This window comes from Gadus morhua, chromosome 3, assembly GCF_902167405.1.
Source record: "Gadus morhua chromosome 3, gadMor3.0, whole genome shotgun sequence".
NCBI classification, from domain to species: Eukaryota; Metazoa; Chordata; class Actinopteri; order Gadiformes; family Gadidae; genus Gadus; species Gadus morhua.
In genome coordinates, this window is record NC_044050.1 from 8,111,183 (window position 1) to 8,250,993 (window position 139,811).

Sequence of the window (139,811 nt, forward strand, 5' to 3'; positions counted from 1 at the left end):
GGACATAAGTGAGAAAATGTATTATCATAAGTGTATGTATGCGTGTGTGTGTGTGTGTGTGTGTGTGTGTGTGTGTGTGTGTGTGTGTGTGTGTGTGTGTGTGTGTGTGTGTGTGTGTGTGTGCGTGTGTGTATGTGTGTGCGTGTGTGTGTGTGGGGGGGGGGGGGCTTTCCCCATCTCAGTGTTCTGCAGAGTGTGGTGAGGGCCGTCAGACCAGGACAGCGCGCTGCCTGATGGATCATGTGACTAACCTCCCATTGGACAGCTGCGAAGGAGCCCGCCCACAGGAGGTGACATCGTGTAACCTGGGGCCGTGTGAGGAGCGTCTGGAGTGGTTCACGGGCCCCTGGGGACAGGTAGCCCCTAACACAAACACACACACACACACACACACACACACACACACACACACACACACACACACACACACACACACACACACAAAGCCCCTAATCCACGGCCACGGAAACACAAAGATCTACCTGCATGCTCAGGTTATGTGAACTCTAATGAACCGGTCTAATTTAAAATGCACCTTGTGTTTGTTTAAGGTCTGTTTTTTCTGTGTGTGTGTTTATGTGTGTTTGTCTTAAGTGTTCAGCAGAGTGTGGGAACGGCACTCAGACCCGCGTTGTGGCTTGCCTGCTCAACAGCAACGGCAGCATGGAGGTGGTGGCTAAGTTGAAATGCTCCCACCTGCCTCAGCCAATAACCTCTCAGCCCTGCTTCCCGGAGCCATGCGGTGGCCAGTGGTACACCACAGACTGGAGCGCAGTAAGCATGCCAAACACGTCATTATTATCAGTTCATCTTAATTTCTCCCCTCGTCGAGTACGACCATGAACCTCTAAACACATGTCGTAGGACTAAATATCACGCTACACATGCCGTCACGCTACGAGCGCATTACAAGCCTTCACGCTCAGTTCATTTCTTGCACTCAGCTTGGTGCCGTGACACGTTGTGGTTGCATGGCCAGATATCAGATATGCATGTGTCGGCTTCAGAGAAACCTCTAAAGCCCAAAAATAAATCCACGACACCAAAGCAACAGACCCGAACACCACCGTTGGGATCTGTTTCCTCGGTCCCAAACCAGTGATCATCTGAACCAGCTTCCTCCTCTGGCCCTCAGTGCTCAGCGTCCTGCGGCGGAGGCTACCGCGTGCGCGAGGCACGTTGCCTGGCCGACCGTGTCGCCCCCGGCGACCAGTGTGACCCAGCGACCGCCCCCGAGAGTCAAGAGGAGTGCAACGCCCAGCGATGCGTCACAGCGACAGGTGAGACCTCGGCGATTTTATTCATACAGAGGCCGCTGAGGGCTGCTCCCCCGCCGCCATACCGTGGCTGGAGAGGCCGCGTGGGTTTCATTCATCCTTACCAGGGGGGGCGAAATTACGAATTCTTATTGGTCCGTCACCAGTGTTGCCACAGTTACCTTAAAAAAATAATCAGATTACTGATTATTAGTTACTCCTTAAAATAGTAACTTAGTTACTTGACTGATTACTTGATTTTAAAAGTAACTAAGTTAGATTACAAGTTACTTTATAAGTTACATTTAGCTGCGACAACACCCCTATGTCGCCTCAAAATAAAAAATTACAACCGGTTTTGCCAATACTAACTTTTTGTCCCCCCTGTCAACAATTCCCCCCCTTTTTTTTCCCCCCCTCTTGTATACAGGGCCCAGAATTTGGTGCTACGGCCCTGGGTGCACACACTAACACGCGGCTTTCAACCGGTTCCGCAAACTTTTAACACGTAGACAAAATATCACTGCGCGCTTTAAGGGGGGATCACCGGACGAATCTCCACGTGCGTGACGTAAACACTCGCCTCTGATAGATTGAAGACTTGCGCTTTACACGCACTCTCACACAAACAGGCAGACAGACAGGCAGAAACATAGACACACACACACACACACACACCACTCCATCACTCTCAACGCCAATCGGTGATCCGTTAAAAAATAGTAGCGCACAGTGACTTTGATGAGTTACTTTAATCTCATTACAGTGACGCGTTAGATTACTCGTTACTGAAAAAAGTGGTCCGAGGCCAGTAACGCGTTACTAAGTAACGCGTTACTGGCATCACTGTCCGTTACACACGTCCCCCCTGTCTTTGATTCTACTGTCCATGGATTCAACTACCGCGGTTTTACTGGCTTGATATTAGCTGCTAGGGTTAGGGGTTAGGGTTAGGGTTAGGGGTTAGGGGTTGTGGGTTAGGGTTAGAGCTCTTTTGTGACGCTCTCGAATGCTCACAGCGAGGGTAACGTAGAGTTGTAAAGCGTCCAGTTGAGTTGCATGCAACCCGGCCAATCACAGACAGAGTAGGGCGGGTCTTGGCATGGCCATAGTAGGATTCATAAATTCACTACCGGGGGGCGAATGTGTTTTTCTTGGGCGGAATCTGGGATAATCATGAATATTAATGAGGGGATAGCCCTTGGTTTAGAACCCTGAACCAATCCAAAAAGACAAAAATCGTTCACGTCACCGCAGGGAGGTAACTTAAAATGTAATGTATATTAAACTAACATTAGTCAAACGCATTTCTCTAATAGGGTTAGGGTTAGGAGTCAACTTTCGAGTTTTAAGCTGCCTTTCCAATCCTAGCGCTTGAGGCAGGACTATTCCCGGATTGCGCCTACGAAAAACACAGTCGTGTACCAGGGCTGGTTGAATTTGGGGGGTCGAGGGGTTTGCAAGGCCTCACTAGAAAAACGAAAAGTCCAATGATTGCAGGTGTTTCAATGCATATTACAGTCAGTTTGTAGCTATGGCCTTGCCCGTTCTTGTACCACATCTTTATGTTTGGGGTGGAAGGTGGGAAATTTACAATGCTCACAGTGGATTAATTTGTAAGACCAACAAAGACTGTCAAACCATCACAGGTTTCCAAGGGTCATATTATTGGTAGTTGGTTCTTCCTTCATTTTGACACAACAGCCGTGTATAAGCAATACCACCTCCACCTGTGGACCTGACCCTCTGCTGCCCCCCCCCCCCCCCCCCCCCCTCAGACTCCTCCTGCCGGGACCAGTACCATAACTGTGCGGTGGTGGTGCAGGCCCGGCTGTGCGTTTACCCCTACTACAGAGGGGCCTGCTGCGCCTCCTGCTCCAACGCACCCAAGCCCTACGCACACAGCCTCACCAGAAAGCACCTTCGCAGGTGATCCTACAATCCACCGCTCACCCCCGCCCCCCGCCCCCCCCCCCCCCCCCCCCCCCCCCCCCCTCCGTCCTCGCCGGGGGGGGGGAAGGGGGGGGGGGGGGGGGGGGGGGGGTAGTGTGGTACAGCTATAAGTCCATCGTGTCGGACAACTTGGTTCAGTGTTTGGTTTCTTCCTTCCTGGTCCAGGGACACCGGGAGAGACTCGACTCAGGGAGGATAGAGCTCACACACAAAGAGGGATGAAAGAGGAAAACAAGTGGCAGAAAGGGGAACAAATGGAATGACTAGTCAGCAGTTTCAGCGATGGCTACCATGTGTTCTGCAACATTATGTTTCCATTGGTTTACTGTAACAATATCTCAGTACAGGCCTCCTGATTCAACGACAAGGAATCGAGTGGTGGTTGTTAGAAACTGTGTTTTGTCTAGTGGGGCTATTCTTAGTACTCACGTGAAAATGTTAATATTCAATCTATAAATAAATCAATATTTAGTAGCCTAATGTACTTTTTTCCCCCATCAAGTGTAAATTTGTATATTGATTCCCAAAACGTTACCAACAATAACAATAAAAAAATAATACAATAAAAGTTGTTTGCTTTCTGCCTGAAGTCTACCACAGGCCAAAGGACTTGAAGGCCCGATTTCATATAGCCAAACACACACACACACACACACACACACACTGAGTCTGCCAGCATACCTACATCGCCTATGCAATCTAAGGTTACCTTCTGCCTGATGGATAATAGCTTTTTGTTTTACTTTGGAACATTGCATGAGCTGGTATTATGATGTACAAGCCAAAATTCTTAAATGATTTCAAGAAAGCAAAGTAGTTCCACTTGGAACAAATGTTGCCTAAAGTGGAAACTTTCTGGGTTGTTTTGAACCTGCATGAGGAAAATCTGTTGCAATCATTTACAACCAATCCTCATCCAGCCCCCAAGAACCACTTGCCAGTGAGAGAAAGAGAAAGTTCAGTTAGTTATCAACACATTTCACTCCCCAGAAAACACTGTTGGATGCGGCTGACGTGATATATTTGTTTAGATTGGCAGCACATGTTGTTACTCCTATCCTGCTGTGTAAAGCTTTGGTTTGCCTTCAAAACTTGAATAAATCATTCCATTCATGTGGAAACTACATTCAAGTAGTTTCTTAAAACCCAGTGTACCGTCAAAATCCGGTCACCAAGTACCGCCACCAGACCCTTAAAATGTGCGGTAGTTCCCCAAGGTATGCTTTGGTTTTTCCTTTGCCAACACACCGTTAGCATGGTAAACTGACCCGGGACGGTAACTAAAGCAGACACCGACACAGCCCATATTCATTCAAGATGGTAATACCATTGCTTTAATGGGACAGCCAAGTCAACAGCATGTAAAAGGCCATTATTCAATCACAAGAACTGAAAAAACACAGACTCATTAAAACAGAACACCCATCAGCAAACGCACGGAGCATGTTTTTGTTTGTTTTGTAAAACATCTCCAAAAGGTAACGGGGAGACAGACAGTCTAACAACCCGCCAGTCCGTGCTGACCACGCATTCTTCTTGGGCACCACGCTCCCCATTCCATCTCGTAGGACCGTGCTTGTAAGCCGTCCAGGAAGCATGTGAAGGGGCTGAGAAAGAGTGCTCAGGGTGAGGCTTGGCCTTTGGCATTGCGTGTGTGTTTGTGTGCCGAGGTGGTCCACGTTACCATCGTCTGCATGTCCTGATTGACTCTGAAACACATTCAAGGCTCTTGTTTCTTTTTCTTTGTTTTGTTGCAGCCCTAACCCTGTGTGTGTTTTTGTTAATTCTCAAGAACAGAACTGGGTTTAGTGAACCAAGATGGCAGCGCCGAGTCCAGTTTTCCTCTCCGTTAGATGGCTGTATCCACTTAGTCCTTGGCATCTGTCTGCGGGTGGCGAGAGGAGTTGCGTTCTGGTTGTGTGTGGGGCGTTTGGTGTTATGCACTCCCTCAGGAAACACTCATTACCTTTCTCCCCATTGTCCTGGATTCCAACAATCGTTATGGTATACAAATCAGTTGTGAAAATACAAGGGCCAGTAACATTATTCACCATACTTGTAAACGACAAAAAAATATAATTTTCTTTGCCCCCCCCCCCCCCCCCCGCCCCCATCTGATTTGTGTAGCTTATCAAATGAAAGAACAGTTTACTCTTTTTCGTACCAACATTCAGGATTTCAATACTGTTGACGTTGTACAAATACATAAATATAATAGGTTACACAATACAGTATATTGTATAAAATAAAAACTGATAGGTTTTCTAATATGATATATCACCAGAGGCGAACACAGAAAACAATATGTTTGACACTAGGCAAAAACACTAGTAGCCTTACGCCCTGAGGTCGACTGACAGAAAGCCCCGTCCTGATCCTCCTACACCCTGCAGAGCGCGCCCAGCCTCCTCCCTGAGGCAGTGCACTAGGGGCCTGGGGACCCACCGGGGGCCCTGTGGGGGGGGACACGGCCCGGGGGTGGGTGCGAGTGCGCTAGTTTAGGTCGAACCGTATGATCTGGGCCGCGGTGTATGGACATTATGGAAAACTCGAAGGCACAAACATCTGAGGCAGCGCCGGCCTCGATAATCAAAGGATTCAACAGTTGTGGTGTCAAGGGAGTCAACGAAAGGGAGGAATAAAGGACGAAAAACACGGTTTTTGTAGAGGTTAAGATCTAAGAGCAACGAGGCAGTGAGTCAAGAGAGGTTAAGGCCAATTTTGGAAATCGCCCAATAAGAATGTTGCCACAGCTAAGACGATGTTAGACCTGACCAATCACACTTATTGAACAATGTGAGGAAATCGAAGTAAGCGTTACAAACTATTCCTTTTTGTCCGGCCTCCGACATAGCGGTCTTCTCTCGAGACAGCTTCTTCAGTCAATTATATTAAAACAAGGCATTTTTTTTTTCTTAGTTGAAAGGTTGTCATTATGCACAATAATATATAAATGTATGTTACAAGAATATACACAGATTTCAGTTTATAATCTTAGTAAGGAATACATCCAAGCATTCAGGGTGAGGACTTTGGCTTTTGAAAAAGTTAGTTAACATACATTTACATTTTAGGGATTTCGCTGACGCTTTTATCCAAAACGACCATTCATTCACACATTCACAGACCGACGGCGAATCAACCACGCATGGCGACAGCCAGCTCTTCAGGATCAGTCAGGGTTAGGCGTCTTGCTCAGGGACACCTCGAAGGTTGCTGGTTCAATGCCTGGCATTGAACCAGCAACCTACCGGTTACCAGTCAACCCACTCTACCTCCTGAGCTACTGTCACCCAAACACGCCATACCAACAAAAAATCGTTCACGCAGAGAAGGTGCAGTACGAACGGAGGAAATCATGGCAGAATATAACAGACAATGCGGGGTCCGCGAGGCTGGCGGACAACACGGACCCCACATGAGGACACTCCTCTCGAGTAGTACCACTTCCTTCACCACCAAGCCGCTAGGCTCCTCCCACCCTGTCACATGGGGCGTGTACTCCTCAGGCAAAAAAAAATAATCACAGAGCACTTTCAGAGGGAGGGAATACAAAACAAAAGAATGAGGGCTGTTCTCGGAGGGGCGGAGTTCAAGTTTGCACCCCCCCTGTGCAAGTCAGTATAAAAAAAAATGCTACAACTCTTATGACACTTGTCAACAAGCAAGGTTTTAGGGCAGGCCAGATCCCATTTAGAGCTTACCAAATAAAACATAAGAAAGAGGGCAGGTGGTGGTGGTGTTGGTGGTGGCGGTGCAGGGGTTTGGAAATAGGCAGGATACGTCGCTTATTCGTGGTCATGCCATTCGAACCCTCGGCATGGACAAGCCCTTCCAGGGCCTGCAGAACGTGGCACCTCTGCACAACAGCTCTCTCTTCAGATGATCGTATTTTGCTAAGGTTTACAACAGAGTTCTGTCCTCAGGAGTGGCCGCCGGACCTCCGGACTCTTCTTCTCCCCCAGCTGCCGTCTGTGTTCTCGGACCCCTCCTGTGGTGTCGCCGGCCTCCTCCGCCCTCGGGCCCGCCCCCCTCCGTGCGACCGTCACTCGCTGTCCGTCTCCAGCTCCGAGTCGGACCACTGCACGGGGCTCAGCCTGCCGTGGCGCTGGGCGTACTCGATGACGGCCGTGTAGCAGAAGTAGTACTGGTCCCAGGTCTGGATGCTGAAGGCCCGCTGCGTGCGCATGCGCCGCACCGTCTGCCGCACGTCCACCGAGCCGATGTCTTCCAGGCGCGCCAGGCAGATGTCCAGGGTGCAGAACGTACCTGAGGCCCCCGGGAGCAGAGAGTCAACAGGAGCACCGCTCTGACAGACCCACTGGAAAACATACTCACAGATACACAGGCACACTTATCTACAGTCAAATGGTAAACGGACTGCATTTTTAGACCACTTTTTTGTAACCAGTCCCTACCCAATTGCCTAACATTCACCCATTCATGCACACATTCACACACCGGCGAATGTGAACAATGAGAATGTGCCCATAATCATGAATTTACAGGGCAGTTTTCCTTCCAGAGAAGATTTTGATAAAGCCTAAAAAAGATTTACAACGAAGATCCAGAAATACTTGGTGAAGTGTGCACTGTGCTGTTGTCAGCCAAGCAAGGCGACAGCCGGCTCGTCGCGAGCGGTCAGGGTTAGGGGTCTTGCTCAGGGACACCTCGACACTCAGCTAGGAGGAGCCGGGGATCGAACTAGCAACCTGCCGGTTACCAGCCAACCCGCCCCCTCCTGAGCTACTTGACGCCCAGTATGTATCAAACAAAGTCAAGGTATGAGCTCATTTTTAATCTCAACTGATGAATCCCCGAATGAGAATGAACACATTATATGTCGTACTAAAACGCGTAACAATGCACTCAGCATACTAGATACCGCTGAACTAGAGGTGGCGCCGTGGTCATGGGTACCTGTGCGGCCGATACCAGCGCTGCAGTGGACCACCACGGGCGGCCCCCCGGGGGGTCCTGTCCAGCTGGGGCCCAGGCTCTGGACGGCCGCCTCCTGCCTCTGCTGCACATGCTCACGGAAATCCAACATGGCCGACGCACACTTGGGCACTCCGAAGTCAGGCCAGCTGACGTAGAGGTAGTGAGAGATCTCCCGCTTCTCACCGGTCTAACAAACAAGAGGGCACAATGAGCCGGTTTAAGACCCAACACCCGAGACATTGGGTCCTGGTGTCAAGTAGCCTGATCGAGGCACGATTAGACCCTATGTTAATATCTACATTACTACTATTATTAAAGGGCCCCTATTTCACCAACGGGTGTGAGGTTGATGAGACGTAACAAGCCATGTCAAAAGGTAATTGGGGGGCAGCGATACACTTATTTTGAGTATCAAATAATATAGGAATATGATTATATAATATCGTCTTATCATGTATAACAAACAGTCTGAAGTATAAGTTGACCCTTGTCCCCCCCATGAGTTATTAGTGTCGGCCACTGGTCAACATTGTTGTAGCCCACTTTCAGTTATTGAACAGGGAAACAACCCGATAAACCAACGTCTCGTGGATGCATTAGATAGCAGATCCAAACTTTGGATCTTTAAAATAAATAAATAAAAGTTGATGCCATCAATTCTAATTGAATCCTCTCAATACAGAGGATGTTCTGGTGATAAGACGGCACTTCTTCATCCGTTTCATGAGGTGGAGAGCTGAATCCATCCATCCTTTTTAGTGACGTTTATTCGTTACGGGCCTGATTTAAAATCATCAACTTTCCCAGAATGTAGCAGCCATCGTATCTTTGTGTACCAGGGACAAGGAGGCACCCTGCCCCTCCACTGGGTTTCTAAATATGAACACCTGAATATGGACTCAATAATCTCGTTGTAGTCCACTATAATAACCACCGCTCAGGGGTCGCGTGTGAGCGCAGAGACTCACCTGTAGGGCTGCTCGATTATGGGAAAAATCATAATCACGATTATTTTGGTCAATATTGCAATCACGATTATTTTTGAGTTTGAAAACACAAAAACTTTGTAATTTCGCCTGAAAGAAAATACACAAAATGGTCAAAAATAAATTGTTCCAATCTAAAATGATATACCGATATGTATCCAGCTGTTCTGCCTTTTCTGTAAACAACCCAATTTGGTTTTTTAACTTGATTATGTTAATTTTGTGATCGTTTGACGTTAAAACCAAAATCGTGATCAAAATCGGATTAATCGCCCAGCCCTACTCACCTGCGTGTTGTACAGCTCCAGGTGGGAGAGTTTGAAGTCCTGGAAAGCCTGGATGTGCAGGTTCCTGACCAGGAAGTACCCGTGTTGCTCCGTCTGGTTCTCCTCCAGGGGCCAGTACTGTCCGCACTTGACCCGCCCTCGCTCCACCACCCTGGGACAGGGGGAGGGAGTCAGACTCGGATCTCCTTCTTCCCCGCCCTCACACAAAACACGTGGATGTCAAGAGTCTCACCTGGTGGTCATGACTATGAGCAGTACCATTTGCTCCCAGACCAGTCGCCAGAAGTCCTCGAAAGTCTTGGGCAAGGGACCTGCATCGCAAGAGACAACATTTTGTTTTTTTGAGTTGCTTGATTCAAGTGGTTTATTCTCCCTGCGTTCATTTCAAGAGCGCTGTTCAAACAGACCAATGTACCATATTTGCTTGTTTACTCAGGGGATATTGGGAAAACACGAGTACCTACTCACCCTGAGTGGCAATGTAGGCATTGCTTCTCTTGTACCCGTCCATGAAGCTAGCGTTGATGTAGTCTGTCGTCTGCAGGAGGCACAACACTTGAGTTAGTTCAGGGAACATGTGATCCTGGTGCCCCCTTTTGGAGCTGGACATTAATTACCATCACGCGCGGTTCAGGTTGTGGCTTTCTCACATGAATAGAGTAACTAATTACACCAAGTGCTAGTTACTTATGTACGACAAATGTTTAACAATAAACTATGGTAATAAAGGCTGGTTATGGATTCATGACTCATTTGTAAGTCATCATAACGAAGATTTTAGCACAAAAAACGTTTTGTTCAAACACATTTACTAAAAACATGCATGAATGTCTTTAAAAAAAAAAAAGATGTAAACCAGTATGCACACAGCCCAGATGGATATTTAATATCATGGGAGACCATGGACATTGTGATCCGTTGTAGACCAGCTCCCACTTGTTAAGCTTGTGTACTGAAACGTTAAAACAGTGCCAGGCTTGGAATGTGAGTAAGATCAGGACTTTGCTGCTCCGCTACAGAAAACATTCCGCAGTTGTTAGCCGCCAGTAAGACACAATTCCGCAGGCATTATAGAAGCTAAACCTTCACAAAAGCAAATGTATGAATGTCCCAAGCCAGATTAAAAAGGTCCCAGGTAAACAGTGCAGCTCGGCTACCTAACTACTTATAGTGCTGTGTCTAAAATATGTGTTTTAAAAGATACGAAAAAGTTGTGCCAACGGGGAGCCCGATAAGGATGTTGTTGTTTTACCTCATCCTCGTCATCACACAGCTCACTGAGTCGCACTCGTGATTGGTCCAGGCAGAGCACATCGCTGTACCTATTCTTAATCTGATTGGCCAGCTTCCTGAAAAGATAAGACACACAGAGTTTGAGAAAAAACGAAAATTCCCAATTACTGGCATACGTCTTCTCCCGCTGTGGAATGCTCCGTGTTATCCTGACCTGGAGTAGTCGAAGGTGCCGGCTGGTGGCTCCTTGCGGATCTCCTCGTACTCCTGGTAGATCCCCTTCTTCTTCCTCCTCTTTACGTGCTCCACCAGATCCCCCACACTCATTCCCCCGGGCTCGGGCATGTGAACGGACACCTCCATGTAGGGCTCCGTCTCCTCGGGGTCCCAGGACGACGAGAGCACCGGACACTGGGAGGACTGCTGTGGCGGCCGGGGCAGCGCCTTCTGGGGCAGAGGCGGGACCCCTTCTTCGTCCTCTTCCTCCTCCTCGTCCTCCGCCTCCGGGTCCTCCTCTGCGTTATCGTTCTGGGGCTGGCCCGCGGCGTCCGACTCTCGGCAGACGGGCGCGTCCCCGTTGAGGTTCTGATGGCCCGGGGTGGCCGGGGGCGTGGCCGACTGGGGCGGCGGGGGCTGGCGTCCGCAGCCGTTGGTGTTAGCGTTGGGGCCGGGCCCGCCCAGCGCAGAGCCGTTCCAGTGTTGGTGGTTGCCCCGGTGGCTGTTGTGCGGGTTGGCGTTGCTGTCGTCGCAGCAGTTCGAGTTGGTCACGGCCAGCTCGGGGCCCGGCTCCGCGTGCCGGTGGGACGCGCCGTCGGCGGCGCTGGGGTCGCTGGCCCCCAGGCTGTAGGAGCGCAGCAGGCTGCCCACGCAGTCGTGGTCGTCCTGCATGGGGTGGTCGCCGGGGGCGGGGTTCGTGTGCGCGTTGACGCAGGACTGGATCCAGGCCACGTGGCTGTACTGGGACGTCCCGCCCAGGTGCTCGGGGAGGGACGGCACGGGGATGTGGTTGGCCAACTCGTGGGCTTTGACGGTGCACACCTGGCGAATGGGGAGCAGAAGCGGCAACATGTGAACCTCGTGCTGGAGCGCTGTGTGAACGGGCCGTGCTTTAACACCCGGCAGGAAGCCGCGGCGGTGGAGAGAAAGACGACTGATGCGTCTCAAATCCACGACACATACATACCCTTTCTCTGAGTTTCTCACGGACGAAAAGACGAAGCACTGCGAAAGGTGCTCTGAACCAGAGAGGGGACGATACGATGAAGACACATTTTAGACGAGCAGGAAACGCCCCCTGTAGAAGAAACATGCACATGCGCACACACACACACACATACATACACACACCCCTTTAGTCTGCATTTTTATGCAAAAAAATAACATACTTTAAAATAAAATCAATTCAGGCAAGAAGATTTTTTTTACCTTGAGCAAGTCAAGGATTTTGACACAGAGCTCGTAGTCAAAGTTTCCGTAGCTTGAGTTGGTCATGTCATAGATAAATATTAGACCGTCTCTTTGCGTTTGCAAGCTGGGGAGGGAGCAGGGAAACACGTTTACAAATCATTGGGGCACATTTTACAATTTGTCCATTTACTAAGGAATCTGAGCTGAATACAATCATATCGAATCAGCCTCCAACCACAGTGTTTGATCGTTAATATGCTATCCATAGCGTATCTTAGACTGTATCAAGACGTGGGTACCCTGATGGGCAGATATACACACCACTTGCAGATAGCTTAGAGCAAAAGGTTTTATAGCCTTTGATGGCACAACGCTGCCTGCGTTTTCTCTCGTCTAAAATCAGATAGAATTACTTAACCACATCCCCTGAGCATTACATCAAATGTAAAACATAATTTCACGTAGAAAAAGCTAATTCATTTCAGAAGGAATTCAGCTTAAACGTCCAATAATAATAATACATATGAGGTAAAGAGACAAAAAAGAAAAAGCATGAAGTAGATTTCCCTTCTCTTCTAAAGCATGCCAAAGGCATCAAGTCTAGGTGGGTGTCCCCAACAATAAGTACCTCTCTATGGCTTTATCCAGCTGATAGATGATAGCCTGCAGCACGGCCTTGTGGGTGGTGACGTCTGGCCGGTGGAGGCGAGCTGTGAAGAGGGCTAGAGCTGCACCTTTAGCATCACGGCCAGGCTGGGCACACACAGAGGACCGCATCACCACAGGCAACTCACACATTCAATAAAGGCCCCAAGATAGTAGCAGTATTATATCGAACTGGGGATCTGTGGATTACTTATAATCCATATATATGTGTATATACAAAACACACACGCATGCACGCGACTCACCAGGACTGTGAACTTGCCACACAGCAGCTCAGAGCGTAGGGGCTCCTCGTCAGGGTTGATGTTGAAGATGCCCTCTTTGATTCGCGTGTTCTGAGATTAGAACAAACAGGACAGCGTCAGAAAACAGGAGAAGGGGCAGAGCCATGACCCGTTTGTGAAGAGCGGACGTTCAAGCAGGGTCATTGCCATAGTCTGCATTCAGCCTGTGGACGGTCATGGCCAGGGCCTTTATAGTCTGCATTCAGCCTAACGTTGCTGTGGACGGGGAGTTCCCAGACTAGGCGCAAAAATATACTTGCCGTACGAGTTGCGCCTGAAGGCCACGACTATGTCATGTTTGTTTCACGACGGCTCCCACAGAACACGCTTCTGTGTTTGAGGACACCACAGTTTGGTTGGTAGTGAAGGTTTTGGAAAGGTCATCTCTAAATATTCTCATCATTCTTAACATCACAAGATAGCTTACAGCAAAACGATGCAACGCCTTCGATGACACTGCACTTCAATTTAATGCTTTATAAATAGTTGTCATACGAAAACCACATCCCCAGAGGCAGAATTTATCATAATTCACTTGCGTTATGGATAACAAACAAACCAATTTTATTTTTTTGCATATAAGCGCTTTTGCATGATTGCCTGTGACGATGCCATCTTAATTTGATGCCTTCGCTAAAAACTCTATTGGTGAAGCGGTGCACCCTAAACTTTAGCATTGTAAGTACCGGTTGGTGCATCGATTGACCGGGAACCGATCATTATCGGCCGATAAACTTGAAATTTGCAGATTGCAGGGGCCAATGTCTCGAAAACACTTGTGCGCAAGACGAGCCGTCATTAGGTTCCGTCACTGAGACAGTAATGTTATCCTGCTTTAAAGGAGACATATTATGGTGTTTTCCCAACAAGTAAACATAGCATTTGTGTTCTGTCACTGAGACAGTAATGTTATCCTGCTTAAAAGGAGACATATTATGGTGTTTTCCCAACAAGTAAAGATAGTATTCGAGTTCCAGAAAACATGTTTTTGTAGCTGTTTGCGGGAAATAGCTTTTAGGAAAAAAAATCTCGCCAACCGCTATTCCCCTCTGTTTCAGCCCCTTCAGAATGCGCTGTTTCTGGTGTCTGTAGCTTTAATGCAAATGAGCTGCTGCCCATTGACCAATGAGCTGTCAGACTGAACCACAGCATGGAGGAGAAGGGATTGTCGTCGTTTGCTTTGCGGAATCCTGGAGCTCTATATCAATATCATATAATATAATAATAACAATATTATATATGGGTATTATATAATATTATATCTTATATCACGGCCAAAAGCTATGTACGCCTCGGATGATATTATGAATCATAAAGACTGCGTCTGACGTCTCTGGCACTTCCACAACAAGTAAAGACTCGTAGTGGGGGATATCTTGACCATGGTTGAGAGGAATTGGGGGAAAGGAACTTTGGCCTTGACTCTCTGAAGTCCATGAACTTCGACATAGAGGAGAAAGGGATTGTACTCTGGGAGCTGAGCTGCCGGACTTGCCGCCGTTTGGAAACTGTAGGCGTGGTACTTTCAGAAATTCATATGTCACTCAAAAAAGTGTAGACTTTTTTCAAAGTTTGTATGCGTGTGGGAGCACCAGAGACCAAAACAACACCCCAAATCCCAGGAAAAGTGTTGTTTTCATAATATGTCCTCTTTAACATAATTATTCTTAAGTTAATAACCACAAAATAGCCTTTTGTTGATATTATTTATGGGGTGTTATAAGAAGCCTGCATCCCCCCAGGCTTCGGGCTCCCATTCTTTTCTGGTTTACGCTAAAAGTAGCAGAACTAGACTTACGTTATTCGCACATCCCCATATTAGTGAAAACTACTGAAGTATCGATAACTACACACGACATGTCTGCTCCTACTTATTTCTTCTGCTTCATGTGAAACTAACTTGCTGCTCTGCCACTTGTATGGAAGATGAGCAAGAGTGACCTTCAACGTAATCATGTCTCTAAACGGCGCAACCGAAGCGTTACGTACGCATAGCCAAACGATTGCAGCCATGGTACTTTAATGTCAACATAGTCCCTACAATGTCAGGCAAAGGCTTCCTTGAAACCTATACTTCATAACAACACCATAAATTGTAGCTGGACCCCGAGTCTGAGCTTGTGAGAGAAGTCGTATACAGCGCTCCTTTTATTGGTACGGATGTCACAAGGAGTCGGTGTGTTGCGCCAATACAGCACACTTCCTTTGCATATTGGTTGTTTATGTTGTTTAATACATTAAATGTAGTTTGGGCTCAATACATTCAATCATCTAACCCAGTTCAAAACGGTTTACGCGTGTGCAAAACCCGAAATGAATCCCAATAAATAATGAATTTAACATAGGCTATCGCAAACTTCGTGTCCTACTTAATAACTAAATCAATACCACAAAAGACCTGCAGACTTGATAAATGAGAAATGATAGCCTGCGCAAACGCGGCCGTACATCTGGATAATAGGCTTGTGCCACATCACAGGAGGCAAAAGTAGGCTACAGATATAAGCATCTTCAATATCGCCTACACGCAAATGTTGCCGCCGGTTATTATTTGTTATGCAAAGCTTAGTAGGATAACAACGGCTGCTTCTGCCCTGTTCCTCCTTTTTTCTGCCTGCGAATATGGATGAATGCAAACCATATTACAGGTGGATATTGGATTATATGTTGGATTAAATCGGTGTTGGTTGTGTGTTATCCACACAGTATACAGTATTATCCGTTATAGCTCCTCTTCCTAGCGTGCGATTGATATTGTGTTGGCCAGACTCATTCAAATAAACAGTAATCTCCCTGATCCCTTCCCCTTTTGCAAGTTATGTTTAATTTATTCGTTTTCTAAATAGAAAACCGTGCGACTCCACACTTAATTAGTCAACTAAACTGTTCAGTGCTGTGTTTACATGCCGTCTCACCTTTTCTTAAAGGAACACAGCGCATCCTCATATACCTAACTAACTAACTAGGAACCCTAGAAAATCAGCACACAATGATTTTCATAAGAAATATCTTATATAATATATATTCATAGGAATAATCAAAATAATCGGTGATTGAAATCAGCCTAAAAAAAGCTGATCGCTGCATCCCTATTTGCTAGATTTCCTAGAATCACTGGGTGATCATATTGAGCCACTCACGGTTTTAGTGATTAGTATGAAAAAAACATAATACAGCTGTATGAGGATTAGTATGAAAGAGGATCTTCTCGAAAAAGTCCAGCATCCACTTGATGAAAACAAAAGCAGTACATTCGAGTGCTGTCAATCATGCAGGATGAGGGATGACGCCAGGAAGTGCCGCACCTTGTATGCCTGGAAGAGGTTGATGGCTCTCGAGACGTCAAACTTGCGGGCCATAAGGAACTTGACAGCCGTGGGCTCGGAGACGAGACTAGCGCTGTGAGGCTGCTCCCTGCTGCGCACCTCACCCAGGAACTCCTCAACCGCCTAGAGCAGACACACGCATGAAAGACAACTGAAGACCAAGCTGCACATTGGTATATTATGAATTAATACTTTATTCAACAAGCCGAGTACCCTTGAGATTACAATATCTCTTTTTCAAGGGAGCCCAGGCCAAGATAACAGCAATTCAATGTTTCAAACATACAGCACAACATTTAGCAGGATTGAGAAAAGGAAAAAGGATTTCAAGGGTTATATGATGCAAGGCAGCAGCAATGGATATAGTCCATTGTGTTGGATAATTAAAGCGACAATATTGCAAATCAAGTACATTGACGCGGGCTGAGATTGAACTGTCAGAATGAATTGGCAGAGCTAAAAAAAAAAGAAAAAAAAAAGGAGAATTGTGATAATCTTTAGTTCTCTACCAACTGGGTTTTAAAAACATACAAGACCATATGTTTTATAAGTGGTTCAAAAGATACTGTACTAACACCCAAGGGCAAGGGACGCTACAACATATCAATAGAGAATAATGCATTTTTAGTAGCCTAAATAAAGGATAGATGCGGTAGAAAATAACAAAATCTAAATGGTTTAATTAATCGAGAACATAGATGCCCCAAAAGCTTTTGCTGCGGTATGCATTAATTATAGATTTATGTGGAAATTGGACATGGTATGAAGTAGAATATCAATCTGTGGGTTCGGAAGTTTCAGCAGGAGGATTAAGTGAACATCTGATTATTTTTTTTAAAACTATCAGTACTTCCTTTCGTTGGGAATCTGGGACGTACAAAGATATAACGTGAGCTGTCAAGAATGTGGGGAATCAGACCGCAATTAAATGTCACATCGCTGCGAGACTTCATGCCTGTCGATGACATTAAAACACATGGTCATCGGCTCTCTAGACATTTGGTCACCTCTTTGCCTAGAGAGAGGCAACAACATTGCGAAGAACTGGGGGCCCAGTTCTGTGAAGTGTATGCAGTAAATCTGATAGCCGGATATCACTGGCTGGCTGGCAACACTCAGTCACACGACGAGCACTCCCATCAACATTTAGGACATCATTACACAACCTTCATAGTCATCCAAATGGATCGGGTCATTCCGCATGACTAAACATACAACTGTGATGACGCCAACAACAGAGCTGTCGGGCCGAGTTTCTCTACGGCAACACTTGCTTAGGGGTGCTGTGCAGGGTTAACATGTGGTAGCAAGCTAATTCAGGCTAGCGTTAACTAACGCGGCTACCACGACTCAACCTGGTAACGCTAACTGACTAAATACAATCACAATGAGCGCTAGTAAGAAGACAGGCGTTCGTCTCATCACAACTGGGCTCCGAGGTCCTACAGGGACTCATCAGCGATCGACATTGCGTTTTAACCTATCCAACATATAAGCTATCTGCTGTCAGTCCATCACGGGGATCGGTCGACATGGAAGGGTGCGATGGGAGTCATGCTTTATAATAGCCCCCTCAGAAGTACTATTGGTCCAATATAGACATATTAAATCAGCCCATATATTCAGTCTTGGAAATATAACGCACAAGCAATGGACACGACCATTTAAATAATAAAATGTATCAAACTACTCTCACCAGTTCCTCCTGAGTTGTCAGGGCTTCCGCCATCTTGAAGCCTCCGCAACGTCGCAGCGGGCGCGCCCACTATCCACTCGGTCACGCCCACTGTCCAGTCGACCACGCCCATTACCCGCTCTGCCACGCCCCACGTTTACACCCCAGCACAGGCCTCGCCCTCAATTTTGTCCATTAAATATATTTATTATTTCTAGTGTGGGTTTTTAAATAGTTTTCATGACGGATGGCTCATGTTTTTGTTTTAAAAATGTCCAACAAACTATATATTTTACATATTGTAATACCAGTGAAATGATTGTAAACTCACACATACATTATTTTGTTACCAATATTGTAACATGACTGAAATTAAACAACACTCAAAAGCATACTGTCAAAGATTTGAAGCGCAATAAAATATCTGGTAATGTTTTTCAAAGACAACATGATAGACAATGACAATATATAGACAATATATATGTTAATTTGTTTCCCAAATTTAGATGGTTTTACTTTTGCTGTAAAATCTATTACATTTATCGAGCTAGTTCACCACCATACTGTCAAAGTATTGAGTAGAAAATTGGTCTTGCAGTCTTGCGTCAAATCAGGTAGGAACCATTGTTTCTGCCTTTGCTACAAGGAACTATTTTTGTGTAACACCGGGGGCGGAGCCAACGCAGCGGTCTTTTTTGATTTCAGTCGTGTTAAGTTATGTTTACAGTTTCGCGTCTAAATATTGTGAAAACGGCTGCAATTTGTTTGCATGTTTATTAACATATATTATATAGAAAGCAATTTTTACGATTACTGTTTTACATCGATGTCATGTGTATGAATTCAAAACAACTTGGACGTTCAGTAAGTCGACTCATACGAAGTTGTCGGTATGAGCAACCTGGGCCCTCCACATAAAAAGAAGTGTTACATGGGACAACACCAGATCGTCAAGAAAAGGTACAGAACACATACATGACTAGTTCACTACATGACTACCTGTACATGATGGTTGTACAATAAGGATGCATACAAGAGTTACACTGAAATTAAATTAATATGAATATGCATTATTAAACCTCCCACCTACTACGCCCGATGTGCTTTTTACAGCAATCAAGTCTACAATGAACCAATTACCGGAAAACATGGTAAACTCACGAAGAAAACGACGTTGGAGACAGAGAACCACAAGGGCTCTAACGTGGTGAGTCTGACTGCAAGGAAATCTGATTCCTACTGTCATCCCCGTCTCTTAAAAGAATCGTTCATTCACGCCTTTATATATCTATATATATATAGATATACAAAAAACAATTTATCAATGACAAATCGAATATGTTGGTAAAGTACATGAACCACTCTAAACAATAATCACAACCATACAGATAATAATCCACACAATAATATAATTCAGGAAAAGAAACAAAGCTATAATCCATATATATTCCAGATATCATTTTGCTGCAACTTTCTACTGCTACCTTGAGCACTGCTAGTTTGACAGGAGACCCCTTTGCTTTCATAGGGCGGAGGCGCGGTATTTCCATTGGGGGAATCCTCCCTGGCACTTGAAGATGAGATGATGCAGGCACTCGATGCCCTGGACCCTGTAAAACCTCTGCTTCAAATGGATCCACCAATCACCATCCACACAAATGGACAAAACAATAGCACCAGAAAGCGGAAAAACGACTCGACACAGAGTCTGAACCGGGAAGAATCCATTCAACACTGTAATTCACGTCCCAATCGGATCACACACGAAGCCCACTGCCACCCTGAACAAGCTAGTGAAGCAAAGCGAGCCTGCAAGCAAAGCAGTAATGGGGGTGGGAGTCTGCGGAGGGCCGGCTGCAAAGATCTCGCCCAAAAGCTTCTCTTTAGCGAGGACTTGGAGGATGCACAGCTTCCTCAGAGAGGAACCAAGAGCTGCCAATCAGACTCTGCGGGCCCCAGCAACACACTGCTCCATGGAAACACACCGACCAAGCTGCAAGCGGTGGATCCTGGGTAAGTCTTAACTTCCACTTCCACTTTGTTGTATATTCACACTAAATTCACACCTTATTATTAAATTCAGATTTGTTGGATGGTTCTTGAATGGTTAACTCATTTTCAACAGTCGGGTGCACAAATCCAGGAGAAGAGACTCCCCTCTAAGCCCGGCAAAAGCTGGTCCAATTAGCAAAGCCGACTCCCCATTGGACGCCTCCACGAACTTCATCCTGTTTAGCCCCACCCACTTGGCAGCGGCCAGGAAGAAGGCAGAACTCCAGCGGTCCTTACAGAATCATTCGGCATCTGTACTCACAATACCCACTGGCCTCGAGGCTAGTCATCTCCCTGACACTTTAACTCAGCAAGGTGAGGCTACACCAAAGCCAGCTGTTGGTATACCTCTCGAACTAAGTCCAGGGCTGATAATGATATAGTGCTGTTTATAACCATCATATCAGCACATAGCAACTGCCCTGTCATAAAGATATACCATATAGGAGTACACATTGTATATCATCGATTCCATTGTTTCAACGGTTTAAAACATTTTGAATTCAAAGAGCTTGTCTGATATCATTTATCAAACTGCCCCTAGCCAGATTTTTAACAAAAGGTGATACGATCAGTTCCTGTTCCATTAGCATCATGAATTCTTCCGTGTTGGTCAACATTAAACACAGAATCCTTCATTAATTGGAGTGTATAATCTCTCTCTCTAGGCTTTGCCATGCGTGCTCCTGAAGAGCACGCAGAGAAGCTTCTGCTGTCCAGCTGGGGCCTTCCGAAACCCGTCCTGGAGCGCTACAAGAGACACGGGGTCACCCACATGTTCGACTGGCAGGCCCAGTGCCTGACCGTTGGCCAGGTCCTGCAGGGACAGAACCTCGTCTACGCGGGTAAGACGGCTGAGTTCGTAGCGGACATGCAGGTCATAAGAAGTTGGTCGCTTTAATATTGCCGTGCATTTTGGTTCAACAAAGCTATCTCTCCCTCTGTCCACGTTATCCTGTACGGTCTTAGCCCCCACCAGTGCTGGGAAGACGTTGGTGTCGGAGCTGCTGATGTTGAAGCGTGTGTTGGAGACTAAAAGGAAGGCTCTCTTCATCTTGCCATTCGTCTCGGTTGCCAAAGAGAAAATGCACTACCTTCAGGTGAGGGAGGGTCACCTGGATGGATGGATGGATGGATGGATGGATGGATGGATGGAGTCAGTCAGTCAGTCAGTCAGTCTGTCTGTAACATCACAACATTAGTTTCCAGAAGAAAGCAATGTCTAAATGAGCTTGTCTTATCCAATAGGCAGTGTTCATTCAAGTGTTCATTCTATCTGGCTGAAATAGAGACAAGTAACAAAGGATGAATAAGCAGCTAATGTTTGATATGTTAACTTGGTAAATAAACAGAGGGTACGACAGGATCATCACACTTACAATAGATACATTTTCGGGCAATCAACAATGCGGCTGCAACACCAATGTGTGTCTGTGTTGTCTGTCGCCCCTGCAGAGTGTGTTTGAAGAGGCGGGCGTGCGGGTGGAGGGCTACATGGGGGGCACCTCGGCGCCAGGGGGCTTCAGGGCTCTGGACGTGGCGGTGTGCACAATAGAGAAGGCCAATTCCCTCGTCAACAGACTGATAGAAGAAGACAGCATGGACCTTCTAGGTAACGGACCTGATGTATCGATTCACCGATGACATGTATTAAATGAGTTTCTCTCATTTTGCGTCTGCATTTTTTCATCGGGGTCATCACAGGGATGGTGGTGGTGGATGAGTTGCATATGGTGGGAGACTCCGGGAGGGGCTACCTTCTCGAGCTGCTGCTGACCAAGATACGGTTCATTGCACTGCAGCGGAACGATAAAGGGTCCGTCTGTCTTTTATTACGTCACTTGGTCTATTTGGTGGATTTGTTGGTCTGGTCTTACTGATCGTTTTCCTTCAAAAAGGTGTTGGCGTGTGATTGATTATGCATGTATAATCTGTCCCAACAGTTCCTTCTCTGATGGCGTGCAGATAATAGGTATGAGTGCCACCCTTCCTAACCTGGCCCTGCTGGCTGGGTGGCTGGGAGCAGAGCTCTATCAGACCGACTTCAGGCCCGTCCCCTTGCAGGAGCTTGTCAAGGTGGGCAGCAACATCTACGACAACACACTCTCCCTGGTTCGAAAGTTCTCTCCTGCCATTAATGTGAAGGTGAGTGAGTTTGGGAGGTGGGGAGGGGATCCTTCAATCCAGAGGTGATTAACTGTGTTGATTGTGTTTGTGTGTTAATTGTGTGTTAACTGTTTGGGTGTGTGTGTTTAATATAAGGGGGATGACGACCACATAGTGAGTTTGAGCTATGAGACGGTGAGAGACGGCCACTCTGTGCTGCTCTTCTGCCCCTCAAAAATCTGGTGTGAGAAGCTAGCCGACAGCATCGCTAGAGCATTCTACAATCTCCGAAATACTGGTGAATTCTTGCATCTTTACACTATTTAACTTTTGTTTATGGAAAACTATTTTACTGTCTATACCTTGTCATGCTACATTTTATACAAAGATATCAGAATCAAAGGAATGACACTAATTGATTAATGGTCATTTAACAGGAATGATTATATTGACTGTCTAATAATTGTGGATGTATTACTTCCAGTGGTAAAATGTCATGTATTGTTTGTATTCTGCAGATGGCAAGGCTGGGGCCGACCCCCAGGCGGTATGTCTGGACCAGAAGGGCCTGGTTGATGTGATCGCCCAGCTGAGACGCACCCCTGCTGGGCTAGACCCTACCCTACAGCGCTGCGTCCCCTGGGGGGTTGGCTTCCACCACGCTGGTGATTAAACCAATTGCAGCGTAGCCATTTAAATATTAAGGAAATTGTTGTTATAATAATGAAAGAAAGAAAAATATGAATATTCTAACTATGTATTTACGATTTTATCTTTGGCCGTGTTGTCCTCACAGATGGCATCAATGTCTTTCTTTATCGAGGAATTCATTTATTGGATTACAGGGTGGATGGTTACCATAGCAACTTTCCTTCTACTAACAAGTGAAACCCTTATTCAACAGACGGTATGCAAGTCCTGCACCTCTACCATATGGTTTTGTTGGTTGTGTCCTCTGTAGGTCTCACCTTCGATGAGCGGGACATTCTGGAGGGTGCGTTCCGCCTGGGCCTGGTCAAAGTGCTGGCCGCGACCTCTACCCTCTCCTCTGGGGTCAACCTCCCGGCCCGCAGGGTCATCATCCGAACCCCCACCTTCAATGGACACCTGCTTGACCCTCTCACGTACAAACAGATGGCCGGGCGGGCGGGCCGCAAGGGGGTGGACACCCAAGGCAAGAGAACCCACGAATAGAAGTGGCCAAAATGACTGAGAAACTAAATGATGCAATGATCAGTGGTTTGGTTCAGTAGCGAGACCGTGAGAGGTGTGGGCGATGGGCCAAGGACGAAAGCCATTGACAGCTGCTTCCGTAAAGCATGCTTATTTTTTTCTGTTAACGCCACATTGGAGTTCGGAAGATATATACGTTTGAATGACTAAACTGGTTAGTTTCTGTGGCGGGTGGATCAAATCAAACAAAATCCAAAAAATGTTCTTTAAAAATGAAGGTCAATAAACATCAATAATTGGTAAAGTCTGACGGCACGTCCAACACAGTGACTGTAACAAGCTGGACGTCTGCTGTCTCTCTCTGGGACAGGAGAGAGTGTGCTTGTGTGCAAGGAGTCTGAGAGGCAGAAAGGCATTACCCTTGTCCAGGGTGTGCTTCGACCAATCAGCAGCTGCCTGGTGAAGCAGGAGGGGGATGGTGTCACCACGAGCATGCTTCGAGCCATCCTGGAGGTATGTGTTGCTCAGTCTTCCTCCTACTAGCTCCTCATAATGTAAGCAATTGGGTGGTCAGACACGTCAGACAAGGGCACGTATTCGCTCAGGGTTTGGGGGAGTGGGAATGGAAGCCCTAACTCTAAATCGTACTGATGGTGTTGAACACTTTGTCCATGGATGCATTGCATTAGCTCTACCATTCGAGGGAGAGTAAGACAGTATTGAATTGAGGTTGCAGCATTGAGGTGTAATCAACTCTGCGTGCACCAGAGCAGGGATGTGTTTACCTCCATTACCACATCCATAATTCAGTGCCTTGTCCTCCCCCCAACGTACAGATCATCGTTGGAGGCGTGGCCAGCACACCACAGGATGTGCGGGTGTACGCTTCCTGCACGCTGCTGGCCGCCAGCGCCCGATGGGAGCGGGACCCCTCGGACGGGGGCCTGAAGGAGGGGCCGGAGCCCGAGACCAACAGGGGCGCCATCGAGGCCTGTGTGGAGTGGCTGATGGAGAATGAGTTCATCACTATCCTGAAGGAGGGGGAAGGTGTGGCTGCCTCTTTTTAATTTAAATTTTGGATGCTCAGTTGTCGAGGACGATGATGTTTGAGTACTGGTCTAGATCATACCAGGCTATGAAAGGGGATTTCTTCTTCTTTCTTGTTGGTTTATTTGGTTGTTCTCACAAACCAAATTAAATTGAGAAATAACAGAAGGATAGATTAAATAAATACATTTTACTATATAAATAAAATGTGAGTAATCAAATCAAATAAATGAATAACTATTAACAACAGTTAAATCCATTTTAGATTATTATAAGGAGACGTTATGAAATTATGAAATAAGTGATGAAATATATGAATTCAATTTTTTGCATAATTGATGGCCTCGGTGGGGATGAGGAGGACAATGAAATTGATGACGATTTGGATCAAGATCATCACTATTTAGGAAAAATGATTAATGATGGGTTTTGTATGTTCTTATTCTAGTGATCAAATGTCCACACTGTAGATTACCACTAGACTTCATTATCCGCTTTTCCATCATTAAGTAGAGAGAATGTTATTCTCTGACTATTTCAACATATTTGCCACAGACTGAAAAATGGTTTAAATAATAGACATTTAAAAAGCGGTCACCTTTTAATCTCTAATGCCTCATTGAGCCTTAGGCTGTTTGGTTCCCATGACTAATGTGTGTTCTCCTCCTGGCGGCCAGAGGAGCGGTTTGCTCCGTCCCTGCTGGGAGCAGCCACTCTCTCCTCCTCCCTCTCTCCCCCCGAGGCCCTGGGGATATTCGCTGACCTGCAGCGCGCCATGAAGGGCTTCGTACTGGAGAACGACCTGCACACCCTCTACCTGGTGCACACACGCATACACACACGGACACACGGACACGGACACACACACACACACACACACACACACACACACACACACACACACACACACACACACACCTATTTTGTATATATATATTCAAAATAGATTAAAAAATAGGTCAAGAGGACACAAACAAGAGGAGGATCCATCTCTTCAATCAACAAAATAATCGTAAATAATGTGTATATAGACGGTACACACATTAATATCCCTACATTTTTATATATATATATATATATATATATATACATACATACATACATACATACATACATACATACATACATACATACATACATACATACAGTATGTGTGTATGTGTATGTATATATATATATATATATATATATATATAACACCCAAACATTTGCACATCCAAATTCTAATTTAAATATATCATTGTGACTTCTAACAGATTGAAGGGGATTTGTTGAGGATAATTGAATGTGCAAAACATATCCTTAGAACCCAAAATTAGAACGACTTTATGCAATATTATGGAACAGAATATACATTGGCTATTTTCTATTCAGTATTTACTACAACATGCTATTTATTCAATTAACATAACTTTAATCATCTGATGATGATACAACTTCTATTTTTCACGTCAACTCACTTATGATTAATGTATGCATAACATAAGAAAGCGAGTCGGGGTCAGGCCTCTTGCTCTTGGGGATGCGATTCGAACCCACAAGTCCAACCCCCCTTCCCCCCCGTGTGTTCAGATCACCCCGGTGTACACCGACTGGACCACCATCGACTGGTACCAGTTCTTCTGCCTGTGGGAGCAGCTGCCCTCCTCCATGAAGAGGGTGGCGGAGCTGGTGGGCGTTCAGGAGGGCTTCCTGGCACGCTCCGTCAGCGGCAAGCTGGTCGCCAAGACGGACGCGCAGCGCCGGCAGATGGCCGTCCACAAACGGTGAGGGCTCAGCTGTGTGGACGTCTGGGTTTGATTTGTAGGAATTCCTGTATTAAGGTTATTCCCGGCTGGGTTCTGTGTACCGTGTGTGTGTGTTTTTTTTGTTTGTGAAGTTGATGGATTTATAGATTGCGATGGTTAACACGTATTCACTCCCTTTTGTATTTAAAATACATGTCTAAACTGAATGATATGTGTTCACTCCACGGTACTTTATGCGTAATCAATTCCCAGATGAGAACTCCCACTGTTTGTAGTGTGCATTAGTGATGGATTTCATGATTCTTTTCCTTGATTCAGTTTGCGTCGGTCAGTTCGCCAAGAAGAATCGTTCAGAATCGTTTGTTCGTTCAGTCTCGTTTCCGGTAGCGGTGAATCGAATCATGGAATGCACGGTTCTCAGCAGAGTCAGTCAGACTCAGCTCCTCCCTCATTCTCATTCTCAAATGATGGTGCAAGTCGGTCATCAATCAACACAACATTACAACTTTAACCAAACGCAGCGGGATGGGGGGGTGTAGTTGATTAATAGATGTTTAACATATCAGCAAGATAATAGACTCGATTTAGCGATGAGGGAGTTTAAAGTAAATTATGTACAGTTGTGTTTATTCTGGGCATATTAGATTTTTCTTGTGTAACAGGAACTTAACACTTGTGGAGATGGCCACCCCCACTCAAGAATCGATCAAGATCGACCAAGGTGGGGGTCCCGGCCGGGTCACGTGCGGCAGAACGAACCAAGGAACGAGACAGATTGACCAGACATTCAAATATTTAGTAATCTGGCATGAGACAGAAAATAATATCAGCATGCATTTACCATTTCGCTGATATTTAATCATATTATCATACGCTCGCTCACTAACCGTCTTCCCTCTTCACCACTCACAGTCAGTGAATGAACAGCGAGTCAGCGAGTCAGCGAGGCAGCGACTAATGGGTCTGGGAGGAGTCGAGTCTGAGAACGAATAAGAGAAGAATCAGGTTGGCTCGTTCTTGTTAAAGATTGGTTCATTCGAACTGATTCGGTCGCAAACGACCCATCAATAGTGTGCACTCTGCTATCGACGGATTGCCCAGTTTGAGACCACATAAATCTGCTGAACAGGTCTATAGGTTAGATCAGCCGGCTCCACTGACAGGTGGACATGGCACTTGGATGTCTTGCTGTGTGAAGCAGGAATCCTCCAACGCTGTGTGTGCGTGAACTAACCAGCTGGTGGTTCCTTCAGGTTCTTCACCACCCTGGTCCTGCAGGACCTGGTGAAGGAGGTTCCCCTGGCAACGGTGGCCTCCAGGTACAACTGCAACCGCGGCCAGCTGCAGTCGCTGCAGCAGTCTGCCTCCACATACGCAGGTACATGGCCCACAGTTTATTAGGGTGAACACATGCCTGTTGCTGTCTCGTATACACATGCCTACAATCCAGAGTCTCTTAGCTGCTGTTGAGGCTAGGGTGGTTTTGATCTGAATGTTGAACCTGTGCAACTGTAATTTAGTGTCAAATGCCAAAAAATGGCACCAAAGCTTGTTTTATGCTAGATGTGTTACGCATACACCAGTTCATTTGTTCAGTTCAACAGTGTGGGAATTATGATTCAAGCTTGTCAGGGACATTTAAATGAACGTATCCATGCAAAAGGCCAGCATCGTCAGTAACCCCCCCCCCCCTCAAACTCTCTCTTTCTCTCTGTCCCTCTCTTTTTCTGTCTGCCTGCCTGTTTGTCTGTCCGCCTGCCTCTCTCTCTGTCTCTGTCTCTGTCTCTCTGTCCGTCCCGGCAGGCATGGTGACGGTGTTCTGCAAGCGGCTGGGCTGGAGCAGCATGGAGCTGCTGCTGTCCCAGTATCAGACGCGGCTGAGCTTCGGCGTGCAGAGGGAGCTGGTGGACCTGGTGCGGGTGTCCCTGCTGAACGCCACGCGGGCCCGAGCGCTGTACGCCCAGGGGCTGTGCACCGTGGCCGAGCTCGCCAGGGCCACCGTTGCCGACGTGGAGAAAGCACTGCGGAAAGCCGTTCCCTTTAAGAGGTGTGTGTGTGTGTGTGTGTGTGTGGGGGGTTCATTTTGCGATATACATTTTATGTATATCGCAAACATTGGACATTTGTAATGCATTTCCCTATTTGTATGCAAGCGTAAGCTAACCCTAAACCGTGACATTTGTTGACATGCCCTTGTTAGATAACGTTATCAGTTCCATTCACTGACGGTCACAGGCGTCAGTGAATGGAAGAGAACATCTGGGCAGGGCCGTCTTTATTTGCTAATCATTTTCCCTTAGCCTATTCAGTGTGGTCAGTGGTCTCCCCTCTGTCATAACCTGTAAGTAACGGCATGCCCCGATGTGGTCGACAGCTCCAAGCGGGCCGTGGACGAGAGCGAGGTGGAGGCAGCCGAGAGGCGGAGCCTGCGCTGCGTCTGGGTCAGTGGTGGGCGGGCCCTGACGGAAAAGGAAGCAGCCAATGAGATTGTGTCTGAGGCCAGGCTCCTCCTCCAGGGAGACCTGGCTGAGCTGGGGGTCCAGTGGGACCCGGGGACTCTTTCTGACACAGGGCCAGATGACGGACACAGCAGCAGCCAATCAAAATCCCCCAATAAGAGGGAAATACACAAGGGAGCAGAAGGACAGAAAGAGGATACGAAAACAGATCAAAATAGGACGAGAGGGGCAGAGAGAGAAGCAGAGGAGAAACGTGATGAGAGCCCACCGGGAAGCAAGCGACACACAGTCAGAACAGAGACAGCTCACGACGGCCTGACAGAGAGAGGAGCAGAGGCTAAATCAACCAATCAAACCGTTGCCATCGTTCACAATCCGGAAATGACAGAACACGTGGCAAAGCAAAGAGGCACAGAGACGGTGGGGAAGGGGGCAGCTGGAAGGGAGGGCCAGAGAGCAGAGGAGGGAATCGGGATCAGGAGTGAAGAGGTGACTCCCACTAAACCAGAAGCTGTGAACACAAAGCGGGCCGTTCGCCACAGAAGCCTGACGCAGGAATTGGCCGAGTTGGTGTTCAGTCCTCTTCCTCCGCTCAAGACCCTTCCTCTACCCCCAACGTCCCCCATGCCCCCACCTCGGTTCCGGGCCCCAGTACCCCGAAGGCAGGGGCAGTGTCGGGGTTCTGCAGAGGCATTTAAAGAGGATGCCGCCGCCGCCGCCGCCGACTCTGTGGCCTTCCCTGCTCGGTCAGGAGTGGTAAAGCACTCCAAAGCCTTGAGCAAAGTCCTCCAGTCTATTCATACTGAGAGTAACGCGTTGGAAGCTGTCCAAACTGTGCAACAAGCACTGCCATCAGTGGATTCTGAATTGGAGATCGTTCAAAGTCCACGTCACAGTTCTCCAACACCTCCGCAGACGCCCGCCGTTATTTCAACCGATCCCCCCCAAGCGGGTGATTTAGGGGGTCTTCCCGATTCCACTTCTCCCATTAATGTTCAGACGTCACCGGTTCCAGTTGTGGGGCCGCCGTCCAACTCTCCCGCGCCAACGCCTCCCCTCTCGTCTGTGGCCGAGCGAAGGAGGAGACAGGAGGAGGAGCGGTTCTCCTCCCCAGAGCTGTACACAGATGGCGCTCACGGAGAGGAGGCCGTGCCAGTGGACTCCAACGAGGCCGAGGAAGGCTTTGGATCCGACAGTTTTGAATTGGACTCTATGACCGAGAGGATCATGTTTGATCAGGTGAACCCGGTGGGAGGGGAGGCGGGCGGGGAAGGAGAGGAACAGGGGGAAAAGTTGAATGAGGGGAGAGCGAGCAGACTTCAGGAAGGTGAAGTGCTGGAGGAGAATGAAGGAAGACTCCAGCCTGAGGTGCAGAAACCTCATGCTGGCAACAATGCTCACAGCTCTCAAACTGAGGCCCAATCCCATGTAAGACCTGATGACGCTGGTCCAAGATTTAATATATCTCTCACAGATGCCCAGCTAGAACTAATCCTGGACGCAAGCCACCAGGTGAGTCAGTTCAGTGGAGTTATTTCCTCTAATTATAATGATAGTATACTTGGTCAATGTGTACACAATTATATATTGTACGTTATATGAATGATTAGTGATGGATGGTTGTTATTGATTTCAATAGATCACTCCAAGAGTAGATGGTTGTGAGAACATGGACGAAGAAGATGGTGAAGAAAAACAGAAGCAAGAGGAGGCTGACATCCGCCCAGCATTAGACGTGGATCCGGTTGATTCTGAGAGTTTAAATGCAAGCAGTAGCTTCCTGTTTGACAGTCTCTATGAGGGCTCCCTTCTCGCTGGCCTCAGCCCAGACCAGGACGGGCTATTTCCACCAGATCAAGAGGAGCCGCTTAGAGGGGAGATTGCAGAAAACCCCCAACTTCCCTCTGGTCAGGACCGACGACGCAGTGAGCTTCTGGCCAATCAGGAGGCAGAAGAGGCTAAGCAATGGAGCGAGTCGTCCTTCAATCTGTCTGAATGGGGTGACTCTTTGCTGGTGGGGGAGCACTTCCTGGAGAGGCAGAGCTTGCTCAGACACGCGGAGAGATCCCCAGAAGGGCGCAGACGTAGCCATGGTGAAGGTAAACAGTCCAAACCAGACCGTACGCTGATGGCAGACCAGCAGGGAACACATTCAGGCCTTAAGCCTGCTCAGTTTAAGCTACCAGAACCCAACCTGGCCCCATCCAAAACCAAACCGCTCCAATCAATCGAGCTGGGCCATACGGATACAGGTGGGACCCAAGGTCGAGCTGAAAAGTTAAAAGAAATTACGCCACCGAGAAACCATGATCATGTATTCTTGAACATGGGTGAGGCAAGCAAGAGAGCGGGCAGGGATGAAGTCAGACAGGGTGTAGCAAAAGCCAAGCACATCCAGAGCTCACCTGATCATTTTCCTGACTGCAGCCCTGGACTGCAAGAGATGTTCGATCAGTGGCCCAGCATGGCTGACCCACCCCTCCAAAGTGTCACAACAATAAAAACAACAGCATCAGTCACGCTAGCCCACGTGCACAATGCTGCAGGGAAGGACCTGGAAATACCTCAGCCTGTGATGGGGAGGGATGGGAAACAGCAGCATCAGACACTCCCGCCTGCTGCCCAGAGCCGCTCTGAAGCGACGGAGGAAGGCCCTGGACAAGAGAAAGCCGGAGAGAGGCCATCCTCTGCCTCTGACCTCATCCCCCCCACACAGGAGACGGCACCTGTCACTCCCAGAATCAAACTAACAACCTCCTCTGTCCATTCGCCTCTGTCTGCCAAGCCTCTGAAACAGTCCACCAGCTCCACAGGCCTCCGCAGCTCAAAGCAGGTTCCAACATGTCAAACATCCCTCCCAGGACCCAGCCACCGTCCCCAGCCTGCCGATATATCCACGTCCGGGAACGATAAAAACAGATCGGCTCCCGAACTCGACAACAAATCCAAAGCGGGAGACGACCACAAGCCAAGAACCCGCTCGGAGGTACCAGACGCAGTCCCTCCAATCCCAGCTGAACCGGAGGCCGGCCAGCCTGATGAAGACACATCGGTTATCGACGAGGGCTTCAGCCTCCAGCTGTCCCAGAGCGGCCCCCTCACACCCAGCAGCTCCGGGGCCTTCTCAATCATCGACGTGGCCAGTGACCGGGGACTCTTCCACACGTTCATCAGCGAGTGGAGGACGAAGGAGCGCTACTCCCTGGCACTGGCCTGCCAACGGCCAGAGCAGACCCAGCATCCCGAGGGCGGCATCGGAGAGCAACACAAGAGAGGTCAGCGCCGCCGGTGCACATGTAGTGGGTGGTCCTCTAGACACGCTTTGAGAGCTTGATTATGATCAGCTGCAAGACTATATCAATCATGTGCAATCAGTAGTATATATAGTATATTAGTATTAATGTATCAGCCACCATTGTTCTTAATCATGGGACTTAAGTATGCCGTGTGCTGAGGATGAAAGAGGCGCCGAGTGGGTACACTGTTGTCCCCAGTCCCCAAGTCGTGCAAACCCCCTAAATAACTTGTAACAGGACTATAACAGGAGGACTTTCCTACCAACATCAGTAGCCTAACCACCTATGATGACTCCCAGGTGCTGGGTAAGGAGATTCCTCCATTTGTGCAAAAATAGCAATGACTTGACTTGAAGTTAAATTCAATTTGTATTTATTTGTAGTTGTATGTAGTATCGTCATATTTGTATTTGTATATATTTTGTTTACTTTTACCTTCCTCATTGTGTGTTCTCTCAGTCATGTTTGTGATTTTCTACTGCAACACTTAAACTTTGCTTCGGGGATCAATAAAGCACTCTGCTATAACAATGACGTTACGTGTTGTGTGTGATATGTGCAGGGTCAGCAAACCGGCAGAAGCTGTGCAGTGCGGCCGGGTTCCCAGTGAGGGGAGAGGATGGGCTGGTGCTGATGGGCCTGAGCGTCTGCTGGGGTTCGAGGGATGCATTCTACGTCTCTCTGCAGCAGGAGCAGAGCTCAGGTGGATGCCGGTTATTGGCGAGCACTGGCTACGATAAATAGCCTGACGTCACCAGATTCATTTGCAAATGTGTATTAGTCTTTTAATGTGTATTAGTTTTTTATCAAAGGGCAAATAAATCCAGTAATACAGACCTTAATTCTCTGTAGTGCAATATATCTTTCTTAAACCATATCAATACACAGACCAGCCCTTACATAACCACAGACACCATCCTTAACCACAGACAATACATTTTGGTTTTGTGTGTAACACTGCAGGTTTGAGCTCTAGTTTGGCCCCGCCTCCGCTGGATGCTGATTTGCCAGTGAGTGAGAGGTTGGAGCAGGTGAAGGCCTGTCTGAACAGGCCATTGGTCAGCCACTCAGCTGTCGTGGTTATCACCTATGACATCATCCATGTGTACAAAACACTGGTGCTGAGCTGCGGTGTCAGTCTGGAGGGAAGCTGTGAAGACCCCAAGGTACAAACAATCTTATATACTTAATGATGATTAATGATCCTTTATTTTTGTTATATCATACGGATGAATGTCTTTTTTCTCTTACTTAAAGTTAAGAAATTGACATGGAAGTCATCTGCTGGATAAATTGTTTGTTTTTGTAAACAAACTTAAGAAATCAACTGACTCAACTATCAAATGCGATGTTGCCATCATTCACCACGATTACATCATAAAATATACATTTGATTCACGATTTCTACTTGTGATTTGGAATAACAACCGCAATGTGCAAAAGCCAAAACTTTACACACACCTGAATCGTCTTTTGATAATAACTGAACCCCGGCATTGCCACAGGTGGCCTGCTGGCTGGTGGACCCAGGTAGTGAGGAGAGGACCCTGGCCAACATGGTGACCTTCTACTGCCCCGCGGAGCTGGCCTTACTGGAGGGACTGGGGGAGGGCCGGTACGCCAGCACCTACTGCCCCCGCGTGAAGGCGGCTACAGAGAGCGTGCTGATCCACGCCACCATGACCCACCTCACCGGCCTGCTGGAGGAAGACGGCATGCTGGGTAAGGCTATACCAGCCTGCATTTGTTTGTAAAGGACTTAAACACGGATTGGACTTTGGGTTCAATTAAATTTACAATATTGTAAAGGAAACACGACCACACATGATATCCTCAAACCCATCGTGCCATGAAGACTAACTTCAAGGCTACTGGGATTAAGGTAAATTGCTTTGAATCTACAGCTTGGCGGAGAGATTTCTTGTTAAGGCTGTTAGCGTGCCACGCCTTTTGAGGTTGGACTGGTTTGGGAGAGGGGAGGGAGAAGGAGGGTTGAGGAGCACAGTGCAGACTCCCCTCTAGACTGGAGCCAGCATGGAGCCACAAATGTTGCCTACCGTACCTCCAAATGACGGACCTTTTAAGTTGTACTGATCGTGTGCCTCTACCAGACGTGTTCCGGCGGGTGGAGATGCCGTCCCAGCGGTGTCTGGCCCTGCTTGAGCTCAACGGCCTGGGCTTCAGTGTGCGGGAGAGCGAGAGGCAGAAGCACGTGATGCAGGCCAAGCTCAGCGCCCTGGAGGCTCAGGCGTACGGCATGGCCGGGCACAGCTTCTCCCTCACCAGCATCGACGACATAGCACAGGTATCTCTATGATGTTTGGATGCTGTGGTCATTTGGACCAATCCAATATACACTTTTTGGATTGGAAAGACTTCAGTAATAAGATGCCTAATGACGGATAATGCACTCTTTAGAGTTCAACAAAGTTCAGGATGTATCATCCTGTGTGTCAACCACTTGTGTGTGTGTGTGTGTGTGTGTGTGTGTGTGTGTGTGTGTGTGTGTGTGTGTGTGTGTGTGTGTGCGTGTGTGTGTGTGTGTGTGTGCGCGTGTGTGTGTGTGCGCGTGTGTGTCTGTGTTTCCGTCCTGCAGATCTTGTTCTTTGAGCTCCATCTGCCCCCAAATGGTGACGTGGGCGGGGTAATAAATAAGAAGACTCTGGGCTACACCAGGAGGGGAGGCAAAGTGCGACTGGGCAAACAGTTCAGCACTACCAAGGTACAAGACATGTCAAAACGTGTACATCTGGTACCGCCCCTCATTGTAAGGCTCTCTGTGTGGCCCGCGGAGTGTGTGATGATATGGGACGTGTTTCACTACGTCGCCAGGACGTGCTGGAGAAGCTTCGACCGCTCCACCTGTTGCCCGGGGTGATTCTGGAGTGGCGGCGGATCACCAACGCCATGACCAAGGTGGTATTCCCCCTTCAGAGGGAGAAGAGGCACCACCCTGGCCTGGCCATGGACCGCATCCACCCCGTCGCCCAGACCCACACGGCCACGGGTAACGACCAGAGACATATCTGGGCATTTCTATGTATGGAAACGCTACATGCTTTCTTCCAGACATCTTACTCATCCCATAAGTGTCTGCATCCTACGGCTGGCCTCAGTGGGAATCGAACCGCGTCCTTCAACCTGAGCTCAACGGACCCATCCTTTATTTCTCCGTTATGATGAAGTGGGTTTTGGTTTCTTGGACTGAACAAGGCTTTCTGAATCCACATGCTCCGCAGGTCGGGTCAGCTTCACAGAGCCCAACATCCAGAATGTCCCCAAGGACTTTGAGATCGACATGCCCACCGTGGTGGGGGAGAGCCCCCCTTCACAAGATGCCCGCCATCTTGCAAACAAACAAGGGTAGGCCGACGACGTTACGCTGGATGGAGCATCTCTTTCCAAATGCTGTTTGTTTCCAAGGCCCAAATGGCCCAAATAATGAACTGTGTCCAGTATTCATCAATGGCCCACAGCCAATCTGTAGACATTGTGGATAGCTCAGTTTGTAATCCTGCTGTCATTGTTTCACAGGAGGAAGCGTCGCACTATAATCCCGGCGGCTCCAGTCGGCAGTACAAAGAAAGGCCCGGCCTTCTCCGTCAGCATGCGGCATTCCTTTGTGCCCTTCTCAGGTGGATGAGCCGCTTATATTTAAGATCACCTCCGCTATCGAGGAGCGCATGTTTTCTCCTTATCGTTAATAGATTTTTTTAACATCATATTCTTTTTGTATTGAATCATCATGACATCATCATTCGATAACCTGATTGCAGTACCACTCATACACGCTCAATTTACATTTGAATAGCCAATTGAATTGCCATGCGATGAGTCGATGCTTGTTGTGAAAGCTGCTCTCCTTGACGTCCTTGGGCTTGTGGTTCCCTGTGTGCTGTAGGGGGCATGATTCTAGCAGCAGATTACTCCCAGCTGGAGCTCCGGGTGCTGGCCCACCTGTCCAAGGACCGGCGCCTCCTGCAGGTGAGTCTTTGTGATTGGCTCCCTGGGTCCCTGGTTGAGTCCCTGGTTCCCATGGGGTCTGTTGGGACTGCTATGTACCAGGGCACGGGTTCTAGAGTGGTTAAGGTCGGTGTTAGGGTGTTATGAGCTGTGTTGGTCTTTTAGATGATGATTCGATTAAAAGGGACATTTTATTAACCAATATGAAACTGTAAGCGATTGCCTTGATGTATGCCAGTTATAACACGTGTGTTATGGGTCAGGTGCTGAACGGCGGAGCAGACGTGTTCCGCTGCATTGCAGCTGAGTGGAAGAGCATTGAGCCGGACTCGGTGAACGACAGCCTCAGACAACAGGCCAAGCAGGTGTGTGTGTGTGTGTGCCACACACACGTATTCTCATGGTGTATACCTGAGAATTCATTAATTCAGTATCGTGTGTGTGTGTGTGTGTGTGTGTGTGTGTGTGTGTGTGTGTGTGTGTGTGTGTGTGTGTGTGTGTGTGTGTGTGTGTGTGTGTGTGTGTGTGTGTGTGTGTGTGTGTGTGTGTGTGTGTGTAGATCTGCTACGGCATCATCTATGGGATGGGACCCAAGTCCTTAGGGGAGCAAATGGGAGTGGATGAGAACGATGCAGCTTGCTACATCGAGAGCTTCAAATCCAGATACACAGGTACTCTTCATCTAATAACCTTCAGCTCTATCATACAATTCATGAATAATAACACAGATCAAACCTGTTTTTATGAAAGCTGTACCTCGACTCAGCTAGTGAAGTTCAGTCTAATTCGTCTGCTCTGCTATATGAAAGCAGAGATAATTAGTGTTGTGAGCGACACCTGTGAGGGTCCTGTGATGACACTTGTGGAAAGTCCGTTTTAGGACCAAAGCGCCGTAAATCCTAAGATACGCTGGCCTGTGTTGCTTGGCAACCATTCAGCTGTCTTCAGGAACTATATTGCTTGACCGAAGAATGCTGATTTGTTTTCAATGAATGAAAGCCTCTTCAATCCCAGTGTGCTCTGAACCACCTCCACCATCACTGAGCGGGGACGTCCTTCTGTCTGCTCCAGGGATCCAGGCCTTCCTCAGGGAGACGGTGAAGAACTGCCAGAGGAGGGGCTACGTCCAGACCCTGATGGGCCGGCGGAGGTACCTGCCCGCCATCACCAACGGCAACGGCTACGCCAAGGCACACGTGAGCAGAGCGTGTTCATTATCCTGGGCATGGGTTTAACATGCAGCCTGACATAGTTATCCCATGTGTTCACTATGAGTGCATTTCAGTTCTGCCTGACGATTTCAGAGAGACAGCATGGTAGGATAAACTCTGTGTTCACCCTGACCCTACGTGCCCACTACCTCCGTCAGTCAACGGACGTGGGAAGGCGTGGCTGACGGACGGGGGAGTAGTCTTTGCAGAGGCATCCGTCAGCCAATCAAATCACTTCGCCGGGTTCTTCCCCCTTCTTCCTGCTTGTTTCGAAGCAAGATGACCCACTTTCCATGCGGTATCGTCAGAGCCCGAGTCGCGTCACAGTGCTTAAATTTGCATACGCGATTGTTACGTCCCCCGCTAGGGGAAGGGGTGGCAACATAAAACCAGATGTCTTTGGTTAACTGGAAGTTGTTTATTTGTTTATTTAGCCCAGAGCATGGGATAAGTTTCCGTGTAGCAATTAACAAGAACCTCGATCAACCAACAAATAACCATTCGAAGACCCAATATGGCAAGCTTCATATCCAAGGCCAGCTGCCGTGGATGTTGAGCTCGCCCGTGCTTTATCCTCCCGGATCCTCGGCCCTCCGATGCAGCTGCCAATCACGTCCGGGGACAGGCACATCAAAATTAACATAATGGTCAACAAATCACACGCAGGGAAAACACATGATCATTAGCATGAGTATCGACAAACTGAGGATTTTACCCATGAGGGCGGGGCGTCAATCCGCAACCGTACAGCGATCTGATTGGATGACGGATCCGTCGCTGCCGAAATGTTGAACATTTTTCAACTTTCTGACGGAGCCGAAGGCTCCAACGGAACGGACGGATCCACAATGCATTGCGCGTCCGTCCCCATTGAAAGTCAATGGGGATCAGTCAACGGACGGAGGTAGTGGGCACGGGGCGTTACACTACCTCTGGGTCTGCTACTTTAATGTACCAGGTCAGCAGGTCATCTTCACTAAGCTAGTGGAGATAATTCTATGACTCATGGCATCAAGGTAGCAGACCCCTGATTAGTATAAAGCGGGTCACGTGTTTTGTCCTCAAATTTGAAAAGGGTGTATAGTTCTTGAAGAGGTCAGTTTAATTAGGGTTGATTTCTCACATACCATGTTAGAAATCATACCATCCCATTTTCATACCAGTTTAACCTGATCGAGTACATCTGTCTTGCGACTACATTGACATTATATAACGTATAACCATCTTTTGATTCAATCAGATGGATGTGACGCATTAATATTCAAACGTAGACGGTGGAGCCGTGGGTTTAGTTGTGTTATCTCCGCCCCAGTCCCACGTTAGATATCTTCAGAGTTTTCTCAGACCATTTGATTATTTCTGAAACCTATCTTCCCCCTCCTCCCTTCCCGCCCCCCAGGCCGAGCGGCAGGCGGTGAACACCACGGTGCAGGGCTCGGCCGCCGACATCGTCAAGCTCGCCACGGTCAACATCCAGAAGCGGCTGCGGGAGCTCTACCCCAGCGCCCCCCTGTCCCACCAGCACACCGCGCCAGGTAGGGGTCGCATCCAGGGCCTCGTCCCAATGAACAGCAGGGGTCAGGACTGTCAGGACTAATGGCCATGAACCACCTCGTTTACCACACGTGTTTACGATCCGGAGATAAAAGAGTCGATCAGAACAAAGCATGCGAAGAAAAATAAAATGGAGAAATTACTTTCTGAATATAATATTTATAATGGATTATGTTTGACTTATTACTATAGTTTATTTACCATTTACGTTATGAGAAACCTCCTAATGGTTTTGCATTGCCTTGGCCATTTTGCTACTTGTCGTGTACCCGTTCAGGAAGCACTGCTCCAGACTAGTGGCCCCTACGTGCATGACACAGAAGCCACATTAAAAGACTAAAATCTAGAGAATTAAGAACACGTCTGGACTGGCCTGTGTGTCGTTCTCTCCCCAGTGAGTCGGCGGGGCGGGACGTCCCATCTGAGGGGAGCCTACTTCATCCTGCAGCTCCATGACGAGCTCATCTATGAGACCAAAGAAGAGGACCTCATCCAGGTGGGACGTTAACTCATTACACAGAGCACACTGCAAACGTTGCTTTCCAGGGTCCTGTATTAGATCAAATTAGTCTATTCCTAACCTTCATTGTAGTTTTTTTATATATATATATTGAAGCATAGATTTAATTAAATACCACTTTAGATATGACATTTCTGAAGCATTTGCAACTCTACGCACTTCCCTATTTTCCAGAAGACAGGGGAACATTTATTCTAGGGAAAATCCACTGTAACCATTGAACTAATTTCAGCTACCTTTTTTAGCTGGACCAATCAATCCCTAATTACTAGCGCCAGACGAGAAAATGAAAAAAAAACACTACGGCCCATAGAATATCTTAAAACTCCCCAAATTCATGTTTGCTTTATCTTCAGGCGAGCACACTCTGTTGACTATACTTGAATTGTGTTTTCTCTACCAATCATCTCAGGTGGCTCAGATAGTGAAGAAAGAGATGGAGACTGCGGTGAAGTTGCATGTGAAGTTAAAGGCCAAGATAAAAGCTGGACCCAGCTGGGGTAACCTTGAAGACCTTGACATATAACAGAATGCTAACGGACAACCATGATTAATTCAGGGATAGTGACTATGTTACTATGAACTGTAACTATATGAATTTATCCTATTTATACTGGTACTGTACATAATGAGAAAACAATCGTGCCATGAATAATATGAACTGGAGGTATAACACCTCATTTGGATTTCTGGTAATGGACATTGAAAGCTGACATTTAATTTAATCTTTGCAATGAATTTCCATCCAAATAACAGACACTCACACGCCATTGCACTGTTTTGAATTTCCTTTTATTTATATTTTTTTACATTTATGACATCATTAAATTGCAAATCTACCACGGTCAGCGTTTAGACATTATTTGTGCAAAACAAACTTAGCCAGCTTGGGTTTCTCATATTTTTTTTAAAGGAGGGAATAAATACGATAGGGGAAGCATTTTGTGCGACCTAGATCAACTGAAGATCAATCATTTAGAGTGGATATTTCAATGAAACCCAAGACCAGAGATTAACTTAGTTCAATCACAAGCCAAGTTAAAAGAAGAACATTTCTGGGAACCTGAACCAGGAGAGCGGTCTTGATTTAGACAATGCCTTTAGTGCTGGGGTTGACTGATAAATTGCCCTCATTTAACCACCAGGTGCGAGTGATTAGCCATTGAAAGCCATTTCTAAATCTGCCCTGTGACTTGGTGACATCACAAGTTGGAGGGTCCACCTGAATGTATAACTGATGGACGAGCCTGCCACTTGTGATGTGACTATGATACAGGGCAAGGCCGATTCTGAAATGGCTTGCGATGGCTAATCACACTGACCACACACACTGGTTAAATAGGTGCCCTCTAACTGTTGAACACTTAACCAGCACACCACGGCTGGACAGATGTTTAAGAGGCGCGGTCTCAAACAACATGGTGACAGAAAAAACTACAAATAAATGTCATTGGACAAACTTCCAGTGACGTGGTCGACAACATTGTGTTTGACTGAATTTAAAAGAAAAAAATATTTTTCCACGAATGCAGGAGTGTTGGTGGTGATTCCTGTTACAGATGCCCCATTTCTAAATAAAAAAAAACTAAAACTATTTATTTCCAAGGACCCGGGATGAAACCTAAACCGCGAGCAAGTCCATTCAAGTATATTCCAAAGTTCTTCCAAACTGAAACATTGCATTGCACAGACAACCACCATGCTATCGATCTTAAACACTTTCTTGAAACCCCTCGTGTCAGAAACCAGGCAGTGGAGGTCACAGGGACGCAGCTGATGTGGAGACACACTTCTAATCAGTATCTTTGGTGGGTTTGCCCAAGCCCATTAACCTGCAACACGTCTACAACGGCATTCCCTCGTCCCGTTAAACAAGCTCCTACTGACGTCTCCCTATTGACCTCAGCGTCACTCTAAGCTCCTCTTCTACCGTCTGTCAGGGCTTTGAAATAAAAACCTAATGTTAAGGGTTGGATGAAGGCATCTGTAAACGTATTCGGTTGAGAGACTCTTTGCCACAAACGCAACAGAGTTATCAATTAAGGCATTGATACAGACAGAGCTGTGCATTTAAACCAGAGTAGAAAACCCAAATTTGAAAAGAAATTATGTACAGGGCTAAGTGCTACTTTAGTCACATAGTGGTCCACACAGGATGTCGACCACTGGAACCAGCACTGGCCATCCTTGTTCCGGACCGTTATACGAGGGGCTGCTGAGGAGACTTGCTATATAAGGGCCATGGTTTCCCCCCCTAGTTGGATCCCTTGATGGTGATGTGTAGGGTGGGGGGCAAGGGGAGCGTTTGGCAACGGCCGAGGCAATGGTGGGTAGAACAAGATGCATGGGGAGACGCTCGCTAGGGTCAGAGGATGTCGACGGTGGTCCCGCCGGGTCGTCAGGGCGTCTCGCCGCCCGCCCGGCGGTGGAGGTGGTACCTGATGGGGGGGCCGGGGCGGTCCTCGTCCTCGTCGGCCTCGGCCACGAAGGACACGGTCAGGTCCACGTAGCGGCGCTCCGACGGCGGCTTGATCAGCTTGTGCATCCTGGAGAGAGAGAGAGAGGGAGACCAGGAACGCCACGGATCACAGGGAGGACTTGGGAATCAGGGAGAAACAGGCCCATGCCGAGATGGAATCTCTCGGAAACAAGGAGACCTCAATACAATCGCTGAAAGGCAACGCTGTAGGGTTGGTCCTACGCCCCAATTTCACAAAAGTGTAATGGACCCATAACACAGGTGTCACTCAAAACTAATTCTGGAACTACTCCTTGTCAGTAGCAGGGGACGGGTAGGAGACTTACACTACTTTTATGTGACCTAGTATTTAATGAGTGTCTCCTGTTTATCCTGCGACCACGCCTCTGAGAAGGATTCATTGTGGCGGCCAGGACAAGTCAAGCTACACAGACACACACTGTTTGGACAAACAGGGGACACAGACAGCCGTTGCTTACGTCAGCTTCAGCCTCTTGTTGTGTCCGGGCATCACAGGCACGTAGAGCATCTTCACGCCGTGGACCACCATGGTGGGCTCGATGCCGTACTTCTCCTGCACAGCGGTGACAGGTTAGAGCGCTCCACAAACAAGAACCCTACGGCCGTGCTGAGCCTAAAACAGCCACTAGAAATACTACTCCAGTTAAAGCTACCCTGTGTGGAGCTGCTCACCTTCACTGCGCTGATGAAGTCAGAGAGGGTGAAGGTGTCATGGCCGTAGATGGTCCACCGGTCCCAGATGGAGAAGGAAATGTTGTCCCTGGGTTGCAGATGGACAAGTCAAAAGGTAGGTAGGTTGGTGTGTGTGTTTTCTAAATTCAGCCTGAGTAGTCATTAGCTTGGCAGGTCTTGCACCCCCCTACCTGATGTGTGTGCGTTTGACGGGCGCGGTCTCCGTGAGCACCACCACGGGGATGGCCAGGTTGAAGAAGCAGTTTTTGAACGATTCAAATCCATAGCCGCCGACCACCTTAATGAGCTCCAGCGCCACCTAAAATGGATTTTTGATAAGAACAACAAAAATGAACTTCAATCTCAACCAAGGACATTATGAAGAATACATTTCTTTACTCGTTATCCCGCCTCAGAAACGACATGAATTAAATGTCAGATTATGTCGGAGTGGACACAGAGGTCAGAGAGCGCCGTCCGGCCTCACCAGTCCAGCCACGGCGGCCGTCGACGTGGCGATGGCGGGGATGATCTTGCCGGCGATGCGCTTGGTCTTCAGGCGGTCGGCGGCCTCGATGGCGTACATCCTCGCCCGGAGGGCCGACGCCGACGCCACGAAGTCCATGTGTCCGTTGGCGTCGTCGTCCTTCTCAAACTGCATGGGGGACACCTGCAGCCACTCTGGAAACAACACAACAGACCACAATAAGAGACGTCCTCTTAGAGCATACCCGGACATCAAACGGCCGGTTCTGAGTGGCCCGCGAGTAAACATGACAGAATTACCTCGGCCCTCAAAGGCATTCCGAATTTCTTATGAGGCCCCCGATGAAAAGAGCCCACCCCAGTCTTAGAGTATACTCATTATTCAATGTTAACATGCATGCATTGATATGTATTCTTACTACAGCTGCTGTGGCAGCAGTAAGGAGATACACGATTGTTTAGCGAAGGAGATATCCTATTCTACTGAGCAATCCTCAAGATTAATATCAGTGTAGCAAAAAGTTATTTTACAGAGATTGAGATCCCAATTGAAAATAATATATTTTCAATATATACATTTTATGCCCCTTTGGTAGCGCCTACAGTTATATAATGCTTCATTAAAACAATAATTTACTGCAGACGCAGTAACAAACTTCCACGGCCTTTCAGAGGGACATCTTGGATAACCTATGTGACGAGGAGCAGATGTTGGATCCCCAGCTCCTAACTACGCAGTCACCTGGGCTGACGTGTCTGGCGGCGATGGCTCCCTCCAGCTGTGTGATGGCCTCCCTCTCCTCTTCACTGCTCAGCGCCAGCTTCTGCTGGTCTGGCTTCTTGGCCGACTCGTCCGTCTCGATTGGCTGAAATGAGACACACACGCAGTCAAGTGGTTGATAGGTCATGTGGATTACTAAAAAGAGATGGTGAGCAGGTTTAGGGAACCTACCTTCTCTGAGGGTTTGTATTCTGGGATGGTGACCTCGCCGAGAACCCTGGCCACATACTCTTCACATTGATCCTGGGGAAGCAACGCTCTTGGTGTGAGAGTTTGTGCGTGTGCGTGTGCGTGTGTATCCCTCCTTCCAGCCACCACAGAGGCATATCAACCGCTTTGCTACACCGCTTTCATCCGCCGGTGTAACAAAACGAATGAACCCATCCCGACTGATCGATGGCGATACAATTTTAATTAGTAGTGAACTCAGTCTACCTTTAAAGCATGTGCACGTTTCTGCATGTGAACCGCGTCATGGCCGTCCACGATGCTCGTGTATGTTGCAGAAAATATGCAACAGCGAGTCCAGTGCCCTGTACTACAAACCTCGATTAGTGGGTTAGCGAGGTGTGTTGCGCTCAAAGCCTGGGACAGCTGTGACATGAAAGTCAATCTCTTTTAGCGTCGCTGAATCATTATGGTGACCACAGCCGCTACATCTCAGCGGTTGTAAACATATGCGATCGATTTCTTACATGTATTTGTGTGTGTTTAAACTAAAGTGAATTCCCTAAATTATAGAATAAGGCAGGTTCGACGTTGCTTTTGCATTTTGAAATCATCATTACTTTATTGGGATTATTGGCAAACAATTCTGCAATTTGGCATAGTTCTTTTTTAGACAATATGCAGAATCTTTTTACTTAGGAATTTACACAATCTGCAGTTTTTTGCCAGCAAGCCACCCTAGACGTATTATGTGCAACTGTGTTGCCCCTAGCTTTTATCGGATTATTGAACTCCTCATAGGAGTTCATTATGACTATCTGTTCCTCTTAAGTGATATTATAGTATGATATATTAATATATAATATACTGCTCTTGATCTATCCATTTTGAAGAGGAAGAAAAAAATTACGCAAATTACGCCCCTTTCACGGGAAAACGCATTGAACCTAAAGTGGGATACCATGATTGACAAATCGAATCCTAAGTGAGCTTCGTAGTACCATTTAACTCTGATCGCGAGTTGCGTCTCTGTCGATCCAGGTTTTCCCAAGAAAGCCTGGGTATGTTCAGCGAGGTTCGTAGTACAGGGCACAGGTGTCACTTTATGTTGGGCAACTGAATATGGTGTAACACCGGGCCGTACAAATACTGTCTGACATAGTACCGCTCCATGGCGTATAAAAGGTTGGGGACTGCTGCTCTGGATCCCACAGCCTACCTTCTCGGAGTAGGGGATGTTATAGATCCCGGCAAACAGCCGGGCCATACTGACGACGAAGGTGAGGTGCCTGATGGGTAACAGATGGCGCATGAGTCATCGAGGATATTGAGACGGAGAAGTGGGTCACTGAAACCCATCTTGAATGAAGCCCATACTCACAAATTGTCTTTCAAGTTGAATTCAATAGGCGACGGGGGTCTTTTGGGTGATTGCCAAAACAAACCTTTGAGGAAAAAAAAAGGATACAACCTTAACATGGTGAGAAAACAAGCATATTTTTTCTATCGCATTGTATCACAAGAGTTATGACTCATTATAGAGTGGCTAAATCAGACACACCTCTTACATCAGTACTGGACCTCAGTAACAGAAAAAGTTGTATGGGAGTCAGAAAAAAATGCGAAATTTTTCATTGGTTCCGCAAATCGACTGTTTACTGGCATAAGGATAGTTCAAAGAGGGGGCAAAAAGCAACCGCAGGAACTGATTGTTGGTGTGACTGATTTCATATGTGTGTGTGATCAGTAAAGTCTGTTTAACCCATTACATTTTCTAACAAAACACAGATTTTTATTTGGAGTCACATTTATATACACAGTTCACAATCATCAGTAATGCAAGATATACGCTGCTCCATCCTTTTTTTTTATAGACAATAAAAAGAACAAACCGAACAAGGGGTGTTTTCAATAAAAAGTTAAAAAGAAAAAGACACGGAACAGCTGTTCGCTTTCACAAGGAAAAACTAAGGAACTTCAACCTACTTAGGCCTACTAATTAACGTTCAAAAGCAATTAAATCTTCAACAAAATATTCAGATACTGTCAAAATCGGTTCCAGGGAGTATATAGGGAATATTAATCTTGTTTTTGATGGTGTTTTTTTCTGGAACGAGTATTCGCTCGGAAAAACCAACGAGTATTCAAAGCCTGAAAAATGGCATTCGGGCCAGCCCTAATGGTAATTAAACATTAAAACATCTGAGGTTTATAGTCTAGTGCGGCTTATATATGTACACATCATTCAATTTAGCTGCTGCGGCTTATACTTATTGCACTTCAGAGGGTCATAGGCACAGCTCAGAAGATCACAGGCTGCCCACTGCCCTCCCTGGAAGAGCTGGCCAGCTCCCGCTGCCGAAACGGGACCAATGCCATTCTAAAAGACGCTGCGCACCCTGCTCACCACCTGTTGGATCTGCTTCCCTCTGCCAGGCGTTACAGTTCAATGAAATCAGGCACCTCCAGACTAACCAACAGCTTCTTCCCCTGGGCCATACGTACGCTAAACAAAAAATAACCCCTGTGCAATACATAGACAACCACATAAACGATCTACACTACCTCTGGACAATCCTCATCTTGCTTACCTTCCTGGACCTGCTGCTATTTAGATATACTGTATGTGGGCAGAAGGCGTTGTTGTCTGGGAGGGAGGGGAGGGTGTAGGACACTTTAATGTGCCTTACGTGGAAGGCAGGGGGAGGGGTTATTGGGGTTATTGTTGTTATTGTTGTTATATATTTATTAATATTTCTTACTGTATTCTATTTATTTATTTTTAAAAAAGCACTGAACAAGATCTGCACCTTAATTTTGTTGTGTAAATACATTGTATTTTAACCCAATGACAAATAAAGATTCTATTCTATTCTATACTCCGGTGCGCCTTATAGTGCAGAAAATACGGTAGTTTCTGGGAGATAAATATCTTCCAATATTCCCATATTTTTTCAAATATACTCTGCTGGAGCCTCACAGAGAACGTTATTCTTTCCATTGCAAAAATATCATGGATTATATCATACCAGTCTTCTAACGATGGGATGTCTGGTTTTAGCCATTTCCTCTGGATTGCTTTCCTGGCAGCTACACTAAGAATTCCAAAAAGATATTTTGTTGATAATTAGTAGAAATTGAATGAAGTAAACCAAAAAGTAATTCGTCCGAATTAGAAATAATTTTAGTCTCAAACACAAATTCTAGCTCTGTATGGATCTTCTGCCAGAAAGTGAGGATTATAGGACATTCCCAAAACAAGTGGTAGTTATTGCCTTCCACAGAGCCACAATGCCTCCAGCAGCTGGAAGAGCCTGAGTAATGAGACGACTGGGCAGGAGTAATGAAGAATCAGACTCTTCCAGCCAAACATTCTCCATGAGACTGGGCCTGATATTTTCCATTGAAATTCACAAAATTGTAGCCAAACTTCCTCGGGGATACCTCTCATAGCTTCCCTTTCCCATTTCTGTTTTATATAGGTGGTACTTGTCTATTTTGATATCCTGAAGGCCCTTATATAATCTTGAGATTACTTTAAGCCCAGAGTCTCACAGAAAAAGTGTGCACTATATGCACTAATAAAGACTTTCATTAAAGAGTTTTCAAAGGCATTTAGACTAACAGGGAACTATTTATGTGATGACGTACCTGTAAAAATCTAAAAGAAAATCACAATTGTTCAACCCATGGTCTTTTTAACGTTTGAAAGTCGCTCAGTGTTCCCTTATTAAAGAAGGTGCAGTATGATGAGAGACCCTGCTTAGCCCAGCCATTATAATTTGCGTCCAATTTGCTTGGTAAAAAGTCGAGGCCATGAGGGCACCATTTCAGGATCTTAATTACTTCCTGCAAATCACACCTTGTGATAGTGTTTAACCATGTTTTAAATGAGAGATTGATGCACTTATTATCTGTTTCCATTAAGTTTCTAATTAATCTTTTATCCCCTAGCCTCGCTTGGATTGGAACCTCTCCGGATATGTTGCCCGGTAATCAGAGTTGCACCAACAAAAACCCGCTTCTCAGCTGGGCCGATGTATAATAGTCCTTCAGGCAAGGAAGTGCAAGTCCTCCCTTATTTTTGGCTAATTGGATAGTACAACATTTTATTCTTGGTTTTATCCCATGCCAAAATGTACCGTTAAATTAATTTATCACTCATTAAATTGTTTGTCTGTTATTTCAATTGGGAGAGTCTGGAGTAAATACAACATCCTAGGTAATACATTAATCTTTACTGATTCAATTCGTGATTCAAATCTCAATATAGGTAATAAATTCCATCTTTTTATATCCTCTTTTATTTTCTTCTTCAAGGGGTTGAAATTTAAATTACACAATTTCGTTAGTTCTTTTGGAATGACTACTTGGAATGAGTTTTTATGGTGGCTAGGCTTATAATTAAAGCTCAGTATCTGGGTTTTAGCAATATTCAATTTGTTACCTGACACAGCACTGAAAATATCTAAGAATGATAAGAGTTTCAAAAATGATTTCTCCGGGTGGAACAGATATATTAAAATATCATCTGCGAATAACGAGTTTATGTTCCTGTCCTAGCATTTTGATACCGGTGATATTTTCATCTTGGATGACCCCCAAACTCAAAGCTTAAATGTAAATTGCAAATAGTAATGGGCTAATCGGACAACCCTGTCTAGTCCCTCTATTGAGGTTAAAATTTAAAAGGCTCAGTTTATTTTTAATCTTGCTATTGGGCTGTTATATAATGGTTTAATAGTCTTAATAAATGTCCGATGAAAACCAAATTTCTCTAGTGTTTTATATAAAAAATTCCAATTGGCTATCGAAAGCTTTTTCCGCATCAAGGCTCAATAGTCTGCAGGGAGTTGGTTTTCATATATATATATATATATATATATATATATATATATATATATATATATATATATATATATATATATATATATATATATATAAACTGCTCAAAAAAACAAAGGGAACACTTAAACAACACAATGTAACTCCAAGTCAATCACACTTCTGTGAAATCAAACTGTCCACTTAGGAAGCAACACTGATTGACAATCAATTTCACATGCTGTTGTGCAACTGGAATAGACAACAGGTGGAAATGATAGGCAATTAGCAAAACACCCCCAATAAAGGAGTGGTTCTGCAGGTGGTGACCACAGACCACTTCTCAGTTCCTATGCTTTCTGGCTGATGTTTTGGTCACTTTTGAATGCTGGCGGTGCTTTCACTCTAGTGGTAGCATGAGACGGAGTCTACAACCCACACAAGTGGCTCAGATAGTGCAGCTCATCCAGGATGGCACATCAATACGAGCTGTGGCAAGAAGGTTTGCTGTGTCTGTCAGCGTAGTGTCCAGAGCATGGAGGCGGTACCAGGAGACAGGCCAGTACATCAGGAGACGTGGAGGAGGCCGCAGGAGGGCAACAACCCAGCAGCAGGACCGCTACCTCCACCTTTGTGCAAGGAGGAACAGGAGGAGCACTGCCAGAGAACTGCAAAATGACCTCCAGCAGGCCACAAATGTGCATGTGTCTGCTCAAACGGTCAGAGACAGACTCCATGAGGGTGGTATGAGGACCCGACGTCCACAGGTGGGGGTTGTGCTTACAGCCCAACACCGTGCAGGACGTTTGGCATTTGCCAGAGAACACCAAGATTGGCAAATTCGCCACTGGCGCCCTGTGCTCTTCATAGATGAAAGCAGGTTCACACTGAGCACATGTGACAGACGCGACAGAGTCTGGAGACGCCGTGGAGAACGTTCTGCTGCCTGCAACATCCACCAGCATGACCGGTTTGGCGGTGGGTCAGTAATGGTGTGGGGTGGCATTTCTTAGTGTTCCCTTTATTTTTTTGAGCAGTGTATATATATATATATATATATATATAAATAAATAAATAATCGACTACATGTAGCGTTCTACGTATTTTATCTTGTGTCTGTCTATGTTGATATGCTCTATGCATTAATCACCTGTTAATGTAGAAGTCACTGTAATTGAGAGAGAGAAGAATAACCAGTTCAAAAGTAGGCATCGATACACACTATTTTACCGGCTAAATTACCATGTTCTTTTAGCACGATCAAACACAATTCAGGCTACTATTTATCAAGTGTCTTGTGTCAGAAAGCATGGAGCCGCTCCTTGAAGTTTGGCTTGAGACGCGAAGACTCTGTTGACCTGCTTTCTGCTTGGTCACCAAATCAGCCGGTTAATCTGGTCCAGAAGGGAGGTTGGGATTTCAGAACTGTCACTGGTATCCCTCTCTCCACCATGTGCGCGGTTGCCTCCTCAGCTGAGTTGTAGATCACAGTGCCGTCTTCGAAAAACAGTCAATCGGGCCGGGAAAGGACTCTGAAATCGTATGTTTCTTTCCTTAAGTGCCGCTTTCGTTTCCGCATATTGCCGCCGTCTCTGTTGTAGCTCCAGTGCGTAGTCGTTGTCCAAGTGTATCTTCTATTCTTTGAAATCAAAACCTCTTTTTTGTCAGGCTTTTTTGAGTACATCTTCTTTCACTCTGTAACTGGAGAACTTCGCCACCAGCGTCCTTGGCGGTGCGTCCGGCGGGGGTTTAGGACCGAGCGCCCGGTGCACCCTCTCGATGTTTAACGCTGTGGAGGGGGGGAGCTCCAGACCACTCATCAGCAGCTCTTCCACAAAAGCTGTCAACGATGTAGTGCCGTCTTCAGCTCCCTCTTTTACTCCGTAGATTCTGACATTTTCCCGACTCGAACGCCCCTTCAAATCAGTCAGTTTAGCCTCCGTCTGCTCCTGTAGTTTCACCAACACGGATACCACCTCTTCCCATGCCTGAATCCGTGTCTCTGCAGTATCGATCCGCTCTTCTGCTTCTTCCATTCTTTGGTGTATTTTATTTATGTCCTCCTTTATACCGATAAGTTGCTGGTTGGGGTCTTTCCTGAAGTCTCGTAGTTCTTTCAGAATTAAGCCTTAGTTAGCGTCGCCGCTCGGGGCTAATTCTTCCTGCGTCATATCGTCCACCATGTTGCTGCTAGCTAGCGACAGTTGGTCGTCCTAACTACTTTTGTGGCTTATTTTCCTTTTCTGGGCATCTTCGTACGTCAGTTACTTCCTTTACAGCTTCATCGCCTTGCAAAAGAATACATTTGAGTTTCGGACACTTTTTGTTAATTTGGTCGGGAGCCGGCTGCTCTATGCTGCCATCACTTGGCACGCCAGACCGTAAGCCGATGTGGGAATTTTAATGAAAATTAGACTTACCTTGCCATGAACATTTAACAGAGATTCAGATTTAAATCAAAACCTTTTAAATTGAGCAAACTCCATTACAACCTTTCCCTTTTCTAATGGCGCATTTCCACTGCAGGGTGCGGAACGGATCGGATCGCAAAGGTGCGGGTCGGGTCGCGTTTCCACCGCCAAAAGTGGGCGTGACCCGGACTTTGTCGTACCCGTTCCGACCCCATTTTAGGGACTCCTCCGTTGCGGTACCCAAAACGAGACCAGACGCCTGAAAGGGTACCCTGGAATTCTAGCTACACCCCCCCTCCGTTGATTGGTCGACAGAATCGTCACTTCCGGGTGACGCAGGGATAAAAACAAACAAACAGTAGCCTCGAGGTATTATTCTTTACAATTAACATGTCGCGTAAAAAGCTTGCTTGGGCGAACAAGGAGGTGGAGACGTTCGTCTGCATTCTTGCGGAGGAAGACGTTGTTTACGATGTTTACGTAGCTGCCGCGGCGATCGACATCCGGCCTACCACAAAGGGTACTGTCGGCGGTGGAAACGCGACCTCGGAACTGAGCTGGGCTATACCGCCCCCTCCCTACCGCCCCTTTGCGATCCGATCCGTTCCGCACCCTGCAGTGGAAACGCAGGATAATAACCAGGTGTGACGTATGAGGTGGGGCATGAAGTATGAGGTTGGGCGTGACTGAGCCACATACAGGTTAGTATACTTACTGCCGTCCTTTAACCGCGTGTCCAGAGGAAAGGAGTGCAGCAGTTGAAGGGCCTTCAAGACAACATCAACAACATCCATATTACAATGCATTCGAATGCTGAGGGCCTTATAGACAACATCAGTGTTATGATAAATACAGTCTTTCCCATGCCGAGATGTGAACAGATCGAGGTTCCCAGGGCCGTTCTTTACCTTTTTCTTGAAGTATTTCTCAAATTTAAGGCGAGCCAGGATGATGCAGTGCTCCCATTGGCTGGGCCGCTTGCTCAGCAGCTTGATGACCTGGAAAGCCCCCTCCAGACTCTCCCTCGACTGCATCCTCTACACACACACACACACACACACACACACAAACACTTGCATTATGGCCATATAAATTAAGAAAATATGTATGATCTTATTTGTATTATTAGTTATATTATGGATGTACCAAACACCTACCTGAAGCACTGCTTCCACCGAAGAGTGAGTCTGCCAGAAGAGGTTATAGGTGGAGGGCTTTTGAGTGAACCCGCTTTCAAACTACATAACACAGAGAGAAGAGGTCACTGTGACTGCGTTAAATATGAGGCCAGGTACCTTTTAGCGTGGTACTGGTTCTGAACCTGCACCAGGAGTGAAAGGAGCCTGTGAGGCAGGGCGGAGGGGGTTCCCACCTTGTCCCGGGCCCACTGGATGGTGTGCTCTATGACCGCTGGGAAGGATTTCAGGGTGCAGAACGGGATCTCCTCCTCAGGGGGGTCCCGCTGATGGGCGAGAGAGAGCAGGTGACTCCCCAAGCACTGGGATGGAGCACAGCCTACCACCAGACTAGCACATACATACACAGTCGCCATTGTATGAGCTATCTAGTAAGCTGATATTGCGCCATGCCAGGTCAGCAGGTGTCTCATGGTTCTTATAAGCTGATCCCGTGTGCTTCCAAAGGACGACATACGTGGCTGTTGTAGGACTCTGTCAGGTTTGGCACAATGATCTCTGTGTGTCCTTTGGTTCCCATCGTCCCCGAATCCAGGAGAGCTTTCTGATTGGATACACTTCGACTGTACGGACAAAAGTGGAACTGGTTAGATTTGTGTTCAACGGGTTATACTATTATTTATTCAGTACCTGGTACACTTCTCTTTGAGGCAGGGCTTTACTGCTGTTCAGGCTTTCGCTCAGGCTTTTCGATTGGTGGCGCAAGCATGCTTGATTGGCATCAACTGATTACCACAAATGGCCAGTAACATGCACCCATACAGGGCAATTTGAGTCCATATTATTTCATTCTATGTTTTTGAAACTTAGTGCATTCAAACGAGATTTGTACCGGGATCAAAGCATTGTACTACTAGGCAAACTACTCTACAATAATGTGCTTGGTTTTCCCTTCCAATAGACGCCATGACCTTTCACCATGCTAACATCTGCTAAATGTATATGTACATCGTCATGGCGACAGGCCTCTGCTGACCTGTCCACGTATCTGCGGGCCTCCACGTTGTCCAGCGCCGTCACCACCAGGTGCAGGCGGGAGTAGAAGGCGTCGCTGTAGGTGCCCTCGGTTGCGGGGCACACCTTGTGCAGGTGGGCGTCCACCTGCAGCTCCGGGTTGATCTCCAGCGTGGCCGCCGCCGCCGTGCTGCTCTTGGGCTTCTGACGGGAGAGAGCCAGGTGTGTGTGGGCGGGGTTGTGGTAGAAATGGAGGAGAGGAAAGTGTACGAAGGGAATGGAAAAGGCAAGTGTTAGTGTAATCCCAGGAACCAGTAGATTGTGTTATTTGCGACATTAGCTGTGAGTAGGCCATACACAGCTGAAATAGTGAAGCTGGGTATAGTGAAGTGAATAGTGAAGCTGGGTAGCATTTAGCTTCATTCACCCCGTTCATTTCTACACTGTCAAGCACCTCTGCCCCAAAAGCTCAAGCCTGGTATGTCTGTTTCCTGTTTCATTACTATAGATGGGAGTGGCCTAGGCCACTCTACAATAGCTCTGCTAAGAGGAAGGATCATCTGCTCACCTGTATATGATATGGCCTGAAGAGAAACTGTCGGTTAAGGTTGGATTTCTCTATGAGGTCCGGGTCTGTAATGAACACCTGAAGACACAAACATTTAGTCCCAAAATGGAAACGTTACAAATCAGCAACAAAACAAATACAAAATACAATGTCGAGACCTGGATGCCAGGCAGATTATCTAAACTTCAAGTTCTACCTCTCCCGAGCACTTTGCCAATCCAACGCCGAGCATAGCAAAGTTCTTCAGCATCTCACAGCCGATGGCGCCACAGCCCACCTGGAAGAGAGAGGACACCCCGGTCACTATGAACCGGCCTCCGTGACGGTCAGCACACAGGCTGTGATCACTATGAACCACGCCTCCGTGACGGTCAACACACAGGCTGTGATCAGCGGTGTGGCTCTCACCATGAACACCCTGAGCTTGTGCAGCTCCAGACACATTGACTCTCCGATGCAGGCTCTAAGACCGTCGTAGCGGTCGCCCCTGCTGGAGAACTCCTCCACGGGAAGAGACTGGAGCGGCCGAAACAACTCGATAGCATCCAGGTAAAACTAAAAATGAGGATAAGACATGCGGGTTGATTAGATGATAAGAAATAATTTAATTAATAATCTAAACAAGAATGAATACCATACCAAATTTTGTGATATATATAGATCGATATAGATATATGCAAATGCATGCATGTATTACAATTTTTGTTTTAAAGAGATTCAACAGGATATAATAGGATGCTTTGGGAGAACATTGACTGTTTGATGCATGCACAGGCTGACCCACCCACTGCTGCAGCGGGGAAAACTTCCCGGTCAGGGCCTTGAGCGCTTCCTGACTGGCCAGGCCGCCTACAGCCGCCGCCAACGGGGGGAGGGCGCCTCTCGCTGTCCGGGAAAGGCAGCGCACCAGCTCAGCGTTCACTGGAGCCTGGGAGGAGGGGTTCACAGGAAGGGTGCCGCAATAAGAGGAGGGTGCACATCGGGCTGTGGGAGACCGTGGGAGGTTCAAACCGTATTGGGACTCACTTTATTCTTGAGCCGGCCGTTGACTTCCTCCGTGAGCTTCACTAAAACCTCGGCATCCTGTAGACACCTGAAGGCATAATTAAGCAGAGACTTTACCTCCTGCCCTTCTTGAATACGTTTTAGAAACAACCGTGAGCCGGTCATCACTGGACACGTCGGCAAAGGGATTTTATCTTCAATGACAGTGAATGAAAAACCAGACGCAGAACGGAAAGCGAAAGAGGATGGGGGTTTAGGTTACCCGATGTTGGGCATCCTCCCCTGCTGCTCCTGGAAGGTGTCCAGAGCCAACATGGCTGCGTGGATCTGTAGCGGTGCCTGATGGGTACAAGGTCAAGGTCAGCCAGAGGGGACACGAGGAAACTGTCTGGTTCAAAGACCCCGCTGAACGCACCCCCTCACCTCTGGTTTACTGAAGTCTGGGGTCAGAACCTGAGGACCCCACAGCTGTTTCTCCATCGTCTCCTGAAACGTACACACAACGCGTACAATATGATGCATCCCTTTGTTATTCCTATTCAGGGCTCTGGTTGCTTAGCTGCAGCGTGACAACTTACGAAGCTGAACGTCATGGGCGTTTTCACCAGGGCAAAGAAACCTCCATGTGCATAGGGTCGGAGATGGGATGTGTCTTCTATTGAAAAACTATGAGGCGAAAGGACTGAAAACACACACACACACACACACACACACACACACACACACACACACACAGAAGTGTATAGCAATATTTAAATCCATCGCTGAAAAGTAGGCTATATAGGGTCGAGGTACAAACTGCAGAACAAACAACATATCTCTCGACCTAAAAGCCACAAAGGAAGACGTCTGCCTGAGGAACATCATGTGCGTCACTTCCAGGGTGACCACATGGCCTCACTTCCTTGTCAGCGTGGCCTCTTGAGCGATGCCGGGACTATATTGCAGCTGTGAGTCACACCAACCCCGTGGGAACTCACTATAAAGTGTATACACAGATATGTACAAGAGAGGAATCCAGCTAAAACGGCCGCTGTGGTACAGTACCTGTCACTGGCCGCGTGCTGCCGTTGAGCTCCTGCATGCCGTTGACCTCCCTGAAGAGGACGGACTGGCCGTTCTGCAGGCCGTGCGGCCGGTTGTCCATGCAAGTCACCACCCCTGGGCTGCCCTGAGAGGGGGTAATCGGTACAATGCGCAGGCATTAGTGTCTCTTAAAATTATGAATACAATGCTGTGTTCTACAAAGGAATAAATAATAGCTAGTTTGTGCTTCTCCCTTTGCTTACAAGAATCTTCGTTTCGACAGTAGGCTAGGCTAGTTGCCGCTGCACAGCCAGTTACACACTTACTATGTTTTTTTTAATTCTTAAATCCTCCTGCCTTCTAACTAGCCTGGCTTCGCCCGCCTAAGTACTTCCGCTCGATTTTCATTTCCCTTCAGTACTACGTCTGGATTTGCGGTATATTTGCGGGTTTTCTCTGTCCAAATTGTGTGCGTCCAATCAGCGAACAGAGGGAGTGGCTGAGAACAATGACGTTAAAGTCAGCTCTCGTTGAAGGACGCAGTGTTTGGTTTGTTTACAGCCTGTGCGCGACGTGATTCCCGGCCGGTTCCGGCGCACGACATACGTCACGACCAAACGATAGCGATTGGTTATGGCAGATCCAGAGTGGCACTGGGCAGATCCAATAGTTTTAAACTTCAACAGACACCCGCCTTCAAGTGAGTTAACGCTAGTCGATTGAGTGATGCCAGATTAGTGTTTTCTAGCTACAAAAGGTTCCCCTTTGGCTTCACCAAAACAATAAGCAGATAGGACTACAGAAATGCACACATGTAATACTTTTTGCACATGAAGGTACACATAGTATTAGCTCTCATTCCTACCTCTTTTCAGCCATTATTTTTCATTAAGTATTTTAAGCAAGTACTTTTATGGTTTTAAAGGTGCGTTTCACAAGCAAAGAGATTATTCTGGAGTTCAAACCTGAGTGATGCTCTGGATGAAGATCTCCTTGGGCTCCTCCCCCGTGGGGTCCGACACCTCGAAGTCATCCCCAAAGTCACAGAACACCCTCACGCAGATCCCATGGGCACTGCAACTGATGAACTGCAGCGGAGAGGGGACACAATGGATGAGACATGGATGGGATATGGATGGACGGTCTGCACCTTCAGAATCTACCAGGGAAGGCGAGCCAGCGCTGCCTAGACGTACTCTGACGGGAGGCTCTTGTGAGTGGCAGAACTCGTTCACTCTCTTTTGGAGATTCAGGCTGGCTTCAGTCAAAATAACACACTGGAGAGCAGAGAAAAGCACAACACAATTTGTCACACATAAAAACACATTAGTTAATGTGGTGTAATGTACATTACAAAGATCAGTAGGCCCAAATCTACAAAACATGAAGACATTAAAGACTATCAAAAACCTTGAAAGCACTTTCCCGAGCCCAACCAAAAACGATACCACCGACAAATCTAAACAATGCGTTTACATTTCTTAAGCGGTACACGAACACACATACTCTAGCAATATATTTTGATTGAAATAATGATCTAATAATCGATTAGGAAGTATTGTGTGCACGGCTCTTACTTGGTACTTTCTGAGGAAGCTGAGGTCAGTGTTGTCATCCAGAGTGGATGAAGACTTCTCAACATGAACGTAAGGGTTCAGCTCCACTATCCTTGGGAAAACAGCTTCCACCCTGGAACAGGTATGTGTGTATCCATACATTATCATTGAAAGAGGGAGAAAAAAAAACTCAACCAACATGCATATAAAAGGGACTTCATTTGTCGGATAAGTATGTGGGTGAGTAAGAGAGGCCCAAGAGAAATATGAATCATCATTGATTTGGCCTGTATTTTAATCGATTTTTCACATCAGGACAGCTATACAAGGCACGTGCCACCCTGTCAGCCTTACCTCGTCCTCTGGTTGAACACATCGTCTTGGCGGATGAAGAAGTTGATGCCCAGATCCCAAACTTCACACTGCTTGGTGTCATGTAGGGTTACTGTCTGTAGACGTATAGACACACACACAGACATCAGTAATCCAGTAGGGAACATTAACTTTTGTAATCACGACAACATTGTTTGTGAAATATCTTACCTTAACACCAGCAAGGACAATATTCTTGGCTGTGAATAAACATAAAACAATAGTTATACTTGATTACGATGGGTCCTCAAAGGGTCTGATGATTTGCATTATGATCATGTGGACATGACAATGCCATAACTCAGTTCACTGGAAAAAAAAATACTAGTTGGCACACCTATCTCAATTCCCAATCCGCCCATTCCACTGAGGAAGACTGAAGACTGGGCCATCTTTTGCATAGCGGTGTCTCCCAGTACATAGCGCTGACGGCTAGAATACGAAAGAAGAGACAATAGTAACCCACAGGAAAAAAATACATAAACTCTGTAACAATAAGTGAATAATAACGTGTCAACTGCATGGGATCTCCATGTGATTTCCGCTCAGGAGGGTTCCTGTATGCCAATACATTGTCTATTTTTATCCATCTAGACTTAGACACGATAGACATTTACAAGAAACTTGCCTGTACAGAGAGTCGTCGATCTCCATTGAATCTGCAGCCATAGCGGGAGGGGAAGAGGGGGAAATCCGCTGGTGCAAGAAAAAGCTAAAGAACCAGAGACATCATAACACAGAGGACAAACAGCTGAGTGCATTTGGCAGGGTTTCTTGTTTATGTTCCAAACATGTATGAAGTGACCGTACACATCAAGGCAATCTAACAAAAAACCAACGCATTGGTCAGTTAGAGCTAAATTAGCCAACGTTACTAACTAGTCACCAACACCTAAGCATCGTTATAAACCCATAAAGTTATAAACCTTACTCGCTAGACTACTCTCCGCTAGCTTTGCTTTGTATCGGCTCTCTTGAAGCAACCGAAGGCAATTATAGTCCTATGCTAAGCCTGACAGAGTAACTCTTCCATTAAGGTTGTTTGTGCGTGTATTTGTGTATGTATGTTTGTGTGTGTGTCTGTGTGTGTGTGAGTGAGAGTGGGCCTACGGAAAGCAGCATAATGTTAGCAACTAATGTTAGCCTAATAGGTGGCACTGTCTGAGAAGCCGGCATAAGGCAAGAACACATGCAAAAAATACTAGCGAACAGCTATGACACATACGCCACAAGCGAACAGAAAATGGCACACATTTAAAGTAAAGTTATGATGATATAAATAAATTGTGCAACCTTTAAAAACATTAAAATAACGCAATTGATGTGAGATTGCTACCTGTCAGTGTATGCGAAGAACTGTAGCGAATGAATGGCTCTGAATGGCTAGAAACTTGGAACGGTTCCGGGTTATTTTTTATCACGTGACAAAGACTTCCAATAGAGGGTGAGACTAGGAAGACATATAAACCTTGTCAGTCAATAACGCTTATGACATTTATAAAATTTGGCATCATAAGACAAGCTACAAAATGTTGTTATTAGATGTAATTGTTTCTGCGAATTAGCATGCTAGTTAGCAGAAACTCTATGATCAAGCAGCATGCTTATGAAAGGCTGCAATGACTTGACATGTTTTGATATATTTTGGCATAATCATCTTCAACTTGCAGTGGTACCTATATTATATGGTATCTTATATAGTAACCATTCTGAAAGAGCACACCAAAATCAATTAACCAGATTTTTGTAAGGCTGCTAGTCATTTTTGAGACCCTTTATGTTTATACAGACAAAGGTCAATCATGGAAAAGTAAAACATTGACATGAAAATGTGTCCTTCTTGTGTGTGTGTGTGTGTGTGTGTGTGTGTGTGTGTGTGTGTGTGTGTGTGTGTGTGTGTGTGTGTGTGTGTGTGTGTGTGTGTGTGTGTGTGTGTGTGTGTCCCTCGGTTTCCCACGTTTTTCCCTCACTATTTCCTATCTTTTCTGCCCTAATCTCTCTGTTGTCTGGGAGCTTTTACAGTTGAAAGCCCCATTCCTGCTGTAAAGACCTATCGGGGAGTCCTCCGCATCCTCCCACCTCTCATATTGGTCAGAAAGACCACAATCTGTGCCTCCCACTAAGTAAAGTCTGATACCTACACATGGGGTCAGTTCCAAAGTACCAGTGTCTGCCTGCCTGTTTGTCTCTCAGGGCCCTGTCCACAGACTCAACCCTCTCTCCGTGATGTGGTGCAGCCGTGTGTCCCTGCGTCGTCTCCAGCACATCGCCGTAGCGCCGTTGAACCTTTTTAGGAATGCGACTGCCGGTGCCGTTCAGCGGAACATGTCCAGCATGTCCAAGGTCTACGTCACCAGACAGATCCCACCTGTGGGCCTGAAGATCCTGCAGGAATCTGGGCAGTGAGTCCTCGCGTCATACAGAGACTGGTGATTTAAGTGTAATTCGGGACACTGCACACTTTGTGCAGCAATATATGTATATAAATCAGGGCTTTGTTGGATATCTGTTGAGGCCTTATTTAGTGTGCGTGTTAACTTGTATGTTCATGTAAACAGACTAGTATTAATTAGTTTGTACCTTAATTGTTAATTTATCAAGTTAGACTAAATGAACTTTTTTGAGTTAGTATTGTGCGTGAGTTTCATCATCAGTTTATCATCATTATCATACCTAACTGTTTACCAATGGTTAGGCAGGCCTAGAGTAGTAGAGGAGTACACATACACTGCCACAACTACGGCCTTTCAAATTTATTTTTGTGTTATGCTCTGTCGACTTGGCATAACTTGTTCAAATAAACTCTGCATTTAGAATTCTTGGCCAGCTCGCTGCGAAAGATATTTCGTAAGGATAAGTTTCCTTTCCTGATTAACTACAGGAAAATGAAATACAAATCATAGTGGTATTGTATTGCATACCAAGTCAGGTCATAATGAGTTTTGTGTTTGCAGGGTGCAATATGAGCTGTGGGACTCAGACGACGTCCCAGTGCCCAGGAAGGAGCTGCTTCAGAAGGTGAAGGGGGTCGACGCACTGCTCTGTGTGCTAACGGAGAAGATCGATGCAGAACTACTGGACGCTGCAGGTCAGCCCTGGCAACCTATGGCTGCTGCAAGTAGCTTATCTGAATGCAAAGAGCAACCCCCCAAATGTATTGTTTTTTGAGTAATAATGTGTGTGTGTGTGTGTGTGTGTGTGTGTGTGTGTGTGTGTGTGTGTGTGTGTGTGTGTGTGTGTGTGTGTGTGTGTGTGTGTTTGTGTGCTTCTTCTGATGAGTATGGCTGTAGGCCCTAACCTGAAGGTCGTTAGCACTATGTCAGTGGGGTTCGACCATCTCTCTCTGGAAGAGCTTAAGAAACGGTGAGTGAGAAGTGTTTGTCAATTGCGTTGCGTTATGTGTGTGTTGCGTTGTGTGTGTGTGTGTGTGTGTGTGTGTGTGTGTGTGTGTGTGTGTGTGTGTGTGTGTGTGTGTGTGTGTGTGTGTGTGTGTGTGTGTGTGTGTGTGTGTGTGTGTGCGTGCGTGCGTGTGTGTAAAAATGCATGCGTATCTGTTTGTGAACACGCTTCCATTAAAGCTCTACTGCTCAGGGGTATCCGTGTGGGCTACACCCCTGAAGTGCTGACGGATGCTGTGGCCGAGCTGACCGTAGCTCTGCTCCTCGCCACCTCTAGGAGGCTGATCGAGGCCACGCACGAGGCCAAGACGTAACGGCATACACACCACTCATACATTACTAGAACAACATCACACTATATATATATATAGAATAGAGCCTAACCACAGAGGTGTCATCATAGGCACACAGATGGGTTGGCTCATGTCACTAATTAGGGGCGTGCTACTTTATGTACCAGGGGACATAAAACTGAAGTGTAAGACACATACACACTAATACACTCATCAAATACACACTGATAGTGTATACCCTGTGTATTGGTGTGCTACCCTTTGTGCCAACCTGCAGCGGAGGCTGGGGAACGTGGAGAACTCTGTGGCTGTGTGGACATGAGCTGGCTAACAGCACTGTGGGCATCTTTGGCCTGGGGAGAATTGGTATGCATAACAAAAACACTCTCTCTCTCTCTCTCTCTCTCACACATGCATGCACACACACATCCACTAACACACCCACACAGACACACACAGTGTAAAACAAATGCATCGGCCATCGGTGTACATATATACTTTATATATATATATATATATATATATATATATATATATATAAAGTATATATGTACACCGATTCATTACATTACCTCATTCAGAGGTCCCTCACAATTGTAGATGTTGTTTGCCCGTTTGACAACATCTATATTCTTTCATTTGAAGGGGTTGCTATTGCCGAACGCCTTGCACCATTCAAAGTTAAGAAGTTTATTTACACCGATGTGGAACCCAGGCCTGAGTTGGCTAGTTTGATCAATGCAGAATATGGTAAGCACCCCCCCCCCCCATGTAATTTTCTTTCTGAATTATTATTATTGAAATTGTACTCGTCCGTTGCTAGTGATCCCCGGATGTCGACCATCTTCTAAATAACCAATATGAGTACCTTTGACCATGTGTGCATATTGTTCTAGTCTCCATGGATGAACTGGCCAAACGGTCTGACTTCCTGGCCGCGTGCTGTGCTCTCACGCCAGAGACGAAGGAGATCTGCAACAAGGACCTGTTCTCAAAGATGAAGAAAACCTCCATCTTCATTAACACCAGCAGGTTTGTTTATCATACATTCACAGAAAACATAATAACACAACACATAACTCTCAATGCGTCCAAGCCCAAACAGATCAACAACATCTCACACTATCTCTGCTAAAGTGAAGAATTCAGCTAAAGATAAATATGACCTCCACAGATAACCCTTTAACTACCATGGCTGGAATTTGCTCTCCACACGCAGAGCCCGATCTGCTCCGACGTGCGTAAGTGAGCCTACTAACAGAGTGCTTGTGCTCTCTCTGTGGTTGCATTAGAGGCGGCGTGGTGCACCAGGAGGACCTATATGACGCGCTATCTACCGGACAGATTGCAGGGGCTGGACTAGATGTGACCGTTCCTGAGCCCCTGCCCACAGACCACCCTCTCTTTACACTCAAAAACTGTGGTATGTCTTCTTATTTTACACTCACACATTTAATGAAGGGAAATTAAGTCTGGATACAGTTTGGATAGACCCTCAAAATTCTTTGCCAGACAATACAAGTTTGTTACTGGGATTTCTCTGAGGAATAATTTTTCAGTAACTTAAAAGTACGAGAATCACTATAAAGCCTAAAACAACTATATTACAAAGTTTGCATCATTCTTTTTCTACAGTGATCCTCCCCCACATTGCTAGTGCCTCCTACTCCACCCGCAATGAGATGTCTGCCCTGGCAGCTAATAACCTGCTGCTGGGCCTCCGCGCCAAGCCAATGATCAAGGAGCTCAAACTTTAAGTAACCAATAGACACTGACTTCACTTGTTTATTAGGTTAGTCCTCTTTCATTTAACTTAGTTTCATTCCATTTGATAGTCAAGACTATACAAATACTTTCCTGGCAACTGTGCAAATGTAAACATGTACAAATCTCACAAAGGAATGAACATTTACTCTTTAATATATCAATATAACAACTAAAGCACTGTTTTTCAAAACGTTTGACATTGATGACCATTACATCCAGTGTTAAGTTTTACACTAGGTGTACTGAAAAAGCATGTCAAAGAATGTGCATACCTTAAGGTTGGCATAGGAAAGCCAAGCTTTTTAGAGGGTATAAGGCAGTAACTAATTCTGGGGCAATCTAAAGTGTATGCGTTTTATATTTCCCATTATAAGCTGTTGCAGAAGACAGAACCATGGCAAGTTTAACAGGCCTCTCCTGGATGCAAACAAGCCATTTTAGAAGAATCAAACTTCAACCCTTGGTTCTGAAATATATAATCATGTCGCTTCAACTCAACTCCATATCTGCTCTCACATCCTCTTCACTCCAAGATGTATGAGAGTTAAACATGGCCAACCAAACCATTATTTCCCTACACAGACCATTCCACGAGCCTTGTGTATTCCTCACTTATAGTCAGAGAAGATTATAGCTTAAATTAACAGTGACGAATTCAATCAATGTTATTTTCTTTAAATAATAAAATAAATACCTTTCTTAATCTCAAAAGACTGTTTATTCCTTGATTACTATAAGTAAAAATGCAACGACTGAATATTAAGTTGCCATCTCAAAATGGGAGCGATGTATTGTAGTTCTAAGATAGTATAAATAGACAGTGTAACTGACACAAAAAAGGCCAACATGGAATAAAGACTTTTACTCAATACCACATGATTCAAGTCAATCTCAGTGACTGAAGTTACCGGTAAATCTATTTCATGTCAAATTGGCAATAAATCATTTGCCACAAAGAAGGGATAACACAATATATAAATTATTTGATACTTCTAGATCCAACCATAACAATGGAGGTACTTCAGACTCTGTCCTGTGGTAGCTCCACAAAACACCATCTGTAGAGTCTCCATTGGGATGAAGGGCCTAATAACAGAGGAACAATAGATAGATGACAGATCATTGGAAAGCAACAACAGTTTTGTACTTCTATATGACAGTAAACATGGTATTTTTTGGGTTAAACAGAATTCACATTTTTCTGTGCATTTAATGTAAGTTGGTGAAATGGGACACATATAAAGCACTGATATAAAATGATGTGGCAGAATACTAAATCTAGATTAGTTAATGTATTACTGTGTTAAAGTTAGAGACAAATTGTGCCATTATGTAAGTTCCATATTTACATGTCTTAACACACTGATACATTTGCTATACCTTTTCAACATTTGGACTCAATTGTTAATTTGTTGATAGTGGCCCCCTCCATGGTCCTATGAAACAAGTCTGCATACAGACGGATAGTGCAAATCAACACAAGGTTTGACGGCTCAATGCTACTTCTTCATTCAAAGATTATTTGGCACATTTCTGTAGACCTTTTAACACACATAAGCTACGATTACAAGCTTAATCTGCTTAACTCTTAAAAGGTGCTCATACAAGGCAGCAACCCATTTAATTGAATGACATAATTCAAAGCACTGATCTAGCACCTCTTCTACATATTTACCTTCACTTCTGTAAAACGGCTGAGCAACAAAGGACACAGAGAGACACACAAACACACGTAAAGAAACATCAACGATTTCTTTACATTATAAGGGGATCTGGGGTTCACTGGTACATCACATTCAGACAGGAAACCTTACAGTACCATACTTGGGGAATCTTTTGGATGTTCAGATGACATAGAAACGATGGCAAGGACAGTGTTTTACTACGCACCAACAGTGGAAAGAATTACCGCAATGGTACATTGTCTAGGATGTTGTTCTGTATTCTTTACTATTTTCACATAGCAGATATGGGAATAAATAAGGTACAACCACTTCCACTGACATAAAAATGTATTAACGTAAAAATGTGTTTAGTCAGTGACTCAGAAAGTATACAAAACACAACCAAAACTATAAACTCAAGTATTACCCAAATTGGACTAGATAGAAAAATGATACAGCCTTAACATCTCGAGGGGGAGAATGCGATCTTTCCATTCGGTCATGGTTTCCGAGCCACATAAAGACCCCTCCGTGGCTTCACGAGGGGCCCACTGTCCTACAGCAGAGCGTTGGGCATGTTGATGCTCTGCCAGCGGAGGCAGGTGGTCTTGGAGTGCTTGTACAGGTGGGACGACTGGCTGAATCGCTTGCCACACTTGAGGCACGCGTACGGCTTCTCCCCCGTGTGCACGCGGATGTGCTTCTTGCAGTCCGTCAGGGTGAGGAAGGTCTTGCAGCAGATCTTGCAGGCGTATTTCCGCGCCCCTTCCACCACCAGCACGTTGTGCTCCGACAGGGCCTTCTTGCACTTGGACAGCACGTCCGCCGAGGCGCGGGTCAGCTGAGGGGGCAGCGAGGTGGGCCGGCACCCGCTCCCGTCGTAGCCCCCCGCGTTGTTGAGGAGCAGCGGCCCGCCCAAACTCGACGAGGAAGATGGAGGGTCTTGGGCCAAGGCACCTCCTCCGATTCCATTGGCCAGCTTGGGAGCCACGCGTCGGTAGCCGGGGTAACCCATGGAAGCGTTCCCGACTCCTTCCGCAGCTCTCGAGGCTTGCGCCAGGGAGTGGAGGCCCAGACTGGAGTGCTGAAAGTCCAGACCAAACGGGTCAGCACCCCCTCCCTGCGAGCTTCCCAGGTCGTCGCGTAGGGGCCGAAGGAAGAGAGACTCTCCGAAAACACCGTGGCCCTCGCTCCCCAGAGACCCCGAACACAGCAGAGAGTTCGAGCCGGACGTGCCGGCAGCTTCCTGTCCGAAAAGGAAATTATGCGTGACTGCATCGCCGGTTGTGGTGTTGGGGAGGTCATCGTCCCTGGCGGCCAGCCCAGACCCTGCACCTCCGAACCCCTTCGGGCCGAGGAAGTTGGAGATACTGAATCCGGCTTTTCCGATTTGGCCGTTGCTACACCCGAAACCCCCGGCGGTGCCGGCGCCTCCGCCCATCCCCGCCTTGAGCCTCAGCTGGGAGCTGGGCTGGAGCATGGTGTCGGAGCGAGGCTGGGGGTCGGAGGATAAGCTGCGATCACTGCTCTGGGTGCTCTCGGGACTCAGCTCCACCTTCCCCCCCTCGTCCTGACCCCCGTGCCCGGCCGGGTCGCCGCCCTCGGCCTGGGACGTCACGTAACTGCTCTCGTCGGCCGGCTCGGGGGAGCTGAGAGGCTCACACTTTACAACCACCTGCATGAAAAAAAAAATCAAACATCACATGACATTGTTTGATCCATTTTCTTTACATACAATGTGAATGTTATGCTAATGCTAATATTACGCTAATGCTTTTGTCGTTGACCTCACCTTGTCTTCCAGTGCCTCCTCCTCCTCCTCCTCTTCCGTCTTGGACATTTTTGCTTCGGCTCTGTTTTCTCTGAGGTCTCCTTCCTCTTTGTACTCCTCCTTCCCCACTCCGCTCTGCCTCCTCCCTGCCTCCTCCCCTTCACAGTGCACACTGTCTGATTGGCTGGGCATCTGAGCGTCATCTTGGGAAGCCTCAACCAGTCCAGCGACTTCTACCGATTCCTCTCCCATTTTGTGGGAGTCTGGGGAAAGCAGCGGGCCTTCCTCCCCGTCTTCCGCCTCTCCCAACAAGCCTCTGGTAGGCACAGAGGGGCGTGGTCTCTGCCTGGGTCTGTCATCCGGTATGCCCAGGGTAAGTGTCTGCTTGCGCTTGTGGAAGCGCCGGATCGGGAAGGACCCTGCCTGTTCAACCGCTCCACTGTTCAGAGACCTGCCCGGTCCGTCCCCCTCCATGCCCCCCAGGGCTGAGCTCACCAGACTTAGCCCCAGCTGCTGCAACAAGAAGGAGCGCTGCAGCCTGGATGTAGCACTGTTAGTCGCTAGGCTAGCATTCGCTGCTAACTCTGCTGCCTGTTGCTGCTGCTGTTGTTGTTGCTGCTGTTGCTGTTGCTGTTGCTGTTGTTGTTGCTGTTGTTGCTGTTGTTGCTGCTGCTGCTGCTGTCTATGCCTCTGCTGATCCTGCTGAGGTTGGTGCCGCAGGGGTCTGTCAGCCTGGGGCGACAGGGGCAGGGTGCGGTTGGTCAGGTAGTGTTTACAGGCCTTCACAACATTATTCAGGTGCAGGTGTGAAGCTGCTAGGAGGACATCCATCACGTTGCTTTCCCCCAGCACCAGCGTTGACGTGTACATCATGTCAACCAGGGCCGCAAAGGCTTCTGCTGTTACCACCTGATAAAACAAAAGTAAAAGATGACCACGTCATTCGTAAAACATAATATCGGCACCTATCAGATCAGCAGCATCAAGCATAACAGCAGTTGGGGAAAAAACAGTCCTCCGCAAATCATTTATGATTTTCAATTTCACATTCCACGTATGTGTATAATAACCTTTATTATTACCGTAGAATCACTTTTATAACTGCCTATTAAGATTAGCATTACACTAGTTTATTTCCTCTAGTGAACATGGATCACATTAAAGTCCTCCTTACCTCACTGTCCAGCTGGATCATGTTCATGCTAGTGTCTCCCTCTGTCACGGTGAAGAGGGCTCGAAAATGGGTACTGCAGGCCGCCAGCACTGCCCGGTGTGCCTTAAAATGACGGCTGCCCACCATAATAACACAGTCACACAGCTGGCCATGGACGCGTTGGTAGTTGAGTTGCTGGAAGATCTGCTCAAAGTGGCTGGGGAAATCCATTGCCCTGAAGAAAGTTGAGAGGGGGTGTGGTAAAGAGGATGGGAAGACGTGAGAGATGGTGTGTTTGACATGAGGCATTTAATGAATATATAGTTCTGAAGATAATTCATTTTCTATCGTTCATAGATATTCGTATAGGCCTTAATGTATAGATGTAAATGAGGCTACATATGCATATCAAAAGTGAGAAAATTTGTGTACAGTAATTAAAATGGACATTTGGCCTTTACTTCAGCTAAATCTTTTGAAAAACACATGTTGCAATGTTTTGACCAAGCGACCTGTCTGTAATGCTACCTTTTTATAGTTAGGCTAGATCACACTGAATAGTCAGGGCAGGTAACATAGAGGTGGGTCATTGTATTAGTAACCCTAAATGCTAACGCAACAACTCGGACGCTAGGGTGATATGTGGGGTGTTGGATTCCTACCTTGAATGCTCCTGATGAGAAGACACAAGAACTGAACAGGCCCGAGCTACTTGTTCAGACGGCTACCTGGACTAGCCTTTACATGGATGTATGCCTTTGCGTGCATTTGCAGTTTAGCTTGTGAGCTGTGTCTGCTAATCCATAGACGGGTGTAGTACGAGTCGCACGTTCATCTCTTGATGCTACAATAAATCAAACATGGGTGCTTGTCATACTTTTCAAGGAAACAAAGTAGCTCACGATACACTGACTATACTGTACACCATTTTTTAAGCAGGGCTGGACGTAGAGGACGGGCTCACGTGACGTCCTAGAGCGGTGCTGCGCATGCTTCGTAGCCAGCTCTGTCTATCAATCAATCAAAGGACATCATTCATTTCTAATATAAAACCTGATTTATAAAAAAAAAGATTTGAAAAGAAACATTTCCTCTGTAGCAAGGGTTTATATTTGACTGAGATTACAATGGCATGCCGTTGCAGTTAGACTCACAAGGTGGCGCCAAAGCTTTGACTCTGTTTGAACGGTGTCTGATTGCAGAATAAGTATAAAGTTATGGTGCGTTTGAATCTCTTGTTATCTATGAATACATTTATTTAGCAAAATTATTAAAAATGGCCTTTCAAATGATATAACCGATATGATATTTATGGCGTTTCTATTATTATCTCTAAAAAGCCAATGCACTAATACTCCTTACCGCGGGATGCCGCTGTAGTAATACCCCCGTTTCATCGACGCATGCGTCGATGCTAATACAGTCGTCAACAACAATGGCTGCTAACTGCACGTTTGTGTGTTGTGAAGAAGAAAGAGATACAGATAAAGCTACTATTGGTAAATGTTTTATATTTCTTTTATTTGGGAACTTCAGATTTATATTCGGATACGTTTAAACGAATTATTGATAAAATACGTCGTGTTGCATGTAACCGCAAAACGCATTTTATACGGCACACGTGGGTTCTCTGATGCTTTCCCTGAACTTACATGCCAACGTTACCGCAGCCGTAAACACATGATGTACTTGTTTGTTGCTTCAAAATAATGTTGTGTTAACCCCTTTGTAGCGGTGTCCAACGTACATGGCGCTGTCACATGGCTTACCATCAGAGCAATGTGTTTTACTTACAAGGAAATGTATGATGTTTTCGTTTGACAGTTCAGTTTTCCAATGGAAATATAAAGAACGCAGAGCAGCTGGACTTCACGTTCTACAAGAACACAGACGAGGAACATCCTCGAAAGAAATCGAGACGTGTGTTGGTAAGAATAGTTATTCTTTTATTTTCATCAGGGAACTGTTCCGAGACATCTGCACAAACATGATATTGATGTATACTCTGGCAAATCCGTGCACATTATTCTGCCTTTCTTTATAGGTTGCTGAATCCGCCAGACTATCGTATGTTGCAAACAATTTTGGGCCTGGGTCGTTAAAATGCAACAACCTTTGCAAGTACGTTATATTTTTTATGCAAACAACGTTAATACACAACCTCTAGTTTGCTTGTTTTCTTTTTAACAATTGACTTCCTTCTTGCCTCTGCAGATACTATGTTGGGGTGCTGAACAAAGACACCATGGAGATGGAAATGCACAGTGCTCAGCTCTTTAAAATGCAACCTTTTATTGCAGGTAAAAAATATTTTGGAATGGAGAACAGAACAACCACCTCATGGCTATGTGGCCACAGTCGTTGGATTGTACCAAAACCACAATTTGGAGAATTACTGTTTATCCCATCTCTAGAATATTTCCCCAGACTATTTAGGCTTTTGTGTGCAACCCAGACAGTTTAAAGGTTGCTTTCTTCATTATTAAGATGTTTGATACCCGTGTAAGCAACTCCACCTCCGCCTTCCTATAGAAGCCCATTCAACATCAAACTCTACTGTAAACTCTTTGTGAACACACATCTCTACTTTTCATGATGGATATTGTCCTTGTAATGAATGAATGAATCGCTCGTCATTTTTTATTATAGATTCTTTCACTTTGTGAATATCAGATGCACCGTAGAAGATGATTCATTGCCTTTTCGATTATTTTTCAAAAAGCAAACAGGCCGATATCGATTGCGGATTTTTATATATCTATATATATTTTTATTATTATTATGATCCTTTATGCTTGTTATATCATTTTCATGGGTTTCAAATATCTAAATGTTGATGCAAGAAAATCTGTCTGGGTGCACACAAAAGCCTGGCTAAGTGTGAAAATGACCCCAGTAGTTTTAGGTGAAATCCCATTGTGTTCCACTGTGCAATACATATCATCCAGAGTGGGAAAAACCTTGATCCCCCATGTTCTTTGTTAATATAGTTTGCTCTATTGCTATTAAAGAAGTAGGATACGAAATGTATGTACAAATACATAGACCTACCAATTGCTACTTGAGTTATAGCTACTATTATAGTTTAATTTTCAGATGATATTACCTGTCTGATATTTACGAATAGGGTAAATAGCTTCAGTTGCAAATGGACATAGTGCAGGTTTTAACAAGTTATATTTTTGTCCAGTTTAAACTAACTGATTGGTTTAAAGTTTGGAACTGTGTTTTTCAAAACCAGGGGAGCCGAAGGTGACCGAACAGGTTGACAACGCTACCCTGACCTATTCTGAAAAGGTACCATCCCTTCAACTAACCACACCCATCACAAGCATCACCCATGTTACTTTAATAACCACAGATATCACCTTTTGTCTGTTCTTTTGATCTCCTTCTTCCAATATGATCTGTGTCCAGTTTCTCGACTTTTCTTGAGAATAGGACTGCAACTAACAAACGTTTGCTGTTTTGTTATTTAGTCTTTGAATCACAAAATATGTGATGTCCTAATTGTGCATGCTTTAACTGACAAGCAGCCAAGAAAACGAAATAATAATTATTTATAAAGATCCTTCAACCAATTATTTTAATTTATATATATTTGTATTCTTGTCATTACATTTTCAATAGATTTTCTGTCTATCAACTTATCGTTGCAGTCCTACTTGAGAGCGCTGAGACATTGGAATGTTTATTGGCTACGCCTTGTCTGGCTTGTGTTTTCCCATAGTTGAACTCCCTTGTTGAGGCGTTTGGAACCACAAGACAGAGGAGAGCCCTGAAATCTCATCGGCTGAACAGGGTGGGCGCCGAGTCCCTGCAGCAGGTCGTGGCCAAGGCTGCCAACAGCGTGATCGAACAAAAGGGATTTGCAGGTAAACGCGTCTGTTTGTGTGCTAACTATGTCCATTCGCTTGGATCTTTTGGGTGGAAATCTGCTTTTGGTCAACCATTGGATGTGTAGGAAATGCAGGAGATGATTTTGTGCCACCTATATATTTCTTTAGGTCAGTCTTCTTAAATACTCTTCTCACTTTTGTCTTCTCCCTCAGCTCTCAGTGAAGAGCTCCATGAGGCCAGTAACCAACTAGACATGGCTTTATACATCCCCCCATGCTACCCTGACGCTGAAAGGCCTGAAGATGTCTACTTGTTTGATGACCGTATGTTTTACCATTAATCGGAACTAACTTGGTTTCTTCACCACATTAACATCTCCATCGTACGTGTTCTAAAAGCTGCTGCATATACGTTGTTTTCCTTTCATTGGTTGCTAGTCTTGTCCCCGGCGGATTATGAAGAGTTGGCTGTAGCTGGTTCCCAAATGGCTGCTCTGGCAGAAGAGGGTCTGCAGACATTGAAGGATGGCAAATGGTAGGATTCTGTCTCCCTCCCTCTCTAAAGCATGATGGCTGCCTAATAGACGGTGACTGATTCTTGATAAGCCTTACTTTTTTTTTTTTTTTTTTCATGCAACAGTTTGAGCATCGTTAAGCATATGGAATCTCTACCGAGTGGAAAGACTGCCAGGGAGAAGATGTTGCGCTGCTGTGCCTACCTCTACCTGCTCCTGCAGCTGTATCGAGCGGGAAGGGTTAATGGCAGATGTGAGTGCTTGATGACAATTAAATACATGTCAATGGTGCCAGTTATTTTTGCCCACACACGCATTTTCTTATTTTTCCTGTTCACTGTATTCCAGTTGGCCAGAATGAAGGGTGCACCTTCAATCTCCGGAGAAAAATCTTTAAGACCTTTACTGTGGAGACCTTTTGGAAAGGCCGGTATGACAATATCTTTTTATTCACTTTTGTCTGCCCACGTGGTACAGTACATGTATAGCTCTGGGCCTATTTCTAAGCCGTCAGTCCAGAATGTACATCAATAATGTATTTATTTGATTAAACCCAAATCTTAACACGGACGTCTTTCCCATTTCCTTGCAGTCTGAGTAACCAAGTGTCCCCGTCCATGCGTGCGAAGATTGCAGCCTACTGCCTCGCACTGCAGCTACACATGGGTTTCATGTCGGTGAACCTGACGCTGCTGCAGCGAGACCTGTTAGTCAAGGAGATGTGGTAAGTGCTGTTCGCTCAAAAAAAAATCTGGCTTTAGATTAATATCTAAAGTGATGGCAGGCAACCTCAAAACTGGGGGGACGGTTGGTTACATGTATTCATGGCGTCATATTTTTTTTGCCCGTCACGTTGCTGGAGGCGTGGATCTGTGAGCACGTAAATTGCGAACACAAACTAGGCCAGCACTAGTAAACAGTTCAAACGGCCACCCTCTTGGACTGGCAACCGCATAAATAAATACTTTTTAAGGTATTCTTCTGAAAGCAAAACTTTAAAACAATAGTTTTCTTTGGTAGAATGTCTCCGTAACAAAACAAGAAACAAGTCGTAACTCCGCCCCTTGCAGTTTTTTCGTTTCCGACCCAGGAGATCTTGACCCAAGAAGTTGTGCTGTAACATAGAACTCCTGGATCTGAGATTCTGCAGCTAAACCGGTGCAGAGGCACAGCATGCTAATCTACATGGCCAACTGATTTTGATTTTTTTTTTGTGAAGCAGCCAGACTGGCCCACTCCACAAAGCTATGAAAAATCGGGTTCTCCCTCCTTCTTGATCAAAAAGTTTGACAGGAAGTCATTATTCGGTTTAATTAACTTTTTGTTTTTATCTTTCAGGATAATGGAGGTTGCCAAATCACTGGGACTGACTCTCATAAAGCCTGCCCGCGTCAAAGCCAAAGGAGCGACGCTTGACCCAGCAGAGGACCACAAATTTGCCACTCTGGTTCTCCCTCTGGTCAAATATAAAGCCAAGCTGGATAGGAGTTTTACGAAAAAAAGAGAGTAGAGGAAGAATTACAGAAGAGGGAGAAAGAGGTGCAAGTCAAAGAGTACATCACACTCTGAAACAAATCTACTGTATTTCATCAAAATAAAACGTATAAAGCATTTTGTAGATTATACATTTGTCTTCTTAAACGTCGTACAAAAAATGAGATGTAAATAATGGACTGTTGTTGCTTTGTTGAAAACCTTAATGACAGTACACATGTATTGAATGGTGACACAAAAAAATCTTAAAGGGCAATTTAAAAATCTGCCCTGTCCTGTAATTGCAATTGGGAGTGAGGCTGGTAGGCTGATCACTTGATGTTGCACGGCAGATTTTGAAATGGCTTGTAATACCTCTCACAAACGCCTGGTGGATTCTTACCATCCCAGTACATGTGGATATTATACTGAATAAATATATATATATATATATAATATAAAATTCTAAATATAATATATACTGATATTATACTACTATTATACTGTCAAGAGTTTGTCACAATTTCAAAGCACTTGCCCCTAACCTTATTTTGCTTATGAGACCGTGGGACGAAGTGTATATATAAAGAATTTGCAATCTTTGGGCAACTATTTTTGTGAGATAGTCATAAACATTACCGGCAAAATATGGGCGTAAATAGCTTTAGAACAAAATAATAGATTGACTAAAAGAACAGCTTCTGTGCATTGGTTGTAGGCGATGTTTGTATTGATTTTCCCTTTTCATATACACATTAAAAATAACCGTCCTCCGACCATTGCAGGCCGGTTGAAATAGTTAAAACTTGGCCTATCTATATATGAATTCTCTACCCATCTCCCAAGCTCCTGTGACTTACTAAGCTCACTTAGGAACTATGTTCCATGTTTTTCAAAAGTGCATTACAGATAACGTGAACGAAAAACATGGCCTTCGAATTGCAACATTTGAAACGGTTAAAAAGTAAAACGCTGTAACCTGTGGTGAGTTTTCTCTTTACATTTGTACCCTGCATTGGAATGTGAAGAATGGAAATACAAGCGGGATCATCTACACCTGCTGTCGACCTCGTTTTTTTTTTACCCTTTAGCCGTGACCTTTAGGAGCCGTCCAGTCCAGCGGTATGAACATTGTCACCAGCGTCGACGGCTTGTCATCAGTCCTTGTGTGTGCCATGTTTATAACAGGCACGCAGTGTAGTTATTACTGTGAGCATTGGCGTTCAAAGGATGGAGCAGAACATGCTGCCGCTGTTGTGGCAGCCGCTCTCCACGGTGGCGCTGATCCGGGCCGTCATGGAGATGGTGAGGCGGGAGGAGTACCCCGACGCCGAGGGCCCGGACGTGGAGTCGGCCAGAGGGCGGGCCGAGGGGTTCTCCAAGGCCCACAGAGTGTGTGACGGACAGCTGATGGGTCAAGGAACCATTAGGACCTTAGGATGGCTATTCTACATTTTTAGAAGACTTGTATTTACATTTGTATTGTAGTATATGGTGATATTTATAAATGTGCGTACACACCATCAAGATGGTTCATTTGAAATGACATAAGGGAGGATAACCTGCAGAAGTAACTCATTTGGTCAAGTCTATTGTGGTGCTAGTTACCTGTTGGTATGTTGCAGAATGATGTTGTTATTCAACACACAGCTCTCATTGCTGGGGTCCATGTGTAGAAGTGCTTCTTTGTTTCCCGGGTGGCCCTGGAACAGGACATTGTCCCCGATAACTCCCTTTACTGGCCCAAGCACCACGATGGCCCCGCCTCCCTTTGATGGTTGGACGCGGTTATGCAGCACCTGCAGCCCAAAGACCACGCAAACAAATTTTACAACGTTGGACTGAGTATGTGCACAACTAAAATGTTTGCGTTGTTCTCCTCCATCTTTACCTTCACATCTGCATTGCTGGAGACTTGAATCCCGTTTCCACGGTTACCAACCACATCGTTCTCACCGATCTGCCCATCGCCACAGAAACTGACGCCGTGGCCTTTGTTGTCATAGATACCGTTGCCACGCAGCTCCACCCGGCAGTCCTTCTCAACGGTGACCCCACCCAGGCTGTTGTCGAGCGTACAGTTGGCCACCAGACGGGTCAGCTGAGTGCTCTGCAGGACGGCGATGCCAGTCGCACAGTTGCTGTTCAAAAGGTTTCCAATGACATTCAGAGGCTCACTGGTCTTCACGTACAGGCCGACAGCTGGACATAATGTAAGGAAAGGACAGAAGGGGTGTGAGAAATGACTTCAACCTGTCTGAGGCTAATGGCCAACATACAGGAGTTGCTGGCATAGAGCCCTCGTAGTGGCCTAATTTACCTCCATTGTGGCTCATACAGTTGCCCTCCACCAGCGCCACGCTGATGGACCGCCGCGCCGAGTAGCGCTCGTCCTCACTGTCCAGATCGTTCTCCCAGGCAAAGATTTCCCCGTCGTCATTAAAGTTCTCCTGCGCGCCCCCTCGCCTTGCTCCGTCTCCTCCTCCTCTCCTCTCCCCTCCCCATTCCTGGACAGCCCCATCACCAACTCTCGGCTCCCTATTTTCAGGGTCCTTCCGGCAGAATACAGCCAGCCCATAGATGCGATTGTGGGTTATGTAATTTGCCAGTAGTTGAGGGAGACTTGAGGCCATGACCCATACACCGCAGCCCTTGTTACCTATTGAATCCAGAGGAAGGAAAGTATGGCCATGTGATTAGAAATGGATTTCTAATAGAAATGCACAGTAATTGTGGTTTCATTGCCAGTTATAGTAGATGTGGTTTCCATGCCAGTTACAGTAGATTTGGTTTCCATACCACTGCTCACAGTAAATGTGGTTTCTATGCCACTACTCACAGTAGATGTTGTTCCTATGCCACTACTCACAGTAGATGTGGTTTCTAATCAACTACTCACAGTAGATGTGGTTCCCATGCCCCTACTCACAGTAGATGTGGTTCCTATGCCACTACTCACAGTAGATGTGGTTCCTATGCCACTACTCACAGTAGATGTGGTTCCTATGCCACTACTCACAGTAGATGTGGTTCCTATGCCACTACTCACAGTAGATGTTGTTCCTATGCCACTACTCACAGTAGATGTGGTTCCTATGCCACTACTCACAGTAGATGTGGTTCCTATGCCCCTACTCACAGTAGATGTGGTTCCTATGCCACTACTCACAGTAGATGTGGTTCCTATGCCACTACTCACAGTAGATGTGGTTCCTATGCCCCTACTCACAGTAGATGTGGTTCCTATGCCACTACTCACAGTAGATGTGGTTCCTATGCCACTACTCACAGTAGATGTGGTTCCTATGCCACTACTCACAGTAGATGTGGTTTCTAATCAACTACTCACAGTAGATGTGGTTCCTATGCCACTACTCACAGTAGATGTGGTTCCTATGCCACTACTCACAGTAGATGTGGTTCCTATGCCACTACTCACAGTAGATGTGGTTCCTATGCCACTACTCACAGTAGATGTGGTTCCTATGCCACTACTCACAGTAGATGTGGTTCCTATGCCACTACTCACAGTAGATGTGGTTCCTATGCCACTACTCACAGTAGATGTGGTTCCTATGCCACTACTCACAGTAGATGTGGTTCCTATGCCACTACTCACAGTAGATGTGGTTCCTATGCCACTACTCACAGTAGATGTGGTTCCTATGTCACTACTCACAGTAGATGTGGTTTCTAATCAACTACTCACAGTAGATGTGGTTCCTATGCCACTACTCACAGTAGATGTGGTTCCTATGCCACTACTCACAGTAGATGTGGTTCCTAATCAACTACTCACAGTAGATGTGGTTTCCCTCTATGAGCCCGCGGCCTCGCTCTCCCACCACCACGCCATCAGAGTAGCCGTAGCAGATGTAGTTGTTTCTAAGGACCGGGTCTCCCCCTCTGCGGATGTCTGCACCCCCCCACTGGTTCTCTCTGATCACATTTTCTAATGGAGGAGACACGTAACAGGGTTGAACATTAAAGGTGGGAAGGAAGGACCAAACTGAAGCAAGTACTAAAACAAGTATTTATTTTTATACTTTTAATTAAAAAATATTTTTTATCGATAGCAATATCCATAATCATCTTCCATTAGGAAATTCTGGATCATGAACTCGATGACAGATAGTTACCTATTATCATCCCTCTGCCATTCTCATTCACAGCAATTCCTGCTGCTTGACCCTGGAAAATATGATTCCCACTGAAAGACAGAGACCAAGGCTTCTGAGTCGGTATGCAGTAAACATATTGACCCAATGTGCTGAAGCTGTGTTTTATTGTCAATTCTGGTCAGCTTTCAAATCTCATCTCAATGTTCATTGATTAATAAACAACCCATTCCTAAGGCTATCTCTCTCACCTGACAACAGGATTCCCACTGAAGAGAATATAGACGCCCGCCTCCTTGTTGTTATAGATCTGGTTGCTCCGGATAGACCCCTTGCCATTGCCAAGGACAACCACTCCAGAACGCAAACCACTGTGTATTCTGTTACACTGCAAGGGGAAGAGAGAGAGGAAAAATGCATAATTGCAAAGAAATTAGCCCACGTTGAGCTGTTTAGCCATGTTCCATGCACAGCTTTTTGTGTGTTCAACTGCATGCTATAAAAAGAATTTATGAAACATTTAAACTGAGTTAAACTGACACGAATCAATTCTAAAATGAATGTCCAGAAAGTTCAGAAAATAAGCAGGCCACCGCAGAGCCTAAAGTTTACCAGAATTATGGGGTTGGCCCCTTTGCGGATATCCAGTCCTGCCTCCCCATTGGAGTGGATGTTGTTTTCGGCAATGAGCCCATGAGCAGAGAGACGAAGGAACACGCCCGAGGCACTGCACTCCCTCACTTCATTACGTAACATCACTATCTGAAAAAAGCAATTAAGAGGGAATTCTTTAGAGAACGACCACACCAATTACTGCAGCTCTATTTCTTGGACCTCGACGTGCCTTCGTGTTTCCATATACTTCAGTTTATTAAGCAAGCATCCAACATCCAAAGTGACCGGTGATCAATCTCTGGAAGTACTTTGTATACGCCGCAAAGTAAGCTCACGTCATAAAAACAACAAAAACAACTTGTGATCATATTTACAGTGGAATTCTGGATACAGCGGACGGCATAGTTGAGACCACGGAACACGTTTTCCTCCAGCCGCGCCTGACCGTAGTTACAAATGTGCACTCCGCCCTTCCCGTCCCTGAGGACACATCTCCTCACAAAACAGCCCTGGATGGATGTGGCTAATAGCTGGGCCTCCGGGTCTCGTTGCAGCTCCTGCGACAGAGAGAGAAGACCGGGGATAACGTAGTGGGGGTCGGGGGAAGAGGCTGGGGGCAGGGAGCCATCGGGTTGGGGCTTGAGGAGGGGGGCGAGGCTGTGACGATCACAGGCGAGTTTGTAGTCCCACGAAGCCTGATTGTTTCCTTGTTCGTGGCTCTTGAGCTCTCCGTCACAGAGTCTGTCCTCGCCCCAGCCATCCTCGATCACCGTGTCCTGACCGAGCAGGGGCGCTCCGGTGCTCCGCTGCCATGCGGCCTTGCCCCAGTCCTCTGCAGAAAACGTTGAGCCCACCTCAGCGTTCCCCGTCCCCCAGCTGCCTCTGGGTGGGACTCCGTTGGTGGGAGAGCCCTCAGACGTCAGTGTTCTGGCCAAAGCTGCCAAGTGTTTGCAAGCCCAGTTCCTCTCGGACACTGGGGAGCCGTCCACAGTGACAGAGGCAGCGTCACTTCCTGAGAAGTCACAGCTATCCAATAAGCTGAGCGCAACCCCCAGGAAATTTGCGGAGCCCCCATGTGAGAAGGAGCAAAAGCGCGCCTGGCAGGTCCCTGGGCCCCGGACCTGCAGCTGAGCCCCCTCAAAGTTACAGTTGTCCAGCTGGACGTGCCCCCACGACGTCTGAAGAGAGAAGAGAGGAAAAAAATGTCTTACAGGAAACCGGGTAAGGTATATTCTGCACTTTTTACATTTTACTCGCCAACCAAAAAACGCAATGATGACATGTTCCATCTGATATCAAATATTATTATTATTATTATTATTATTCATTCATGTCATATTTCATATTGGACAGCAAAACACTGCCTAGCAAAACAAACAAACACCCACAGAAAAATACAACTAAAACCATCCCTCGTTCGGCTCACCTTGTACACCACAGTGGAGAACCATGCTGGCATGAACACCAGATTGCACAGCCTGGCTGTAGGGCACTGCTGCTCCACACACACCAGCAGGGACACCTCGCCCAGCTGGCCCAGTCCCACAAGCTCCACAGGCACCTTCAGCGCGAGTTCCGCCTGCTCCTCGTAAACCCCAGGGTGAAGGACCACCCGGTCATATGGGCTTGCCGCTCCCAGGGCCCCTCGCAAGGTTTCAAATTCACAACCAACCCCTACGTGCAAAACCCGCCGATCCTTTCTCCGGCGGAAGAGGTGGAGGCAGGCGGAGGACTGAAGCTCCACCCCGTTCTGGGTCCAGGTGCGGCTGGCCAGGGCGTGCTGCTTCAGGGCCTCCCTCCAGGACGCCGGCTCAAGGTGGGGTTGACTCGGCCAGTTGGGGTGGCGGCACTCTGGGCAGCCCAGGCAGAGCTGTTTCCAGCGAGTGTTATCTAGTGATAGGACGAGTTCTCTCCAGGCATGGCAGACCAAGCAACAGCGACCCAGGTCGGGCAGTGGGAGGTAGGACAAGATAACCCTCCATAGCTCCATAGGGAGGGTGGCCACCTCCATGGCAGCAACTCCACCTCACTTGTGGAGTTGTACCTGGGGGACTGGGAAAACAAATCCCACAGACACATGACGAACCAGTGATCCATGAAAGCAATATGTTTTTTTTGCAGTGTATTTCACTGGAACAATAATAATATAGTTATAATAATAAGCGATTGGCATAACTAAATTAGGTTTTTTTATACAAATAAAACGATGGAAACGCAAGACATAACCACAGCCATCCTATGTTTAGAAGAAGGACCAATAACGAACAATTAAGAATTTGTTATTTGTTATGTTTACAGTTATGTATAAAGAGGCCCAACGAAAACAGATAGGATGAACACATGCATACTATGTTTGGAAAAATCATCAAACCAATGTGTGAACCAGATGCATACAGTATTACTAGGATGTGCATATAACTAGGAGTATGCAATAGATATCTGCGACATCGGTCCGCCAGATAAAGCTTCCTAAACACATGTGTCTTGAAACGTAAGCTTTGTGCAAGGTTTATGTGTCCCGTTAGATATTTAGATAAACTCAATTGCAACGACGATGTCATTTTTCCTTACCGTATTTTGGCTGGAGAAGGACGGATTCAACACCCCAAATAAAACATTGCAAAATTGCAGCACTTTACGGCATGGAAGAGAAGGCAGAGAGACAACGACGCCCCTTGAGGCGAAGCAGGTTATTGTGCTTTATTTTAGGAGCATTCATTCATGAAACAAAAGCCCGAAAGGGAATACGCACTGAATATAAAAATGCAGTTAATTTAATAAACAAGCAGTAACAAGCCGAATTCAATATATTGATTAACATCAAGTAGGCTATAAGCTCAACATTTTGGTCCCAAGGGTCTATTGACTGATTGTCCAGTAATATCCTTATAGCCTACCACTTTTTTTTTTTAATTTAAATCAAATAATTAAATAGAAATATTATAATATTAATTATAATACAATCACATTCTCTGAAATACAATCAATCCGTATATTTTGCTATCATCAGAAGTTTTTACTTATTGCCTGTAAGTTGGTTAATGTAGTAGGCTGCTGTAAATTATTTGGCAGTTTGTACTGAGACTACTTGTAGCTACTATGCCCAACGGTTGATTATGATGTGTTTTTAGCTTTGGTAAAGCAGCCAAGAAAAATCCAAAGAAGCTACACAAACAGTATTATTCTATATTGTATTGATAGTCTATTTTTTATAATCCGCATGCCTGCTTATGGTATAAAATCGATAGATAGACCCCCGCTTAAGAAGGTCACGTCAGAGCAGATACACATAGGCCTACACTAATTACCAACTGCCTCAAAATGAATATACAGCATCTCGAAACTTTATGGCACTTTTGCCGTTTAATAATTTAATCATCTATATTTCGTAAGGTTCCCTTGTTTCCATGATGAGGAAGTCACGCGTCACGCCCACCTCATGCATGCCTCATGCTCCCATGACCGTTCGGTGGAAACGCGCCATAACAGAGGAATCTGAAATATCGCAAGTCATACTACACGTTAATATGATTTATAGGCAGAGATGAGAAGGGCAGAGTTGGAAAGCTAATGCAAAAATGTGTTTCTTATTTTATAGGTTTGGTCAAGGTACAGTGACCCAAAGTAGGCCATGTCGTTTGTGAAAGCTGCCTCGGAGAGCTGTTCACCTGTCCGGTGTAGGCCTACAAGAAAATCTGTGAGGTCAAGCGACAACGGATGATGGGCACTTATGTGCCATATAATCAGAGTCCTTACAGAAACTGTAACTACGCCGAACAGTGGAGAGCCAGCCCATTGCAGGTAGTACACCCGTTTGCGAAGCCAGCCCATTGTAGGTAGTACACCTGTTGGCGGAGCCAGCCCATAGTAGGTAGTAGCCTACAGCCGTTGGCGGAGCCAGCCCCTTGCAGGTAGTACACCCCGGAGCCAGCTCATTGTGCGTCGTTCTTCCAAGTAGCAACGGTATTGATTTAACCATATAAAATCTGGAATTAGTTGACCATTTCAACATATTTTCCTATTTTTCATGGAAACCTAGATCTTCAAGACCCTGCGTGCCGCTCCAGGTTTTCAAGTAGGCTATTGCACCTCCAGGAGGCGTGCTAGGAATTTTCTGGATCCTGCGATTGTCCACAAATGGAAGACTGATGACTGATGAGAGTCTTTTCCAGAAGTTACCCCAGGGTGGAAAGATTGCAATTTGCAGAGATATGCTGGCAGATTCCCTAGGTAAGCCAAAAACGTCTAAATGAGTTGGTTAAAGGTCCCATGCCATGCTACTTTATGAATGCTTTAATAAAGATATTAGTGGGCCCCTAACACAGTATTTGAAGACGTTCCCGAATTCCTTATCTAAATAATAATATATCAAACATAGATATCTATATCATATAATAAATATTATCACGGCCAAAAGCTGTGTGCGCCACCAGACGATATTATGAATCTCAAATTACTGCGTTCGGGTTCTCCGACGTCTCTGGTTCTTCCACTTCCTCATCAATCTGAGGTAGACTGAAACGTGTCATGGAGGAGAAAGGGATTGTTGCCCGCGATTGTCCGCGAGCCTCGCTGCCCGCTGCCGAGGGAGCACCACCTCGGCAGCGGGCAGCGCCGAGGCACCACCGCCTGCCTCGGCAGCGGGCAGCGGAAGACATTCGCGGGCAGCAATCCCTTTCTCCTCCATGTCACGGTTAATGTACTTCAGGGAGACGAAGCCATAGTCCTTTTCCCCCAATTCCTTCTCAACCATGGCTGAGATAACCCCCACTACAGTCTCGTTGTGGAAATATCAGAGACGTCAGAGAACCGACATGTTATGTGCCATAACACCAACAGCAGAACGGTTATCCAAATAACAAAGAAGTGCACAACACTTGCGTTACAGTGTGTGTAATCACATACACACACATTTGGCGCTTGCACGGTCGTAGCTCATTGTCTCATTGGCGGGCCAAATCCACTGGGCGGGCCAGGCAGAGAAAGGGGAGGTAACTTGGCCCCTTATGACGACATATGGGGCCACATTCCAAATCAGTGCCCCTGAGCTTCCATTTTTTCAAAGGCGAGGAGGATACCTAGTGCTCGTTTTACACCGAACGCAAGTTTTGGCCACTGGGGGACCATAGGCAGAGTAGGTGAACTCATGTTAATGTTAGAAAACCTCATCAAGTGAGATTTTCATGCCATGGGACCTTTAACAGCTTCCAACTTGTACATTCAGTTCGTTTTAAAGCCTTGCAACCTCCTGTTATGTTGTTTTCTTTAGGGCACTTTCTTTAGGGCACAAAGTATGGCAATTACAGTTTGATGCATATGGAGAGTTACACCATTATAGACCTTCAGCTTGTTCAGGTGATTCACACTTTATTTTTTGTCAGGATTACAACATGTTGAACCATGAATCAGGATTACTATGCGTCATGTTCATCTCATCTGCAATTTTATGAACTCGCCAGCAGAGCAATGAGGTAGGTGGTAGTTACCACATGGAGAAGGAGGTAATGAAGATAAACTTAGATCTTCTGGAGCACAATGTTTTGGATGTGGACTACATAGTTACTGAGTGTCATCCACAGATACAAAAGTATTTTGGGGAACGCAAGGTCAAACTACTACGACGTGTGGCACTTTGAGAAAGCTTGTTGTTTAACAATGATCATGTGTTGACTATTACTAGAATCGACTATGAAAATAGCATTGGTTGCAGCCATAAATGTCTTTTACTTTATGTAATGTAATTACTTTATTTCAATATATACTTTTCGATCAGGTTTGTAGAAGAAACTGGGCAAACATGCGCAATCCAAGGACTGAGGTTTTGAAGAAGTGGCTGCGCAGAAGGGCTGCAAGATTATAGCCAAAATGATTATCACGATTATTTTGATCAATATTGATATGTATATATATATATATAATAAATGTTCTCATTCTGATTGCTGTAGTACTTGCCAATGGTGGGCTTTTACGTACTACGGGTCATTATTTGTTGATATTTTGCATTAAAGCAAAGCAGGATGAAATTAATCGAAAAATATTTTTCTAGATTTTTGGTGAATATTTTGAACAATTAATTTCATCCTGTTTCACTTTCTTTCTTTTTTGTGCGTGTTGTTGTTAAACACCTGATAATGGGCTAGTTTAGCATGATGAGACCGCCATATGAATCTGGAAAAAAGGAATAAAGACAGCGAGGATGCAGGGAGGTCAGCAAGGCTACAGTTGAAGATCAAGGTAAATCAGTTCTGATTTATTTTAAACATAAGCATTAGAGGAATTGAAAAGTTTCCCCCGATGGAAAAACTCACCTGAAACCTGGCTGCACAGATGGCATCAACCAATAAATAATTAGTTTAGAGGTCTTTAATAATCAGATTTCATGGTCAGTTGTCTACATGTTTCACACGGTCTACAGCATACAAAAGCATGCGCTATACACTGCAGGTGCAAGAATTTCCTGACACTTGCAGAACCCTTATCCCCGAGCGTCCTATAGCCTACCTCATCAACCCTTTTCTAGTAGACTAAATGAAAACAGAAGTTCAAACAATAATCCACGCCCAAACCAAGACGAGATCACTTGGGAAAAATGGTAATGCAAATTGGGCATGATGAAAGCCGCTTGAGGCTTACAGATACGCAATCTTAGCCTACTGGTTGATACCTTTTAGGGAAAGCAATAGGCTACTTGCCGTCAAAATGTAGAAAATTCACAGGGCATTTCTTGACAATGTAAGAGCATGTGCTACTTTGCAATACATTCATGCAACGTCTTCCTCTGAAGTTGTAGGCAGTTTTAGGCTATACCGACATTATAGCCTTTGTATAGCAAAAAGAAAAATAAGGAAATATACTGTCAACAATTTGTTTTATTTTCCTATTATTTAATAAGGCAATGACATCCAAACACAAAATCAGCCTAGGAACAATAGCATACAGTAGTCTACACAAAGATTTGATGGGCCAACCATGTAGGCCCTAATGCTTTCGCAGGATGCTATACGTTTCACTCAGAAAAAGCATGAACAAACAATGTAATTGCAAATATATCAAGTCCATCCCCAACACTGATGAATTCCCAAATGAATGAATGGCTAAATAAATTAACGAATTCAACTGAACGAACACATGAATGATAAAATGAATTTACAAACAAAGATCCTTAATATTCTCTGATACAAAGTTGGCCTAGTAGGTTACCCTAATCCTAATCTTTGAACAAGCTTTTTTAGGGTTGGTGGGCTTAGGCTACATCTCGCTCTCTGAAAAGCCTTTGAATTACGACGTCTCTGAGTCAGAGTGGAAAAGGTGGAGCATTGCGTTTGGCAGCCTGGTTTCGCCCACCTCCTCTTCATCATCATAGAATAGAATTTTCCACTTCTTCATCGCTTTCTGGGGCAAAAAGTGTCTTCTTGTGTATGTTTACGATTGTTTCTGTGGGGACCTTGCCCCAAGCAGTTAGGACCCAGGATCACACTTCTGCAAACTTCGCCTTCCTCATCTTCCCTGATTGTGTGTACGTGTGAATGCCTTCCTGCATCCACCTCTCCCATTCAATCCGTACGTGGATTTTGAAAACGTGGTTGTCACCGATGTCTAGGGCTTGCAGCTTGCATGTCAAACGTCCCGGAATGATGGCCAGATTGGTTTTGAGTTCTGTGTAGTGGCATTTCACTCTTTGTTGTGGGCAGACATGTTGTCCATCACAAGACCCGCACAGGGGCTAAAAAAGGCTCCAAGTCGGCCACACCACAACTTGTCTGCCCAATCCATCCTTAGGTCTTCCGTCATCCAGCTCTTCACGTTGCATTGGACAACAATCCCCTGAGGGATCTTGGGGCATGGTCATGGCGGGAGTCACCACCTCCACCACATTCACAGCCTGCTGCCGAAAAGACATTTATAAAGAATGTCAAACACAAAATGTGTTTCATGGTTTTGAATTGAGTCTTTGAATTTAACACTTCACATTAACAGAAGGTCCTTCAATTCCCTATATTGGATTAATGAAGTATACTATCCACCCATGGACAGTGTTCTGATTCTGAAGGCTCCTGCTTACCTCTATGAGTTCAGCCAGCTGCTTGTCAGGCACCTTGTACTTCTCTTTGGGCTCCGAGTTCGTACCAGAGGCAGGTACCTTCACTGGACCAGATAACGACACCGCTGTAGCTGGGTCAGATCCAGGGAGGAGAAAAGGTTTAAAGAAGTCACAAATAAACACAAGCACAAAAGTGTTTCATGTCTTTTTAATTAAAGGTTTCAAAAAGGTCTAACTTCACTGCCTAGAGCAGCAATCTCTGAACAAGAATCCAACCTAAAAATGTGCTTCCTGTGGAAAGAATATCAAGTGGGATTGTGTACTATCTATCTACAACAACTATTTGAAGGATTAATTGCTTTAAACAAAATATTAATCCTATCATCACAATTACAAAGTAATAACAATTGGTACAATAACTACTTACCGACAGTGGCAACAGTGTCTCGGACCAGAGCCCGATAGGTAAGGTCACGACAAGGTTTCTGGGGTTTGGCCATGGCCAGAATGGTGCAGCCGATGGCCCAAACATCGACCGGTCTGAGAGTGAATGAATAACACACAATCAACAAGGAATAACGATGAGCGACGTCACACTTGAGCAGAATGCCTTCAGCTGATGCTACTCACGTGCTGTACTTGGTTTCTCCTAAGAGGATCTCGGGGGGGCATGTAGACCGGTGTGCCCGCCCAGCCCTTTAGATGGACGGAGTTCATCAGCACCTTCCGACTGTAGCCCAGGTCGGCCAGCTTCACCGGACCGGGAAACAAAGGTTTTCCGGTATGATGTCCCGATGGATGATCTGTTTGTAGATGGAATTAGTTTAGACAAGGTTTACAAACGATGTGTCGGAGCCTTTCAGACTGTTTTATGTCTGTCTTTCTATATTGTATAATAATAATATTTTCTATATTGTATAATTGTATAATAATGTATTGAGGGGCTCCTTTAAATGTCCAAAATCTGTTTCTTTACATCCTTTGAGCAATACGAAGCATAACGACGTACCTCAATGTGTCCATCTCAGCAGCATCACCCTGCTCTCAAATGAGGGAAGCCAGAGGCAACAGGGGCAACAGAGGAATGCTAACAGCATCAGTCACTTCCTCACTTTTGCCCCATCATTGGGGATGTGCTTCATGTGAAGCACCAACACGGCACTGGGAATGCCTGAGCTGTAACTGTGAGGCTAACGGTGGCTTGTTACCCTCACAGCCTTCAGCGTTTGAGTGAGCTGTTCCCCTTAGCCTTGCAGGTGGGAGGCGCGGGAGGTGAAGTGGCGTCTGACGGCATTGACAGCTCTTCGAAAGGTTGCTGTGAAGCCCTTCTTCTTCTTCTTCTTCCTCAGCTCCGTCTCCTCTGCTGGCTCCTCGTCCCTTTCCTCCTGGGCCTCCTCCAGGTTCTCCAACCCTGGCTCCCATCCTGGAGCTGACTGAAGGGAGTCACCAGCTCCACCACACTCTCAGCCTGCTGCTGAGAAGACAATTATAAAGAATGTCAAACACAATATGTGTTTCATGGCTTCAATAGATTAGGATCATGTCTGTGATATCATTAAAAGAGGCAGGATCGGTCTCAAAGCATAACACACTTGCTGGCAGAATAGTGGAGAACTTGACGGAAACACTTCACATGTTTGGGTACCAGTCTGAGGAGGCACGCAGCATTCATGGTCTCCCTTGACCATAACTCCATCTCTTTGGTGAACCTACATACGAAATATAACAGACACGAGAGCCCTTCAAACTTCTGGCAGATCCAGAAAGATCGACCCACACAGATGGAACTACCGTGCACTACTAACACTGTTGTGCAAAACACAATTCTGTACAATTAGGTAGTGCACTGAAAGACGTTCACAGATCCCACAAATTATTATAGGTGTGTTACCTTTCAGGGAAATGGTCCAAGGTGAAATAATCCTGGCCGAGCAGCTCGGAGCAGCTGGACCTCTTGTAAGGTTCCATTTGGAGACATGCCTTAAACAAAACACCAATGGCCATACCAATGACTCACAATATTGAGAAATGTTAAGCTTCCAATAAACGAAAGAAATATTTTTCTTGCAGTCTTTGATTGAACACTTCACATTAACATAAGGTCCTTTAATCCCCTAATTCCCCATATTGGATCAGTGAAGTATACTATCCACCCATTGACAGTGTTCTTATTCTGAAGTCTCCTTCTCACCTCTATGATTGCAGCAAGCTGCTTGTCAGTCCCCTTGTGGGCTCCGAGGGGGGCTGTACAGGAGGCAAGTACCTACACCTGACCAGGTACCGACACTGCTGTAGCTCATTCAGAGGCCTTGCCACAGGAAGGAAAAAATTAGAAAATAAGTCACAAATAATCACACGCACAAAAGTGTTTCAGGTATTTATATTAAAGGTTTCAAATAAGATCTAACTACACTGTCTACTACAGCATCAATCTCTGAACAAGAATCCAACGTAAAAATGTGTTCCAGTGGAAAGAATATCAAGTGGGATTGTGTACTATCTATGTACATACAATTTATCGAAGGATTAATTGCTTTGAACAAAAGTAAATCCTATCATCACAATAACAAAGTAATAATAGGTATAATAACTTCTTACCGAAAGTGAGATGAGGGAGGTCACACTTGAGGAGAAGGCGTTCAGCTGATGCTACTCACATGCTGTATTTGGTTTCTCCTAGGAGGACCTCAGGGGGCATGTATACCGGTGTGCCTGCCCAGTCGGTTACATAGATGGAGTTCATCAGCACCTTCCGAATGTAGCCCAGGTCGGCTAGCTTCAGCGGACCGGGAAACCACACGGTTTTCCGGTTTGATGTCCCGATGGATGATCTGTTTGTAGATGGAATTAATTTACACCAGGTTTACAAACTATGTGTCAGAGCCTTTCAGTCGGTTTTATGTCTGTCTTTCTATATTGTATATAATAGTTTAAGCGCAGATGCAACTCATTTTGATGTGGTGCAGCCGTTCTAAAGCACTTCTTTAGTTAACGTCCAGATTGGGGTTTGCAGATTTAGAAAAGAAAAGCCTGCAACTTTACCATAAACAGGCCGATCATTTGTATGGAGCAATGGCTTATGCTAATCAGCCTGACTGAAAATACAAGGGAGGACTTTTGCTTTCTGCTCCTTTTTTCAGCTTTGCCAGCATATCGCTGTGGCAACATGCAACTGAAGTGAAAGATAAGACTACTTAGGTTTTTCCTCTGGAGACAGTAATGTATTGAGGGGCTCCTTTAAATGTAAAAAAATGTTTCTTTACATCCTTTGAGCAATACGAAGCATAACGACGTACCTCAATGTGTCCATTTCAGCAGCATCCCCCTGCTCTCAAATGAGGGAAGCCAGAGGCAACAAGGGCAACAGAGGAATGCTAACAGCATCAGTCACTTCCTCACTTTTGCCCCATCATTGGGGATGTGCTTCATGTGAAGCACCAACACGGCACTGGGAATGCCTGAGCTGTAACTGTGAGGCTAACAGTGGCTTGTTACCCTCACAGCCTTCAGCGTTTGAGTGAGCTGTTCCCCTTAGCCTTGCATGGGGGAGACGCGGGAGGTGAAGTGGCGTCTGACGGCATTGACAGCTCTTTGAAAGGTTGCTGTGAAGCCCCTCTTCTTCTTCTTCCTCAGCTCTGTCTCCTCTGCTGGCTCCTCGTCCCTTTCCTCCTGGGCCTCCTCCAGGTTCTCCATCCCCTGGCTCCCATCCTGGAGCTGACTGAAGGGAGTCACCAGCTCCACCACACTCTCAGCCTGCTGCTGAGAAGACAATTATAAAGAATGTCAAACACAATATGTACCCTACACAATGGGATTCAAACCAATAATTTTTCCCCTTTTTGATTTAAACCCCCAACAATAATTATATTTGAATAATGTTTTCAATGCCTCCATTTGTATGCTATATTGAATCAAAATGTTTTTGGCTTCAATAGATTAGGATCATGTCTATGACATCATGAAAAGAGGCAGGATCAGACTCAAAGCATAACACATTTGCTGGCAAAATAGTGGAGAACTCGACTGAAACACTTCACATGTGTGGATGGGTCAATTTACCGAGGGACGTGTGGAGTTGTCAGGAGGACTGGAGGCTGGCTGGGCACCAGTCTTCCCAGAATCCCGAGGAGCCTGAGGCTGGGCAGAGCAGCCGGCCCGGTTGCCAGGTTTCATCTGGAGACATGCCTTAAAGGTTGCTGTGAAGCTCCTTTTCTTCTTCTTCTTCAACTCCAGCTCCTCTGCTGGCTCCTCATTCCCTTAAAAGGAAGAGGACAATAGATTTAGACTGATTGACTGAAGCCCAGTTCAGATCAAATATTAATTTCACAACGTTTATTACAGGATCTGAACTAGGTTCACTGGGATAGGAAGTCCACTAACACATGGTCATCTCAATGTATACTGTCGGCTTACATCTAGTATAAGTGACGTAAAACAAGAGATTATTAGACATTGCTGCAATAAGTGGCAATGGTATAACTTCACCAGTGATGTGTCCATTCACTTTGTATCCAGTACTACATGACAAGCAAAGTCAGGACCAAAGGGACCTGGGGAAGAATTACCTCTGGTCTGAGGAGACTTGTCCCGGGGCTCCTCAGACATACCTCTGGTCTGAGGAGGCTTGTCCTGAGACTCCTCCAGGTTCTCCATCCCCTGGCTCCCATCCTTGAGCTGACTGAAGGGAGTCACCACCTCCACATTCACAGCCTGCTGCTGAGAAGACAAATATAAAGAATGTCAAACACAAAATGGGGTTCATGGTTTCAATAGATTGGTTGCGATCATGTCTGTGATATCATGAAGAGAGGCAGGATCAGACTCAAAGCATAACACATTTGCAGGCGAAATAGTGGAGAACTTGACGGAAACACTTGGATGGGTCAATTTACCGAGGGACGTGTGGAGTTGTCAGGAGTAGTCCATGCTGGCTTGATACCAGTCTTCCCAGAAACACAAGGAGCATGAGGCTGGGCAGAGCAGCAGGACCAGTTGAGAGGGTCCACCTGGAGACATGCCTTAAAGGTTGCTGTGAAGCCCATGTTCTTCTTCTTCTTCTTTTTCTTCAGCCCCACCTCCTCTGCTGGCTCCTCATTCCCTTAAATGGAAGAGGACAATAGATTTAGACTGATTGACTGAAGCCCAGTTCAGATCAAATAGTAATTTCACAACGTTTATCACAGGATCTGAACTAGGTTCACTGGGAAAGGACGTCCACTAACACATGATCATCTCAAAGTATACTGTCGGCTTACATCTAGTATTGTAATTAATTTTTCGATAAATATCTATTCTGAATATTTTTAACGGTATCCATAATCATTCTCTGCCGTATCAATAGACAAATACCAGCCACGCTTTCTCGCTCTCTACTCTCGAACAGCGATTTAACAGACACATATCGCTACAGCACCAACATAGCCCCGCCTAATAATATGAGTAATAAAAGGGGCTATGAGATCAGCTGCATCTTTCAAGAACCTGGCTGAGATATTATCTAGCCCTGTGGCTTGGGCAGAGTTAAGGCCCTTTAGAATGTCGCCGATTTTTTCAGTCGCACCTATCTCAGCAAAGAAATCCTGAATGGGTTCAGGCCCGTACAATCTTGGGCTGAGTGGTAGCTTCTCCACAATTTTATGGGCAACTGAGGTAAAATAAGTGTTAAAGTGATAGGCAATAGCCTCCTTCTTATTTACCTTTTTTCCATCAATGGAGAGAGTAATACAAGAACTCTGAGTGCTTTTAGATAAGCATCCTAGATTTTTTCAGAACCTTCCACAATTTCTGGGGTTGTCCTTGTTTCCGTTTATCATTTCAGAAAAGTAGGTTCTTTTGGACTCTTTGATTATACGTTGGGGCTCATCCTACAAGCTTTAATCTGTGAGAAGCCAGCTGGGTCCCCTGTGCATTTGTGCTTCGACATTTCTTTATCCCTAGCCCTGATGGCTTCAAGTACCTCTGAGTTAAACCAAGGCTGGGACCTTTGCTTTACCCTGACCGACCTTGCCGGAGCCACTGAGTCAATGGCAGAAAGGAACAGGGTTTTAAACTAAACCCAGGCCAGGTTGATATCCATAGTTTCTAGGACTGGTGATCAATCCAGTCTACTGAATAGCGTTCGAATGACCTAATTTTGATTGTTGTCTGTTAAATGTGGCTCTTTGCAGCATTCTAGTGCAATATATTAGAAAGTGGTCACTCAAGGAATACTCAATTTCCCCGCTCTGGGAGATATTCTCCTTATCTGAGACCAAAATCAGATCAATTGTGCTCTGGGTTGATTTACCAATTCTGGTGGGGTCTTTAATTAATTTGGTAAGGCCAAACATATTGCAACATCTTGAATAACCACTGTAAGTGGGGCAAGTTTTCTTAATGACATCAGTGTTAAAATCACCTATTAGAATGCATTCCCTCTCCATCCATTTCGGTATTTATTTAATACATTCTCCAAGTGAATTTTGCTGAGGAGTTCGATAACAGACCCCTAAAAGAATAGGATTGGTTTTGCGAAGGCATATATCTATTATTAGGATCTCAGCCTCAGCCTTCATTGATCAAACCCTCCCTTACTGAAAAGTGTAGGTCCGATCGAATTAACACACATACTCCGCCTCCGTTCCTATTTCGGTCTTTCCTAATTAGGCTATAGTTGTCCTCTTCAATCGCAGAGTCATTGATACTGGGATCGAGCCAGGTTTCAGAAATACATAAAGCGCCCACCTGGGTTTTGTTAATCAGGAATCTAATCTTGTCCATTTTGGGTGGAATACTCCTGGCATTTAAGTGCATACAATGCAACGCCTCACTTTGAGTACATCAAACTTGTCCCGCATACTTGTCCCGTTTCTACATTGAATAATTCACTTGCACAACAATCCTTCTTTGGCATATTATTGTCCTTGTAGTTGCGGAAAATACTCTATTTAATTTTTGTAAGTTTTCCCTGTTGTATTGAATATGGTACAGAAGAATGATATTTTTCAAGGAATTGTATCGAAGTTAGAAAATCCAGTTTCGTGACAAAAACAAAATCTAGTATAAGCGACGTAAACAGGAGATTAGTACACATTGCTGCAATAAGTGGCAATAACTGTATAATTTCATCAGTGATGTGTCCATTCACTTTGTATCCAGTACTACATGAGAAGCATAGCCAGGACCACAAGGACCTAGGGAGGAATTACCTCTGGTCTGAGGAGGCTTGTCCTGGGACTCCTCAGAAATACCTCTGGTCTGAGGAGGTTTGTCCTTGGCCCCCTCCAGGTTCTTCATCCCCTGGCTCCCATCCTGGAGCTGACCTGAGAGAGTCACCATCCCCACCAAATTCACAGCCTGCTGCCGAGAAGACTATTATAAAGAAAATAATCATAAGCCACAAAATTTCTTTCATGGTTTCAACAGATTGGTTGTGATCATGTCTGTGATATCATGAAAAGAGACAGGATCAGACTGAAGGCATTGCATATTTGCAGGCAAATGGTGGAGAACTTTACCGACTGACGTGTGGAGTTGTCAGAAGGAGTGGAGGTCGGCGGGGTACCAGTCCGAGGAGGCACGCAGCATTCACGGTCTCTCTGGACCATGAGCTCCATATCTTTGGTGAACCTACATGGGAAATATAATAGAAACGAGAACCCTTCAAACTTCTGGCAGATCCAGAAACGTCGACACATTCAAAGGGAACTACCATGTACATAACACAATTGTGCACAATTGGGTAGTGCACTGAAACACGTTTACAGATCCCTCACAGTATCATAGGTGTGTTACCTGTCAGGGAAATGGTCCCAGGTGAAATAATCCTGGCTGAGCAGCTGAGAGCAGCTGGACCTCTTAGAAGGTTCCATTTGGAGACATGCCTTACACAAAACACAAAAGGATCTGTGGGTTAATGCTGCTGGCCACACCAATGACTCAGAACATTGAGAAATCTTTGGCTTCCTAAAATCTTAAAACATATTTTTCTTTAAGGCTTTGAATTGAACACTTCACATTAACAGAAGGTCCTTTAATTCCCCATATTGGATCAAGGGAATATACTATCCACTCATGGACAGTGTTCTGATTCTGAATACTCCTGCTTACCTCTATGAGTTCAGCCAGCTGCTTGTCACACAGCTTGTACTTCTTTGTGGGCTCCGAGGGGGGCTGTACAGGAGGCAGGTACCTACACTGGGCCAGGTACCGACACTGCTGTAGCTCGGTCAGAGGCCCTGGCACAAGAAGGAGAAAAGGAGAAAATAAGTCACAAATAAACACAAGCACAAAAGTGTTTCAAGTCTTTATAATTAAAGGTTTCAAATAAGATCTAACTACACTTTCTACTACAGCAGCAATCTCTGAACAAGAACCCAGCCTAAAAATGTGCTTCATTTGGAATGAATATCAAGTGGGAGTGTGTACTATCTATCTACAAAAACGAATTGAAGGATAAATTGCTTTAAACAAAAACAAATCACAATTCAAAAAAAATAATAGTTGGTATAATAATTATTTACCGATAGTGGCCATCATGTCGCGGACCAGAGCCAGATAGGTTTGGCCGCTAAAAGGACTCTGGTATTTGGCCATGACCAGGATGGTACAGCCGATGGCCCAAACATCAACCGGTCTGACAGGGAATGAAGAACACACAATCAACAAGGAATAACGATGAGCGACGTCACACTTGAGCAGAAGGCCTTCAGCTGATGCTACTCACGTGCTGTACTTGGTTTCTCCTAAGAGGATCTCGGGGGGCATGTAGACCGGTGTGCCTGCCCAGCTGGTTAGATTGACGGAGTTCATCAGCACCTTCCGACTGTAGCCCAGGTCGGCCAGCTTCACCACACCGGACAGGGAAACCAGAAGGTTTTCCGGTTTGATGTCCCTGTGGATGATCTGGTGGACATGGAATATGTTTGGACCAGGTTTACAAATAATGGGTCTGAGGTTTTCAATGGATTTTGTGTCTGTCTTTCTATATTGTATAATAGTTGTAGCGCAGATGCAACTCATTTTGAAGTAGTGCAGCCGGTCTAAAGCACCTCTTTAGTTAAAATCCAGATTGGGGATTGCAGGTTTAGAAAATAAAAGTCCTGCATCTTTCTCATAAACAGAGACTGATCATTTGTGTGGAGCAATGGCTTATGCTAATCAGCCTGACACAAAATACAAGGGAGGACTTTTGCTTTCTGCTCCTATTTTTAGCTTTGCCAGCATATCATTGTGGCAAAATGCAACTGAAGTGAAGGATAGGACTACTTACGTTTTTCCTGTGGAGAAAGTGCGCCCCCTGCAGGATCTGGTAGGTGTATTCCCTGAGTACATGATGAGCTAATCCCCGTTCTCTGGCCGCCAGCTCGTCAAAGATGCTGTGATCCAAAAGCTCCAAGATGCCGTAGAGTTTGCCCCGCTCTACAAACCATCCCATACCCTTCAGGATGTTGTCATGACTCAAAGTCTGTTCAACAGAAAACCATAAAACATTTTGGGACTTAAAAAATGAACAGATAGGTAACCTATTGTTTTATTTGTCCATATGGAGCAGGTAGAAAATTGTCGATTATTTTATTATTGAAGTTAAGAATATATATATTGATAACGTATTAATCCCTTTGAATCAAATAAGGCCATACAGACGTTTCTTCTCAGACAGAGAGCTGACACAAACATCTCCTTTAAACAGCAAGTGGAGAAAGACTTCCATACCGTAATTGGCCTCAGTTCCCGGTTGATGCTTTTCTCCAGATTACCGCCATGAAACTCTTTGATGGCAACAACGTGTTGGGAATTCTTGTTCCGACACTTCCACACTTTTCCAAATGTACCTTGCCCAATGCAGTTCAATTTCTCAAAAGTATCCATTTTGATCGCAATACTCTGTAGGCTAATTGGCAAAAGGGAGATGTGGAGCAAATAAATATATATCATACGTCGCACCCGGTTTTTTTCTGAAAATCAACAAATAAATAAAGTTTATTATTAGTAGCCAACTATGCTATTATACACAAATATTTATTCTACAATAAAATAAGGCGCCTGTCGGAAAAAGTCGGCCCACGCACGCAAAATCGACGAGCGGTGAAGTGCGTCGTGTAGCGGCATGCCGCTTGCACACAATAATACCAATCTTAGTGTTCGGCGGTGGTTCACAGTTAACACAACGTCGACGGTGTATAACATAGGGGTTCTCACAATAAATACACATAAATCACAATAAAAAATGTTTAACATCCGTTTAGCTTACCGTCTTCTACCACTCACCAAACTGCATCGGAAAAAAGAATCGTTAAACGATTGTGACGTAGGCCTATATAGGCCTAACTTCAGAACGCGATTCAGATGCAATTCCATGACATCAGAATAATTGTTCACGAAATGAATATGTTTTGTTCTCATACGTGTCATAATATAACTCAACAGTCAAAGTTAAAGACCTGAATTTCTAGTTTTTAGAAGAAAAATGTAATTGAACCACTACAGAGTTAGAGTTTTTCTAGAATTGTTCTAGACTTTGCTAAAAAGCGTAGAGAATCTCAACCATTAAGAATGGCTGAATTATACACAAAAATATTAGCTAATGAGTCAACATAATCAAATCAATCAAAAGTCCTCTTCAAAGTGGCCAAGGGACTTATAACTTAGCCTGCTTGATATTGTGTCACTTGAATATACGTAATTAAAATGTGGATGTTTCTGAAATCCTGACTGAACATAAGTTAGGCTACATGTACTTGCAATATCAGAGACACACCTGAATCCAGCAATAAATAGTGACGTATTGAAAATAGAGGGATATAATATGTATAGGGGAACAACAAGGGGAGGTGGGGTAGCCATCTGTCAAGATCATACCAGTTAAAACAAGGAATGAAAGAGGTGGAAGTGTTGTGGCTGCAAGTTCAACTTCCGTATATAAAGCCAATGTTAATAGGGTGCTGCTATATAGACCTCCAAACGCAACTACTTAGACAATATATGTAAAGTATACTGGACACAGGGTGTGATGCAAATTATGAAACTGTATTATTATTTTTTTTATTCAAACAAATCTTTAAAAACATTAATGAATATAACTAATGAAGTAAGAGAGGTTGACTGGTCTGAAGTTGTGCAGAAGGAAGACCCTGATCTTGCTCTGCGTGCGTTTGACAGTTTATTACTCCCAATCGTGAATAAACAAGCTCCAGTCAGTAAGTTAACGGTGCGAAACACCATGTCTCCTTGGTTGGATCTGGAACTTTAAGTACACATGATGGAGAGGGATAGAGCCAATAAGGCAGTTGCGATACAATCTGGTGGTGAACGAGAATGGAGTAGGCCTATGTATCGTAAACAAAGAAACTTTGTAACAATGTTGAATAAAACCAAGAAGAAAATGTATCATCATAAGATAATTAGTAATATAGATAGCAAGACCATGAGGAATGTTATTAATCAACTAATGGGGGAAAGTGGTAGATCTACACCGTCCTTCTTAGAGGCAGAGGGACATTTTATCCCCAAACCAGATGAAATTGCTAACTATTTAAGTGTTTATTTCAGTGCTAAAGTTCTGAAATGAAATTATGGTATGAAGGTAGAAAATAAGTGTCTAGAGTTCTCATCCAGGCTTAACTTACCTACCACACGTTTAATATCCCTACAGCTGTATAAATTGATATGAATGATTTATCTTTAATTCTAAACAATGCATCTTTTGCTATGTACGCAAATGACTCAACCATTTATTCAGCAGCGTTGACACCAGGAAATCTTGAAAAGGTTCTAAATGTATAGTGCTGATAAGGAAATTGGTTAACATAAATAAAATGGTACTTAACATAAAAAAAACAAAATGCATAGTATTACACTCTTAGCCAAAACTGCACATAAAACTAGATGACAAAGAAATCGAACAGGTCACAGAAGTTAAGCCACTTGGTGTGCTGATTGAAAGCTGACTGACCTGGACTAGTCAGATAGATGAAATGTTGAAGAAAATGAGCATAGGGATGGCTGCAATTAGATATTGTAGGACATATTTACTAGGATGCTTAATTAAAAAATTAATGCAAGCTTTAGTCCTATCTCAGTTTGATTACGAGTCATATGGTCCAGCACATCAGAAAGTAATCGTAATAAGCAATAGCTCAAAACAAAGCTGCTCATATAGTGCTCAACTGCTCATACAGAACTAGAGTATTTGAGATGAATTTAAGTTAATTAAGTTGAATTTGTTACACTACTCTCTTGTCAGCTTTTTAACAGCAAAGAGTCCTGCAGTCTGTCACTTTTTCGACAGCCACTTTTTCGACACATTTTCGTGTACCAACTTTGGCAAAGCGGAGTTGTTCGACCTCGGGTGAGCACAGGTTTTTTACTTTAACCCCCCATTGACTTCAGTTATAACAAATCTTCCCTCAAGACAGGGGGGCGAGGGGACTAAATCGGGCTATCTAGTTTGAGGTCCCTGGGCTGCTCTGATGTAGACTTTTGATTAATTTTATAATGGACCTACTACAAAAATATATATTTTTAAATCTCAAGGTTTTCTAAAACTTTCAAGTTAAAGAGCCATCCATCCAGACGGACCGTATGGATGCTTCAGGCCAAATAGTCAAAAAGTCCAATTAGACCCAAGTACCGAGTTATAGAAATGTTTGGTAAACGCGTGATCGTTCAGGTTTGACAATACAACCCCCCTGACTTGAATTCGCTTCGGTCACAAGACTGGAAGAATCCCGTGAATGACATAGTGGCGTCCTTTATCCTCTGGCTCCGCCCCTGCGTGCATGCGTAGCACGTCGCAGAGTCCAGGAAGCTTGCCTGTCAGGTCAGGATCGCAGTTTCTTCTTCCTTCCACAGCAATATTCATCAGCACGTTATCACAACACTCAACTGAGTAGCAACAGTACCTCAAACAAGTGAGACAAACATGGAGAATGGCCTGTCCACGATCGTGGACGTCAAGTTGGACCAAGATATCAAAACCTGGCTGGCATATGACAAGGTAGGTGGAATGACAACATGTTCCCATGAGTTTCTTTTAGTTTCTTTTAGGCAGTGTATTCGCAGATAGTGCAGGGATAGTTGCGTGACTCTTCACGCTGTAGAGTTCGCATTATTATCATCTATAATAATACCTTGCATTTACATTACGTGAATATAGGCGACGCGTACTGTACAGGGTTACATCATTACAATGCGATATCTGGCAGACATTGTACTTCAATGTAGGCTTGTAATCATATAATTAAATATAATTCTATATACGGTACAGGGTACAAATAAAACAATGTGCCATTTCCTATTTATTTTAACAGTTTCAGTGTGGAGAAACTGTGTTCTTCCCTTTTAGAAAATCTCCCTGTTCTACAGTTCTTTCTTCATTTAATGATAGCTGCTAGAAAAAGTACATTTACAAACTTAATTTCATTATCAGTGTGAGCAGGGGCGCAACTGCCTACTTTCTGGGGGGTATGCAGACACATAGCAGGCGCCCCCCCCCCCCCCCCCCCCCCTCTTTGATCTGGGCACAAATTTGACCTAAAACACTCTGATATTGAATCAAAAAAATCATTTTGAGTGCACCAGGACAGATATCCGGTGTTTTTTTTAGAGGCAGCCTTTCTAAGATGCTCTGCCAGTGTAACATCATACCGTGCTATAAGAGATCAAGGATACCCAGAAAATTTCCATTTCTAGGATTTCCTATCTGTGCATTTTGTCCCTGTGAAAAAGAGTTTCCTCGACGCACAATGTTGTTGGTAAGAACATATTTTTACTTAAAAACAGTCGAGTCACTTGCACAACTCAAGCCGCCCTCCAGTCTAGAACTCTGGCCCTCTTAAGGAGCACCAGAAAAGGTGTGGCTCAATTAATCTATGAGCCACAGCTTCTTTCTGCAAGGAAGAGTATTCAGTCGATCACTCGAGTCAACAGGCTCTCTGCAATTCGCTATCAATAGTTTTACCCAGGCATAAGCGGGGTGCCAATTCTTTCCACATCAGATAAGCATTTATGTGGTAACCACTTGTTTCATGGTGCTTCAGTATCTTTGAAAGACACTGCCAGTCATTATACCCCACCACTCTAGTTTCACCAAAAAGCTTACATGCAAAACAATAGACTCTGTTAGAACTGTTGGAGTACAGTAACCAATAGGGGTGGGAAAAATAATCGATTCTTCGATGCATCGTAATACTGTGTAGAACGATTCAGTCTCGATTCAGATACGATAATAATCTTTTCTTATTTATTTGGGATTATTAATTTATTAAATTTTGGATTATTAACAGAGTTATAAAGTATCAACTTTATAACTCCGTTTGGGTCTATTGACATAAAACAAAGACTTTGAAGTAGATTTGAAGAGATTGAAGTAAAACAAAATAACCACAAACAAGTTCCTTTATTTTTCTTGTTATGAGCCGTTATATTGTAGGCTCCATTCTGATCAGTACACAGTTGCAAGACAACAGTAACCTGTTGTTTTACTAGTAGTAGATTCACTCACAGGGTCATTCATTGCGTTAAGAGGACAAGGGATGTCCCCAATTACAACCAACCGTCATGGGAGCCCCTGGGGTGGTCTCAGGTCAAACCCGTTGATTGTGTCATGTGCTTTGGTGACAGAACCCTAAGACAGCAGCCCTGGTGAAGGCCCTGGTGAAGGAGGGAGCGCTGGAGCAGCTGCGGAGATGCTTCTCCTCGAGGATGGTGTTTGGCACCGCGGGCCTGAGGGCCGCCATGGGGCCCGGGGTCTCCTGCATGAACGACCTCACCATCATCCAGACCACACAGGTACACACACACACACACTCTCTCACACGCACACTCGCTCACACACGCATACACACACATCTCCAAGAAACGGTCAAAAGAAACACTCACACACCAAGGCATTAACAAGCAACATCAAGCATAGCATTCCACTTACCTACTAAGCATAGATCCTTACCTTATTTCCCCCTTTCTTTCTTTCTCACTTGTCTGTTTCTTTTTTGCATATTTCTTTGCCAAGGTGGCAAAAATAAACGGAATTGAAAATGAAATAAATACATGAATACATGAAAATCAAATACATGATAATCTAACTAAATTGATTTAATATGTATAAATATAAAACAATATCCTACCTAAACGGATTCACCTCCCAGGGCTTCTGTGGCTACCTGGAGCAGTGCTTCCCTGACCTGAAGGAGCGGGGCGTAGTGATCGGTTATGACGCCCGCGCCCACCCGGCCAGCGGGGGCAGCAGTAAGCGCTTTGCCAGCCTGGCTGCAGCCGCCTTCACCAGCCGGGGGGTTCCTGTGCACCTCTTCTCTGACATCACACCGACCCCCTTCGTGGTGAGTCATGGCAATGCATGCCACGTAAATGCATCAGCTGACCCTGACACACGTCAGCGCAGTGGCTTTACTGGGCTCCGTGGACGAGCAGGGCAAAGGTTGATCGTGTTGAAACCGGTTTAGTGCAGTCGGTTGTTTGTCGCAGTCGGAGCAGGGGTTCCATGCCTCTGTCTCAGAGATCTCCTCGGGGGATGGGTGGGGGTGCCGGTGTAACTGCAGTTGTGCAGCTCCACCAAACCCCAGAATGTGTTTGGTTGCACTCGGGTCATGGTTGGCTTCTTAAACTAGCTACCAAGTACCAACCACACACTTTCCACAATTAAATGTAAACGTTCTATATCATAAATGACTATATATCGTTATTTCCCTTTGTTCATTCAGGCTGATAACATGCTGATTATGGTCAAGAATGTGATAGAGCAGAAGCAAAAGATGAGTCATGTCATATAATATAGAACAGGGAGAACAGGTAGTTTAAAGGTTGGCATGGCGATAGGGTCAAACTACCTCCAAAAAACATGTACTTCTTCAGTGTAAAAATTGTGTAATACACTCTACGCACAGAGACATATTGATTCCAATGCACAAATTATATTATTTTATTTTATTTAAAGTGTGCAAAGTGACATAGTATCTCTTAATTATATCATTGCTATGCAAAAAAAAATTCTAAACAGACAGACACTCAATAGTGTCCATGAAAAATGTAAAAAATATTGAACTAAAGTCAGTAATTTCATGCTCTCCATCTACAGGCAATTCACTTTTCACATAGGTTCCTATATGTTTGTCATTTTCTACGAATGGCATATTGCATGTACTGGTAAGATAAAATATGTAGGATAACGTTCTCATCTGCTGCCCAGCCCTTTGCAGTGTCCCACCTAGGTCTGTGTGCTGGAGTCATGGTGACCGCCTCACACAACCCTAAAGAAGATAACGGCTACAAGGTCAGATCAGAAGTCGCACTAACCAATCCTCCAGTAGCTACAAATAGAAAACGTCCCTCCTTTTAAAACATTTTTATCCCTTCTCCTCCCCCCCTGATGCACCCCACAGGTGTACTGGGACAATGGCGCCCAGATAGTGCCTCCCCATGACAAGGGCATTGCCCAGGCCATAGAGGAGAACCTGGAGCCCTGGCCCCAGGCCTGGGACACGGAGGAGGCCCTCAGCAGCCCCCTGCTGAAGGACCCTTACCAGGACATCCACAAGCAGTATTTCAAGGCCATCCAGCAGCACTGCCACCACAGGTACGACAGCAGCCCGGCAACCCTGCTGAACCCTGGTTCAGAATCTCAACAGCTTTTATTACCCAATTTATACAGCTGTAGGGATATTAAACGTGTGGTAGGTAAGTTTAAAGAGCTTGATTTGAGTGATAAGTAGTTAGGAGGTACAACGGATGTTTCGGTTTCAGACATTTATTGCCGCTGTACACACATGAAGGGCAATAGGACATAAGGCTTGACTGGTTTTCTATAAAGGATTTAAAGATGTAGATAATATAAATAATATACATTTAGGAAACTAAATGTAGGTACCTAAACAACGAATATTAGTACTCTAACCAAGGGGGTGAGGCGTGGGCTGACAGGGATTATACAAATTTATTAAAACCAATACTAATTTATACTAATATATATTATCCCGGGAGTACTGCATAACAGAAACATAACATAATATAGAGTCCTGTGGCTAATTATATAGCTGACGCGCTGGCTGTAGGCTGGCGGTTGTGGCAATAACAATGTCCAACATCGTCCTTTTCCTTTGGGGTATTTATTCCAAACGCATTGCAAACATCAGGTCCATCAGTTGGACATTGTTATTGGCACAACGGCCAGCCTACAGCGAGCGCGTCAGCTAAATAATTAGCCACAGCACTCTTACAGCTACAGTTAACACCAATTATATCTGTAGCCCCAAGGCAAACAGGCAAGTCGAGCTTCTACCACATTATACTGCTCAAGCATATCCTCAAGCATTCAATCACATCCAATATACAAATACCCATTCAAGTACCAACAGCATGTGAAGAAAGTAGTAAACAGACTTTAACTTGTACAACCATAGGTGTTAGAGCATCCCATTAACTAGGAGGTAGTGAGGTCAGGTGAGACTGGGCTAAACCACGGAGGTATGCGGAGAGTGGCTGAATTAGTATGGTTTTATTCTGCACTAACCTACACCCACTTTTAAAGTGTACAGTATAAAAAGTGAATTAAAGTGCATGTGTGCCACTAGCAATGGTTCACATAAGACAGAGTCCGGGGGGGTCTGGTTGAAAGAGTCTGACTGCTTTTGACCAACAGGTGACTGGTTAGAGTGGAAATGTGTAAGATTGACCCCCTCTCAGTCAGTAGGCGGTGTACATTCAGAATTAAAAAACTCAGTAACAGTGTTTTGTCCGCCTTAACTAGCTGAGCAATTGTGTGACGCGCGGACTAGCATAGTTCAGCCGGCTGGATGGCGTTCCTTTGAGGGATTTTGAGATTGACGATAGTACCATTACTGTATACAAGGAGAGGTACAGGGTTACCCGCATTTTTATTTGTAGAATATATCACAGTTATTTCACTCTTGGCGTTATTTAAACCCCTATCGATCAGCATTGACTACAGTCATTTTAAGGTGTGAGCCTGTTAAAAATGCTAAGAGACTTTAACCCCCAATGGCTCTTATTAGTTTTGCGTGAATGGACTCATTATGTGCCAACCATTGTGAGAAAATGGGATTGTAATTATAGTTGCAAAACCTATTTTATTTATAAATATTTTATACTTGCACTCTTCTGCTCACAGAGACATCAACAAGAGTTCAGAGGTGAAAATCGTGCACACGTCTGTGCATGGTGTCGGCCACACGTTCGTCCAGGCAGCGTTTAAGGCCTTTGACCTTCGACCTCCCTTTGCCGTAGAGGAGCAGAAGGACCCTGACCCTGAGTTCCCCACCGTCAAGTACCCAAACCCAGAGGAGGGGAAAGGGGTCCTGGTACAGACGCACACACACACTTACGCACATAATCTCTCTCACACACACACACACATACATAATCACTTCAACACACACATATAATCCCTCCCACAAGCACACGCACATAATCACTCACACCATCTAATCACTCAAAATCAGATATAAATAATTGCTGCAAATCAGAAATACACAATCCCACATGGCTGCAACACACACACACATATGGTGGTACACAGTTGTGGTAGGGTGGTATGAAATGTGCTCTGTTCGTTTGCAGACTCTGTCGTTCGCCCTGGCTGATAGAGAGGGAGCCAGCGTGGTGCTGGCCAACGACCCAGACGCTGACCGCTTGGCCATCGCTGAGAAACAGAAGAGGTGCGTTTATTGTGCATCTGGAGTGTAATGTGTGGACCTGCCTTTAAGAAGTGTGTGCTCTACTGTGGTTTAAGGCAGATGCACCTGCCACACTCACAAGTTGTTTGGCAAGATGTGAGTGTGTCTGTGATTGGTCGAACACAAGCACCAAACTGCTCTTTCAGTTTCATCATTTAAATAGGCCCATCTTCTTTTCAACTCCATTATGAACCTTTAATGAAACCCATGACCCGTAACAAACACACAGCTCCGATCACGTCGTCGTCACTGAAGTTGTGTCGCGCCGCACGCAGCCTTGATACACTTTCCCGGTGATAGGGCCCTCAGCGAGACCCAAGAACTTCCTTGTTCCGGATAACCCACCGACACCAAGAACGCAAAGTTAGCATATTGTTGAAGGGCTCCGATGCCTTCTCCCTCCGACCGCCTGCTCTCCCTCCCCTGTGCAGCGGTCAGTGGCGGGTGTTCACCGGCAACGAGCTGGGGGCCCTGCTCGGTTGGTGGATGTTCCGCTGCTGGAAGAAGCAGAACCCAGAGCCGGCGGCGGTGAAGAGCGTCTACATGCTGGCCAGCACCGTCTCCTCCAAGATATTAAGAGCCATCGCACTCAAGGAAGGCTTCCACTTTGAGGTAACATCGATTCATCCGAAACAGATGAATACCTCATACCGTTTATAGGGAATATGTTCATTCAATATGTTTTTTTCTTTTTTCTTTGGTTGATTATCAGAGTTGTATGTTTTGGGATAGTCATTCTGTCTTTGTATTTGGTATTTAGAAAACATAAATTCATTAATTTTTCTGCATATTCTTAACAAACTGTTAAAGCAGGCATAGATGAAAATTACGTGTCATGTTACCACTGAATGTCTGGTCATGGTTCTGGTATAATTTCCTGTGTGGACAGGAAACTCTGACAGGATTCAAATGGATGGGGAACAGGGCCAAAGAGCTGCTGAAAAATGGAAAGTCTGTCCTGTTTGCCTTTGAGGAGGCCATAGGTACACACACACACACACACACACACACACACACACACACACACACACACACACACACACACACACACACACACACACACACACACACACACACACACACACACACAAAAGCTCTTTCAATAATTGTTCCCATCAATAATTGAGTTAAGAATACCATGAAAACCTCCTAAGAATCCCCAGCTCTCAAAACTCTGACCATGACCCATCAAATAATTACCTCACTCCTTCCTATACCTGCTATAGCACTATATTTGGTAAATAAGAAAGGTTGAGTGACAAGAAGAAGTTTTGGGCGGGAACAAAACATATGGTTTATTGTAAAATCATATACGCAGTACCAAGATTAGTTGTAAGATTACAACTGAGTCCTGACACCATGCGATCGATCCTTGCCTGCCATGTTCATAGAGTTCTGTCCTTGACAAAGCAGCTGCGGCTAAAAATGTCCCACCTTTGACGAACCCCCCTCACAGACCCCGTGAACCTCTGAGTGGATGTCTTTTGCCTCCCTCAGGAAGGAGCTAGCTGGGCTGCTCAAAACACACTCGCTTGTAACATCTTTGATCCTTCATCAATCTAGTAGATGTGTGTAAATGTTGACCCAAAAGTGTGTGTGTGTGTGTGCAGGGTACATGTGCAGTCCATGCGTACTGGACAAGGATGGAGTGAGTGCTGCAGCCATTGCAGGGGAGATGACTTCCTACCTGGCAGCCGAAGATATCAGCCTCTCCCAGCAACTCACCAGCATCTACGAAGAGTAAGACACACACACACACACACCAAGGCATCCAAGGCCTAATGACAACACCAAGTTATGGCATACTCAGTGTGCCATCCAAATTCTTTCAGGAGAGAAATGCTTCACTCAGTGACAGACATGCGCACACACACACACACACACACACACACACACACACACACACACACACACACACACACACACACACACACACCTTAAAATACTTCTTATGTATTGTATTGTACTGTAATTATGTCTATGTATTTATACATGCACACAACCTTTATACAACCATTTACATTTTTGGTTACAAGAAGAAACAATGAAAAGTATAAAATAAAAGCCTTCACATAATGCAGAGTAGCAATAAGAAAAGAGTAAGAGATTTTCTTTGTCTAAGGGGTTATAATGTTAAAGTACATTATACCAGAGGTACTTGCAGTACATTAAGTATTTTGAGGTTTTGATATCCATCGTCGCCCCCCCCCCCCCCCCCCCCCCCCCCCCTCTGTTCCCCAGGTACGGCTACCACATCACCAAAAACTCCTACTTCATCTGCCACGACCAGGAGGTCATCCGCAGCCTCTTCCAGCGCTTGAGGAACCACGGCGACCAGAAGGACTCGTACCCCAGCGAGTGCGGCGGCTTCTCGGTCACCTCGGTGCGCGACCTGACCACCGGCCACGACAGCAGTCAGCCCGACAACAAGGCGGTGAGGAGGGGATGCACCATGAGGGGATCCACACAACGCTTCATACGTTTAGAGATTTGGATCAGTGAGCCATTGCTTCGCAGTTGCACATATATCGTTCACTTGTCTCTCTTTTAGATTCATTATGAAATCAATATGTTCATACTTACATTAATACTAGCTCATTTAAGATATTTGGCAGTGTTATTTTTGAGACGTTACATTTAAGTTTTAGGGAATTTAGCAGACGCTTTTTATCCAAAGCGCCTTACAACGGTTCATAGACACATTCTCACACCGACGGCGGAGTCAACCATACAAGCGACAGCCGGCTCGTCGGGAGCAGTTAGGCGCCTGCTCAGGGACACCTCGACGGTTACAGAATAAACAAGGAAATCAGAATAAAACAAATCTTCAACCAATCAATCGACACTCTTGGGAGACCCTTGGCTAGAACGCATAGTCAAAGAGGTCAATGGCAGAAGGGTCCAGTCCTCAGAACTACATTGACAGACCAGAGGCCAGCTCAATGACTCTACCATGCGTGTCTCCATGAACCCACCAGGTGCTCCCCACCTCCAGCTCCAGCCAGATGATCACCTTCTCCTTCTCCAACGGAGGCGTGGCCACCCTAAGGACCAGTGGCACGGAGCCCAAGATCAAGTACTACACGGAGCTCTGTGCTGCCCCCGGCAACAGGTGAGGAGGAAGGAGGCTGCTTTCCAAGAAGCTCACACTCAATGGGTTTACAGCTAGATCGGAATAAGCCTTATACCGATTTTGCTACTGGAACGGACCGTGTCAATTATCTGAACGTGCATGGCATTTAAGAGATCGGATGATGGCCGGAGCATGTCTGAATCCGCTACCCTAGGTGTCGCTGTAGCCCTTTCAACAAGTGGTGATAGAGCCACTTCCGGTTGACCTCTACGTCCCAGCAACAACCAACACAGGCGGCGTTTGAGAAAGATGTTTTCTCGAACGTAGACAGCGGTCAGTTCACTTCAGGTCCATGTCATTCCATTGTTCCGACCTCTCGGTCGTTTGCGGACTCATCCGGCGGCGGAGCAGCGGGAGGAGTCCAGTCGGAGGAGTCCGCATACGACCGAGAGGACGGAACAATGGAGCGTCGGAGAAATGACATGGACCCGAAGTGAACTGACAGCTGTCCCGCATACGGCAACAATCCCTTTCTCCTCCATGTGGCGTTTCAATTTGGACTTCACTGAGTCAAAGCCAAAGTTCCTACCCCCAATTCCTTCTCCACCATGTCGATCGCAGTGTTTCCTCCCAGTTCAATACCCCTTCACCGTCCAAGCTGTCTGTAGAACAAATGTGTCTCTTGTCTCCCTTTATAGTCACCCATGGTGTTTTCTTGGTATATAACTATGGCAATAATGACCTCACAGTAGTTTCAGATTTGCACGTAACTTTTGAAGTCAATGTCTTTTCCCCAACAGAAATGCCTGAAATGGCTGTGTATTTTTGAAATTCTCTGTGTGTTCACCCTGAGAGCTACATGCAGATCCCTTGTAGTGACGCATTGTCTCAGATGGACATGGGATAGGCTATGAATCCTTCCTAAAAACGACTTATCCCAATAGATGACTATTTGACTCTTGCTGTCTCTCTCCCCCTCCGCTCAGTGACGTGGAGCAGCTGCAGAAGGAGCTGGACAACCTGGTGGACGCCCTGGTTGAACACTTCTTTGAGCCGGAGAAGAACAAGTTGCAGCCAAAGCCAGAATAGCACTATAGCTGTATACATACATACAATAAATAGCAGACCAATAACAGCCTAGACCGATATTTTGAGCCATGTCTGAGCAACGGATTCTATGTATTATTTTAACATATTTGGCTTTTGGTGAATGATGTATTTTTCAGCTTTGAATCTGAAGAAGCGTACTTGCAGAATTCCCTGGGTTAATGAGTAGGCCTACACTCTTGGTAATGGCAACATTCATTCTCCAAGGTCAACCCATTCTGAGCACAACATTCCAGTGATGGTTTGTGTTTGGATTTTGTGATGGGATATATAAACCAAAGCCGCTGCAAATACTCTTGCTTTTCCAGTTTTCCAGGGAAATATATCAGCTGTATTCAGTTTTAGATGTGTTTTTTTTTTACTTTGTGATACAACTGAAAACAACATTACATTCTTGGGTAGCTAATAAATATAAATATAGATATAGATATTTAAAATAAGTTAATTAAAACATAGTAGCCTTTATTATGAATGACACTTATTGGATAAGAGTGATACATGTGATGTGAATGGGTTCTGCAGTCATTCGAGGAATCATGTCTGTCAGCTTAAAGGCTTTCCTGTCCAATATACGATCAGCATTGTTTGTCAAATGCATATGCTAAATCTCAATTAATACTGATATTTTTTACTTACCCCCATTAAATGTGCTCAAACAATAAGTAGCCTACTGTACTATATACTTGGATTTTTGTCATAAGTCTCAAAGTGCTAGACTACGGGATAGAAAGAGGAAGAAAACTCGCGATAGACTAGTTATTAGTTCTCATCTCGCTGCTGCACCCATGTGGAGGAGGATGTGATGTGGGCAGAACCAGGTCCAGGGCAGCACCTTCACTACGCACTCCATCAAGGAGGCACTGGGAGAGGAAGCACGTAGTACAGCAGCAGCGGTCCACTTTGGTCTATTGCATATCTCCTATATTTAGCTCCTACCAAAGAACGGACAGGACTCGGAGAGTGTCGCTGTCTCGAGTTCGGCTCCAGCCGCGTGAAAACATTGACGACGCGCTGCAGTGTGGCCACGCTTCAATGTCAGGGGACTTGTCCTGAAGGAGTCCTGGGAACTAGCGGCTATCCTCCTCCCAAAAAGGCTGCAGGGGACAAAGTAGGGCTAGAAGAAGAGGTGCCCTTGGCTGTGAGTAGAAAGGTATAACTCACGCATGCAGGAGTCGCTTAATCGTTACACGTCTAACTCACTTTATTGTTTGGATGTCATATTGTGAGTTGTTTTTTGTTTATGTAGAACAAGCACTACCATAAATTGGCATTTGTTTCATTCAGTGATAAAAATGTGAAGTTATGCCCTTTTCATAGGCTCATTTGTGTTGTGCATGCTATTGATATTTAATCAAATGATCGGAGCATTAAAATGCTGTAGGATCGTAACAACTGCACAGCTACTATCGATTCTTGTTTTTATGAGTAACTTGACTATTTAGAACCACTTTTTTTTATGTAAATATGTAGGTCTTTGTGTGGGGCGAAACTAAAGCACACTTTTATACAAATGGACGGATTGATTAAGTTTGCTAAGTTTCTAACTGCGTTAAGTCATGTTTTTCTGTACAGCCAGTTGTTGTTTACCGAATGTCTCCTTGCGCTGCCCTTCAAATGCCCATACTGTGGCTGCTTTATTGAACGCATAGCTCTGCTGGTGCATGCACCTTTGGCATAATGATCCTAGAATGCCTGAACCCCCTTCACTGTGTGCTTCAATGTAATTTAATATAAAGAGGATCACGTGATCCTAGAACTACGACTGCAACCCTCAAATGGATGTAACTCTTAACAGCTTTCAAAACTATCGACCACTAAATAATGTGTCTGTGTCGTCATGGCAGGTGATTTCTCCCCTACAAGCCCCGTCGTCTGCAGCCTCAACCGGCATGGAGGGTATCTGCTTCGAGGTGAAGCCGACAAGGGATGAAGCCCTGATTCCACACTGCGTCCAGAAGCCTCCCTCCAAGCGCCGCTCGCTGCCCTCCATCGCGCCTCCCACGGTGGTCACCTCACGCCTGGACAAAGGGCGAAGGTCTTATCCCAGGGCTCGGGGGGAAACGAAGGAGGTCCCGGCGGAGAAGGAGGAGGAGCAGGAGATGCGCTACAGGCTTGCCTTAGTCGGTTCTCTGCCTGTGCATCCTCTGACCACCATGGCCATGCTGCCCTGGGTTGTGGCCCAGATCGTGCGGCCCGGACCCGGGGAGCGGGAGTGGGGCCGCGGGGGTCCGCACGTAGGTGGACATCAGAACCCCCCGAAACGCAATCAGTCCGTCTTTCTGACCGTGTCTGCGTCGCGGGTGCAGTGCCTGTCGGCCTGGGCCGAGGGGGCGGCGTGGGACCCTCTCTCCCACACGGTGCTGTTTGAGTGTCTCCCTCACAGGGTGACCAAGCTGATCTACAACAGCCAGGAGCCCAGCAGCTTTGGCTGTCTGATCCGGGATGGCCAGCACTGTGCCTGCTATGTCTTCCAATGCCAAGACAGCACCAGGGTACCTACCCCGTAGTGTGTGTGTGTGTGTGTGTGTGTGTGTGTGTGTGTGTGTGTGTGTGTGTGTGTGTGTGTGTGTGTGTGTGTGTGTGTGTGTGTGTGTGTGTGTGTGTGTGTGTGTGTGTGTGTGTATTACTGATCTTTTAGTAATTAACTGCGGTAAGTAAGTGCAGAGAAACCGCAGCAGCCCCGTTTCCTTGTACTTGTTTACTGGGCAGTCCTAGCCTCTCTGATAGGCTGCCCTTGACTTATGATCCAAAGGCCACTTATGTATATATGTCTTTGATGAGAATCGTCAGTTCTAAAAAGGTACAGGCTTTCTGTACAAAGGGCGATACTCGTATTGCATACTAGTTTGAGGAAGGAAGGAGGTCAGCCAGGCATCTACCTCTTGGAAGTTGACAACAAAAAGGTGTGTGTGTGTGTGTGTGTGTGTGTGTGTGTGTGTGTGTGTGTGTGTGTGTGTGTGTGTGTGTGTGTGTGTGTGTGTGTGTGTGTGTGTGTGTGTGTGTGTGTGTGTGTGTGAACTCTAGTCTGCATGCTTGTTTGTGTGTGACCGCAACAGTATTTATTGTGGTCCACAGCAAAGAGAAATTCGACACTGTGTGACCTGGTGCCACACTGTGACTCCTAGCACCATGCTGCGAGACACAGGCACACACACTTGTCTCTGAGCATTACGCTGCTAGCCTTTTATATCTTTCCCCTCTACCCTACATGGAATGCTCTACCAACTGGCTAAGCTGCAGCTGGTGCCCAAAGTCAGGCCAACAATATTTGGGAACCTTTTTTTAATTGCTCCCCATGTCAGACATACTCAGGATGCTCACCTGACAGCCACAATTGGAGGCCCAATTATGGTTAGAACAAACGACTGAGAGGAAGTCTTCTTGGCACTATCTGCCAGGAGGACCTTGATGTTGAATAATTTGGCTTTATTTGTCAGCTGTTAAGTCAATTGAATGGCAGCAAAGATATTCGAAATGTAAGCAGTTATTTCTTGTACATCAAACTGAGTACACACCACAGTGTACAGTTTTCTAGTCCGTGGGTATTTGTTTGTGTCTTTTGTAACTGAGCTGGTCCATTCTAAACTTTAGCGGATGTCGATAAGATTACCTTGGAAACCACTTCCACTCTTCGTGTGTGTGTGTGTGTGTGTGTGTGTGTGTGTGTGTGTGTGTGTGTGTGTGTGTGTGTGTGTGTGTGTGTGTGTGTGTGTGTGTGTGTGTGTGTGTGTGTGTGTGTGTGTGTGTGTTTGCGCATGTCTGTCACTGAGTGAAGCATTTCTCTCCTGAAAGAATTTGGATGATGTGAAGCATAAGGCACACAGAGTATGCCATAACTTGGTGTTGTCATTAGGCCTTGGATGCCTTGGTGTTTACCCTGATATTTCCATTGGACCGAGAACTTGACCTTATTAGTGGCCAATCTTAAATTTCTATACAGGGATAAAAATCTAGTCTAACCAAACAAAATCACTAGCTTATTGCTACACAGACTACATGAGCAAAACAAACATAATTGTATAATTTAGCTGTAGATAATTTCAATAAAAATGTATGATGTAATGTTTCTCTTATCTTGAATTTGAGCTTACCGGTTACAGTAGAGCAAGATAATTCTGACTTCATCGACCACAAATAGTAAGACCATGCCCTTGTCACAATACGTTTCCATACCCACCACCAGGTGTCGCCTTGGATCTGTCAATAATTGTCAGTGTGTTATGTTTTTGGTATTGTCAGTGCGTTAATTACATTTGTAAGTGGTTTAAGAAAATCGTTGCCGAAATCTGTAAACAATAGTATTGCGTCAGATGTTGGGTGGGATAGTATTGCCGGTTATCTCTATCAAAGCAACCCCTCCCACTCGGGGACGCCTAATGGAAGGCGCCTCCTAGCTGGGTCAGCAGAGGAGCGTCCTGTGGGTACTAGTCAGCTTCCAGTCGGTCATGCCACAGACAGCCCCGGGAAACACCGCTTACAATATGTCAGATACATGTCTAGCTTGCGTACACTTTAAACTATTTAGCGGTGGTCTGGACAGGTCCGGGTCTGGAACTGTTTAGCCCCTATCCCATTGTAACTTCGGCGGACTTGACAACTGGCGCTTTAGGAAGTGGAATCCACTTCCCACTGGTTTGAAAGTTGCACGCCACTTCGAGAAGCGCCCATAACGCTCCGGGAAGCTTTATGGCGGATGGAATGAGGGCAAGACTACAGAGATTCAGTCTATTCACCAAGCCTGTGCAAAAAGATGTAAGTGGGGCTATGTATTTCGACATGGGGATTTGGTTCCTTAATACTTAGCAGCAAGGGCAGGAGGTTAATGCTAGAAAACGGTTAGCAAGAGCGAAGTGAACCGAACGTGTAGTCTTAACGTGAAATCTCAACAAGTGTCACTTCTTACTCTGGCTTAACTTAACTGCGTTAACGACACTCTTTGTTTCTTCTCCTAAAACCTTGTGATTGACATTGGCTTTATTTGTATGGGGACGCATAAATGGGGAACTTAACGTTTAGGTTAAATACGTTGTAAGTACCAGATTACTACGTGATGTAGAAAGGATTGCAACCAAGACGCTCCATGTGTGGACTCTTGTCTGAAATGGAAACGTATCTTGAACTGAGCGAATCGATCAGTTCATGTTCTGCCAGTTGTCCGGCTACCGGTCCCACCGGTCAGTGATTGGCAAAACCTAGAAGTAAGCAATAAAACGTGTCCATCTGATTATAATTCATACCCTTGGTTTAGGTCAATGCCTGTTCTAAAGCGTATGGGTTTACTCCACAGCATCCACTTTGTGGTCAATGTTTTCATAGTTGGAATTAAGCTTACCTCTTCTACCCCTTCAATTTCACCACGTTTACTTGATGTCTTGATTTTCAATTAGGTGTTTCTCGGATTTTGTCCAACACAAGGTTTAGGGTTTTAAGATGACAAGCATTCTGTTTTACCTGTTAGAATAATAAGCTGGGTAACACTTTACAATATGGTACGCAAAAACATGGGTAGTTACTGAGGAATAACGACTGATGAACGACCAGGGCCCTAACTGGGGACCTAATGGGGCCCTAAGTGACAGTTATTCAGTAACTACTGAAGAGTTACTGGTAAACAGACTAGGGGACTACTTTATTCGTTATTGATTAACGAATGATGAACGACCAGGGCCCTAACTGGGGTCCTTAGTGACAGTTATTCTGTAACTACTGAGGAGTTACTGGTAAACAGACTAGGGGACTACTGTATTCGTTACAGAGTAACAAATGATAAATGAATGGGGCCCTAACTGAGGCCCTAACTGGGGCCCTACCTAGGCCCCTAAGTGACAGTTATTCATTAACTACTGAGGAGACTATTAAACAGACTAGGGGATACTGTATTCATTAATCATTCTGTGAATTAGCAAACTGACCAATTTATTATGAAAGCAACTGAATTTTCCTGGGATTAACAGGAAACAGACGGGTTGATTGTCATATTTTAATGTTACAAGTGGTTGCATTAGTAATGTTAAAATCTTAAAAGCAATTGTCCACGACTGCAGGGCATGCTTTATCCTGCCGCCCTTGGTTTAAAGCGCTGTCGAGGGCTAGCTTGGGTCCCACACTCGATCGACTGGTAGAGCTGGATCGGACTGATGATCAGTTGTTACTCATTCACGAATCATTCGTTCACCAGTAGTGAAGCTTTTTTAATCATTCGTTCACCATTCGTTTACCAGTAGTGAAGCTTTTTGTGTACCTTCATGTAAAGTCATGCATCATTCTGAGTTTTTACTCTTTTATGAACCATTCGTTCACCAGTAGTTGAGCTTTTTGAATCATTCGTTTACCAGTAGTGAAGCTTTTTGAATCATTCGTTCACCAGTATTTAAGCTTATTGAACCACAATACAGTATCCCCTAGTCTGTTTACCAGTAACTCATCAGTAGTTACTGAATGACTTTCACTTAGGGCCCCGTTAGGGCCCCAGTTAGGGCCCTGGTCATTCATCATTCGTTCCTCAGTAACTACCCACGTTTTTGCGTACCTTATTGTGTTACCATAAGCTGTAGCAAGTGTACTGTATGTATGATAGGGGACTGTGTTTCTGTGACTCATCGCAGTGTCACCACCATTGTGCTGGTGAGAAGTCCAACGGTAGAAAGGGAGGTGGGGTTTGTGTGTTACTCATGTAATAGTGTTTGGTATTCTTCCTAGTCTACTTGAGTTCTCTCCTTCCTGTCATGGCACATGGATAATCGTCACGCATGCAATGTGTTCAGGCCAAACAATGTTTAATTTCTGTATTGAGGGTCCGCAATTAAACTTGCATGTTGGGGTTTTTAACCCTTTTAACGGTTTGTTTGGCTAGAGTTGCTGTTGGTTGTGTTATCCAGGTTGATGCATGAGTTTAGTTGTTTGTTTTTAATCATGTATCTTAATAGACTTTGTCGTCGTCGTTGTTGTGGTTGTTGTTGTTTTTATGTCTGGAGTGGTTAATGACCTTGAAGCTGGCCTACTTTTCAACCATGACATTTCAGCATGCAGTGCTGGTTCTTGTTATTCCCTCTCACGTTGCCCACCCGTTTATTTTCCTTCTTTATAACATGCCCTCTCACCTCTGTTCATCTCCCAGTCAGGCTGTGCTAAAAACAGGCCGGTTACTGTACAAGGCTATGCTATGTAAACTTACTATACTAAATCAGTCCAATTATCCTGACTACCCCAGCCCGTTTTATTTTTCCTTTTCTTTCTGTCAGCTATAAACATATTTGTATTCATTTTGAAGAGCTTCACTTCTAATCTTATCTGTTCAAAATTATAAATAATTATAAATAATTTATAAATAATAATTCAAATAAAATAAATAAATTCGCCTGTGGTGGCCAGTGGCCCACCTCTGTGATTTCCATTATTTTGTCCTGAACATCCCCCTCTTATCTTGTTTGGTATGGCTGAGCCCTGCAACAAGTCGCCTCATTGTATCCCCAAGCTCACATTTCAGAGAGCCCGTCACCTCCCTGCCTTCTCTTTGTGCCGTTAAATGGTCCGCGTCTCATGGTATGACGTCGGTGTCTTCGACTTTTGGTGGCTGCTAATCCTTTCTGCCACCCTGTGAGGGGAGTCATTATAGGACTGCACCCTGCTGGACAATTCCCATGCTCCCCAAACACTCCCTTATCCTCTCATTAGATTTAAGACATTCCTGTTCCCCTGGGCCTTTCTCAGGTCAGGCCAGTCCTGGTGGTAAGTCTCTTGAGCAGGCGGGACCTTGATCCTGGGCTCGGCTCCACTGGGCCACATGACCATGGGAAGTCCAGAATTGGGACTTTCAGCTGACTTCTGGTTGTTTATGTAGTGGTTTTCCCCTACCCACCCCACCCCCTGAGCTGTTGGATGTATCATTGGCTTCGCGGGCCTCCTTTGGAGCCCGGTCTGATGCCCCAGTGTGAACCATTAGCAGGGTCACATGGTTGGTTCAGTCATGGACTCTGCCGTTATTAATGTGCATTTAGGGAGGTGACTTTGACTGTAGTGTCTCCCTGCTATATCAATTGGTACAAGTATGTCAATTGTTAATTTTTAATGAGCTTTTTATGAACAAATAGTCTCAGAAAAACAATCTAAATGTTTTACTGCTTGCATATTATCTTGGAAATAATATACAGTGTTAACAACATACACGTACACAATGTTTGTTTCAGTTTCTGAGCAAAACAGAACTTTTTGAATCCTCTCATTAAAAAAATATTTTAAACAATGTTGAATCAAAAACGAACCACAGTCCACTAGGGCTGCTTATCTATGATAATTGAACGTTCCAAAAATGAGATATATTCTTTTATATTCTTTCAAGTGTTTTTTTTCCAAGATTAGGCCTTTATCAGCTGTTTAATAATGTTAATCATTCCACATAAGTAGCTGGCAGCTGCAGCATTCCTTACAGGCCGGTGTATGACAGTGGACCAAAGCAGTATGTATGCAGTGCAACCATCTACACGGCCCATTTAACGTGTGGCTTCTTCATAAAGCACTTCCACATGTTACCATGTATTCATTCCATCTAGGCAACGTTGTAAATGTTCCAACAGCACTTTTGTCAGCTTCCCCTTTTCCAGAAATGTATCACAGCCTTTTTCCTCCAGAGTTCGTTGCTTTATTTGATTGTATTGAGCTCTGCTGAATCAGCATAATGATGTTGGTTGTGAAAGCCTGAAGGATTGTGCAGCACTGATGGGATGTTAATAAGAAGGGCCCTGAGAAGCCTCTACTAATGGTCCTCCACACAGGCACAAACCTAGGAGGAGGCTGAGTTGTAGTTTGTTTTGCTGGGTGCGTTTCCAGGTAACGTTTTCCTTTGGTGTAACTTCCTCCTTTCCTTGAGAGGTGAGTGCAACAGAAGCCCCTTTTTAATACCTCCAGGCTGCCAGACAACATGCCCCCCCCCCCCCCCCCCCCCATTACAGGCCTCTGCGTAAGGCCACTGACTTCCTCTTTGAGGCCAACCTCATCTGAACATCGGTTGACTTGGAACAGGACAATGTATTCACTGTCTTTCAGTAAGTAGCTTACCGTTGGAGCACTGAAGGTTTGCCAACGTTCAACGACTTCATTTTTTGAGATGGAGTCAAGCCTCCATTTCATGGGAACAGAGAGCTACGGTGTTGTGTTCATGTGAATGTTTGTATGGGACCGGGTGTCATTAGGTTGAAGGTGTGTATGCTGCTGGATAGTGGGCAGGCTTTCCCCTGATGCTGGTAAAGTTTGTTACCCTCTCCCACCACCAGCTATAGTCTGTAGCCCACTGGACCATTGGAAAAGGTGGCCGATTCCTAAAGTGGGCATATCTATCTTTGTGTGTTGTGTTTCTTCCTGCGTGCAATTCAAGGTCATTGCAACCCTGTTACACTGAGAACCGGTAAGTGGGCTGTGTAATGTTCTGTGTTGTGATGCCAATAACGGCACAAACACGCAGCCTTAGCCAGTGTTCGGTACGGTTGATTGTTATCCCGAGAGTTAAATGTCCAGAGACTGAAGCCAACCAGGTAGGAGGAAGTGCAAGAGGTAAACACAACGATGTTCATGTCAGAAGACAGAAGGCAGATGGGGCCTGCTGTACACATCCAGAAGGGCTGACCTAAAAAACGGGGAGGGGGTGGATGCACTGTTGATACACTGGGCCCCCGGGTGCGGGCAAAACTACCAGCTACCGTGTGGAAGGAGACGCTGTGTGCAGTGGTGGGGAATGAAGGAGCAGGACATGGTATAAAAGAGGACAGCTTTAAAGAAACAGCATCAGAGTGAACAAGTAGGCTTAAAAAGAAAAGCTGTTCCATTGGAGCTCCGCTTGTGTTGGGTTACAAATGGACCTACAGGTTGAACTAACCACTCTCACCTGACTCATGCGGATGTTTGATGTTTAGACTTTCTTGTAGGTCTAAGGTGTAGGTGGTTGTAGGTGGCGGTGGTGCTCTTTTAAAAGACCAGTAGTGTGACTATAAATATTGAGCTTGCCCTGATCAGAGAGCCATAAACCTAGGCCTGCTTTTAGCCTTTTGACACAATAATTGTGGGCTTACAGGTGTGCTGGGAAAACAAGCTGTTGGCAGGATTTCAAGTTTGACTCATTTGTTGTCACAAGTGCACATTCTGATGCAGCGCAATACCAAGTCCCTGTGCTGCCAATGCCGGTTTTTTTATATTCGAAAGTGGTGCTCAGGTCAGCACATTTGGGTTGCAGCTGGATCTCCATCATGCTGTTTTATCTCCTCTCACTGTCGTATGTATTTACCAGAATCGCAGCCCTTTTGTTGACCTTAACAGGGCTTTTTGTGTTCCTGTTATTCCTAAGCTCCTTTTGCCATCCATCATCTCTACGGACATTAACTGTAGACGCTGTCCAGATGCTGTGTGGAGAAGAGTATTATCCCTCTCTGCCAGCATATTCAAGCCTTGAGTTCTCTAGAAGATAAGATTGAACCTTTTATAATAGTTTGTATATGAATACGTACAAACTATACTGTCTGTTCCACCCCCACAGGCGCTGTTTTTGAACCACATGTACTGATGCATTGTATCTTCCTGTTCTTAGAATGGTGGTCACAATGCTAACAAACTCAACTCTTGTTATCATTGTGAAGGCAAGATTTTTTTACGGCTCAGGCTATCTGAAGCCTGAGCCGTAAAACAGACAACTTCTTGTGTTGTTTGGTAAGAGGTATGATGTAACGTCCTCCTCCACCACCACCACCCCTGAGATAGGCTGGGTTCGCCTTGGCGGTTGGTGCAATACTGCAGCACAAAAGGGCCTCAGTGTTTGTCAGGCAGCTTTAACAGACAACAAAGTTGGGCCAAACACACCTTATATCCAGGCAAGACTGAGCAAGGACGTTGCACACTCCCCTATCGGAGCCTCTGTAGACCTAGTGGCAGCTCATATTGGAATGACATCACCAGCATGACTCAACCACTAGCTTCTGCTCCCAGCCGCTACTTCCTGGTTGGCTTTTATTATTGGGTGCCTTGGTTTGGAACACATCCAGAATGGGGTCAATACCGCTTCTAGGCCACTGGGGATTGGGAACCAAGTCCATGTTGTAAAAACAATGGCTAAAACATTAGGAACATGGTTGGTTGTACATAGTGGTCATTTGTGTATTTGATGTGATGTTACTTTACAGTGAGCAGGCATTCCAATTGAACACTCTTAAACCCCTTTGTTTTGGAACGCTTGGGCTACAGTGCATGAAAAGAATGATGAAATGAGTTGATGGATGTTGAGTTGGACAAAATAACAATGCCATGGAAAATCGACTAGGAAGGGCCAATATTGTAGAAGAAAGTGGTGCATAGTATTGACCCACATATCTTAATGGAGTTGTTAGTTCCTCATGTCCTTTTGGATTTCGGCTAGGCCTGCCGTTTGATATTTGCTTTTGGACCAAAACAAGCAAAGATTCTTTCTTTGTTCCACTCACAGAAAGGTTGCAGTGTCAACGTTGCAATAGGACGTGGATTACACATCCCGTTGTCTGTCTGTCCGTCTGCCTGCTGAATTTAAGCCCAGATGAACAAAGCGTGTCCCTGCATGATCTGCTCCTCTGGGTGTCTGGTCTGCCTCTCTTCCCTCGGCTCTCCCCTCTTCCGGTTTTGGTAGTGGCTGACATTAGGTGGTGGAGGAGCTGGGGGAAGGCTGCATCCCATTGCTTTGGTTAACTGTTGATATATTTCAGGCAGTAGGCCTCTTCCTTGTCTCTTCTTCTGTGAGGAAAAACCGGTCTTCAGGTCTTCAAGTGTTATATTTATTCTCGCAAATCAGACTTTCGATTACTAATCTGAAGTCTGCTCAAAAACAAGCTCAAATCTGGGTGAATTGAGACTCTCTTTTTCTTGCTTCTTAGGCCTACAAAAAAATGTTGTTTGGTTCCGGTTTCCGACCGACCCTGTCAATTTATGTGCGACAAAAAATATTTTATGAGCTTTATAAAAATAAAAAATAAAAACTTTTTTTGATGCAAACTATAATTACGTTTTGGTACAGCACCTCTTCATTCTGTACAAGGATGAGCGAATTTTCTCGTTTTTAAATGAAAACAACCTACTTATCATTCGCTGCCGCTGGAAAAAATAAAATAAAAAAATAAAATAAATTCCCTACCTACCCATGACCTCAACTGACAACCAACAGGAACCAAACTTTTTTTTTTTTTAGGCCCTATTATTTTCTAATTATGTTGCTGGAACCTGTAATCTGTATGCGTGTAATCAGCTATTAACAGCAGACACAAACCCTCCTAGCTGTGTTAAACAGTCAAAAAGGTTTCAAATCAACACCCTGTAGACTGGCCAGTGTAGGAATACTGGCATACAGTTAATAGAACTCTGAAGCTTTTTTAATTGCGCAAATCAGTTTCTCTTCGTTAGAATATCTCTGTGATGAAATGAGATACGGGGCATATATCCGTCCCTTCAGTTTCTGGTTTCCGGCCAGGCCTTTGTGCCGTGTCCCCCAGGAGTTCTGCTACAACATAGTGGGACTGCTGGGTCCGAGAAGAGTCTAGTTGGTCCCAGCACGGGATATACTGTAGGCGGATCTAAGCAGATGTGTCATGGTCAGAGTTTTGAGGGCTGGGGATTCTTAGAAGGTTTTCATGGTATTCTTAATTCAATTATTGATGGGAACAATTATTGAAAGAGCTTTTGTGTGTGTGTGTGTGTGTGTGTGTGTGTGGGTGTGTGTGTGTGTGTGTGTGGGTGTGTCCCCATGGCGTATCAATGTCGACATACACATGGGAACTCTCTGGGGTGACCATGGAAAGGGCTGTGTTTCACTCGTGTCATTTCCTGTTTCATAATGACTAGTTGGATGCCGGCAGGAGCTAATGCTGTTTCATGCAACTGTTGTATTCTCGACTGTGGTCGATGACACAGCTGATGTGAATATTTTGATGGGTGAGAGTAGTCTCTTTGTTGTATAGAACAGTATTGGAGTGATGAGTAACTAGTGATTATTGTTAACCTTCCCTTGCTTTCCTTTATTGCCCAGTGACTTCTCCTGGTTGGTTTGGATCAGCAATGCATCATGCATGAGTTTTATATTGGTGATGTCTGGGTTAGTATTTCACTCCAGACATAAAATATGTCGCGTGTGAGTTAACGTTTGTTGGCGTTGTAGAAATTGAAAATGACCTGACTATAAATCTAGACACGTAGCATGTGAGAGGGAAAAAATAAGTAAAGTAAAGAAATAGGAGAAGTGGAAAAGTCTTCTGGACTGAGATATAGGCTAGAGTTTCGGCATCTTTTATTGTCCTGCTTTTCTTTAAGACTTTCTTCTTTCCAGAATTTTCTGGCCGGGGGGACCTTCCCATGGAATACAGAACCTTATTGTTGGTAAAAAGGACCGAAGCCGGTTGAACTACACACACATCATTATAATTCATAATTATACTACAGTATTGTTGAGTACTTGGCTCTGATTGGTCAGCGACATTCCAAGTGTGTGCAGTCATTTACATTCGCCTGACACCTCGGCCATTTGACAGTTTCCAAATCAGTGCGGTACAAATCCAACATCACGGTAGAAAGCCTGACCAGATGTTTCCCTGACAACCCAAAAACAATATGCTCAAAGCACCGTAGAATAATATTTGATCTTCAGCTGATTAAGTTGATTAAACAAAAATATTGTTGTAAAGTAGCTAATATCAGGTCATTGTAGGTTGCTGTGGTATAAGTGGAATAAACCATGTGCAGTATTAAGTGGGGCGTTCCCCATCGTAGTGCTGCTCGATTATGGAAGAAAAATCATAATCACGATAGTTTCATCATCTCATCTCATCGTCATCCGCTTATCCGGGGTCGGGTCGCGGGGGGAGCAGCTCAAGCAGGGGCCCCAGACTTCCCTTTCCCGGGCCACATTGACCAGCTCTGACGGGGGGATCCCGAGGCGTTCCCAGGCCAGTGTTGAGATATAATCTCTCCACCTAGTCCTGGGTCTTCCCCGAGGTCTCCTCCCCACTGGACGTGCCTGAAACACCTCCCAAGGAAGGCGCCCAGTGGGCATCCTTACCAGATGCCCGAACCACCTCAGCTGACTCCTTTCTAAGTAAAGGAGCAGCGGCTCTAATCCGAGTTCCTCACGGATGGCTGAGCTTCTCACCCTATCCCTAAGGGAGACGCCAGCCACCCTTCTGAGAAAACTCATCTCGGCCGCTTGTACCCGCGATCTCGTCCTTTCGGTCATCACCCAAACCTCATGACCATAGGTGAGGATAGGAACAAAGATCGACCGGTAGATCGAGAGCTTTGCCTTGCGGCTCAGCTCTCTTTTCGTAACAACGGTAGTTGTGAAAACATGATGTAAAAAAATTCACAAAATGGTCAAAAAGAAAATAAAAAAGTCTAAAATAATGTATCTATATGTATCCAGCTGTTTCTATACTTTCTGCGCTTTCCATAAATACAAAAAAAATAATAATCGAAAAATCGAATATATTATTGTTTTATTATTATATTATTATATTTTTGCTTGTTTGACGCTGAAATCGAGATTGAAATTTGTTTGATCGCACAGCCCTGTCGATTTTTTTTCCCAAAAAACAGACCCATGGTTTATTCCTTACTTTTATCAGATATTGCTCCTTTTAGTAACACAGGTTTATGTCGAAGTATAACTAGGATGTCAAGATATTCAAATGATCATAGTGACAGAAAGCAAGGGGCTCTTGGCTTTGTTTGATGGTGTTTTTGTTTGATGACTCAGCTTGAAACGACATTGGTTGAATGATTGAAGAAAAGGCAGGTTCCAAGTTCAGTGTGTGAAGTTAAACTCCCTGCTTGTCCCAATTAGGAGTATTTGTATGAACTTCATTATCACTGTGTGGTTTCCTGCGCAATGTTGTCTGATTTGACGATAGCTAAGCTTTTTCTGGTCAAGCAGTCGTGCACTGATACACAGGTGCACGCACACTCACACGCACCACACTCCCTATCCCCCTCATGTTTTACCAGTTGAGCCACTGTTTTGCAGAGGGCATCTGCTGTTATTCCACCTAGCCCACTATGCATCTGTAACACTGATGGTGAACCTTCAAGAAGGACAGATTAGTTATTTTAATCTGGCAATACGCTGTTATTTGTTTTGATTTACACAGGGAAAATTATGGTGTTCTGGTCAGTTGTGCTTGATTTGAAATGAGCTTGTGTGAGGAGAGCAGAGATGTGAACAGTTATGAATTCCTATCCAGGTTTTTATATGTCGAACACTAGGGGGTACTTTCTTGTGTTTTTCATGTTTATTTTTGTGTTTCATGTTTCGAAATCAAATTTTAACCCAATGTTAAAAGACCATCATGCCTATTTCTGAAGAACAAAGATGTGCATTAATAAGAAATACAGACCCACGTCCCTGAATATTCATGTTGACACGGCAATACCTGACCTTCTCTGTGTCTCACTCCTCCCCAGGTCCCTGAGATCATCAGCACACTGCGCCAAGCGGGCAAGAGCGCCGCACGCACTGATGATGTCACACCCACCCCCGACGCTTCTCCGCCCACCGCCTCCAGGGGCCTTGCCATTGCCCAAAGCTGCCCCTCCTTTTCCTCCATCTCCGCAACGACGACGACGGCAGCCGGGACGACGACCATGACCACGTCCTCGCTGTCTGCCCCTCAGCTGTCCCCCACGGCTTTCGCCAAGAAGTTTGAGGTGCTGTTCTGCGGCCGCGTGACCGTGGCGCACAAGAAGGCGCCGCCCGCCCTCATCGACGAGTGCATCGAGAAGTTCAGCCAATCGCGTGGCTCGGGGGGCGGGGCCAAAGGCAGTGGTGGCGGGGGGCTTGCGGGCGGGCTGAAGAGGGCGCTGGCCTTCCACTCCAACGGGTCGCTCAGCGACGGCGGTGGCGACGGGCTGGCAGAGAGCCCAACGGCGCCCAGGCGGCCCCTGCTGTACAAGAGGGACCCCAGCTTCCCCTGTCTGCAGGCCCTGGACGAGAACGGCCTCTCGCCAGAGATCACCCTGAGCCACGCCGACGACGCCCACTGCCACTCCACCGGGGTGCGGCCCACCAGCCTGCAGGAGAACAGGACCATGCTCTTTATGGTAAGGTTTGCATCTCGGAGACGGGTACACACACAGCCAGAGCCAGGGGATTTAGTGATTTGTAACATTTCTTCTCATTCAGACTGGACCTACAGCAGGCAATGTTCTTTTTGAGGATCTCATTCAGGCAGTTCCTGTAACTGCTCTTGTTATCAGTGTCCGACAGCTCAAGCTACTGCAAACAATTATTATAAAAGAAGGAAGTCCCAGTTTAATCATTTTATTTTAATAGTTAAAAGTTTTTATTCAAGGCTTTCTTTCCAGCCCAGCTTCAATTATAGAGGTGTAGTATTTGTACTTCATTACAAAGTTCTTCTTTGTCATTTCCTTGATAGTCAGACAGAAAATGAGCTCCTACAGACCCTTCTATTTATTTAGTATTTTAATCACTTACTGAACATACCAAGCTACACCACTGAAGCAGACGACTGTGTTAAGAGACCACTGAGTGTGTGTAAGGAAAACGAATGATGACTGAAGGCACGTTCCGGCTACTCATCACAATGATTTCACCTCAGTGACCTCCAGACTTTTTAATGATTCCTAAGCAATTCCAGTCTTCCTGTATCCCTCCCAAGGCAGGATATGATCCCTGATATGATCCCGTGGCATCGGAAGCTGAGTCAACGCTTCTTTTCACTTTCTGCAATGATAGATATGTGAAGGAGCAGGGGGCGTCGACCATTCCCCCCAAGATAGCTTAACCCATCTCCATGGTTACATCTGCTTCTGCCTCGACTGCTCAATACTGGCCCAGCTTGACGTGGTTTGACTTGGATTCGGCTAGGATTTTCATTTCCATTAATACCGGGCGACCTGCTTGAAGCTGTGTTTTTAACTGATGCGCTTGTCTTTAGTCGAAGACACAACAAACCTCACACTTAATGTGGTAATTGGGTTGTTTCAGATGGACGTGACACACACAATGATATCCACGATGGTTGATTCAGTTTGATGTTCAATATTCCCCCTTTTTGGCTTCCTTGCTCATTGAGAGACGATTTATTTTATATTAGTACAGTATAGGCATTGAAAAAGGTTTCACTCATTTTTCCCTGAGTGTCTCGATGTCCTTGATATTAGGGAAAAACTATCTCAAATTGGAAAAAATTGCCCAATGTCCGATCTTTAAACCAAGACTAATCTGAAAGACATCTGTTCTGCTTCAACAAGCTATTTTGTTCTGCAAGAGACCATCATGTAACTCAAATCAGAGTGCTCCTACCTAAGCGTTCATTACCATTTATGCTTGTATAGTTATAGGAACGAAAGAATGATATCAAGATGTTGAGGACTCTAGCCATACTCTTTGAGATTGGCGATGCGTCTCATACACAAGAACGCACAGAATATTGTATTTTTCTAGGTCTATATTCCTAAAATTTGGCCACCAGGGAAGACCTTACCACAGCCCACTTGGAGGCGGTGCGGGTTCGCTTTGGCCCGGTCCATCTCAGGCTCCTCGGCACGTTAAACTGGTAGTGGTAGCACAAATCAGTACATACGCTAAGACCCGGCACGGCCAAACAAGCTCATGGAAAAACACCACAGGTCTGATTCCTGGAGCTCCAGTCTGAAACCAAGACTAATGATTGACCTAGAGTCAGCCTCACCACAAATATACCACATCCACGTGTTCCGCGTGCACCACACTTTGGCCCACGCACAAGAGCCACCCGGAGATTGGCTATGGGTCAACCTATTGAAGCCTCCTCTTGCTGCATTGTTTCCCTGCTCCCCTCCAGGTCGGGAGGTCCCAGATCTTCTTGGTGAGTCCGGACACCAAGAAGGTGGCCATCGAGAAGAGCTTCAGGGAGATATCCTTCTGCTCCCAGGTACCAGGCACAGTGTGTGTGTGTGTGTGTGTGTGTGTGTGTGTGTGTGTGTGTGTGTGTGTGTGTGTGTGTGTGTGTGTGTGTGTGTGTGTGTGTGTGTGTGTGTGTGTGTGTGTGTGTGTGTGTGTGCGCGCGTGTGTGTCACTGAGCAGTTTGCGTGTGTCTCTCTCCACAGGGCATTCATCACGTGGATCACTTTGGCTTCATCTGCAGAGAGACGGTGGACGGAGCAAGCTGCCATTTTGTCTGCTACGTCTTCCAGTGTACAGATGAATCTCTGGTGAGGGACGTTGGCCATGTCAACAACAGGCCGGGGCAAAATTATGCCCAGTATGCGTGAACGGGTGGGCGGACTGGTGTGTGTATTGGGGGGGGGGGTTATTCAATCAAAGGGATTATTATTCTATGCAGATATGAATAGCGGCACATTTTCCCAAGGGGCCTTTTTCTGTATTCTAACAGATTTGAGTGATAAGGGTGTTTACAATCGCTCGTAGTCCTTTCACAACCGTCCTCGTTACAGTTAAGTATCTTTATTGGTCATTAAAATGCAAATAACTTGTAGCCAAAGACGGCTGGCAATTATTTCCATACCACATTTCCATAAAATGTTCACAGTTTGAAGTTGCAAGCAGGTAATGTGATTGACACTTGTGCATGTACTGTATCCTATGTACAGTATGTGGCTCTTTCTACTGATAGTAGAAAGAGCATTTTTACGCATTTTTATGCATTTTTCTCTATCCATCCTACTCTTTTGTCCTGGCCCTTTTGAAATGACATTACCCTAATTTTCATTACATCTAATGAAAAAACCAACCTGGAAAAATACTTGGAACTGGTCGGCTAATTTCTGAACTTTTGAATCAGTCTGAAATCGCCCAGCGGGGCAATGGTGACCTTTGGTTTCCCCTTTGTCCCCCGCAGGTAGACGAGATCATGCTCACCCTGAAGCAGGCGTTCTCGGTGGCCGCCCTGCAGCAGAGCGTCCGGACCCAGAGTCAGCAGTGCGACAGCTGCCCCATGCAGCAGCTCCACCGGCTGTGTGAGAGGATAGAGGGTGAGACGCCCCAACCGCCCCGAGACACGGCTGCTCCGGGACCATCATTATTGTATTTTATTTATTCAAATCATGTGTCGATTTTTGTCTAAAGGCTGGTAAAGGGGATGGTCACAATGTTCATCGCACATTGTGCGTGATGAACATTGTGTCATCGCACACAGTGTTCATCACTCATCTCAAGATAATTTTTTTTTAATTCTGATTCCCTTTCGCCATGGAGACCCACGCTGCGATCCACTAATGGGACGTCATTGATCAAACTGCAACGGCATTCAGTGTGAAATCAGTTTGTCCACTAATAACTTTGTTGTTCTCGGTCAGCATTTTGAGGCATGCTTCCCCCTTGACTCTTGCACGCTTTGGAAAATGGTTCAATGTTTCAGGTCTCCAGCCGTCAAAAACCAAGCTGGAGCTCCAGAGACACCTGGCCACCCTGGACAACGAAGCCCAGGCCGACGTCTTTGAGAATAAAATGGTAGAGTGTGTGTGTGTGTGTGTGTGTGTGTGTGTGTGTGTGTGTGTGTGTGTGTGTGTGTGTGTGTGTGTGTGTGTGTGTGTGTGTGTGTGTGTGTGTGTGTGTGTGTGTGTGTGTGTCATCACCTGCATCAGTGTTTGTGAGGAGTGTACTCTAGTTAGATTCACCACTGTCTGAATCATCCCCGGAGGGCTGTCTGATGCGAAGGCAGCGCTATAACAACCAGTTTATCTGCATTTTCTAACCGGCTTAACTGTAGTAAATCACAGTGGGGTCACATGCTGTACATGTGGGCCTCACACTGGCACACAAATCATGCTTAATTTCTGTCAAAAAACATTTCTGCATCTTTCTCCCTCTTTTCATCTTCTGCCTTTTTTTTCCGCTGTCTATTTTTATAGCTTTCCCAAGTTCTCCCCTCGAAGCTATATGTTTTCCTGAAAGAATGACTCTTTGTATAGCGGTGTACAGCTAGGAATAACCTTGAACCAATAAGGCATATCAGTGTGACTGTGTCCCTCAGCCTAAACCTCACTTGTGACTCCACTTCATGGATTATGTTGATGAAGTTGTCCTCTCTTTATCTCAATGTCATGGATGTAATACATGATGTTTGGTACATGGAGTTTTTATATTGACATGTGATGTCCTGTCTACACTGAACCCAATGTGAAGACTGACCCCTGGTGGCACTGTTTTTGAAGTACAGTGCAAGTCCAATTACATTAGTCATTATATGCTTATTAGTTAAGGGTGTAATGGGGTAATGAGACAATGACTGCAGGCTATACCACATATAATATGAGTGAAGCACACTAAAGGCATTGCATTTTTGGATTGGAAAACACAAAAAGAATAAAATATGGTTTAACCTTAAATATTGTTTTATATATATATACACCACACTTGTACCACGTCAAATGAACATGCATACAAATTTGTGTCTGGTTGTTCAATAGACAACTGTCTTTCTTCCAGCGGGCCAAGTCTGAGCAGGAGGAGAACGAGATGGTGATGGCCAGTCTGAGGAGCCTTTACGAGGAGCGGCAGAAGGGTCACCAGCACTCTCAGCCTGGGGAGAGTAAGCAGGTGGGTCTCTCTATATGGAGCACATGCTGAGCCTGCAGACCTAGGCCTGAGTCATGTGATTTGAAAGATTCTAGCTGGACTGCAGAGATTGTATAAAGTCTTAGTGTTAGCACTTCCAAATAAGGTCCAGTACGCGATCACAGAGATGATGTCCAGCTGCACCACCTCACGGCTCTTTTCTCTCTTTCACTCTCTTTGACTTGCTAACTGCCACTCTCACTGTTTACCTTTCTTATTGTACTATATTATTTGACCCCCACTTATCTACCAGTTAAGTTTTTTTTCAGCTCCTTCTGATTGTAGGCTTGTTGTTGTTGGTCTTTCACTGTGTTGTGATACAGTTTATAATAATGCATTAGAATGGGAAATTACATTTTGCCAAATGATTGCATTGGGAAGGGAAATATAAATGACTCCGGATCTCCATTGTGGATTCTGGTAACTTCAGTCCATTATCTAATGACGTGAATATATCCCTTATCAGCAACGCTATTAATATCTGTTAATTATCCTAACCAGAGGATACCAGATATTGCACAGTGCTTGAAATTAAAATAAACCTGAGCACACACCAAATAAACCTGAGCACACACGAAATACGGATGAATATTGGGTTTTGGAGTGTAACAAAAAATGTAAAAAATGTAAGCCTGTTTAATAGGGGTGTAACGATTCACCGAATCGGTAGTCGGTTGGATTATTTATACTTTGGGAATCGGTTGAGTGAAGCTATAGCCTGATATCAAGAAAGCATTGTCAACTCATTTTATTCAGTTTCCATAAGATTATAAAAATGGAATTTGAGGAAGTGCGCGGATTCGTGTGTGTGTTTGTGTGTGTGTGTGTTTGTGTGTTTGTGTTTGCGCGCCTCTCGCGAACAGGTAACCCCGTCTCGAGTTGTGAGCGTGTGAAAAACTGCTATATTAAAAATGGAACAATACAATATGTCAGAAAAACTGTGAAACGATTTCCAGTGCACCACGAAACTAAAATCAAACATTTGGAAGTCCTTTGGGTTTTATAAGAAGGAGGGGAATATTGACAGAAGCCTTGCTATTTGTAAATTGTGTTGGACAGTGATCAAGTCTATAAATAAATTGATAAATAGAAATGTTGTTCTAAATTGACACAGTTGTCTCCCACTTTTTCCCCATGCCATAAAGAAACAAATATAAAATCTTGAGATTCCATGGTCCCTATACCATATATATTTGTAAGAAGTCAATAGCTCTTTTATAGAAGACTTATTTGAATTAATAGAAAATGAATGTGTTAACATTGAACTAATATTAACTATATCTATCGGATTGAATCATATCTCATCAAATCGCACATTTAGTCGATTCGCATCGAATCGTTCCATATTAAAGTGTATCGTCCCTGAATCGTATCGTAAAGCATGTATCTAGATACGTATCGGAATGTCCTATAAAGGAGCGATGCACACCCCTACTATTTTATATTCCAAATGCTATGGCCGCAGACACCCAGGTTTATCACGATTCAGACAAGGACTAAAACAAGCAGTGAATCCCACCTAGTTACCCGTCCTCCATGCTTTAATATACACAGAAAAGAAAAGTGTCCATGTCCATGACACTGAGTGGCTTGCATGAGGCCTAAGTGTGTGTCTCTCTGTCTCCCTCTACAGGTCAGCGATGATCCCAACCCAGCAGAGATGACACAGCAGCAGCAGCAGAGCAGCAGTCGCCAGCGTCTGGAAGAGTTCAAGACAAGAGCCAAGCGCTCACTCACAGAGTCCCTGGAAGGCATCTGGAAGGTCTGTGGGTCTGGATTCGTACTCGTATGCGTATGTTATTTAATGAATTTCCCTGATAAATGGCATCAGCGAATTTTGTGTGTGTGTGTGTGTGTGTGTGTGTGTGTGTGTGTGTGTGTGTGTGTGTGTGTGTGTGTGTGTGTGTGTGTGTGTGTGTGTGTGTGTGTGTGTGTGTGTGTGTGTGTGTGTGTGTGTGTGTGTGTGTGTGTGTCCCTCCCTCCAGGCTAGCAGGAAGCCGGCTCAGAGGGATATCAGTGAGGGGAGCGACGGCTGCTCGTCCAGCTCCACCATCACCCCTGAGCAGGGTTCTCTAGATGAACCCCTGCCCCCCTCTTCACCCATACGACCTACCAGCTCCCTCAGGTACAGTCACACACAGTCACAACCTCCCACACATACTTTTTTTACCACGCGTTTCATGGAATTGATCACCACTGTAGAAAAATCGGACCGGCAGAATCTCAACAAATGTGATTTCATCTCGGGTTCAGAAGAGGACTCAAATCAAATGACAGTCTTCCCATTGTCAGTATCCTTCCTCGGCCAACAGAACCCAACCTTGGCCAGCGATGGTAACCTCAATCTCTTTACCCTGGAAGGTTGGAAGAAAGGCTTAAACGTCCTGTCCTGACAAATTTATTATAAAGGTTTAAGACCCAAACCTGGGTAATTAGGCGGCCACTATAGAAAAACATTTGTTAAAATTGTCTTCTGAACCCGGAACAACACAGGACACGCTGATTAACTGATTCCCCCTCAAGGAGGTTCGGGTTATGGCCATAGCGGGGTCAAAATTCTGGTTTTGGTGTTCCTTAATGCAATATGTCCATTGCTTATTGGATGGATCTTTCTGTACAATATACAATGTGCACGATATTATTGTTCAGTAGTCAATAGAAAACAGAATCAATAGATAATGTAATTGATAATAATTAATGGCAGTAAATTAAGTTAAACTTTCATGTCATGTATTGATAATACCTGTGCTCTGGCCCTCAGCAAAATGCGCTCATTTCTATAGGCAATATCAAGTGCCCAATGACTTATTATGCAACAGCAATGTCAGGTGCATGCGTGTGCGTCAGCTTCCCATGGGCCTGGCCTCCTGCGGCGTGTCACGGAGTCAGGCGCTGTGAGGCCTGAGGCTCCGGCTGCGCCGCCTGGAGGGACGGAGTGAAAACGGGGCATGTTGCGTCCGCTGTCTCGTGGTGCTTTGGATGTCCCCCTGTTTGAAGCGAGTGACGTGTAAGTGATGTCCTCTCCCCCCCGCCCCGTGTGTTGATGCCGCGCCTCTCGTCCCAGGGGCCACAACTCCACCGGGGACCTGAAGCGGCTGGACCCCTGCTCCTCTCCCCTCTCCCCGTCCCCCGGGGGCACGCCGCAGCAGCAGCAGCAGCAGGGTTTCCGCCGGCGGGCCAGCACCTACAGCCACCCCCCGACCCCCACCTCCGCGGACCCCTCGCCGGCCCACACGGACCCCCTGGCGCCCCCGGACCTGACGCCCGGGTCCAAGCCCAAACTGGTGCGACACTACTCCGTCAGCACAGACACGCCGCACCAGAGCAAGTAGGTGGTGGCTGGGTCGGGGGGGGGGGGGGTAGAGAGTAAATGGGGTGTATACTTACCGGTTTAGAATGTGAACACTAAACAGAAAATGTGTTTGCGATCGCTTTACTCTGGGTCGCGTGTACGCGACGCACATGCGCGCGCACACTTCCTGTCCAAGGATGAGTCGTTTCCTGTCCGCCTCTACATGCAGCATGAGTCGGCTTTATTTCCATTTCCCTCTTTGAAACCCGGCATTGTTTTTTTGTTTGGTCTGTGCGCTATCAGTCTTTGCAGAACATTTTCTTTAGCTTTATCTATCTTATGACGTCATTCTCTATCTCTGTTTTTCTTAATCTCTCTCTCGCTCCTCGCTCTCACTCTCGCTCTCTCTCTCTCTCTTGCTCTCTTTCTCACATGGCCTCAGACTTTCTTCAGACTCGTGTCTTCCTCCTCCCTGCTCCTCATCTCGCTCTCCTCCCCCTCCCCAGCACCCCTCCCCCCCCTCGTCGGGGGGGAGACTCAACAGGAAAAGGTGAGCGTCGTGGGGGGGGGTCCCTCCCTCCCGTTCATTCCTTCCAGCGGTCATTCCATATCGTCCCTTCAGCTCTATCTTCCATGCTGTGACCTTCCTTTGTTTCCTTCTGGCTTGTACTGTTCCCCTTCTCCTGTCCCCTCTCTTCCATCTCGTCCTCCCCCACCACCCCCAGTCCTCTGGGAGGCCTGCGTGCGCGTCTACGCTCCTCTTCCTCTGTTCCCAACTTCCTCAAATTCCAGTTCCTGGCCCCCGTTCAGGAGAACGATAGTCCAGAGCTCAAGAGCAGGTACACGCACAACCATGAGCGGACGGGGAAACACACACTGCGCCATCTCTGCGGATGTTGGATTGTGCTTGATTTAGTATTTCTTGCCCTCGATATGCGATATATCCTTCTCTGTGTATGCAAGCTGGGTGATGTTTTAGCCATTTGTGTCTTTCTCTGACTGTGTGTGTGTGTGTGTGTGTGTGTGTGTGTGTGTGGTATATCTAGCGATGTGGCCGCCCTGTCAAGCCCTGGGCTGATGCATGTGGTCGGGGAGAGTCCTCTGCGCAGCCAACGCCACTCGTGGAGACAGCAGATCTTCCTGCGTGTTGCAACGCCACAGAAGAACTCTGATTCCATCGGTACGTAGCCTACACACAAAGAGGCACAACACATGCGCACGCACACCACACACAAAGATCAAAAAAGTTTACACTGTGATACAAAATCATGACTTTAGAGCTAAGCTAATTGAGCTAATGTATCTTTTTCTAATATTGTAGCATAGCTTAGAAAAAGAGGATCTTTGATAATGAAGAGAAGTGACTTTAATTAGCCTTCACTCATGAGTTCTAACATTTAATCTCATCTCACATGGCCATGGAAACACACAAACAAAACAAAAGCTAAAGCCACCAGAGGACTAAACGTCTATACATGCATGCGCACACGTGAATTCCAAAAGGGTAGTTTCACTGTGGATACAATTATTATCATATTTATAACATTTGCAAACATTATCAATTTCAGAAGCTGGCCTTGCCTTAATAATATACACCAGGGGTCTTCAATTAAAATTGAACAAGGTCCAGTTACTAAAAATTTCTTCCAAGAACGGTCCGAACCTACCATGTCCTAATAGCCTTCTTTTGTCAAATACAATCAACACGGCATATTACCTTATAATTTCAGATGTATTTATTTTCAATTTCCAAATAGCTTACTTTTAACCATGAAAAACTAGTAAGACAAAATAACGCACATTAACATTTCAAGTAAACATAACAGGTACATTAGGCCTGCAATTCAAGTAAACATAAAAAGTGCATTAGGCCTACATGTGAAGTAAGGAGAACAGGAACACTAGGCCTACACTATAAATAAATACAAAGTGCATCAGGCCTACATTTCAAGTAAGCAAAACAGGTACACCAGGCCTACATTTCAAATAAACACAAAAAGAGCATTAGGCCTTCATTTCAAGTAAGCAAAACAGTGTCTCAAGTGGTGTTATACCCAACAGGGCCTCACAGATCTCTTTCTTGTCTTGATGAAACAATCACACATAAACCAAAAGCTGGGCATTATCCGTTACATCTGAAGACTCATCAATGGCTAAGGATGGGGCACTCTGAACAGCCGCATGAAGCTGTGACAGTGCGTCATCTGATAACATTTCAGATTTTCTGGTTTTCGTTGCAGCTCACATTGGGATTTGCTTAGGGTTAAAGGGTTAACGCTAACCCTAACCCTTTTTTCACACAATTCATCCCTTTGTTTACCTTCAAGTAACGTCTCAGCAGCGGCGTTCAAGCACTCCTTAACAACAGTCGTGTCACTGAAAGTTTTTTTATGTTGCCCCAAAATCCATGCAATCTTAAGTGAGCATTCATTTGCTCGTTGCTGGCCTGTAAATGAGTGTGTGAGGACACGCGTAGACCTCTCATACTGAGCTCATGCCCTGGCTCATGTTCTGAGCTCATGCCCTGGCTCATGTTCTGTGTTTGGATTCGTAATGCCGCTTAATATTCCCGCTTTTTATCAGCGCCACGGTTTCACCACATAAAAGACAAAACAAACGTTTTGTACTGCCTTGCTGGAGAATGAACATGTATTGGTCAGTCCATTCATCTTTAAAATGTCTGTTTTCGGGGTCAACCTTCCTTATTTTCGAGCAAGCCATTTTCTCATTCCAAATCGCTCTTCCGGCTATTTTTTTGAGTGACGCTATTACGCACATGCCGTGACAGATGGAGGGAGGGGGGGAGTTCGGTGAGTGCATGATCTTCGTTGATCTTCGTCATTGCTTTTTGCTGATTTTATGCTGTACTACAGACTATTCTGCCTTTCAATTTGCATTTCAGTGAGAAATGATTTTACTAACATAATCATGCTTTGTATAGTGAAGTCATAAAAAAAAAAAAAAAACATTGGTCATGGGTCCGGATAGGACCATCACTTGGTCCGGACCCAGACCGCGGTCCGCCGTTTGGAGATGCCTGATATACACTGTCCACTGAGTGGCGCCCTTTCATTTGAGTTGAGTGCTTACTCAAAATGTACCACATGGTGTGCATGTAAGAGACATAACTCTTGGTTTTAGTAATGACTTCATTGACCATTACATTCCCTGTCCACAGCCCACCATTTTAGAAAAAAGCAACCGTTTAAGATACGGTTTCGGACCAGAGAACTGGACCTTTAGTTTTTTCACCAAATATTTACACCCGACTAGAGTACACTCGAAGAATGTAATGTTTTATCAAATGTACAAATACTTGATTGACCATCAGTTACTGCTTTGAAAATTTCTGAGCTTATTCAGACTGTTTGGTCAGTGGCAACTTAGGTTTAAAATAGATTTAAACAAAACAACAATTTTTGAGTAAGTTTTCCAAATGTAATTCATTCGGAAAACATTTGGACTACTCACTGTTGGAGTTAAGCTGCTTGTTAAAGTACCCTTTAATAAGGGAACAAAACATGTATCATACAAATCCACCATAATAAATACCATAATAGAAATAGTTGTAAATACCATAATAGAAATCACAATTTTTATTTTCAGATACTATAAGCATAAGTCGTTAATTCCCAGTGTAGAAGGATGGAGTTTGGGAACAAGAATGTTACCATGGTCTTAAAAACGAACAATGTATACTCGTCTATCTGTGTTGATACGAATTGGGACTAAAGGAAGTTCATTCTTATGTGTGCTGACTTGTTGTCGTCAGCAGTGAACTGAAGCGAATGTATATGCTGGAGACTTGTTTTCAGTGTTCTTTCACTTTAACTATAGCCAATGATAGCTTAAAGAAAAAGGCCACTATACTAATTCTACGTCTGCACCTATAGGTGGGTCCGAGCCCCCTGCCTGCCGTGGTGCTATAGGTGTCGTCCGCTGCCACCTGTAATTATCCCTGTTTGTGTGCAGAGCTGCGTACACCACAGCAAGGCATGCCGCTGCATGCATTGCTTCAGAACTTCCTTTTTCTGATGATTACACATGTAAATTGTGTGTGTGTGTGTGTGTGTGTGTGTCCATGTACACTGTTTGCGTTGGGTGTATTTGACAACGGAGCAGGTGTTGACAAGAGGGAGAGAGAGGGGTCGGGCTGGTAGGCTTAGACACGCTCCGTTTGCCAGCTCAAGCAAACTGTCTTCGAGGGAAACGGATGTCAAATGTTGAAACTTCAATCGCAGAAAATGGTTAGGTGACGCTCGGTCACTGGCACGTATACAAGTACTGCACGGTGTCAGGTCAGGTCGTGTCCATTATTGCCTGACAGAAATGTATGCATTTTGTACCGTACGACCTTTGAATTGAAACATCCAATGTGAGCCTATTAAGAAGACACCTGTGGATCTTGGCCTGGGCTCCAGTCCAGATATTGTTGCTGAGCTAGTCCATCCTGTATTTACCTGCAGTTCCAGTGAAGTCTATAAAGATTGGATGACACACAATGACATGACTTGCATGGATTAGCTATCCTTTTGTTGTGGTTTACTATGGTTGGTTGGTTTCCCGGTAGGACCTGGATTTGGTTCAGAAGGTGGCTCTATTTATCTTTGCAGGGCACATGACGGTCAGGGTGGCCAAATTGTTTTGCAAGCCAGCGTGATGTGAGATGTGATATGTGATTTGTGATGTTTAATTCTGCACACAGTGGCTGGGTGTGTATGTGATTACGTGTTGCTGAGTACTTGTATGCGTGACTTATTGGGTGTGTCTTGTGTGTGTCTGTGTGCATCTCCTCCTAAGGTCATGTTGACAGACCCCACACGGACCGCGCCACAGGAAAGCGCCGGCATTTATTGACCGTGTCTGTGTGTGTGTGTGTGTGTGTGTGTGTACGTGCATGCACATGTCTGTGAGTTTACAGGCAGGCTGGGCGTTGGCCCTGGCCAATTTTAAGTGTTTGCTCAGGGCGTGGATGGTGCCATAGTGTGGGTGTTTGTGTGTGCGTGTCTGTGTGTTTCCTATAAGAGGTCACTCCTTCCGCAGGCTTGAAGGGACGTTCTGTTTCAGGGAAACGGTCTTAAAGACGTGTGTGTGTGTGTGTGTGTGTGTGTGTGTGTGTGTGTGTGTGTGTGTGTGTGTGTGTGTGTGTGTGTGTGTGTGTGTGTGTGTGTGTGTGTGTGTGTGTGTGTGTGTGTGTGTGTGTGGGTCTCTTGCATCAACATTGTTCTCGTAGTGTCTACTGGTTTCAACATGCCTTGGGTTTATGTGACTCAGACACAATGTAAATGTGTACTGCCTTAGGCAATATCATTGTGGTTCAGAGGGTGCAACCTGTGCCCTGATTTATATATAAAGAACATCGAGCAAGTGCCCTCTTGCAAGGTATTTTGAGGGTTGGGATCCACCCTATAGTTTGAGGTCACACACATGCACAGCACAAAAGTGTGTGTGTGTGTGTGTGTGTGTGTGTGTGTGTGTGTGTGTGTGTGTGTGTGTGTGTGTGTGTGTGTGTGTGTGTGTGTGTGTGTGTGTGCGCGCTAGTGCACGCATTCAAGTTTGCGTTTCACAGCTTTCCCTAAGTGGATGATTGCCAGCCAACAAAGACACAGGTCACATGTTCCCTGCTTAGAGCTGCAACAGACTCTGTGTCCTTGGCCTTGTTGAAATACATCTAAAGATCTATAGATATATTGATTTAGATATAGGAAGATAAAGATGGATGGATATAGAAAGATTATGCCTCTCAACTTGTCTCTTGTCTCCTTCTCTGTCTCCGTGTCTGTCTCTCTCTCAGAGCGGGGGGAGGGGGGTCTGGAGGCATACGGCGGTGCCGAGGGCGGGGGCGCCGGGGGGGACCCCGCACCACCCGGCACGCCAGGCGGGAAGAGGAAGAGCGGCGAGGAGCTGAGGGAGCTGTGGAGGAAGGCCATCCTGCAGCAGATCCTGCTGCTCCGCATGGAGACGGAGAACCAGAGGCTCCAGGGTAAGAACACCGCACGCACGCACAGCCCAATATCATCTTTTGGTGCCTTTTGTGCACGTGGGCATCACAGGTCCTCTCTCTGGGAGGGGGGCCGGGGTCAGGGGGGCCTGCTATCCGAATGGATAGGCAGATAAAGGAGGCGCTAACACACCACGCCCATGGTGGAGCAGCCACACTCTGCGTTGCCCCGGGCAAGCCAAAGTGTTTTCACACGGGTGGCCACGGCGGATAGGCTTGGGACCGTCTATGCGGTGACTGTCAGGCATGTGACGCCGGATGTCAATGGCAGCGAGGAGGGCCTGTCTGCTCCTGTGTTGGGGCCCAACCCAGGGCCAAACCCAAAATAGAATGACGTCTAAATGTGTTTTCCTTTTTTGTTATTACACTTTAGTTAATAGGCACTTAGTAATTATACAGGTGTGTGTGTGTGTGTGATAGTTAGAGAGATAGTTCTATGGTTGTTTTGACCCAGTTGGCTCAAGTTGACAAACACACACCCCCGCATACATAAAGAGGTGGCGTGCGCCGACTGTTGAAGACGAAACCTGTGCCCAATCCTACTCCACACCCACGCCTTCGGTAGCTCTCACACACCCACAATATTCCGGAACCCACAGGGTGTTGTTCTACAGAATGTAGGTCAATATTGACGTAACATCGCTTTACCTCTATTAGCCATACGCAGGCACTAACACGCGCACACAAAGACACACCAACACGATTTTACCATTTGGTTTTAGGTTGTTTTTGATTCCAACCTTGGGATGTGTTCTTCCAGTGGGCCCTTTGTTTGTC

At 45.5% G+C, this 139,811-nt stretch overlaps 10 protein-coding genes and 2 long non-coding RNA genes across 17 annotated transcripts in view; 7 read left to right on the top strand and 5 right to left on the bottom strand.

Moving 5' to 3' along the window:
- Positions 1-3,772, top strand: part of adamtsl7 (ADAMTS-like 7) — a 12,125-nt gene extending 8,353 nt beyond the window's left edge. Inside the window, exons 9-13 of the mRNA XM_030352804.1 lie at positions 183-356; positions 595-774; positions 1,136-1,280; positions 3,035-3,185; positions 3,375-3,772. Of these exons, the coding sequence (XP_030208664.1) occupies positions 183-356; positions 595-774; positions 1,136-1,280; positions 3,035-3,185; positions 3,375-3,408 (684 nt within the window). The 3' untranslated portion in view covers positions 3,409-3,772. The remainder of the gene's footprint in view (positions 1-182; positions 357-594; positions 775-1,135; positions 1,281-3,034; positions 3,186-3,374) is intronic.
- A 744-nt stretch (positions 3,773-4,516) lies between these two features.
- ptpn9b (protein tyrosine phosphatase non-receptor type 9b) lies at positions 4,517-18,118 on the bottom strand. The gene is made up of 13 exons (XM_030351450.1): positions 18,036-18,118; positions 16,319-16,462; positions 12,975-13,064; positions 12,692-12,816; positions 12,082-12,187; positions 11,840-11,950; positions 10,871-11,694; positions 10,676-10,772; positions 9,892-9,961; positions 9,656-9,734; positions 9,424-9,574; positions 8,130-8,337; positions 4,517-7,478 (listed from the first exon to the last, which is right to left on the bottom strand). The coding sequence occupies exons 1-13, from the start codon at positions 18,066-18,068 to the stop codon at positions 7,255-7,257; spliced, it is 2,262 nt and encodes a 753-aa protein (XP_030207310.1). The 5' UTR covers positions 18,069-18,118; the 3' UTR covers positions 4,517-7,254.
- A 574-nt stretch (positions 18,119-18,692) lies between these two features.
- polq (polymerase (DNA directed), theta) lies at positions 18,693-39,991 on the top strand. Its single transcript, XM_030351447.1, has 35 exons — positions 18,693-18,974; positions 19,128-19,221; positions 19,543-20,027; positions 20,140-20,381; positions 20,735-20,911; positions 21,036-21,166; positions 21,522-21,678; positions 21,771-21,882; positions 22,010-22,211; positions 22,329-22,470; positions 22,691-22,837; positions 23,134-23,346; positions 23,716-23,858; positions 24,182-24,392; positions 25,070-25,212; positions 25,965-26,158; positions 27,394-27,518; positions 27,944-28,187; positions 28,515-30,111; positions 30,239-31,874; positions 32,458-32,598; positions 32,859-33,061; positions 33,401-33,617; positions 34,007-34,200; positions 34,492-34,617; positions 34,728-34,902; positions 35,135-35,258; positions 35,430-35,530; positions 35,797-35,879; positions 36,122-36,223; positions 36,418-36,529; positions 36,930-37,054; positions 38,469-38,604; positions 39,019-39,119; positions 39,556-39,991. Exons 1-35 carry the CDS (start codon positions 18,907-18,909, stop codon positions 39,667-39,669), a joined length of 8,517 nt encoding a protein of 2,838 aa, XP_030207307.1. The 5' UTR covers positions 18,693-18,906; the 3' UTR covers positions 39,670-39,991.
- uba6 (ubiquitin like modifier activating enzyme 6) lies at positions 39,914-59,080 on the bottom strand. 2 transcript variants are annotated; one of them, XM_030351448.1, is made up of 32 exons: positions 58,999-59,080; positions 58,291-58,374; positions 58,000-58,094; positions 57,834-57,862; positions 57,645-57,739; positions 57,312-57,423; positions 56,931-57,011; positions 56,700-56,822; positions 55,756-55,879; positions 55,287-55,390; positions 55,132-55,194; positions 54,971-55,047; positions 54,730-54,796; positions 54,488-54,631; positions 54,112-54,258; positions 53,900-53,980; positions 53,704-53,781; positions 53,158-53,339; positions 52,639-52,744; positions 52,358-52,447; positions 52,143-52,223; positions 51,894-52,022; positions 51,701-51,752; positions 45,132-45,195; positions 44,970-45,039; positions 43,754-43,825; positions 43,544-43,667; positions 42,803-42,996; positions 42,507-42,634; positions 42,316-42,403; positions 42,102-42,196; positions 39,914-41,689 (listed from the first exon to the last, which is right to left on the bottom strand). In XM_030351448.1, exons 2-32 carry the CDS (start codon positions 58,329-58,331, stop codon positions 41,542-41,544), a joined length of 3,084 nt encoding a protein of 1,027 aa, XP_030207308.1. In that variant the 5' UTR covers positions 58,332-58,374; positions 58,999-59,080; the 3' UTR covers positions 39,914-41,541. The 2 variants fall into 2 exon arrangements, with proteins under 2 accessions (XP_030207308.1, XP_030207309.1); XM_030351449.1 differs by lacking the exon at positions 58,999-59,080 and adding an exon at positions 58,594-58,756.
- Positions 59,081-59,791: 711 nt separating this feature from the next.
- grhprb (glyoxylate reductase/hydroxypyruvate reductase b) lies at positions 59,792-64,093 on the top strand. The gene is made up of 9 exons (XM_030351455.1): positions 59,792-60,064; positions 60,617-60,750; positions 60,953-61,025; positions 61,254-61,370; positions 61,631-61,719; positions 61,999-62,103; positions 62,250-62,385; positions 62,646-62,776; positions 62,989-64,093. Exons 1-9 carry the CDS (start codon positions 59,889-59,891, stop codon positions 63,108-63,110), a joined length of 1,083 nt encoding a protein of 360 aa, XP_030207315.1. The 5' UTR covers positions 59,792-59,888; the 3' UTR covers positions 63,111-64,093.
- Positions 63,968-68,675, bottom strand: zbtb5 (zinc finger and BTB domain containing 5). 2 transcript variants are annotated; one of them, XR_003976153.1, is made up of 5 exons: positions 68,371-68,675; positions 67,730-67,943; positions 66,577-67,464; positions 64,501-66,459; positions 63,968-64,206 (listed from the first exon to the last, which is right to left on the bottom strand). XR_003976153.1 is itself a non-coding variant. In XM_030351453.1 (4 exons), the coding sequence occupies exons 2-4, from the start codon at positions 67,937-67,939 to the stop codon at positions 65,341-65,343; spliced, it is 2,217 nt and encodes a 738-aa protein (XP_030207313.1). In that variant the 5' UTR covers positions 67,940-67,943; positions 68,371-68,675; the 3' UTR covers positions 63,968-65,340. The 2 variants fall into 2 exon arrangements, 1 of the variants encoding a protein (XP_030207313.1); XM_030351453.1 differs by having other exon boundaries at positions 63,968-66,459.
- A 414-nt stretch (positions 68,676-69,089) lies between these two features.
- On the top strand, positions 69,090-73,685 carry polr1e (RNA polymerase I subunit E). Its single transcript, XM_030351454.1, has 12 exons — positions 69,090-69,207; positions 69,533-69,636; positions 69,753-69,829; positions 69,923-70,008; positions 70,950-71,005; positions 71,439-71,583; positions 71,761-71,871; positions 71,986-72,082; positions 72,188-72,315; positions 72,411-72,492; positions 72,655-72,786; positions 73,401-73,685. Exons 1-12 carry the CDS (start codon positions 69,120-69,122, stop codon positions 73,570-73,572), a joined length of 1,278 nt encoding a protein of 425 aa, XP_030207314.1. The 5' UTR covers positions 69,090-69,119; the 3' UTR covers positions 73,573-73,685.
- fbxo10 (F-box protein 10) lies at positions 73,629-80,948 on the bottom strand. Its single transcript, XM_030351452.1, has 11 exons — positions 80,840-80,948; positions 79,695-80,320; positions 78,643-79,446; positions 78,266-78,415; positions 77,905-78,041; positions 77,675-77,745; positions 77,335-77,487; positions 75,856-76,194; positions 75,427-75,737; positions 75,144-75,334; positions 73,629-74,942 (listed from the first exon to the last, which is right to left on the bottom strand). Exons 2-11 carry the CDS (start codon positions 80,277-80,279, stop codon positions 74,759-74,761), a joined length of 2,925 nt encoding a protein of 974 aa, XP_030207312.1. The 5' UTR covers positions 80,280-80,320; positions 80,840-80,948; the 3' UTR covers positions 73,629-74,758.
- Positions 80,949-81,736: 788 nt separating this feature from the next.
- On the top strand, positions 81,737-84,204 carry LOC115540299 (uncharacterized). Its single transcript, XR_003976154.1, has 2 exons — positions 81,737-82,498; positions 83,538-84,204. It is a non-coding gene; the product is annotated as an uncharacterized LOC115540299 (long non-coding RNA).
- Positions 84,205-86,336: 2,132 nt separating this feature from the next.
- LOC115540300 (uncharacterized) lies at positions 86,337-87,180 on the bottom strand. The gene is made up of 3 exons (XR_003976155.1): positions 86,940-87,180; positions 86,737-86,849; positions 86,337-86,440 (listed from the first exon to the last, which is right to left on the bottom strand). It is a non-coding gene; the product is annotated as an uncharacterized LOC115540300 (long non-coding RNA).
- An 11,885-nt stretch (positions 87,181-99,065) lies between these two features.
- pgm2 (phosphoglucomutase 2) lies at positions 99,066-109,837 on the top strand. Its single transcript, XM_030351460.1, has 13 exons — positions 99,066-99,285; positions 100,911-101,078; positions 101,435-101,626; positions 102,493-102,576; positions 102,686-102,879; positions 104,431-104,620; positions 104,880-104,977; positions 105,427-105,607; positions 105,885-105,978; positions 106,606-106,735; positions 107,237-107,429; positions 107,974-108,107; positions 109,055-109,837. The coding sequence occupies exons 1-13, from the start codon at positions 99,211-99,213 to the stop codon at positions 109,155-109,157; spliced, it is 1,836 nt and encodes a 611-aa protein (XP_030207320.1). The 5' UTR covers positions 99,066-99,210; the 3' UTR covers positions 109,158-109,837.
- Positions 109,838-109,998: 161 nt separating this feature from the next.
- Positions 109,999-139,811, top strand: part of tbc1d1 (TBC1 (tre-2/USP6, BUB2, cdc16) domain family, member 1) — a 38,589-nt gene continuing 8,776 nt past the window's right edge. Inside the window, exons 1-15 of one of the 4 annotated variants that reach the window (XM_030351456.1) lie at positions 109,999-110,325; positions 111,020-111,667; positions 124,626-125,261; positions 127,007-127,096; positions 127,272-127,376; positions 128,024-128,156; positions 128,543-128,634; positions 129,613-129,723; positions 131,375-131,503; positions 131,727-131,866; positions 132,806-133,069; positions 133,476-133,583; positions 133,759-133,872; positions 134,080-134,213; positions 138,828-139,016. In XM_030351456.1, coding sequence (XP_030207316.1) covers positions 111,065-111,667; positions 124,626-125,261; positions 127,007-127,096; positions 127,272-127,376; positions 128,024-128,156; positions 128,543-128,634; positions 129,613-129,723; positions 131,375-131,503; positions 131,727-131,866; positions 132,806-133,069; positions 133,476-133,583; positions 133,759-133,872; positions 134,080-134,213; positions 138,828-139,016 — 2,848 coding nt within the window. In that variant the 5' untranslated portion in view covers positions 109,999-110,325; positions 111,020-111,064. Of the gene's footprint in view, positions 110,326-111,019; positions 111,668-113,563; positions 113,928-124,625; positions 125,262-127,006; positions 127,097-127,271; positions 127,377-128,023; positions 128,157-128,542; positions 128,635-129,612; positions 129,724-131,374; positions 131,504-131,726; positions 131,867-132,805; positions 133,070-133,475; positions 133,584-133,758; positions 133,873-134,079; positions 134,214-138,827; positions 139,017-139,811 lie in introns of those variants that run through there. The other 3 variants (XM_030351457.1, XM_030351459.1, XM_030351458.1) reach the window with 3 other exon arrangements.

What these genes read in the sequence shown, in the direction of transcription:
- polq (XM_030351447.1), top strand. Translation starts at nt 18,907, where the DNA reads ATGAGCAACCTGGGCCCTCCACATAAAAAGAAGTGTTACATGGGACAA. An exon ending in CCACCAGCACACCGCGCCAG is followed by an intron (nt 38,605 to 39,018) that starts GTAGGGGTCGCA and finishes TTCTCTCCCCAG; the next exon opens with TGAGTCGGCGGGGCGGGACG. An exon ending in AAGAAGAGGACCTCATCCAG is followed by an intron (nt 39,120 to 39,555) that starts GTGGGACGTTAA and finishes CAATCATCTCAG; the next exon opens with GTGGCTCAGATAGTGAAGAA.
- polr1e (XM_030351454.1), top strand. Translation starts at nt 69,120, where the DNA reads ATGCTAATACAGTCGTCAACAACAATGGCTGCTAACTGCACGTTTGTG. An exon ending in AGAAATCGAGACGTGTGTTG is followed by an intron (nt 69,637 to 69,752) that starts GTAAGAATAGTT and finishes CTTTCTTTATAG; the next exon opens with GTTGCTGAATCCGCCAGACT. An exon ending in CCCTGACCTATTCTGAAAAG is followed by an intron (nt 71,006 to 71,438) that starts GTACCATCCCTT and finishes GTTTTCCCATAG; the next exon opens with TTGAACTCCCTTGTTGAGGC.
- ptpn9b (XM_030351450.1), bottom strand. Translation starts at nt 18,068, where the DNA reads ATGGCGGAAGCCCTGACAACTCAGGAGGAACTG. An exon ending in TGACAACTCAGGAGGAACTG is followed by an intron (nt 16,463 to 18,035) that starts GTGAGAGTAGTT and finishes TGTCTGCTCTAG; the next exon opens with GCGGTTGAGGAGTTCCTGGG. An exon ending in TGTGTGATGACGAGGATGAG is followed by an intron (nt 9,962 to 10,675) that starts GTAAAACAACAA and finishes TGCCTCCTGCAG; the next exon opens with ACGACAGACTACATCAACGC.
- uba6 (XM_030351448.1), bottom strand. Translation starts at nt 58,331, where the DNA reads ATGGCTGCAGATTCAATGGAGATCGACGACTCTCTGTACAG. An exon ending in TGGCAAAGTGCTCGGGAGAG is followed by an intron (nt 53,782 to 53,899) that starts GTAGAACTTGAA and finishes TTGTGTCTTCAG; the next exon opens with GTGTTCATTACAGACCCGGA. An exon ending in AACAAGAGGCTGAAGCTGAC is followed by an intron (nt 41,690 to 42,101) that starts GTAAGCAACGGC and finishes CTCTCTCTCCAG; the next exon opens with GATGCACAAGCTGATCAAGC.
- zbtb5 (XM_030351453.1), bottom strand. Translation starts at nt 67,939, where the DNA reads ATGGATTTCCCCAGCCACTTTGAGCAGATCTTCCAGCAACTCAACTAC. An exon ending in TGATCCAGCTGGACAGTGAG is followed by an intron (nt 67,465 to 67,729) that starts GTAAGGAGGACT and finishes TTGTTTTATCAG; the next exon opens with GTGGTAACAGCAGAAGCCTT. An exon ending in AGGAGGCACTGGAAGACAAG is followed by an intron (nt 66,460 to 66,576) that starts GTGAGGTCAACG and finishes TTTTTCATGCAG; the next exon opens with GTGGTTGTAAAGTGTGAGCC.
- pgm2 (XM_030351460.1), top strand. Translation starts at nt 99,211, where the DNA reads ATGGAGAATGGCCTGTCCACGATCGTGGACGTCAAGTTGGACCAAGAT. An exon ending in CCTGGCTGGCATATGACAAG is followed by an intron (nt 99,286 to 100,910) that starts GTAGGTGGAATG and finishes CTTTGGTGACAG; the next exon opens with AACCCTAAGACAGCAGCCCT. An exon ending in GTCAGCCCGACAACAAGGCG is followed by an intron (nt 107,430 to 107,973) that starts GTGAGGAGGGGA and finishes TGAACCCACCAG; the next exon opens with GTGCTCCCCACCTCCAGCTC.
- grhprb (XM_030351455.1), top strand. Translation starts at nt 59,889, where the DNA reads ATGTGGTGCAGCCGTGTGTCCCTGCGTCGTCTCCAGCACATCGCCGTA. An exon ending in AGAACTACTGGACGCTGCAG is followed by an intron (nt 60,751 to 60,952) that starts GTCAGCCCTGGC and finishes GTATGGCTGTAG; the next exon opens with GCCCTAACCTGAAGGTCGTT. An exon ending in GCCACGCACGAGGCCAAGAC is followed by an intron (nt 61,371 to 61,630) that starts GTAACGGCATAC and finishes GCCAACCTGCAG; the next exon opens with CGGAGGCTGGGGAACGTGGA.
- fbxo10 (XM_030351452.1), bottom strand. Translation starts at nt 80,279, where the DNA reads ATGGAGGTGGCCACCCTCCCTATGGAGCTATGGAGGGTTATCTTGTCC. An exon ending in CTGTATGAGCCACAATGGAG is followed by an intron (nt 75,738 to 75,855) that starts GTAAATTAGGCC and finishes CATTATGTCCAG; the next exon opens with CTGTCGGCCTGTACGTGAAG. An exon ending in CCAGCAATGCAGATGTGAAG is followed by an intron (nt 75,335 to 75,426) that starts GTAAAGATGGAG and finishes TTTGGGCTGCAG; the next exon opens with GTGCTGCATAACCGCGTCCA.